At 45.6% G+C, this 144,179-nt stretch overlaps 5 protein-coding genes and 1 long non-coding RNA gene across 6 annotated transcripts in view; all 6 read left to right on the top strand.

Moving 5' to 3' along the window:
- Positions 1-10,791, top strand: part of LOC122920322 (catalase-like) — a 22,790-nt gene extending 11,999 nt beyond the window's left edge. The window contains exons 6-13 of the mRNA XM_044269742.1: positions 2,923-3,048; positions 3,854-4,045; positions 4,811-4,963; positions 6,206-6,344; positions 7,293-7,420; positions 7,692-7,799; positions 8,080-8,160; positions 10,683-10,791. Coding sequence (XP_044125677.1) covers positions 2,923-3,048; positions 3,854-4,045; positions 4,811-4,963; positions 6,206-6,344; positions 7,293-7,420; positions 7,692-7,799; positions 8,080-8,160; positions 10,683-10,697 — 942 coding nt within the window. The 3' untranslated portion in view covers positions 10,698-10,791. The remainder of the gene's footprint in view (positions 1-2,922; positions 3,049-3,853; positions 4,046-4,810; positions 4,964-6,205; positions 6,345-7,292; positions 7,421-7,691; positions 7,800-8,079; positions 8,161-10,682) is intronic.
- A 37,231-nt stretch (positions 10,792-48,022) lies between these two features.
- On the top strand, positions 48,023-50,290 carry LOC122920784 (catalase easC-like). Its single transcript, XM_044270512.1, has 4 exons — positions 48,023-48,128; positions 49,670-49,800; positions 50,077-50,181; positions 50,270-50,290. Exons 1-4 carry the CDS (start codon positions 48,074-48,076, stop codon positions 50,288-50,290), a joined length of 312 nt encoding a protein of 103 aa, XP_044126447.1. The 5' UTR covers positions 48,023-48,073.
- Positions 50,291-51,966: 1,676 nt separating this feature from the next.
- Positions 51,967-59,668, top strand: LOC122920783 (catalase-like; the record flags this gene model as incomplete). Its single annotated transcript, XM_044270511.1, has 5 exons — positions 51,967-52,076; positions 55,925-56,116; positions 56,315-56,467; positions 57,585-57,714; positions 59,643-59,668. Coding segments are annotated over exons 2-5 (480 nt in total), but the record flags the coding sequence as incomplete, so codon positions are not given.
- Positions 59,669-59,680: 12 nt separating this feature from the next.
- On the top strand, positions 59,681-67,330 carry LOC122920833. The gene is made up of 4 exons (XR_006386942.1): positions 59,681-59,770; positions 60,825-60,929; positions 61,880-61,966; positions 67,142-67,330. It is a non-coding gene; the product is annotated as an uncharacterized LOC122920833 (long non-coding RNA).
- Positions 67,331-70,122: 2,792 nt separating this feature from the next.
- Positions 70,123-92,271, top strand: LOC122920446 (catalase-like). Its single transcript, XM_044269943.1, has 13 exons — positions 70,123-70,272; positions 75,486-75,657; positions 76,249-76,359; positions 76,454-76,584; positions 77,206-77,310; positions 78,099-78,224; positions 79,594-79,785; positions 80,061-80,213; positions 81,467-81,605; positions 81,870-82,000; positions 83,078-83,185; positions 83,776-83,862; positions 91,585-92,271. The coding sequence occupies exons 1-13, from the start codon at positions 70,207-70,209 to the stop codon at positions 91,648-91,650; spliced, it is 1,587 nt and encodes a 528-aa protein (XP_044125878.1). The 5' UTR covers positions 70,123-70,206; the 3' UTR covers positions 91,651-92,271.
- Positions 92,272-103,792: 11,521 nt separating this feature from the next.
- Positions 103,793-140,391, top strand: LOC122921127 (catalase-like). The gene is made up of 13 exons (XM_044271126.1): positions 103,793-103,937; positions 108,976-109,147; positions 112,244-112,354; positions 112,754-112,884; positions 117,606-117,710; positions 120,308-120,433; positions 121,508-121,699; positions 130,039-130,191; positions 132,108-132,249; positions 137,414-137,544; positions 137,867-137,974; positions 139,004-139,090; positions 139,515-140,391. The coding sequence occupies exons 1-13, from the start codon at positions 103,911-103,913 to the stop codon at positions 139,548-139,550; spliced, it is 1,521 nt and encodes a 506-aa protein (XP_044127061.1). The 5' UTR covers positions 103,793-103,910; the 3' UTR covers positions 139,551-140,391.
- The last annotated feature ends 3,788 nt before the right edge of the window (positions 140,392-144,179 follow it).

Below are 144,179 nucleotides of genomic sequence, written 5' to 3'. Positions count from 1 at the left end.
TGCTATAAGGTCATTATTACTGGTTTTATTTGTGCTTTATGCCTGTGGATGATATGACATTAGGCATTAGGGGCCATAGTGGTTGCTATTATACGGACACTATTCCGGTTTTATTTTGGGCGTTATCACTGGAATTACAGGACACTATAGCAGGTTAGCTTTGTGTACTATAGCTGTGGATATTATCAATGGTGTCATGGAGCATTATTACTGATAACATGGGGCAATAGGACTAGTATTATGTGTGCACTACGGCTTGCATTAAGTATTATATGGGCACTATGGCTATTACTAAGACAGTCGTATGGTTACCATTACAGGTGCATCTCAATAAATTAGAATATCATCGAAAAAGTAATTTATTTTAGTAATTCAATTCAAAAAGTGGAACTCATAGTGCACACATAATACCGGCCACGGTGCACACATAATACCAGCCATAGTGCCCATATAGTACTAACTACAGTGCCGTAATAAAGTCAGTGCCCACATAGTATCAGTGCACAAATACAGGCGCATCTCTGAATATTATTGAAAAGTTAATTTATCTCAGTAAACCCAAAAGTCAGTATGTCAGAAAATTAGAATTCTGTAAAAAAAAGTTCAATATTGTAGACACTAATCAGCTAATCAATACAAAACATCTAGAAAGGTTTCCTGAGCCTTTAAATGGTCCCTCAGTCCTAGTTCAGCAGAATACACAATCATGGGGAAGACTGCTGATGTGAAAGTTGTCCAGAAGACAGTCATTGATACCCTCCACAAAGAGGGGAAGCCACAAAAGGTCATTGATGAATAAGCTGGCTGTTCAGAGAGTGCTGTTTCCAAGCATATTAATGGAAACTTGAGAACTTGAGTGGAAGGAGAAAGTGTGGTTAAAAAAAAATGGTGCACAAGCAACAGAGATAACCACAGCTTTGAAAGGATTGTCAAGAAAAGGCCATACAAGAATTTGGGGGAGATTCACAAGGAGTGGACTGCAGCTGGAGTCAGTGCTTCAAGAGCCACCACACACAGACGTATCCAGGACATGGGCTACAACTTTCGCATTCCTTGTGTCAAGCCACTGATGACCCACAGACAACGTCAGGTGCGTCTTAGGCCTCATGCAGTGATTTGGCTTCAGTGGTCCGTGTCCGATTTTGCTTCAGTTGTGTTTCCTTGTGTCTTCTTTTTTTTTGTCTGACAGGGGAAAAAAAAAGGAAGGTTAATGAAAAGTGTAATTTTATTCCACAAGGTCTTGTAGAAAAAAACGGACACGGACACGGATGACATACCAGTTGTGCATCCGTTTTCTTTTGACGGACCCATTGACTTGAATGGGTCTGTCCTCCATTTTCCACTGACTAGAATAGGACAGGTTATAATATTTTTTGGACGGACTGGAATCACGGATCACGGACGCGGAGAAAAAACTGAGGACTATCAGTTTTTTTTTCACAGCTCCATAGAAATGAATGGGACCTCCGCTAAACTGTGAAAAATGAAGGAACGGACGCGGATGCACACAACAGTCGTGTGCATGAGGCCTTACCTGGACTAAGGAGAAGAAGGACTGGACTGTTGCTCAGTGGTCCAGTCCTGTTTTGAGATTAAAGTAAATTTTGCATTTTATTTGGAAATATTTGGAAATCAGGGTCCCAGAGTCTGGAGGAAGAGTAGAGAGGCACACAATGCAAGTTGCCTGAGGTCCTGTGTGATGGTTCAGGGAGCCTTGTCATCTGCTGGTGATGGTCCACTGTATTGTATCAAGTCCAAGGTCAGCGCAAGTTCCAGGAAGTAGTATAAACCGCAAAGTGAGGCAGTATGGGAGGGAATATAAAGGGAGACAATTAGTCTAAATAGGTGACACCTGGGAGAAGGAAAGGAGATGACAAAATGAAACCAAAACAAAAAACGTCATGCAAGAGGTAGAGAAGAACGTCTGCCAGACCTTCTCACAGAACTGGCGGTGACATGGACCGGCCTTAATAAATGTGCCCCATAGTGGACAGACTTTTCATTAGGCCAATATTTCTGTATTAAAAATTATTTTTTAATTGGCCTTATATAATATTCAAATTTTCTGAAATGTTGACATTTGGGTTTTCCTTAGCTGTAAGTCATAATAATCAACATTTAAAAGAAAGAAACGCTTGAAATAGATCACTCTGTGTGTAATGAATCTATAGGATTTATGAGTTTCACTTTTTGAATTGAATTACTGAAATAAATTAACTTTTCAATTATATTTTAATTTATTGAGATGTGCCTGTATTTGTGCACTGATACTATGTGGGCACTGACATTATTACGGCACTGTAGTTAGTATTACATGGGCACTATGGCTTATTATGTGTGCGCTATGGTTGTTATTATGTGTGCTCCGTGGCTGGTATTATGTGAGCACCGTGGCTGGTATTATGTGGGCACAGTGGCTATGATTATGTGTGCTCCGTGGCTGGTATTATGTGGGCACGTGGCTGGTATTATGTGTACTCCATGGCTGGTATTATGTGGGCACCGTGACTGGTACTATGTGGGCACATGGTTGGTATTAAATGGGCACCATGGCTGGTATTATGTGGGCACTGTGGTTGACTGACATTATATGTGTACTGTGGCTGACACTATGTGACACTATATGATCTCTGGTTCTATTTGTGCACTGTTACTCTTATGGGGGCATATCTCCTGCTTTATGTAATATTTATACACACATTCTGGTACCTGCCATCTCCATACATCCAGTAGCTATAAAGCTCATTTGGTGCAATGAGTTTGCTTTATAAATTATTCCTAGTATAATATTTTCATACTACGCTCTGCTTATATAAAATAGCCGCATGTAATAATTCATGACTATATTTTGTATATATATATATACTGTATACCTCTGTTACTAGAAAATGGTTAATCATTCCTCATCCTGTCCACATGTAGGTCACCCAGTTATATACCGACAGAGGGATTCCCGATGGATACCGACACATGGATGGATTTTCAAACCATGCATATAAACTAGTGAATGCCAAAGGGGAGGCCGTGTATGCCAAATTCCACTGCAAAGTATGTATCCGAGGCTCATATCATCGTGTCTGCCACACCACAAAGCTACTCTGCATCGGGCTGGTATATTTTGTGCAAAAACACCCTAACTTGAAAATTCGCCTCGGGATACTCTGTAGTGCTCAGATACCTTTGCCACTGATTATCAGAGCCAGCGGCGGACTGGCCAGAGACCCTACAGTGAAATTTCCTGGTGGGCTGATGCCCAGAGGGTCACCTAGGCCATCTTCTTGGCCAAGAACCAGGTACATAGATATCTGATACTCTCAGTATTAATTCATTTCAGCAGTATTTTGTGCTGCACTGTGGTATCTGGGGCCACTTTTAGTTTTTTTTTTTTTTTCCAGGGCCACTTTAGGTTCCCAGTCCTCCCCTGATCAGAGCAACAGTTCTGTAATATGTATCCTGTGCAAAATATTTGACTACAAGGCACTGGAATTTCACTTCCATTCTTTGCCCTGGTCTGTGTTCCTTGGAGGACCTGACCTGTTTGTGCAATAGATTTCAATGGGCACAGCGTAATGCCTCATTTTTCCTGTGGTGGCACTGCAGGGAAACTGAGCACTCTCTGCCAGGTCCCCCCGGAGCTGATCACTGGAGGTTCCAACAGGAGAGCACCTTCTGATCACACTGCTAAAAAAAACAACTGTACCGTGTAGTGTTCAGATGCCTTCACCACTGATTATCAGAATTTTTTTCTGGAATGCATAAGCAGCAGTTCTGTACTATATTCCATCGTGTTTTTCTTTGATTTTGACTTTTACATTTTGTTTTGCAAAAATATTTTACCCTGTTCCGTTAACAGACTAACCAGGGGATAAAAAACCTGTCCAAAGAGGCTGCCAGGACTTTGGCTGGAAAAATTCCCGATTATGCAATTAAAGATCTTGAGGACGCAATAACTAGGGGGGACTTCCCATCGTGGAGATTGTGCATCCAGGTCATGACCTTAGACCAAGCCGAGAAGATGCCATTTAATCCTTTTGATATCACAAAGGTAAGAAGACGACTATTAAATGGCTTATAGCGATAAAACAATTTCCAGGTCATTCGGTATTTTTTGCACACATTGATACATTTTGTGAATGGACTCACTGGTTTTGAAAGAGCATTTCCATAAGGGCTCATGCACACAAACGTATTTTCTTTCCGTGTCCGTTCCGTATATTTATGCAGAACCATTCATTTCAATGGGTCCGCAAAAAAAAACTGAAGTTACTCCGTGAGCATTCCGTTTCCATATTTCCGTGTGTCCGTTCCGCAACAAAATAGAACATGTCCTATTATTGTTCGCATTACGGACAAGGATAGGACTGTTTTATTAGAGGCCGGCTGTTCCGTTCTGCAAAATACGAAATGAACACGGACGTCATCCATATTTTTTGCGGACCGCAAAATACATACGTTCGTGTGGATGAGCCCTAAGAAATAGTTGACCATAGACCATGAATTGTATTATTGAGTGTTGATTTTTTCTCAGCCTGGATACTTCGGTAGGAAAGCCTTATTACTCTATTTACTAACCTGCCAAATGTACCTTAGGAAGAATAAGGTGACTGCAGGATCAGACTACACTGAGTTTGTTTGCAGTCTGTTACCATGGAGACAGAGATCTACAGAGAAGTTATAAAGTAGCTTTAATTTTTCATTATAGATGCACTGGAACAATAAAGAAACAATTGGTTTGCGCCAGTGAACTTTTCTTCAGTTGAGGATGATGTCTAATGTCTGTGTTTGACTTTTTACACTTAACCCTTTACAGGTTTGGTTCCACAAAGAGTTCCCTTTAATACCAGTGGGTACTTTTACATTGAACAGAAATCCAGTCAATTACTTTGCTGAAGTGGAGCAGAGCGTCTTCTCACCCCATAACTTAGTGCCGGGAATAGAGCCCAGTCCTGACAAGATGCTGCATGTAAGAAATTGCTTCTTATGTACATATTACAGTGTTATATGGTAGGCGGCAAACCCACTAGCGCTTGATGGTCCTGGTGGAGTGAGGCCCTATTCCAGGTTTATACATGTAGTCCCATGGTTACTGGTCACATCATTGAAGTTTTTACACATATGGTTGCCCAATCAGATGCTAAATGATGGGGGGGAGAGAGCTGTGTTATTAGTTCGGCCTGTGTATACGTGGACAGCTATGGGGACTTTATTTTATTTTATTGCACTGATCAATAGATTTGTATTAAAATTTGGCACTGCTTTTAAATTCTGCATCCTGCAGGTATTCGCATACATTGCAGGCTGCCCAGTCCCATTCATTGTGAAATTCATCAGTTTATTGCTCATCAGATGACCGTTCTGCAAGTTTGCGGAACTGGTGCGAACCCATTCATTTCAATGGGCGGCAAAAGAGGCAGACAGCACACCGTGTGCTATCCGCATCCATAGTCCTGTTCCGCCGCCCCGCAAAAAAGATAGAGCATGTCCTATTCTTGCCAGCAATTGTGGACAAGAATAGGCATTTCTATCATAGTGCCGGCCATGTGCGGTCTGCAATTTGCTGAACGCACATGGGCCGGCATCCGTGTTTTGTGCACTGCCAAACACTCTGGTCGTCTGAATGAGCCCTTAAAGGGGTTATCCAACACCTATAATGCCCCCGAAAATGCCTGGGCACCTCATACAGGTTATACTTACCCCGCTCCTTGGCACAGGCGTCGCTCCTGATGCCCACCGCTGTATCACCCGCAATGCTAGGGAGGCTCATCCCCATCGCGGCCTGCTATCGGCCCCGTCGCAGGATGTTTGGATCTGCGTGGCGGGGAGATGCAGCGGTGGCCATGCGGGCATCAGGAGTGACATGGGTGCCCGAGAGCGGGGTATGTATAACTTGTATGAGGTTCCCAGGCATTTTGGGGGGCATTATAGGTGTCGGTCAACCCCTTTAAGGGCTCATTCAGACAACCAGTGTTTTGCAGTGCGCAAAACACAGATGCCGGCCCATATGCGTTCTGCAAATTGCAGACCGTACATGGCCGGCACTATGATAGAAATAAATGCCTATTCTTTTGGGGGCTTAATAGGGGTTGGATAACCCCTTTAAGCGCTCATTCCGACGACTGTCATTAAAGGGGTTATAACAGTAATTGCTATTGATAGCTGCAGGCCTTAGTATTTTCGCTTGCTGATAATGTTTTATCCATTTTAGTGCCGCATGTTTTCCTATCCAGACGCCCAGCGCTACCGGTTAGGAGTCAATTATGCACAGATTCCGGTAAACTCCCCCATAAACTGCCAAGTAGCAAACCACCAGAGAGATGGGTTCATGGCGATGGGTAACAATCAAGGTACGTTATTATTTACAGTTGTTGTATAGTAATCGTTCTGCCAGATTATATAGTATAAATCGGAGTACCCGTGCTTTCCCATCACTGGTCGGACCACCACCAATCATGTATAGTCTGCATTTTTTTAAAGATCCACTTTAAATGTCGCGCGTGCTGTATGTAAATGCCACTGTTGGAGTCATAGAGGTGGATTCATACTGGTTCCAGACTGGTCATACTGGCTTGATTGACAGCCCTGTCGCAGAGATCCTTCATCTTCCAAATCTGGTGCTGGCGCCAGCTACTTTTAGTTCCTGGGGAAGTGCCAGTGCGCCCAGCGTGGACAGCATGTGCAAGATTTTTGAACGACTTAGGCCTCTTTACCACAGGCGTGTGCACCCCGTGGTCGTGCTGCGGCCCGCAAAATGCACAAACACAGTCCGTGGGGCAGCCGCATCGGATCGCGGACCCATTCACTTGAATGGGTCCGCAATCCGGCCATTACGCCGGGACATGTTCTATCTTTTTGCGGAACGGAAGTACGGGACGAAACCCCACGGAGGCACTCCGTAGTGCTTCCGTAGGGTTCCGTGGTTCCGTTCCACACCATTCCGCATCTCCGGATTTGCGGACCCATTGAAGTGAATGGGTTCACATCCGTGATCCGGCGCCCGTGTCATGCGGATCCGCAAATGCGGTACGCAGTACGGCAATGGGGCGCACACGCCCGTGGGAAAGAGGCCTTAAGGTGATAAATCCCTGTGCCAGGGACGTGAATCAAGCCAGTATGGGTGTTATGAGGGAAAGACCGCCGTGACTGTTCCACCTCCATGCCTCCAAGAACCTGCTCCTATAAAGGCCTCTTGTTCTAGGGTCTGGCTTATCCAGGAGTTGGCCCATAGGATGTTATATCATATTATATGTCATTCGTTCTGCTGGAACCTAAATCACATTTCATTTTCCTCTAAGGAAATGCTCCAAACTATTATCCAAACAGTTTTGGGGGTCCCCAGCACAGTCCTAAGTTCCTAGAGAGCTCCTTCTTCGTGTCTGGAGATGTCATCAGGCATGACGATTCACAAGATAACGTGTCTCAGGTAGGTATTACCCATAATGTTGTCTATCTGGTCGGCGATTGAGCGGCTCTGCTCTTCTGCTCAGTTTTTCTTCTAAATCTGGTCACAGAATGTTGTAGGCCCCATAGTATTTGGGGAAATAGGCCTAAGAGGACAGGGCCTGTTTAATGATGGGGTGACCTGGGGTTGTGTGGAGAGAGGGGTTGTCTCCGTTATGTGGTGAGCATTGGCTTCTAGTTTGACTCCTTGAAGTCCAACTTCTACAAGTCTCTTGTTCTGGTGTCTTTGCCAGGTGAGGAAATTCTATCTCGAGGTTTTATCAGAAGACGAGCGGCAGGAGCTTTGTGAGAACATTGCAGAAAGTTTATCTGGAGCCCAACTGTTCATTCAGAAGAGAGCGGTAAGCTATAATTCTTGCACAGCACCCAATGCCAATCTAGGCAGGCAGAGCTGCAGTGTAAAGCATAGGGGAGGGACGGGTAAAAGCAGCCTGAGCCTCTGATGAGACTGGAGGTGGGTTTCAGACCACTCTCCGATTATCTGAAGACAAAGCAGCGAAGCTGATCACAATTGTGCTGAAAATAAATAGGCGGCAGCTAATAGGCGGCAGCTTACCGACATGGAGAGTCCAGCCGGCCGGCGTGCTGGTGGAGAAGCTAACGTGAGGTCTGTACTTCCAGGTCAAGAACTTTACAGATGTGCATCCTGATTATGGGCAACGGGTGATGGCTGAGCTGGACAAACTGGCAGCAGCAAAGAAGGTAAAACAGACAATGATGAGCGCGCCTAGAGACATAGGGGTGATTACTAACGGAAATACGTCTATATCAGGTCTACTTCTGGTGCAAATTTCAGTGCAAAGGTTCTTTGCGACGCAATCTGCAACTTTTCCCCACTCAAGCCAGGTCTAAAAAAGTAGGCAGAGACGGGTCGGCAGGCCTATCTCATTCATCATATTCTACGCCTGTTTTAGGTGTACAAAATGGTGTAAATCTATGGCAGCGAGGGAGCTGTCATAGAATTAGAAGCGATGGTGGATGCGCCTCTACATAACTCCACCGCCAGCGCAGGGCCTTATTAACACCAGCGTCTAAAACGCCGGCCTTAATAAATGACTCCCATAGCATGTACACCCTGGTGTACACCCGGGCCACAGGTCAGGGGCCTAGGAAGTAGAGAACTCGACATTTACCGTGATCAGGTCTCATGGGGGATCATAGGAGATCATCAGGAGACGTATGACCAAATGGGGCATCCTTTACTGGAGGACGAGAGGAGAATAAGGGTATAGAGAAGGGGAAAGCAAGTTACTTGGGTGCAGGACAGTCACCTGGGGGCATACAGAGGGGGCAGGGAAGTTACCTGGGGGCATACAGAGGGGGCAGGGAAGTTACCTGGGGGCATACAGAGGGGGCAGGGAAGTTACCTGGGGGCATACAGAGGGGGCAGGACAGTCACTTGGAGACATACAGAGGGGGCAGGACAGTCACCTGGGGGCATACAGAGGGGGCAGGAAAGTTACTTGGAGACATACAGAGGGGGCAGGGAAGTTACCTGGGGGCATACAGAGGGGGCAGGGAAGTTACCTGGGGGCATACAGAGGGGGCAGGGAAGTTACTTAGAGGCATACAGAGGGGGCAGGGAAGTTACCTGGGGGCATACAGAGGGGGCAGGGAAGTTACCTGGGGGCATACAGAGGGGGCAGGGAAGTTACCTGGGGGCATACATAGGGGGCAGGGAAGTTACTTGGGGGCATACAGAGGGGGCAGGGAAGTTACCTGGGGGCATACAGAAGGGGCAGGGAAGTTACTTGGAGACATACAGAGGGGGCAGGGAAGTTACCTGGGGGCATACAGAGGGGGCAGGGAAGTTACCTGGGGGCATACAGAGGGGGCAGGAAAGTTACCTAGGGGCATACAGAGGGGGCAGGGAAGTTACTGAGGGGCATACAGGGGGGGTCAGGAAAGTTACTGAGGGGCATACAGGAAAGTTACTGAGGGGCATACAGAGGGGGCTGGAAAGTTACCTAGGGGCATACAGAGGGGGCAGGAAAGGTACTTAGAGGCATACAGAGGGGTCAGGAAAGTTACCTAGGGGCATACAGAGGGGGCAGGAAAGTTACTGAGGGGCATACAGAGGGGGCAGGGAAGTTACCTGGGGGCATACAGAGGGGTCAGGGAAGTTACTTAGAGGCATACAGAGGGGTCAGTAAAGTTCCCTAGGGGCATACAGTGGGGGCAGGAAAGTTACTGAGGGGCATACAGGGGGGTCAGGAAAGTTACTGAGGGGCATACAGAGGGGGCAGGAAAGTTACTGAGGGGCATACAGAGGGGTCAGGAAAGTTACTGAGGGGCATACAGAGGGGGCAGGAAAGTTACTTGGGGGCATACAGAGGGGTCAGGAAAGTTACTGAGGGGCATACAGAGGGGGCAGGAAAGTTACTGAGGGGCATACAGAGGGGGCAGGAAAGTTACTGAGAGGCATACAGAGGGGGCAGGAAAGTTACCTAGGGGCATACAGAGGGGTCAGGGAAGTTACTTAGAGGCATACAGAGGGGTCAGGAAAGTTCCCTAGGGGCATACAGAGGGGTCAGTAAAGTTCCCTAGGGGCATACAGAGGGGGCAGGAAAGTTACTGAGGGGCATACAGGGGGGTCAGGAAAGTTACTGAGGGGCATACAGAGGGGGCAGGAAAGTTACTGAGGGGCATACAGAGGGGTCAGGAAAGTTACTGAGGGGCATACAGAGGGGGCAGGAAAGTTACTTGGGGGCATACAGAGGGGTCAGGAAAGTTACTGAGGGGCATACAGAGGGGGCAGGAAAGTTACTTAGGGGCATACAGAGGGGGCAGGAAAGTTACTTGGGGGCATACAGAGGGGGCAGGAAAGTTACTGAGGGGCATACAGAGGGGGCAGGAAAGTTACTGAGGGGCATACAGAGTGGGCAGGAAAGTTACCTAGGGGCATACAGAGGGGTCAGGGAAGTTACTTAGAGGCATACAGAGGGGGCAGGAAAGGTACTTAGAGACATACAGAGGGGGCAGGAAAGTTACTGACATTAGCACAGGGACCTTCTTGCCTTAGAGGTCGATGGATCCCCAGCCGCCTCCATCTTCCCACCCCTCGGGTGTTACTCGGGTGTAAGAACATTTTTAGGCTTTACTTTTCATGTCTTCATTCAGTAAATGTAATCACCTTGCACACAGGCCAGTACTGTAGTACACTTATTGTTACTTATTGTTACTTACTTATGGCAGGGCGTATAACTTTTCTCTTTTGTTTTCAGGCACAAGAAAAGTAAACCTCAGAGCCCTGTGTTACAGGACGTTAGCGCACACTGAGCCATATCATCTCTCCATGTTATCCTCCCATAGGGTTAGACCCACAGATACTTTCACCAAAAAAAGCTTTTAAGAAATATTTTTTCCTCTTTTCTCCCTCAAACTCAAAAATTGCTGATGATGACGCCTCCTGTATTTCCTGAAGTTGTAAGATTTGGATCAAAAGTGAATTTTATGGCAGGTGAAGACAGGTCCTGCTGCTGCTGGGATGCCCAGTTTGGACCAGTGCCGACCATCCATGGAATTTGAGTCCCACAGACTGTTATAAAACGATCAGCCACTAGGTGGCAACATAACAGAGCTGTTTTTATAAAGGAGTTGTCCCCAAAATAATTATTCTATGATTGATTCCATTCAAATGATCAAATGATCTGGAGTGAGACATATTTCAGTGAACTTCCTTCAGGTTAGGGCTCGTTCAGACAACCGTATGAATGGGTCAGCACCCGTTCTGCATTTTAATGGGGCTGCAAAAGATGTGCACAGCACACGGTCAGTCAGTTCCGCGGCCCCGCAAAAAAGATAAAGCATGTCCTATTCTTGTCCGCAATTGTAGGACGAAAATAGGCATTTTCTATGACAGTGGCGGCCCTGTGCGGTCCGCAAATTGCGTAATGCACACGGCCCAGAAACCTGAATCTGAGATAATGGGCGTATATCGCTAGGATTAGCCGAGTGGTTCACTTGACTATTTTCAGAAGTCCCATTGAAATGAATAGGAAGCACACTGCCCAAGCGCGGCCACACTGATCCATTCACTTCTATGACAAGAATAGTCCTTTCTATCATAGTGCCAGCCATGTGCGGTCCACAAAATGCGGAACTTCCCTGCCCCCAGCTGGTATCTGTGTTTTGCGGATCCACAATTTGCGGACCGCAAAACACTACAGCCGTCTTAATGAGCCCTTAGGCTGAGTTCATATCACCGTTTAGCTTTCCGTTCTTCTGATCCGTCAGAAATAGAGAAAAAAACAAAAACAGGATGCTGTAAAAAAACGGATCCTCTTGCATCAGTTGTCATTCGTTTGATCCATTTCTGTCTGAGATCCGTTTTTTTAGATGGGAAAAAAAGTTCTGCATGCAGGACAATTTTTCCCTGTTTAAAAAAACAGATCTCAGACGGAAACGGATCAAACGGATGACAACTGATGCAACAGGTTCCGTTTTTTTTACAGCATCCTGTTTTCATTTTTGTTTTTCTCTACTTCTGACGGATCAGAAGAACGGAAAGCTAAACGGTGATATGAACTCAGCCTAAGGGCTCCTGCACACGAATGTATTTTCTTTCCGTGTCCGTTACGGAACAGTATGCGGAACCATTCATTTCAATGGATCCGCGAAAAAAAGGAAGTTACTCCGTGTGCATACCGTTTCCGTGTGTCCATTCCGCATAATGGACAAGGATAGGACTGTTCTAGTAGGGGCCAGCTGTTCCGTTCTGCAAAATATGGAATGTACACCGACGTCATCCATATGGTCGTGTGCATGAGCCCTTAATGGCGAATTGCCAAGATTCTATCGTTAATGTTCTCCAATAAAGAAAAGTAGAGGTCGTTTTCATTAGTTTAGTCCCCCCCCCCCCCCCTCCAGGAAATAGAATTTGGATATTTAAAGATTTTTTAAATATTTTGCAGACCTGTGTCCCTGGTGTACTAATAAAATGCTATAATTACAAACGACACGGGTTACTCTAATTGTTTAGAGGGTCATAGTACCCCCTTCATAGAAATGGAGGCGTTCACAGTCCTAGATCCTGCAGCAGTCATGTGGACATCCATGACATGTCTTCCCCTTGCTTATGCAACGCCCGTACGGCAGCAAGGGGTCCCTTAAAGGGAAAGTGATTCTCGTGACGCCACTTGTAATGCAGCGCCCGGTTGTCGGCGTCTGGGGGATCCCTTGCCCCTTAAAAGGTTTTTACGATACATCTCCCTCTGATAGAGCAAGTAGTCGTGACGCCAGTTGCAGTTAAGGGTACTTTCACACTAGCGGTAGGTCGGATCCGACAGGCTGTTCATATGCAGTACTTTTAACCCGGCGGCCTCTTGCCGTGCTGCGTCGGAGCTCCGCCCCGTCCTCATTATAGTCAATGGGGACGGAGCGGCGGCACGGAGAAATAGCGTCAGGACGGATCCGACAGGGTGAACAGCCTGTCGGATCCGTCCTGCCGCTAGTGTGAAAGTAGCCTTAGCAACAAGGACATGGAGTCCCCTTGAAGTATAATGGTGTTGATACCCAGGGTAGGAATGCCAGAGTGGTGTAGATGGACCTACAATGTCCCTGTAGATGTTATAAGCAGCACGTGTCACGGTGCTCCTACCTGGATATCTTTGGATCCCAGACGTGGTCGGACGAAGCAGTGCAAAAGTTAACTTGGATGATGAAGGAAGTAGAAAAAATGTAGTCCAGATGTATTAAAGTTGAACACAGCTTTACTTGAATAAACAGTAATCCAAACAGTTTCCAGACTTTATCTTGGTCATCAGCAGGTATTGGCTTAAGTTTTGGCAGGCAAACACTTCTGCAACATTCTCAGCTCTGCTACATCTTCACTCTCTCAGCTCTGCTATGTCGGCTGGCTTAAGTAGGAACTTTTCCCTCTTCTGCTGGAGCTTAGCTGTCTGTCTCTCACTGCAATCCTAGGAAACCTTCTTCGTGGCTTCAAGCTCACTTAGCTTGGCTTTTAGGCAATGCAAGCCCAGGAGGGGGACATGCAACCACTAGAACTCACAGGCAGGGCCTGCCCAGACAGGACAAGGCCTGTTTCTGTCACGGATTGGTGGTAGTTTGCCGTGACACTTTTGCTGCGCATGCTGGTTGCCTGTGGCAACGTGTTGTTGTAGGGCATGCGTGTGTGCTTTCCCTTTCAGTCTGTTACCCTTCCTTTCTGGTGTGCACGGGGTTGAGGTGTGAGCAAGGTGGACCAGCGTGTGGTCTCATATACTCAATTTCATATATAAGACTCTTCCAGAAAAGTGTCAGTAATGAAGGTGTGTAGAAAGTATCCTTCAAATGTGATTGGTCACTGGGTTCCAGGTCCGGGCTCTAGGACCTTTCATTAAGATAAAAAATCTAAACTAAGTATACAGACATGGAGAGCGGCGCCCAGGAGTAAGTGCAGGGAGATCCCTGGGCGCCGCTCTCCATGTCAGCATACTTAGTTTCGATTTATTATCGTAATGAAAGGTCCTCTTTAACCACTTCAGCCCCGCTAGGTGAAACCCCCTTAATGACCAGACCACTTTTTACAATTCTGCACTACACTACTTTCCCAGTTTATTGCTCGGTCATGCAACTTACCACCCAAATGAATTTTACCTCCTTTTCCTCTCACTAATAGAGCTTTCATTTGGTGGTATTTCATTGCTGCTGACATTTTAACTTTTTTTGGTATTAATCGAAATTTACCGAAATTTTTGCAAAAAAATGACATTTTTCACTTTCAGTTGTAAAATTTTTCAAATAAAACTACATTTCTATATAAATTTCTCTCAAAATGTATTGTTCTACATGTCTTTGATAAAAAAAATGCAATAAGTGTATATTTATTGGTTTGCGCAAAAGTTATAGCGTTTACAAACTATGGTACAAAAATATGAATTTCCGCATTTTGAAGCAGCTCTGACTTTCTGAGCACCTGTCATGTTTCCTGAGGTTCTACAATGCCCAGACAGTAGAAACACCCCACAAATGACCCCATTTCGGAAAGTAGACACCCTAAGGTATTCGCTGATGGGCATAGTGAGTTCAAAAAAGTTTTTATTTTTTGTCACAAGTTAGCGGAATATGATTTATTTATTTTTTCTTACAAAGTCTCATATTCCACTAACTTGTGACAAGAAATAAAAACTTCCATGAACTCACTATGCCCATCACGAAATACCTTGGGGTGTCTTCTTTCCAAAATGGGGTCACTTGTGGGGTATTTATACTGTCCTGGCATTTTAGGGGCCCTAAAGTGTGAGAAGAAGTTTGGAATCCAAATGCGTAAAAAATGCCCTGTGAAATCCTAAAGGTGCTCTTTAGAATTTGGGCCCCTTTGCCCACCTAGGCTGCAAAAAAGTATCACACATGTGGTATTGCCGTACTCAGAAGAAGTAGGGCAATGTGTTTTGGGGTGTATTTTTACATATACCTATGCTGGGTGAGAGAAATATCTCTCTAAAAGTCAACTTTTCCCATTTTTTTATACAAAGTTGTCATTTTAGAGCGATATTTCACCCAGCATGGATATATGTAAAATGACACCCCAAAACACATTGCCCTACTTCTCCTGAGTACGGCGATACCACATGTGTGACACTTTTTTGCAGCCTGGGTGCGCAAAGGGGCCCAAATTCCTTTTAGGAGGGCATTTTTAGACATTTGGATTCCAGACTTCTTCTCACGCTTTAGGGCCCCTAAAATGTGCCAGGGCAGTATAAATACCCCACATGTGACCCCATTTTGGAAAAAAGACACCCTAAGGTATTCCGTAAGGGGCATGGCGAGTTCAAAGAAGTTTTTTTTTTGGCACAAGTTAGCGGAAATGGATTTTTTTTTAGTTTTTTCTCACAAAGTCTCCCTTTCCGCTAACTTGTGACAAAAAGTTCAATCTTTCATGGACTCAATATGCCCCTCAGCGAATACCTTGGGGTGTCTACTTTCCGAAATGGGGTCGGTCATTTGTGAGGTGTTTGTTCTGCCCTGGCATTTTAGGGGCCCTAAAGCGTGAGAAGAAGTCTGGAATATAAATGTCTAAAAAATTTTACGCATTTGGATTCCGTGAGGGGTATGGTGAGTTCATGTGAGATTTTATTTTTTGTCACAAGTTAGTGGAATATGAGACTTTGTAAGGGAAAAAAAACTTGATTTCTCCCTTAAGCCGGTGTGGATGACGTCACATTGTTTAATCTCTACCTGGTCAAGTTTAGGCTTCAGTTCCATATATTTGGCAATATTAAGTTTTCTAATGAATCGATGTATATCTAAAAACGTTTCAAATTTGTTAATCTGTTTAGATGGAGCATATTTTAACCCTTTTGACACAGCCGCAATTTCATTTTTATTCAACGTATGGGAGCTCAAATTATATATTCCATTTACTACCCCTTTGCTTTCTTGATTTTGGAGCTGCCTGTCTCCTTTACCCCTGCATCCTCTGTTCGATTTCTTTTATTTTTTTTTTGGGGGGGGGGGGGGGTTCTTATTTCTTGTGCAGGGCTCCTTACATTTTCTTTCACCTGTTTCACTTCCCTTTGATGTTCTGATGGGGAAAACGGTTTTGTTGCATATCTTCTCTATTTAATGTCCTATTTCTTTCATCTCTTGTATTGTTTTCTGCCTGCTGTTGGTGATAGTTATTCACACAATATCTTGAATTTTCATATGTGTATCCTTGCTGGCTTCTCGGCTGATTATTTGGATATGTTCTATAATTTCTTTGTGGATACATATTTTTTTTAATTATAATTCTGTTGATTACCATTCCCACACATAGTTCTCTGTCTATATGGTCCCACTTCATTTGAATGATAATTATGTTCATTATTCATATATCTTTGTGTCTGAGTATGGTTATACTATATCTTTTTGTCCCCAGTAAATTCCTCTTTATGAGATACAATCACATTTCCTTCTACATCTCCTTCTCGAACTGTCAACTCTCCTGATCCCTTTGATTTCCATTTCTATACATTTCCTCTTTTGTAATCATCTGTTACTTTAATATATCATTTATGTTTTTTGTTTTTTATTTCTGCCTCTATTCTTATTACATTTTTCTAACAGACTTGAGACAGCTCCCTATAATCATCTAATCTCTCCACAGTCACTGTTTCTATCTCGTGGATGTTATACAAGAGAACTGGGCATAGTGAAGTACCGACTATAAAAGGGTGGGTAGAAAATTCAGTATAGAGTAGCCCCTGACCAAGCGAGAGCGAAACCTGGGTTGGGCAGGTGAGGGATCAGCAGTACGCCGTATGATTTTATATGCATTGATTTGTTTTTAACGATGTGAGTGTAATAAAAAGCGTGGTTACTGAAGGGTTTGCGTACTTCACTATGTCTAGTTCTCTTGTATAACATCCAGGAGATAGAAACACTGACTGTGGAGAGAGCCCTGACCTGGAACCCAGTGATCAATCACATTTGAAGGATATTTCCTACATAACTTCATTACTGACACTTTTATGGAAGAATCTTGAGCTGCGATCATTGAGATCATTGTTATGTCTGCCTTGTATGAGAGGGAGTTTGCTCCTTTCTTGGATGCTATCTGAGGGCCATCCTAGTTTGACATCTATGTCATCTGCGATGTCATCCCCTTGTCTTCCCTTTGTTTATTTTCCTTTACCTATCCTCACTTGTTGTTTTGAGTATGGTGTATGTCTTGGTGTTGTTTGACCAACATGAATGCTAGGCGTTTCCCTGTGTGTTGTACCTCTGGAAGGGGGTCTCAGGGTTCCCCGGAGGGGGAACCACAAGTCAAGTCAGTGAGCTGTTGCTGGAGTGCTGGTTCCTATGTGTGTCAGTACGTACTGAGTCTGGGATGGCGTTCGGATTGCAGTCCGTTTGCATCGGTTCCAGTTCTCATCTCCAGTTGTTGTGGCAGGTAAGTGCTGTTGTTCCAGTGTGTGTTGTTTGCGCTGGATTCTTACCTGCCAATCTGGTTTATGCTACTGTCTTCTCTTTTCTTGTTGCTTGGCCTGCTGGAGACTCCGGTTCATCCGTGTCATGGATGAACCAGTCATCTCTTGTTCCTGACTCCTACTTCAGGAATCATTAGGGTCAGTAGGTCCCAGGTTCCAGAGTATGAGCCCCCCTACCATCGAGGCTGGTTCATACAGTTAAGAGGTCAGGGATAGGATGAGGGTGGCGTTAGGAGGTGTCCTGCTTCCCCTATCCCGGTTTCCAGACCTAGTCTTATTCCCGTACACTCGCCATTGTACAGTGGGGAGTTTCCCCCATTCCCCATCGTGACAGTTTCCTTTTCCTCCCAGGGGGTAAGCTAGACTGACCTAACTCCTCCATCTAAGTACAGAGGGCTAGAATGGAAACAGGTTACACTCTAGGCAAACTAGCTCTGCCAATGTTGTCGCCATCTGCTGGTGAACCAGGCACATTACATGAATACAACAGTTACATAGAATACACATACACATACACATTATGTAGGACATGGCTGTAAATATATATGAGATGACACATGATGCACCAATAAAGATAGGGGGGGGGGCCAGGAAAAGGTGGTAATGCCGCTCTAGGGCTTACACTTACTGTTGGGCTGACATGTCCATGTGCACCGAGGCTAGCTGATTCTATGCATAACTTCATAATATCTCTCTATGGTGGCATCTTCCTTTGCTCAGTTATAGTAAGAAGAGCAGCTCTGGGGAGGGGGGGGTGTCCAGCAGCCAAGACGCAAGTGAGTGGAGCTCCGCGGCTGTGACCACAGACTTGGATAAATCCTGGCAGATCCGCGACCATTTGAGCCAGAAAGATACCCTAACTTGGCCCTGCACAATACAGCAACCTGCGCCGCACGAACGAACCGGGCGGAGTGCGCAGAGGAGAACCTGCAGCGAGCTCTGAAGCCCAGATCTTGGTGAGGCACTATACCCAGGGTGGACGAAGGGGACTCTGCCGCAGACACTACCTACTAAAGTTTCCCACCTGTCGGCCATCTTGCAGATACCTCCACAGCGCCGGGGAAGGGGGCAGAAGCCTAGACAGAACCAGACTCCTGCAGGAGCACATGCAGCAATATCCCCGATCACTTAGCAGCTCAGATACAGCCTCTTGTACAAACAGGATCAAACTGCGCGATTTTACATTTAAAACATTGTAAAGCATACAAAGGTGCCAGGCATCTCTGGAAAATATAAGTCTGGAAACAGCTACCAATAACACTATATATATATACACAGTACGCTACACCATTTTGAACCCTGAATTTTGCTCCAATTATCACAGAACTGTCTACTATTTTGATATAACAATGGGGCCACAAAAAACACAGAGCGCCGCTGAAAAATTGTACGAATTTGCCAGACAACCAGAAGATGGGACGCGGTCACCATTACCGCAACAGAATATGCACACTAGAGCAAGTACAGCATCCGAAATACCGACCCAAGTAACTTCCCAGGAGACGATCAGGAAGAACCTACTCTTAAACAAGTAACCACTCAGGTCTTGGAAGCGCAAGACTTCCCTCACAGGAAAACTGGACGAAGTCAAGATGGATCTGGGACTACTGCACCAAGACCTGCATAACCTGCGAGAGCGGGTCCACCACACTGAAGAACGCATATCTCGTATAGAGGATTCCACCACTACTGATTCAAGAGAGGACTGGTCTGCTTTCATTGAGATATATGTTAATTGTAGTTTCTCCGAAATTCTTTCATTTGCCTTATCCTCGCTAATGATACAGGGCCTTGTTATATACATGCAACTAAGTAAAATGGACACATTAGTCCTATGGCCGCAGCCCGCATTCTCTACCAACTGACATCATAGGCGGGGGCACCCCGGAATTACTGGCCTACAGTCTGAAATAAGAAGTTATTACAGATCTAACACTCAGACAACATAACGTTAGGGGACACAGGTGTTGTAATCGTTACTTACAGTTACTCATGTAGCAATGTTGCGTGCGAATTCATGCACTGCATTTGCCTTCACTTCGGATCACATATACCTGCCTCTGAGTCCATGGCTGAGCTAAAAATACTATCATGGAATGTTAGGGGTTTGGGGACACCACAAAAGAGATCTACGGTGCTTGCTTTTATCTAATCCACAGATTTTGTGTCTTCAAGAAACGCATCTTATCACCAACACCTCTCGTGTATTAAAGAAACCTTGGGTTCAGGGGGCCGCGCACTCATATCACACCTCTTCTTCACGAGGAGTATCCCTGTTAGTGCACACACAATTGCGCTGGGAGGTAAAAGACTTGGTCATTGATTCAGAAGGCAGATACGTCTTTGTCCATTCTCTAATTGACAATGTACAATATACATTAATAGGGATCTATAACCCACCCCCAGGCTCTATGCAGGTTCTACACTTGGCTACATTCACAGCCCCTTATCCACAAGCTAGAGTAATCTGCATGGGAGATTTAAACATGACGTTAGACCCCTCGCTTGACCACTTTCTGGGTAATGTGGACCCAATAAACACAGGGACTCCCTCACGACTTAATAGGTTTCTGATTGAATTTAGATGGTTGGACCCCTGGAGAGCTAAATACCCCACAGACAAGGTGTACTCCTGCCATAGCGGTGGACATGACTCCCAATCCCGAATAGACTATATGTGAGGTAACGAGTTAGTGATGTTAAATTTAAGTGCGATAACCTACCTCCCCAGGGGGATATCGGACCACTCACCGATACTGGGCACTCTGATGCGGGGCACACATTCAGTAATGTACAGGATGAATATACATCCATTCTGGCTGAACCTCTTGGGATCAGCAGATGGAATCTCTTACCAGCTACGAGAAATACACGCAAATGAACCAAACCTAGCACTGGTGTGGGACACCTGGAAGGCATTTCTTCGAGGGTCCTTACACTCCAGCATATCCTTTATAAATAAATACACCAAACGTTCAGAGGTGGCGCTGGAATCCCGGTGTACTACACTGGAACAGCAATATATTAATCACCCGCGTGGCTCCAAGCGGGAAGACAATATTTAGCGACACTTAAAGGGAACCTGTCATGTGGATATTTGATTATAATCTAACTAATTATATACAATCATTTACTACTAAAAAGTACCTTAGATGTATTCACTTACTGGTGTGACAGATGGTTACCTCATAATATACACACAAAGATGCTGCATGCTAATGAGCTGATTTGAGTCCAGTGTGATGTCATTGAGTCCAGCGTATATTTAATTCAGAGCCACTCCCCTGCCCACCTGCTGCTGATTCATATGGAAAATAACTGTCATTCAGCAGCAGGTGGGCGGGGAGAGTCAGGAGCTCTTGAATATTCAGGACTCATCATTATCAGCTGGAGCTTTTCAATACAAGATGTTGGCAGATTGACTGGGTCAATTAAAGAAAGTGTCCCAGCATTTTGCTAAGCAAATCAGTCACTTATTTATGTTGCCCTTAGTTAGTTGGTGACAGGTTCCCTTTAAGGACACGGCTGATAGGAAATTATTTTTCATGTAACAGACAGCATTCGAACTGGGAAATCAATCAGCTAAACTACTGGCTCAATTAGTCCGTCATAACTCGCCCTCCTTAACGATCTTAGCAGTTAGAGACCCCGCAGGACGACCGCACCTTTACACACTTCTACCAAGAGCTATACAGATCTAGCATAACAGCCACTGAAGCGGAGATAGCTACATATTTAGCGGGCATAGCCCTACCTACCCTTACTCCAACACAGCATACCCAATTAGATCAACCAATTAGCTTAGAAGAAATTACACAAGCAATATCAGATCTTAATAATAGGAAATCTCCTGGCCAAGACCGGCTCCCCAAAGAGGTGTATGCTAAATATATGGAGGTTCTAGCTCCTCAATTGTTATCCACCCTCCAATTCTCCTTGGAAAGAGGTAACCTGCGCAAAACTTTTATGGAAGCCACCATTATATTGTTACTCAAACCTGATAAGGATCCCTTAGACTGTGGCTCATACAGACCCATAGCACTACTAAATGTAGTCTACAAAATATGGACAAGAATTCTGGCCACTCGTCTAAATGGGGTAATCCTATCATTGGTACATCCAGACCAGACAGGATTCATGCCAGGGAAATCCAACACCGAGATTATCAGGCGGGTTCAGGTAGTTACTCAGGTGGGGTTCTCCTTAAATGAGGACCGGGCCCTGGCTTCACTAGATGCTGCCAATAGAATGGGCCTATCTGATTAACTGCCTGAAAAGGTTTGGGTTTGGCCCACAATTTCTCAAATGGATCACTATACTATACAGCAGCCCGGTCAGTAGGCTATAGATAAATGGAGAGCTATCCGCAAGCTTTCCTCTTCATAGTGGTACGAGGCAGGGCTGCCCCCGTCACCACTCTTATCTGCACTGGCAGTTGAGTCTCTGGCAATTAGGGTGAGGAGCAGCAGCAAAATAACTGGGGAGACAGAGGAGTCCGTATAGGACTATATGCAGATGACATGATTCTATATTTATGCAGTGGCCTTAATAATGAATAACACCAAATATGGAATATTGGTGGAACTGGAAGTAAACACATAATGAATTTGGGGAGTTTCCGGGCCTACGAATCAATTGGGAGAAATCAGTCTACATGCCTCTAGGCAAGACAAGTTGGACAGGTCCCTCACATGTGGAAAGACTAAAGGTGGTTGATACCTTTAAGTATCTAGGGGTAAATATTACTAAAAGATTTTCTCAGGCCCTGTCTCTCAATATTTACCCCTTAAAGGACCATATACGGAACAAGCTCCAAAACTGGAAAACATTACCCATCTCGGTGGCAGGACGTATTAATCTCAGTAAAATGATTATACTTCACAAGGTGTTATACGCCCTCCAACACTCAGCGGTGCCTATACCTAAATCGATATTTAGGGAAATAGGCTCCTTGACTAGAGTTTTTATATGGGGGAGATCACGGGCTGAACTAAGTTTAGATACATGAAAACGGCCATAAACAGAAGGTGGTATGGCTTTACCAGATTACTATATATATTATTTAGCAGGTCAGCTGAGGCTTATTAGAACCTGGATTACTGCGGAGGACCTACCCACTTCAGAGTACTTCTTAATGCACTTCCTGGATTGTTATTCATTATGGTCAGTCCTGGAAATTCCGGAAACCGCTGCTGCCGCTGCATAGGCTGGCACAAACTATCTGGAGAGAAGCGAAAACACTGACCCAGCTAACGGGGGTTGTCTCAGATATACCTTTATGGGCCAATCAATCGCTGCCATAGGTACAAGTAGTCATGGCAGGCGGCAGAGGTTAAAACTCTTGAAGATATATACGATCAGGGAGTACTGATGACATTTGAAGCACTGTCTCAGAAGTACAATATTCCTCGAACTCACTTTTTTTCATACCTACAACTTAGATTGGCCATAATCCCATCATTGTACGTTTAGGTGCCGAAGCTTTGTCTAATAATGCAGCCTTCCAGCACCACATACCATTAATGTTCATGGTGGGCTGCTTTCCATCACAGCACCTGTATAACAGCACCAACCATAGTACCCTCATAACAGTACCTGACACAGTACCCCATTAACAGTGTGCTAGCCACAGCACCTGTGTAACTGCCAACCATAGTAGCCTCATAACAGTACCTGACACAGTACCCCATAAAAGTGTGCTCGCCACAGCACCTATTTACCTATTTTGGCATCTTGTTCCCATAAAACTCAGCTCTGACTGGTACTGTGTGTGTCTGTTCAGCTCCTCTCTCTGGTGAATAATGATTCCAGCTAGGGGATTTCCCACACAGGCTGTGTGTGAGGCTGGCTGTAATTGGTCAAACCTCCTGCTCAGTGTGAGGCTGGCTGTGATTGGTCAAGACTCCTGGGCAGTAACAACAGTTTAAATCTATGCTTTCTGTTGTTTCTGCTGTGTCATTAAGCTTACCTTACATTAATATAATGAATCTTAAAGGCATATTATCTTTTCTGCTTCTGTGAACACAATTTATAACTGTTACATGACATCCAAAAACACAAAGTCACAGTAAATAACTCTGCTTTTGTCTTTAACATAATATGTCTTTAGAAGTTTTTTCCCCACTTTTCCCACTACCTACAGTCCAGTGTGATCTGAGGCCAGAAACACCCACATGAAAGACAGAATTAAGACATATGAGAAAGTATCTTTGATCAGAGGGGCAAAAAGCTCCATATTACAGAGCAGGTCACCAGCAGAACATGGATGGACTATCTAAGCTCAGCGTCAGCAATCTTCGGGACTCCACCTGTTGCGAAACTACAACTTCCAGATGCTCCATTCACTTCAACAGGAGTTCCAAGAACAACCGAGCAAGTGTGCACGCTGGGAGATGTAGCTGCATGATAGTTGGAGTGCTGGTGGTTGCTGATTCCTTATCCAAGAAGATAAACACAAAAACCTTCCCAAAAGATCCTTGTCCAAGTTTCTTGTGGAAGATGAAGCTATCCAAGGACAGCGGCTTTAAGATGTTGTGTAGAGGGGTGGTTGACTGGACTGCACCTCCTCCAGCAGCTGATGTTGGCTTAGAGGGTGAATCTTGGTTCTCTTGCCTACCTATCTTGATTATTTTATAAGACAGATCAAACCTCTCACCTCTGGAGGCACCATCTTTATGTTGTATCTCCCTTGACCCGTCTACTTTCCTCCTGATGTTTTTATTTCCTCATTGGTTTTCTGGGGTTTCTTTGTGGCCAAGATTTGAGATTTGGCCAAACCCTCTTCTTCAATGTTACGTCTCCTCATTCTACTTGGACCCTCATTTCTCAAAGGATTCAAGGCTATCACATGACGCCCAGCAGATGGTTCATTGGGCTGGTGTCTCCTTCGATGTTATGAGGGACGATGTCCTCTCTGATGTTATGAGGGACCATGTCTTCTCTGATGTCATGAGGGACCATTTACTCTCTAATGTTATGAGTAACCATATCCTCTCTGATGTCGTAAGGGATTATGTTTTCTCTGATAACATGAGGGACCATGTCCTCTCTGATGTCACGAGGGACTCTTTGGAGACTACTGTTTTCGTTAAAAGTTCAGCTATTGATGACATGTCCTAAGGATAGGTCATCAATATAGAAATAAGCAGACAACCCCTTTAAGCCCATGGCCAATGCCATCACAAAGCAAGTGCTGTGATCTCATCATCTCCCATCATAATGGTGTACAGGGAAAGCCGATAGTTGAACCCTACAACCACCTGACATCATAAAGGAGCCCTGTGACATCATCAACCGCCTTCAAAATGAGCTTTAGATGGCCCTTAAAATATGGCTGTGAAAGGCATATACTTTATTATCAGGAGGTTGCACAAAATAAATATGATTCATACTTAATCTATGATATTGGTATAATTTACATATACATTGTTATATAAACTAAAACTAGTACAATTACCATAACAATTATTATTATTTTTTTTTATATACATGTATATTATTACTATTACATTGTATGGCCATAACATTTTTACAAACTCTCCATATTTTTCTAACTTGTGTAAATGTGGTCAAGTGTGCCCTGTGGATGAATACAGTGGACGCTGCGCTAGGGGAGTGGATGGGGTGCTGTACCATATGGGGCACCAGTAAATACAAAGATTTTCCCCCAATTTGTGCTGCTTATTTTTACCCATGGTCGTGCACTAGTAGAAACCCACTAGTGATTAGGATAGAACATGGGGGTGGAAATACATAGGGGGGTTATATTTTGGGGGCTGGGGCATAAACCAGCTCTGCAGAAGACAGTGAATTGCCTAAGACTTGAAGATGCTTGAGGTTGCAGACTCGGATGCAGATATCCTGTAACGTAGGATAATTTATGCCTTATAATTAAACATAAAAATGCCACATGATGAGCGTTTACAAGCCGTGGTTGGCTTTATTTATGTATTACTTGCATCAGGGCCTTAAGGGTGACTACACCTGTTCTGATAGTGCTATGGCTGGCATACTGCTTATAGGGGTATTGTGACAGGTAATGTTATGGGGGTACTATGATTATCACAGTTATACAGGTGCTGCGGCTAGCACACTTTTATGGGGTACTGTGTCAGGTACTGTTATGGGGGGTACTATGGTTTGCAGTTATACAGGTGCTGTGGCTAGCACACTTTTATGGGGTACTGTGTCAGGTACTGTTATGAGGCTACTATGGTTGGTGCTGCTATACAGGTGCTGTGGCTAGCACACTTTTATGGGGTACTGTGTCAGGTACTGTTATGAGGGCACTATGGTTGGTGCTGTTATACAGGTGCTGTGGCAAGCACACTTTTATGGGGTACTGCGTCAGGTGCTGTTATGGGGGTACTATGGTTTGCAGTTATACAGGTGCTGTGGCTAGCACACTTTAATGGGGCACTGTGTCAGGTACTGTTATGAGGGTACTATGGTTGGTGCTGTCATACAGGTGCTGCGGCTAGCACACTTTTATGGGGTACTGTGTCAGGTACTGTTATGAGGGTACTATGGTTGGTGCTGCTATACATGTGCTGTGGCTAGCACACTTTTATGGGGTACTGTGTCAGGTACTGTTATGAGGGTACTATGGTTGGTGCTGTCATACAGGTGCTGCGGCTAGCACACTTTTATGGGGTACTGTGTCAGGTACTGTTATGAGGGTACTATGGTTGGTGCTGCTATACATGTGCTGTGGCTAGCACACTTTTATGGGGTACTGTGTCAGGTACTGTTATGAGGGTACTATGGTTGGCAGTTATACAGGTGCTATGATGGAAAGCAGCCCACCATGAACATTAATGGTATGTGGTGCTGGAAGGCTGCATTATTAGACAAAGCTTCGTACAATGATGGGATGGGGTGCCACTGGAAAGGGGTGTGGTGCAGAAGTAATGAGGGTATGACCTAAAAAAAGGGGCATATCCAAGTATGAACAATTGTTTTCACTGATGTTGTCCCACAAATGCACCCTAGTAAGTTGCCAATGACATTAGGTGAGGACATTCACTGCAAGTAGTATGTTTCAGCATGCACATCTGTGTCCATGAAATCCACCAGAACAAACTCACATCGGTTGTCCTAAATTATACACTAATAGTGCACGTAGGACCCCGCTTCTCTCAGTGGGTGCATGTACTGAACAAATCAGAAATCAGTTACAAACTAAGATCTTATATAATAGGAGGAATAGGGGTGAGGTGGAAATAGTTGGTTTATACAATAGTTCATCTATCTTTGATACTAACTGTATACCGAGAGGGGTACCAGGGTGCATAACGTGTGGAGGATACTGTTGAACGAAGGGATAAGGTCCTGGTAATAAAAGGGACCAGAGTCAATTTATAAAATGTGATAGGCTTGCCTGAAAACACCTTTTTTTATGTGTGGATATTGGAAAATCAATTTTAGGACCTGCTATATGGGGTGCAAAAACACTAACATGGACTTCTGTGCATGTTATCGATCCCCCCATCAGTGACCAGCTCTCTGGTTGTCACATATGAGGGTCTTCTTTTTTCCCCAGAAATGAACTGAGAAGATAATCAATCTGCCCATCTAATCACCCCTCTGCACCCAAATTAGGACATTCTATAGCACACTATGTCAAAGAGATCTAAGGTGGTTAACATCTCAAACACTGCAGTCAATAGCAACTAACGCTGCCACCCGGCTTGTAAACACCCAGCAGGAGGCCAGCGCTGGTATTTTTACCATCTACATTATGTGCTAGTAATGTTCAGCAGCCAAGGAGGTATGAGATGCCTCCTCACTACTAATGGCTATATCTTAGGCTGTATAGCAGCTAAAGTTTTGAGCCAGGTCTTGTTTTAAAGCTGATAATGCTAAAACAAAGGCAGGTCTCACTCCCCACCTGATTTCTCAAGGTTATAGACATATATATTTATATCTTATAGCTATGGCGCTTGCACCACAATTCTGTTTTTAATCTTAGATTCTAAGCTTTAAAGGGGCTGTCCCACAAAAAGTAGTCTGCAGTTTTCAAACCAGCACCTGGATCTGAATATTTTTCTAATTGCATGTAATTAAAATGTGAGATCACCACTGAGTTATTCAATACAATGTATTATTTTTTTCTTATTTCTCTGTCCACCCCCCTGAGGTGGACACACATGTTCAGTTCAATACTTCAATTATGTCCTGTGCAGGTAGAGAGCTGAAGGAGAAAGTACATGCCCCCTTGGCTGCAGCTGAAGGGGCACACCTCCTGAACTGCTTGCTTGAAATAAATCTAGCAAAACAATTGGAGCAATGAATGGGGAGATCTCTAGATCCATGTGAGGTACAGGGCTGGTTCATGTATTATAAGATTTTAAACGGGTAATCCAACCCCTATAATGACCCTACCCCCCCCCCCCCCTCAGTGCTCGGGCACCTCATATAGATTATATTTACTCCCCGGCACCCGCATTGCTGCTGATCCCAGAATGGCCTACATCCGGCGATGGAGTTGATTGCAGCCAATAGCAGGCCGTGATAGGAACGAGCCTCCCTAGCGTCATTCGCCAGGACCTGTGATGACATCATCATCATTATTATTATTAATGTTGAGTGAATTAAGCTTCGGATCATCGATCCAAAGTCGATTCGGACAAACACTTCGATTTTACGGCTGTGTCCAGTACAGCATTAAAATGTATTGGCTCCATGGAGCTAACCTTTGTTTCAGTCGAAGTCGTGTGAGACATAGTGAATTAATTTGGTATTTATTTCCATATTTAAAACAAAGTCGGGTTTAGTATCAAGGTACCAGCCGGTACCAAACCCGACTTCGTATTCCTAATTTTAAATGTTTTTAAAGATGCAGAAATGAATACCGAATGAATTCACTAAAGTCTCACGCGACTGCGGCTGAAACAAAATTTGCCTCCATGGAGGCAATATATTTTAACGCTGCATAGAGAACTGCATAAAGAATAGTGTAGCTCCCAGGCTAGAAAGGTGCATGTCACGATAGGTAGGTAAGCGGGGAAATAACCAAGCACAGGAAAACAAACAGAACAAATGACTAGGCCCAAAAGCTAGGGAGAAAAGGGTCACCTCCTAGCGATCCCTAAAAGTTTTCCCTAAACTGCTGTGCTCATGTGCATACCCTAATGGTGGATATGCACATGCCCTCGTGCCTAAACCTATGAACCCTGGGCAGACCCTAAGCTGTAGGGAAAAGGGAAGAGGCAACCTGCTTCTTCAAACCCGGAGGAAGCAAGCGTCACCCTAGAGGCCTAGATAAAAGACACAATGGGAAATAACAGAGAGGACTTATCTAGAGCAGAGCTGGAGCAGACGATCCACCACACATCCAGAACTCACAGGAAAGAACTATAACCCGCACAGGCCACTTGGGGGAAGGAGGGATAAATAGCCTCACTAACAATCAAACCCAGTACACCTGAGGGAAGGTGGATCCAGCTCAAACCCAAACCAAAACAAACAGAGAAGTCAGACATGTGCAGCCAGTGTGACAGACCTCCGCACATTCACACGGCAAGGCATGACAGTGCATCTGCCAGAACCTGTGATGAAATCATCACAGGCCCTTCAACCCCCAACAGCGTCGATAAGAATTGGGTTTTCCCGTTCAGTAACTCCACCGGCACCTCTATCCCTACCTACTTTCACGGTCCGTCCTAACCGACAGTGTACAACTGGGCGGCAGTCCTTAGCTTACATACCATGCTGAGAAGGCGTGCGCGGCCGGGTCCTCCCCGCTCCGCCGTCACCATGGAGACAAGGACGCCGGCCTCGCTCCACACAAGTGGGATGCCGACCGCGCTGCAAGGAGAGCATGCGTCGCCGGCTCCCCTTTACAGTACCCCCCCTTCCACGAGGGGCCACCGGACCCATAATCACTGGAGTAGGTTTATCCGGGTGATCAATATGGAAACTTCTCACCAACCTAGTAGCATGCTTTTTATTTGCTGGTACCCAAGATCTCTCCTCAGAGTCAAAACCCTTCCAGTGAACCAAATGCTGAAATGAATTGCGAACCAAGATCCAACATTCTAGAGATCTCAAATTCCAGCTGACTGGCAACCTCCACATGGCAACGGAGATCCCTGCGTAGGAAATACAGGCGACACATACTTTTTGAGTAAAGCTTTGTGGAAAACATTATGAATAAGAAAGGAGTCAGGTAACCATAACTTAAAAGACACAGGGTTAATGATTTCAATAATTTCATAAGGACCAATAAACCGCGGTGCAAATTTACTCGAAGGCACTTTCAGAAACAAATTCTTGGTAGATAACCACACTTTATCTCCCAACCCAAACTCTACTCCTCGAGAGCGTCTTTTGTCCGCATTACCCTTTTGAACCTCCTGGGCTTTTTTCAGGTTCGACTGAACCTGGGCCCAGACTGTGCACAATTCTTTGCCCACTAGATCAGCTTCAGGAATCTGAGAGGAGAATGACAAAAATGAACTAAATCGCGGATGAAAACCAGAATTACAAAAGAACGAAGTCATACCAGTAGAGGATACATATGAGTGGACATCTCTAGACAGGGTTGGCCACCAGTAAAATCTGGAGACTAGCTCCTTGGTGGCATTAATACCCGGATGTCCACTAAAAACAGAATTATGGCACTCACCCAACAGTCGGAGACGCAAATGACCAGGGACAAACAATTTATCTGTAGGGGATTGTACCGGAGCCAAATGTTGTCCCGTAGTAATTTCTGTCGTCAAATTGGAGGAGATCGAGGCCACAATGACACCTGCTGGGAAAATCGGTTCTGGTGGAGTATCAGGAGACTGAAAGGCACAAAAACTTCGGGATAGGGCATCTGCTTTGACATTTTTACTTCCTGGCTTGAAAGTAATACAAAGGTTAAAGTGTGTGAAGAATAATGTCCACCTAGCCTGTCTGGGATTCAAATGTTTAGCAGACTCTAAAAACATCAAATTCTTATGATCAGTAAGTACAGTAACCTGATATTCAGCCTCCTCCAAAAAAATGACGCCATTCCTCAAAGGCCCATTTAATAGCAAGTAATTCACGATTACCAATATTGTAATTCCTCTCGGTAGAGGAGAATTTACGAGAGAAGAAGGCCCAAGGCCTCAGTTTAGTGAGAGTTGATGACCCCTGGGAGAGTACAGCTCCAACTCCATCCTTGGAGGCATCAACCTCAACCACAAAAGGCCTTTATCGTTCTGGTTGGACTAACACTAGAGCGTTAATAAAACACCTCTTGAGTGTTTCAAAAGCCTCTATGGCCTCTGGCGACCAGTTTACAAGATCCGCCCCTTTCTTGGTTAGGTCGGTGAGAGGCTTAGCAATAATAGAAAAATGTTTGACAAATTTTCGATAATAATTAGAAAACCCCAGAATCCGTTGTAATGCTTTAACAGAGGATGGCCTCACCCATTCCAGAATAGCCTGTACTTTCCCCGGATCCATCTTAAAGGATTAGGGTGTGAGAATATATCCCAAAAATAAAATTTCCTGTACACCAAAGATACATTTTTTACTCCAAGCGAATAGATGGTTCTCTCAAAGGACCTCCAGTACCTATCTAGTGTGGCAAATGTGAGAGTCCCAGTCAGGTGAATAAATCAAAATATCATCCAAATAAACAATCATGAATGTTCCAATAAATTGTCTAAAAATATTGTTGTCAAAATTTTGGAAAACCGCCGGAGCATTACTTAGACCAGTGGTCAGCAACCTGCGGCTCTAGAGCCACATGCGGCTCTTTAGCCCCCTGATATTGGCTCTTCCAGGTGCGGGCTCACATGTACAGTGCGATAGCATTTTCGTTGCCCGTAGCAAAAATAGGTAGGAGGGTGAAGACCAGGAAGCGGTGAAGGCTCTGTACTCACCGCTTTCTGGTCCTCGGTTGTAGGCTGTGCAGGGCTGCGCACAGTGTGAGGCGCTCTGTGACGTCACTCTGTGCACGCCAGTTCACAGCACAGCCGACAGCAGGAGGAACACAGAGCGCGGGTGGTGAGGAGCAGCGGCATCCAGGAGCCGGTGAGGTAAGTGCTTTTTTATTTTATGAAACTTGGGGCTGATCTGAGGCAATGAGGTGATGAGAATCATAATGGGGGATATGAGAGGCATCATGGATGATGAGAGGCATCATGGATGATAATGGTGATGATGAGAGGCATCGTGGTTGATAATGGGGATGATGAGAGGCATGGGGCTCTTATCTAAAGTGTGTTTGAGGGGGTCATTTACTTTGGGGTCTGAGCTGACATCTGATCTCAGGGAGGTCTTATTAACATTGAGGTTCTGCTTAAGTGCTTGAGGCATAAGGTCACTGACTTTTTGAATGTTCGTATTGCGCTTCAAACAATACCTTCATGGGAATAGGGGTTCTAAGTTAGGCTACTTTCACACTAGCGTTCGGGTTTCCGTTCGTGAGCTCCGTTTGAAGGAGCTCACGAGCGGACCCGAACGCAGCCGTCCAGCCCTGATGCAGTCTGAATGGAGGCGGATCCGCTCAGACTGCATCAGTCTGGCGGCGTTCAGCCTCCGCTCCGCTCGCCTCCGCACGGACAGGCGGACAGCTGAACGCTGCTTGCAGCGTTCGGGTGTCCGCCTGGCCGTTCGGAGGCGTGCGGATCCGTGCGGATCCGTCCAGACTTTCAATGTAAGTCAATGGGGACGGATCCGTTTGAAGATGCCACAATGTGGCTCAATCTTCAAGCGGATCCGTCCCCCATTGACTTTACATTGAAAGTCTGAACGGATCCGCGCAGGCTACTTTCGCACTTGCGCACTTGCGAATTTTTTTAAAGTTATTAATGCAGACGGATCCGTACTGAACGGAGCCTCCGTCTGCATTAATATGATCGGATCCGTTCAGAACGGATCCGCCCGAACGCTAGTGTGAAAGTAGCCTTAGTCTCCAACCTTATTAAGAAGCAAAGAAATAAATCCTTTATTCAAGCCATCAAATCAGCCTCAGGCCCCCGACTTATTAATACTCCAGCGATAGCTCAGGAGTTTTGCTCCTTTTATTCAAATCTGTATAACCTCCCAATACCCCTCACCAGCCAGCAAATCGAGACACGCACGTCGGAGTTCCTTAGCATTTTTAACATCCCAAGAATTTCTGAGGTCGATATACATCAGCTGCTTCAACCGTTTACAACGGAAGAGGTAGAAAAGGTTCTAATGTCTATCCCTTCAGGCAGGAGTCCCGGACCTGACGGTTTTCCAAGCTCATATTACAAAAAGTATAAAGATATTTTAGTCCAACATTTTGTCACGGCATGCAATCTCCTCCTTACAGGTGGCTCTCTGACCCCACAAGCCTAGGAAGCGCACATAACGATTATCCATAAAGAAGGGAAGGATAAGGAAGCATGTGGAAGTTACAGGCCGATTTCACTGCTGAACACCGATTTGAAGTGGTGGGCTAAACTGCTTAACAGCAGGATGTCAGGGTTGCTCCCTGGGCTTGTGGGTGAAGAACAGGTAGGTTTCGTTGCAGGTAGAGAGGGTAGGCATAATATCAGTAGAGTCATACATGCGATCACCCACGCCATCAAATCTAAGTCCCCTCTTGTACTCCTGGGCACAGATGCGGAGAAGGCGTTCGATAGGGTTAGCTGGGCCTATATGGAGAAAGTACTACAAGCCTTTGGCTTCCCTGAAGGCCTCATCAGAGCTATCTATACTCTATACTCTGCACCATCTGCGAGAGTACTAGTCAACGGCACCCTATCGAACGCCTTCCAAATTAGAAACGGTACTCGTCAAGGATGCCCATTATCCCCCACCTTGTTTGTACTCACCCTAGAGACGCTTCTTCTTAAGTTCCGCCAATCCCCCACGATCAAAGGAGTAAAACTAGGCAGAGTTACTGCTCCTGATGATTTACTGCTCCTGTTGTCAAATCCTGAAGAGGCTTTGCTGGAGGTTATGCAGATTTTCGAAACTTTTGGGGTTATCTCAAATTTTAAGATAAATTTCGATAAGTCGGAGGCCCTTGGCGTTTCCCTCCCAGCTGTCCTGCGTACTAAGGTCAAAGCCCTCACACCATTCAAGTGGCCTACTCAAGCAATAAATTATTTGGGGGTGACGATCCCGATGGACCCCAAGTTGTTGTTTAGTCTTAATTTCCCCCCGCTACTCTCCAAAGTCACCTCTATTCTCTCTAAGAGCAGCTCTCCTTTCCTAACCTGGCTAGGCAGGAAAAATGTCCTCACCACCTACATCCTGCCGATGATAATGTACACCTTGAGAGCCCTACCCATATCGGTACCTGTTAGTTTCATTAATAAACTACAATCCATCATGAGCAGTTATTTGTGGGATAAGAAGCGCACTAGAATTGTCAAGGAACCATGAACCAGACGTACAACAAGAGATAAGTGGAAGTAAGAAGGCTTTATTGAAAATCAAGCTGTGAGCAAAAGTCCAAACGGATGGCTAAACCGAAGCAGGGTCTTGCGTGGACAGAGGTCAGGAACCAGGGGGGTGGTCAGACGAAGCCTGGATCAGGAACCAGCAGGGTAGTCAGACAAAGCCAGGATCAGGAACCAGCAGGGTAGTCAGACGAAGCCAGGATCAGGAACCAACGGGGTAGTCAGACGAGGCCAGGATCAGGAACCAGAAGCAGCAGCAGTCTTAGAAGCATGTGAACACAGGAGGACCAAGCAAGGAACTGAAGCCACAGACCTCCTATATATATGAGCTAGGCATCCAGCTCCTCCCAGTGGGAAGGAGAAGCCGCAGGGTGGGAGGCTACAAAAAAACCAGAAACCAAGATGGCCGCCAGCACATGTCAAACGAAGGAGAACAGTGGAAGGTAAGACCATGACAAGAATGTCCTTTCGCCTTCTTTCCCGAAGAAAGAAACATGGGGGTATCTCCCTCCCTGACCTATCAACCTATATACAGGCTATTAGTTTGGAAAGGTGGCTTAAACTGGCCAGACAAGAGACATTCTGTATGCATGTAGATTTAGAATTGGCCCTGTTGGGTAAGGAATTGTTCCATAGGTTATGGACACCTGAGAGGACAGGAGAAGGGACCAAAGTAGATAGCGTACTCACCAGAGGAATGCTGCATATTTGCCATAAGTCTTTGGTCTTAACATCTGCTCAGGACAAGATTTCTCCCTTAGCTCCCATCTCAGTTATCCCCACACTACTGTTCCCACAAATTAAATCTCCATCAGACATTTGGCTATCAATGTCACATCACAGATTAGGTTATTTGAAAGGGTTACAGATCACTTCCGACTTCTATACTGCCCTCTCGGGTGTACCTGCCCCTGGTAAAGATTTTATTCAAAGAAATGTCTTTGAGAATGCTTGTAGGCAGTTTATGATTTCCAAATTTACCCCTCTCCCTGATCCATCATAGTTGGAGAATTATGTTCTGCTGCCAAATTTACCTCATAAATGCACCACCCTCATTTATAGGCAGATTCTAAGTGAGAGCTATTCTAGCGTACCGCCCTGGGTTGCTGAGTGGGGAAAAGAACTCCACCTTGAATTCAGTGACACTGACAGTAAATGGATTCAGAAATCTTCGCACGGCTTTTCCAAGTGCATAAAAATTCAAGAAAACTCTGTTAAGACAGCGTTGCGTTGGTACAGAACCCCCGAGTTCCTTTTTTTCAAATTTCAAAAGAGATTTCAAACATTGAGGTTCTGATTAGTGGTCTGACCTGAGGTGTAATTAAAAATATTTTTTTCCATATTGTCCTCCTCTAAAACCTATGTGCGTCTTATAGGGTAAAACGTTGTGGAGTGAAAGAAGATGTAGTGTCGAGGATTGAGAAAGGTATGTTCAGATGGTTAGGAATACCCTTATGAAGTAAATAACAATGTACCTTCCTATATATTTGAAGTATAAAAAACTTTGGCTCTCAAAAAAATAAAAAATCGCTGTTTTGTCGATATTTGGCTCATTTTACTAATAAGGTTGCCCACCACTGACTTAGACCAAACGGCATCACCAAATATTCAAAATGACCCTCAGGGGTATTAAAGGCCGTTTTCTACTCATCCCCCTCATTTATACGAAAAAGATTATAGGCCCCCCCTGACATCGAGTTTAGTGAACCAGAGAGCTCTAAGAATTTTGTTAAACAGGTCTAGAATCAAGGGCAAAGAGTGCTGATTCCTAATGGTAATCTTATTTAATTCTCTATAATCAATACATGGCCTCAAACCACCATCCTTTTTTGAACAAAGAAAAAAACCCGCCCCCATAGGAGACACCGAGGGTCTAATATGCCCTTTTTGTTAACTTTCCTTCAAGTAATCCCTCATAGACTTCTGTTCTGGACCGGACAAATTATAAATACGACCCCTAGGGTACTTGGATTCCGGAACAAGGTCGATGGCACAGTCATAAGATCTATGAGTGGGGAAGGAAATCAGCCTCGGACTTGGAAAAAACATCAGCAAAGTCACTGATGTATGTGGGAAGAGAGTTTGACTCCGCAGGGACTCCAGCCTGAATAACAGGTAGGCAGCAAGAATCACATTTCACCCCCCATTTCTCTAATTCGCCGGTGGACCAGTGGATGACTGAATTATGAACCTGAAACCAAGGTAGACCCAGAACTACCTCCACGGGTAAATTTTTTAGAACCAAAAAAGAAGTACATTCCATATGACAGACCCCCACAGTCAAGGTTACTTCCGGAGTACAATATCCTACTGTCCCACCCACCAAAGGTGTGGAATCAATGGCAATAATATGAATCAGGTTAAGGGACAACATGGGCACACCAAGAGAAAGAGCAAAGTTATGGTCAATAAAATTAGAGGCAGACCCAGAGTCAACAAATACCTTCCCAGAACCCTTACTAGAACCAAAAGAAATAACCACCGTTAACAACACCTTCTCTTTAACCACCTTGGGAAGTACCTTATCCTTCTGGGCGTCAGGACATGAAGATCTCCTGGAAGGAGGAACTTTAGGACATTGCCGTAACCAGTGATCCGGTTCTCCGCAATAAAAGCAGGCACCCTCCTAGTTATTCCGAGCTGCATGGGTTCTTCTGGATGATTCTCCACTTGGAGTCTTGAGGGTGAGGGGTCAGTTGTTCCCTTTGTCTTTCCCTAATTCGTCGGTCCAGTCTAACAGCTAGAGTCATAGTCTGTTCTAAAGTGTTAGAGAGGGGGTAACTGACCAACATATCTTTCAAGTCTTCTGAGAGCTCTAACCAGAACTGACCTCTAAGCGCTGGATCATTCCAACCAGAGGAAACGCAACATTTCCGGAACTTAGTGCAATATTCCTCCACGGGTCTGTCTCCCTGACTAAGAGACCTTAATTGACTTTCAGCTACGGCCGACTTATCCGGTTCATCGTAAAGCACACTTGAGGCCTGAAAAAACGCTTCAACATTAGCTAGACAAGGAGAACCCAAGGGAAGAGAGTAAGCCCATTCTTGTGGGTCTCCTTGCAACAAAGAGATAATAAGCCCCTCTTATATAGCTTTTATCACTTTTTGAAGATTGGGTGAATCTTTTTAGTGGGAGCACCCTTCCATTCACTGGACAATAGGTGAGCCATTTGCTACTGATTATTTTATAAAGAGATAATAATGCCTACTCTCTGTTGTTCGGAACCTGAAGAATGTGGACGCAAACGAAAATACAGCTTACAGCTCTCTTTAAAGGTCAAAAAATGCTTCCTGTCCCATGAAAAATGATCAGGCAGTTTGACATGGGGTTCAAGATTCTGAGCGGAGGAAGCCGCTACAGGTGGGGACTGCAATTCCTGCTGCTGTATCCTCTCTGCCAAATCCTGCACCATTTGGGCGAGACTATGTACCTGATCCATAAGGACTCACATAGGGTCCATGGTTTAGGTAGGCCTGTGATTCTGTCACGTTCGGTGGAGATAAGTGCAGCCCTGAACTCCACCCGCACCTCTATCCCTACCTACTTGCACGGTCCGTCCTAACCGACGGTGTACAACTGGGCGGCAGTCCTTAGCTTAAATACATGCAGGAGCCTAAAGAAGGAAGAAAACTACCGTAACTAGAATCAAGGAAGGAAAGGTCAAGCCAGGAGGAAAGCAGGGACACAGGAAAATACTAAATCCAAGTCAAAACAAGCCGAGGTCAAGAACCAAGAAGAAACAACAGTTCAAGGGGAATAACAACAACAAAGTCAGATACCAACCGAGGTCAGAAGCCAAGAGGTCACGTAAGTATCAGGGAAGTCACAGAGACGAAGTCCAAAACAAGCCGAGGTCCAAAAGCACAGTAGGCACGATATACAAACACTAGTGTGGTAAGACCAATCACAGGCAACCTGTGGCCAGCAGGCTGCCTGTCAAATAGCCCCAACTGATGAGTCACGTGACGTGGCCAGCGTCACGTACCTCAATGCAGCTGAGTGCCGATTCATTACTATCGGCGATTTGCTCCCCTGCTGCTCGTTGTCTAGGGGATGGAGGACGCCAGCCACTCTGAGGAGGCTGTGCGTGGCCACGTCCTCCCCAGCCCCGCCGTCACCATGGAGACGAGGACGCTGGACACATCCTCGCTCCACACAAGCGGGATGCCGACACGGGCTGCAAGGATAGAGCGCGTCGCCAGCTCCCCGTTACATAGGTATGAGCTCCCCGCTGAGACTAGAATGGAACGGTAAGAGGAGGTCCTCCCTTTTCTCTTTATTCTTCATTCCCTGTTTTTACTCATATCTCACTTATATATAATACTGCAGACAGTTCCAACTACTATTACCTGACCGCATATATCTGTACACACTGCATCTATTATACCTCATACCTCACATATCAGTACACTGCTGTATATACTATATATCTGTACACACTGCATCTATTATACCTCATACCTCACATATCAGTACACTGCTGTATATACTATATATCTGTACCCACTGCATCTATTATACCTCATACCTCACATATCAGTACACTGCTGTATATACTATATATCTGTACCCACTGCATCTATTATACCTCGTACCTCACATATCAGTACACTGCTGTATATACTATATATCTGTACACACTGCATCTATTATACCTCATACCTCACATATCAGTACACTGCTGTATATACTATATATCTGTACACACTGCATCTATTATACCTCATACCTCACATATCAGTACACTGCTGTATATACTATATACCTGTACCCACTGCATCTATTATACCTCATACCTCACATATCAGTACACTGCTGTATATACTATATATCTGTACCCACTGCATCTATTATACCTCATACCTCACATATCAGTACACTGCTGTATATACTATATATCTGTACCCACTGCATCTATTATACCTCATACCTCACATATCAGTACACTGCTGTATATACTATATATCTGTACACACTGCATCTATTATACCTCATACCTCACATATCGGTACACTGCTGTATATACTATATATCTGTACACACTGCATCTATTATACCTCGTACCTCACATATCGGTACACTGCTGTATATACTATATATCTGTACACACTGCATCTATTATACCTCATACCTCACATATCAGTACACTGCTGTATATACTACATATCTGTACACACTGCATCTATTATACCTCATACCTCACATATCAGTACACTGCTGTATATACTATATATCTGTACACACTGCATCTATTATACCTCGTACCTCACATATCAGTACACTGCTGTATATACTATATATCTGTACACACTGCATCTATTATACCTCATACCTCACATATCAGTACACTGCTGTATATACTACATATCTGTACACACTGCATCTATTATACCCCGTACCTCACATAGCAGTACACTGCTGTATATACTATATATCTGTACACACTGCATCTATTATACCTCATACCTCACATATCAGTACACTGCTGTATATACTATATATCTGTACACACTGCATCTATTATACCTCGTACCTCACATATCAGTACACTGCTGTATATACTATATATCTGTACACACTGCATCTATTATACCTCATACCTCACATATCAGTACACTGCTGTATATACTATATATCTGTACACACTGTATCTATTATACCTCATACCTCACATATCGGTACACACTGCATCTATTATACTTCATACCTCACATATTAGTACACCGCTGTATATACTATATATCTGTACACACTGCATCTATTATACTTCATACCTCACATATCAGTACACCGCTGTATATACTATATATCTGTACACACTGCATCTATTATACCCCATACCTCATGTATTAGTACACCGCTGTATATACTATATATCTGTACACACTGCATCTATTATACCCCATACCTCATGTATTAGTACACCGCTGTATATACTATATATCTGTACACACTGCATCTATTATACCCCATACCTCATGTATTAGTACTCTGCTGTATATACTATATATCTGTACACACTGCATCTATTATACCTCATACCTCACATATCAGTACACTGCTGTATATACTATATATTTGTACACACTGCATCTATTATACCTCGTACCTTACATATCAGTACACTGCTGTATATACTATATATCTGTACACACTGCATCTATTATACCTCATACCTCACATATCAGTACACTGCTGTATATACTATATATCTGTACACACTGCATCTATTATACCTCATACCTCACATATCAGTACACACTGCATCTATTATACCTCACATATCAGTACTCTGCTGTATATACTATATATCTGTACACACTGCATCTATTATACCTCATACCTCACATATCAGTACACTGCTGTATATACTATATATCTGTACACACTGCATCTATTATACCTCATACCTCACATATCAGTACACACTGCATCTATTATACCTCACATATCAGTACTCTGCTGTATATACTATATATCTGTACACACTGCATCTATTATAGCTCATACCTCACATATCAGTACACTGCTGTATATACTATATATCTGTACACACTGCATCTATTATACCTCATACCTCACATATCAGTACACACTGCATCTATTATACCTCACATATCAGTACACAGCTGTATATACTATACATCTGTACACACTGCATCTATTATACCTCATACCTCACATATCAGTACACTGCTGTATATACTATATATCTGTACATACAGCATCTATTATACCTCTTACTACCTAACCATTAGCATCATGTGACCTGTGACGTCAAACCCCCTTTTACCCACTCCATTCTACCCTCTACCAGAAGGCTCTCTCCCTTTAACTCCAGCCTCACTGCTCCTATCCTGCAAGTCTGAGGTGAGACATTTAAACGGGGACAATACTGCTGCAAGTGGAGGAGGGGTTGTGAGGGGACAAAAATGCGGGGTATTTTGTACTTCAGGGTGGTATTTATTTAGTGCTGTTTGGGAGATATTTTGTGCTGCAATGTTGTATTTATATGGAGAAACTGGGGAGGTAATTTTGCAACGCACGCTAGTACCAGATGCTGCTCAGAGGTACTTTGAGCTTCATTTTGGTATGTGTTGCTGTTGGGGAGGTAACGTATGTCCCTGACCACATGATTAGGCAGTTTTGTGTTTTATTTTGTCTTTAATTTCCTTTCTGGTATTGATGGGGCATGACCAAGTAAAAGCAAAATTCACCTCCGCAGTGTTCACCATTATTCTTATGCAGTATCATATGTGGCTGGTGGGAAGAATGAGGCACGGGGACCCAATTTAGATTCTTGCTATGTACGCCCCTGTCTCAAGGTCACCTTGTCAGGTGCTTTAATTCTGATGGCGAGTGCAGAGACAAAAGGGGACAGAAATATTGTAGACTGACAGAGCCATGTAGAGCGGTGACTGCCCCCGAGGTGTATGATCTGTGCATACTGCCGGCGGGCGAGTGGGGCAAGTCCGCTGTTTAGTTATGCATGCATGTGCCAGCGTGGTCACAGGATAAACACACAAAGCATGTCCTGAAGAAGCGTGCCCAAGGGATGGGGCAGGGGCACCTCCGCTGTATGGTCCTATAAATACAGGGAGACAATCTGCGCAACCACTCATTCCAGCACCATGACGACCAAGGTAATATTACACCGTCTGTATGATTTATGTATCTTATGCTTCGATTTAATTTAAATGACCCCTCCTGACGTGTCTGTGTTACTAGCCGATTGCATTCTCCACGAAATAACAATTCTGCACCATCTTTTCTTAGAATCAATGACTTGTGCCGTCCCTCTGTTCTTCCTCCTGGAAAGGTATGAACCTATTAGCCGCTGGGAATTACCGTTCTCTCCCCATCTATGGGACGGGTCCCTGTACATTCTCACACACACGTGTAAGGACGTACCCTGTCAATGTATTCATGCATTTCCAGGAGGAATAACAGAGGTACAGCAATAATGCAGCATTCTTTTTTGGTTTGTTTGGTTTTTATTGTAATGGGAACACCAGTGCATGTAACTATCCACAACGTTCTCTGGTAACAGGAAAAGCAGCAGGATTCTGAACTTAGCTTTAGATGTGAATAGAGGAGAAACATCATAACACTCGCAGATACAGAAAGCAAAGAATTTAGATAAATCCTAATTTTATGTACATTTTAAAAGGGTAATGTTGGAAATGATTGTTTTGGAACTTTTTGGCCAAGGAGGGGGGCTTCATGCTTAACTAATTGTTGTATTTAAAGGGGTTGTTGACCTGCGATGGAGCAGGGATCACGTAATTAAGATTACCACCGCGAGTTGATCCGTAGGAAAGGCCACGAAAGGTGAACAACCCCCATTTTAGTATTTTTTTTTTATATGTAAAGGTGTGTTCTCCTCTTGCACATTGGGGGGCATGCACAGTCGCCCTCCATTCATTTCTATGGGACTGCTGAAAATAGCCAAGCGCGCCCATAGTAAGTCTTATTGAAATGAATGGGAAGCACACTGCGCAAGCGCTGCCGCCCTCCATTGCCTTCTATGGGGCTTACGGAAATAGCAGAGCCAGCGCTCTGCTATTTCTGGCACTCCCATAGAAATGAATGGAACACGTAAGTTGTCCTGTCCGAAAAAGACTTGAGAAGCGGCGCAGTTGCCCATAGAAACCAATCAGACCCGATAAATGAGAGCGTCCAATAAATTGGTTGCGATAGGCAACTGCCCTAATTTTCCTTTGCGGCCATGTTGACTACATCTCCTCCATTGTTCTTTTCTGCAGCCAGCTCAGCTGACCACCAGTGATGAGGCCCCCTTTGGAGACGGATCAGAGTGTCTGACCGAGGGCCAATGTTGTCCCCTGTCGATGTTTGGTTCTCAAACTTGTGAAGAAACCTGTTATTCTGAAGAGGTAATGTAGAAAATGATTGTTTTGGAACTTTTTGGCCAAGGAGGGGGGGCTTCATGCTTAACTAATTGTATTTAAAGGGGTTGTTGACTTTTAGTGACCGGCGATGGAGCAGGGATCAGGTAATTATGATTACCACCGCCAGGTGATCCGTAGGAAAGGTCACGAAAGGTGAACAACCCCATTTCAGTATTTTTATATCTATATATTTTTTAGATATAAAGGGGGTATTCCCCTCTTGCACATTGGGGGGCATGCACAGTCGCCCTCCATTAATTTCTATGGGACTGCTGAAAATAGCCAAGCGCACCCATAGTAAGTCTCATTGAAATGAATGGGAAGCACACTGCGCAAGCGCTGCCGCCCTCCATTCACTTCTATGGGGCTCTACGGAAATAGCACAGCCAGCGCTCAGCTATTTTTGGCACTTCCATAGAATAGAATGGAATACGTAAGTTGTCCTGTCCAAAGAAGACTTGAGAAGCGGCGCAGTTGCCCACAGCAACCAATCAGACCTGATAAATGAGAGCTTCCATAAAATTTGTTGCGATAGGCAACTGCCCTAATTTTCCTTTGTGGCCATGTTGACTACATCTCCTCCATTGTTCTTTTCTGCAGCCCGCTCTGCTGACCACCAGTGCTGGGGCCCCCATTGCAGATGGATCAAGGTCTCTGACCGTGGGCAAATGTGGGCCCTTAGTGATGTCTGATCATCTGTTGATGGAAGAAATTGCCCATTTTAACCGAGAGAGGATTGCAGAGAGAGTTGTACATGCTAGGGGAACCGGTAAGTGACCCTACTAGACCACCGGAGACCCAAGAGCAGCGAGTTCCCCGATCCTTACCCCGCATATGAATGTCTAAAATTAAGCATGACGCTCTCCAACTTTTGTTGCATCCTGGGACTTGTAGTTTTCCAACGGCTTAAATAAGTTCCCCCCATCTCAACGTTTATGGCAAAATGCTAGGATAGGCCAGATAGGTCGGATGGGTACGGGTCCCACCTCTGGGACTTGTTCCTGTCTCCATGATGGCCCCTGAAGTGAAGGAGAGAGCACCGCTCATGCGTGGCATCCCTTCCTTTCACTGGTCCCGTGGGGGGTGGCTGCGCATGTGCTGCTGCTCTCCCTTCACTTTTGGGGGCCCTGTTCTGGCGCTGGTTCCAGAGGGGGGACCTACACCTATCTGACATTTCTGGCATATCCTAGCCATGTGGCTGGAGACTACCGATCTAACAGAGTCCAGCTTCCATTCCTTAAAGGCATTACTGGAGTCTACCCTGATTTTATGTATTTTTTTTAACCCCTTACGCAGGGGCGCACCATCAATGAGGCCAGGTGAGGCGATCACACCAGGTAGGGGCAAGAGGGGGGCAGCGGAAGGGCCATAGGCAATGAGTGCCGTTTCAGTTCTTGCCTCAGGCAGCAGAAAGGCTAGGTGCACCCTTGCCCTTACTCCAGCACTTTAGATTGCTGTTTGCAATCCCGATGTTGCTAATAGCCTTGGTCAACGAGGTTGGAGGAAAGGGCACTGATAGGAGACCATTTAAGGTGGGTCTCTGATAGTTTAACCCCTTAGATGCCACAGTTTGCCATTAGTATATTCCCATTAGGCTATGCCCAAAGTGTGGTCTCATAGCTTACCTGTCAGTGTAAGGGCTCATTGACACGACCGTATGAATGCGTCCGCACCCAGGTCCGGACCCATTCATTTCCATGGGGCCGCAAAAGATGTGGGCAGCACACCGTGTGCTGTCCGCATCTGTTGTTCCGTTCTGCGGCCCCGCAAAAAAGATAGAGCATGATGTCCTATTCTTGTCCACAATCGCGGCAATTTGTGGACTGCTGCAAAACACGGAGCGGTTGTGTGAATGCGCATTAGCAATGACAGGCAATAATGCTGTATGTCATAGTATTTATAGAAGTGCTCCCTTTAAAGCACATATTCATATTTGGTATCGCTAATAAAGTTGATATTTGAACAGTAAACAGTAAAACTGCTGGGTTGTTTTTGCATCCCCTAAAAAATGTACAAAAAAAAACAAAAACTAATCATTAAAGGGAACCTGTCACCGGGATTTTGGGTATAGAGCTGAGGACATAGGTTTCTAGATGGCCGCTAGCACAGCCGCAATACCCAGTCCCCATAGCTCTGTGTGCTTTTATTGTGTCAAAAAAGCAATTTGATACATATGCAAATTAACCTGAGATGAGTCCTGTTCCTGACTCATCTCATGGACAGGACTCATCTCAGGTTAATTTGCATATGTATCAAATCGCTTTTTTGACACAATAAAAGCACACAGAGCTATGGGGACTGGGTATTGCGGATGTGCTAGCGGCCATCTAGCAACCCATATTCTCAGCTCTGTACACAAAATCCTGGTGACAGGTTCCCTTTAAATTACATGTACCCCAAGATAGTACAACTAAAAACTCCAACCTGTCTTGCAAAAAAAAAAAAAAAAAACAAGCCCAAATACGTCGATGAAGTTAATGTGATTTTTACCAAAAGAGAAGCAAAGAAAAATCACAAAGAAAATCAATAGTGGTTTTTGTTGCATTCCACCCAAAAATAAAGAAAAAAATAAATTAGTAAAAGAATAATAAATAATAAGGAATCAAATTAATATATTAAATTAATAAATCAATATATTCTACCATTTGTACTTCCTTCTGTAAACTGCATTTTCATACAGTGGCCACCAGGGGGGCTCAATGCAAAGAGACTATTTCAGCTTCCAGTTAAAAGTTTTTTCCCCCCGAAATTTAAAGAGTAACTAAACCTTTGTATCAGATTCTAATATGTTGTCCCTAATGCCCTAATAAAACTTTTTCTAATATATACTTTATTAATGAATTTTGTTTTTTTATTATACTTTTTCCTCCCTAAAGCGCACCATCCACTGTGCGCTTAAAACTCAGTTCTCCGTACACCGCTGACGGCTCATCAGTGTACGGAGTACATTTTATCAATGGGGCCTCAGCAGCGCAGGGAGTACGGGCAGGGGCGCACATTGCTGCTCCTGCCCGTGCCCCCCCCCCCCCCCCGGAGGTTTACTAACACCTGGCATAGCACATGGGTACCCTGTACCTATGTACTATGCCAGGATTAGCGTAGTGGAGCGGGCTCCTGCTTCTGCCTGCTCCGCTAAGCTAAGAGCTGACATGCAGTTCTCTTAGTAAACCTCCGGGGGGCACGGGCAGGAACAGCAATGTGCGCTCCTTCCCGTACACCCCTGCTGCGGCCCTATTCATAAACTTCACAGTCCGTATGTGTTTTGCAGTCTGCAAATTGTGGATCCGCAAAACACGGATACCGGCAGTGTGAATGTAGCCGGCCCTATGATAGAAATGCCTATTCTTGTCCGCGATTGCGGACAAGGATAGGACATGCTCTATCTTTTTTGCGGGGCCGCGGAACGGATTTACGGATGCGGACAGCTAATTGTGTGCTGTCCACATCGTTTGCGCCCCCTTTGAAATGAATGTGTCCGCACCCGTTCCACAAAATTGCGGAACGGATGAGGAGCCAAAAATACGGTTGTGTGAATGTAGCATTAGGGAGGAAAAAGTGTAGTAAAAATACTAAATTAATTAAAGGGAATCTGTCACCTGCTTTTACCATTTTAAGCTGGCACCGTCGCTATGTTGACTAAAGTACCTTATTCCCTGCAGTCTTCTTTTTACTTATTTTCGTTTTGTAGTTTTGATATAAAAGCGATTTTTATGTTATACTAATTAGGGTCCAAGGTGCCCCCTCCCCACGTCATAGTCTACCTTATAGAAATGCCCCGTCCTTCTTCCTGTCTGCGGCCAGAAAACTCGCGCAGGCGCAGTACCGCCTGCGCCTGCGCGATCAGCAACGTCTTGAGGGCAACAGCGCTCAGGTCACATCACTGGGCTCGGCGCATGCCCAGTAAGACTTTTGAGGCTGTTGCCCTCAGGAGGTTGATGATCGCGCAGGCGCAGGCCGCAGGCAACATAGCGATGGTGCCAGCTTAAAATGGTAAAAGCAGGTGACAGATTCCCTTTAATAAAGTATATTAGAAAAAGTTTTAGTAAAATTTGATACAAAGGTTTAGTTACTCTTTAAATACTATTTAGGCTATGTTCACATTAGTGTTTTTCTTTTCCGGCATTGAGTTCCGTCCTAGGGGCTCAATACCGGAAAAGAACTGATCAGTTTTATCCCCATGCATTCTGAATGCAGAGTAATCCGTTCAGTTTGCATCAGGATGTCTTCAGTTCAGTCATTTTGACTGATCAGGCAAAAGAGAAAACCGTAGCATGCTACGGTTTTATCTCCGGCGAAAAAAACTGAAGACTAGCCTGAATGCCGGTTCCGGCATTTTTTTCCACAGGAATGTATTAGTGCATTCAAAATACCGGAATGCCGGAACCGTCCTTCCGGTCTGCGCATGCGCAGACCTTTAAAAATGAGAAAAAAATAAATACCGGATCCGTTTTGCCTGATGACACCGGAAAAACGGATCCGGTATTGCAATGCATTTTTCTGACTGATCAGGCATTTTTCTGACTGATCAGGATCCTGATAATGCCTGATCAGTCAGAAAAAATGACATGCGTTTGCATACAGTTTGCCTGATCAGGCAGGCAGTTCAGGCAACGGAACTGCCTGCCGGAATCAAACAACGCAAGTGTGAAAGTACCCTTACCTACCCTCTAGATAGGTGATCAGTACCTGATCGGTGGTGGGCCGACACTCCGCAGCCATACATTGTATAGTGGCTGTGCCTGGTATTGCAGCTCAGTCCCATTCACTTCTATGAGCTGTTCTGTGACTAATGTGAACATGTCATCACTTAGCCTAGGGAAAGCAGCGAGGAGGCTGCGGCGCTACTACAAGCTGAACAGCAGGAGTCCCAGGTCTCGGACCCCCACTGATCAGATACTGTTGTATTTCATTCTTGAAAGACCTCTTTAATTGCAGCTGCATGAATTCCTATGCACTGAGCGCCCCCTAGTGGTGGCTGCAGGCAGACAGCTTTATAATAGAAGAGAAGCAGGAGAAATATCTTCCGCTTAATTTAAATGAAATGTAAATTTGCAGAAATCTGATGCGTTGCACTTGGCGTTGGCTGGGTGTGGCTGTCACAAGGAAAATGGGAAAGTGGGTTGGGGGCCCATGCTAAGCTTTGCTATAGGGCCCTGTGAGATCTGTGTATGCCCCTGCTCCAGCTAAACTGCATATCCTTATTCCCAGGGAGCACTCCGTCTGCCAGCTCTGGCACTCTCCACAAGGAGCGGAAGGGCCTCATTAGTATGAACAGAGCCTTATTGTGTAGCATTTCACCAGGAGGATTTTCTGTGTATAAAATTGAAAACATTCATCCATGTGACTAAATATCAATGCGCTTTTGGTCTTTATAGGAGCATTCGGAACACTTGAGATCACTCGTGATATCACTCATTTGACCAAAGCAGCAATGTTCAGTGAAGTTGGAAAGAAAATGCCAGTGTGTGTTCGATTCTCCACTACAAGTAAGTTACGTATTGGAACAGGAGCAGGATACTTGTGCCAATGGTATCAGCAGTAACTTCAGGGTCCACCAAATCCCGGTCTGCCTAAAGTGAGCATTCTAAATACGAAGCTCACTCGAGAGGCTCATGCACAGAAAACATTCTCCTAAAATATATATATTTTTTATTCTGTACTTCATAGATGGCCTTCTAGAAACAAATGTAATAGGCGCAAAGCATTTAAATGACCCGAGAGCATTCTAATGACACCTCCTCATTACATAGAGCACTCTAATGACATCTGCGCCATACAGAGAGCACTCTAATGACATCTGCGCCATACAGAGAGCATTCTAATGACTTCTGCGCCATACAGAGAGCACTCTAATGACATCTGCGCCATACAGAGAGCATTCTAATGACTTCTATCCAATACAGAGAGCACTCTAATGACACCTCCTCATTACATAGAGCACTCTAATGACATCTGCGCCATACAGAGAGCACTCTAATGACACCTCCTCATTACATAGAGCATTCTAATGACATCTGCGCCATACAGAGAGCACTCTAATGACATCTGCGCCATACAGAGAGCATTCTAATGACTTCTATCCAATACAGAGAGCACTCTAATGACACCTCCTCATTACATAGAGCACTCTAATGACATCTGCGCCATACAGAGAGCACTCTAATGACATCTGCGCCATACAGAGAGCACTCTAATGACATCTGCGCCATACAGAGAGCATTCTAATGACTTCTATCCAATACAGAGAGCACTCTAATGACACCTCCTCATTACATAGAGCACTCTAATGACATCTGCGCCATACAGAGAGCATTCTAATGACATCTGCGCCATACAGAGAGCATTCTAATGACATCTGCGCCATACAAAGAGCACTCTAATGACATCTGCGCCATACAGAGAGCATTCTAATGACATCTGCGCCATACAGAGAGCACTCTAATGACATATGTGCCATACAGAGAGCATTCTAATGACTTCTATCCAATACAGAGAGCACTCTAATGACATCTGCGCCATACAGAGAGCATTCTAATGACTTCTATCCCATACAGAGGGCACGCTAATGACATCTGCGCCATACAGAGAGCATTCTAATGACTTATATCCAATACAGAGAGCACTCTAATGACATCTGCGCCATACAGAGAGCATTCTAATGACTTCTATCCAATACAGAGGGCACTCTAATGACATCTGGGCCATACAGAGAGCATTCTAATTACATCTGCGCCATACAGAGAGCACTCTAATGACATCGGTGCAGTACATAGAGCACTCTAATGACATCTGTGTAATAAAGACAGGCTTTTTAACTGTAGTGCCATACAGAGAGCATTTTACATGCAAGTTGAAGCATTAAAGAAGCATTCTAGGTCCAGCCATATGTATTACTGTACATGAACCTGTTTTCTTAATGAACATTGAAACTGTTGGCCTAGGAACCCACTGAATGCTTTATGCAATGACAATATCGTTTTACTATCGTCCACACGTTGCATTTCATGTATGTGGTTTTCATTTGTAGCTCTGTCAAAAGGATCTGCGGATACTGTACAAGATTTTCGTGGACTGGCTGCAAAGTGTTATACAAAGGAAGGGAACGTCGATTTTGTTTGCATCAGCTCTCCAGTATTCTTCACCTGTGATCCTAGGAAGGTCAGTACACGCATATACTATTCACGAGGACTTCTTTCAGCCGAAGCCCTGAATTGGCTCATCACAGCAACTGGAAATGCCAGGGCAATAACCAGTTGAACATTTCACCGCCACAAACAAGAGAGTGCCATACAATCAGCCAATCACAGAGAGGACGGAGCGGCTGTCCTGTGGCAGGGCCTCCACTTACACATATACAGTAAATGTGGTTCAGTAATGTGAATACAAACCTATGGCTGTGTTACTAGATCCTTCCTCTTCTCCGTCTCTCCACAGTTCGCGTCTCTCAATCATGCCATGAAACCCGATCCGAAGACTGATCTTATAAATCACAACAGCTTTTGGGATTTTATGACCCTGACCCCAGAGTCTGCATTTGCGGTACATAATTTATATAACAAATATCAATATATCGAAAGAAAAATTGTCTAAGATTAGATAAATGGACCTGACTTTTTTTTCCCCTCAGAAACAGCACCACTCTTGTTGACGTGGCTGTTTCTGGTATTGCAGCTTTGACCCATTCACTTCGATTGGGTTGAGCTGCAAAGGATTTTCTGAGATTTTTAAGATAGGTCATCAGTATCTGATTGGCGGGGGCCCAACACTCGGGACCTCTGTCGATCAGCTTTTTGAGAAGGCAATAGCGCTCCTGTGAGCACCATGGTCTTCTCTTACCAAGGACACAGCAACGTACATTGCATAACCCTATTCGCGTCTATGGGACCCATGAATGTGTCGTCACTCAGCCTAAGAAAAGCAGAGCGAAGACTGCGGCACTACTGCGAGGGTGTCGGACCCTCCCTGATCAAATACTGATGACCTATCCAGAGGAAAACCCCTTTAGCACAACCCATAGACAAGTGTGGCGCTGGGGAAAAAATTAACAAAACCTTTTTATTTAAACCTGGACAACCCCCCATTTATAAAAATTGGATTCCCACCAGACAACCATTTTTAACAGCATCTGTCAGCAGAATTGTCCCTATGAAACCGTCTGACCTGTAAGGGTACTTTCACACTAGCGTTATTCTTTTCCTGTATTGAAATCCGGTAAAGGGTCTCATTAACGGAAAAAAAACGCATCAGTTTTGTCCTAATGCATTCTGAATGGAAAGCAATGGGTTCAGTATGCATCAGGATGTCTTACGTTCCATCCCTCGTACGGTATTTGATCAAACAAAATACTGCAGCTTGCTGCAGTATTTTTTCGAGGCCAAAATCTCGGAACACTACCGCAATTGCCGGATCTGGCATTTACTTTCATTGAGATGTATTTTTGCCAGATCCGGTACCAAGTGTTCGGGAAATTGCCGCGTTGCCGGATCCGGTTTTCCGGTCTGCGCCGGGATATAAGAGGAGCTATTTTCGATTTTAATTTTTGAAAAAAATTTAATGACGGATCCGGTACCGGTCTAATGTAGGGATGGCCAACCTGAGGCTCTCCAGATGTTGCAAAACTACAACTCCCAGCATGTCCGGACTGCCAACAGCTATCAGCCTACAGCAGGGCATGGTGGGAATTGTAGTTTTACAACAGCTGGAGAGCCACAGGTTGGCCATGCCTGGATGGATCCGGAAAAAAAAGATTTCCGTTTGCATACGGTTTGCATTGGGAAAGTACCCTTACATGTGCGCTTGGCAGCTGCGTTGCCGTTACACCTAGAGGCTATGCTCTCTCTACAACTGCATTTTGATTGACAGTTCCAGGTGTGATGACATTTTCACTGCTTGACTCTGCCAGTCAAAGTGCAGGGGGCATAGCAGTTGCAGAGAGAGCAGAGCCTCTAGGTGTAACGGTAACGCCCCCGTTGCTCCTAAAGGGTCATTTGCATATATTTAGACATAAGTTTTCTCAGCAATGCGGACACATAGGAACATGGGACCAACACAGACGCCTTCAGCTGCCAAGTGCACATGTAACAGGTCAGCCAGTGTCATAGGTACAAAACTGCTGACAGATGCCACCTAGGGGTAATGACTTTGGGAAGATGTCTTGCCAACCTTTGGGTTATGTGAACCCAAATGCTTCATTGCGGGGGGAAGAACACTAGGCTTTGGTAAACTAGAATCTTTGGGCCACCACATTGGCTTCTCAGTGTCACAGAGGCTACGTATGAGTGACTCTCTGCTCTTGCCTTCTCCTCTAGAATATGCATTTGTTCTCCGACGATGGGCTTCCGAAAGGATACAGAACCCTGGAAGCTTATGCTTGTCATGCTTTTAGACTTGTCAATGCTGCTGGAGATCATGTGTATTGCAAATTCCAGTTTACGGTGGGTATCTCATACACTCTTTCCTTATGTTGGCCTGGGGAAATTAAGTGAAAAAGTGCCGTACGTGTCAGAGTGAAAACTACAGGAAATTGTACATAGAGAGGTATAAAAGCAAAAAACAAACAATGCAAACACAAATAATAAAGCAAATACAATCGTGCCATACTCACTATAAAAAAAATGTAAAATGCTAATGCTGCGTTATAAATGTGAAATTTTTGGCAAATATATTTTGTACAAAATTATTTGTGCCCGTCTGCCGCCGTCAAGGAGATCTCCTTAAGACGTCTTAATGAGATCGCCTTGATGCTGGCAAACGGCCACAAATAATTTTGTCCAAACTGTATTTGCCAAGAATCTCACATTTATAACTCAGCATTTTACATTTTCTATAGTGAGTATGGCACGATTGTATTTGCTTTATTATTTGTGTTTGCAGAGTGCTGTTGCATTGTTTGTTTTTTTGCTTTTGTGCTTTCAGCCAGGGCGATGTGCACCTGCGTGCTGGGATGTGCTGGCTGACCCCCAATTTTATTTTCTTTACATAGAGAGGTATCCATCGTTCAGTTTTAAGTCCAAAATGATGTGCTGTTTAACCCTTTTAGCCTTGTTTTTTGCATTTTCCTTGTTTACTCCCTTCCTTCCCAGAGCCATAGCTTTTTTCATTTTTCCATTCACATAGTCGTATGAAGGTTTGTTTGTTTGTTTTTGTCACCATTTAATATTGCTACAATGTAGTAGGAAGCTGGACAAAAAAAATCCAAATGGAATAGCGCAATTCTGTCACAGTGCCATGGGTTTTGTTTTTACGGTGTTCCCTATGGGCTAAAACTGTCCTGCGGCCTTCACTCTCTGGGTCAGTAAGATTACAGCGATGCCATATTTGCATAGTTTTTCTTGCGTTTTCACCCCTTCCCGCGAGACGTGACTTAAGCCCCAGCACCTGCCCGGTCAGGGCAGTCACTGACAGCCGAGCCCCTGCTGTATGCGCTGGCATCGGTGAAAACACAGATTCATATCTCACATCTTTTGAAAAGAAGGCAGAGCGACACTATGTGCCTCGCGCGAAACACACCACGGCAAATATTTTCTGTACTAGGCCACGCCTATAACTCCGCCCAAAACGTAACTAAACACCTAAACCAACCCAGTCCCGTAAATGCCCCCACATAGTAATTATTCCTCCTTTATGCCACCACACAGTATTTATGCCCACATTGTGCCCCCTTCATAGGATATGCCCAGATATGTGCCTCCTTCACGGGTTAAGCCCAGATATGTGCCTCCTTCACAGGTTATGCCCAGATATGTGCCCCCTCACAGTAGTTATGGCCAGATATGTGCCTCCTTCACAGGTTATGCCCAGATATGTGCCTCCTCACAGTAGTTATGCCCAGATATGTGCCCCCTCACAGTTGCGATGCCAAGATATGTGCCCCCTTACAATAGTTATGCCCAGATATGTGCCCCTTACAATAGTTATGCCAAGATATGTGCCCTTTTCACAGTATTATGCCCAGATATGTGCCCTTTTCACAGTAGTTATGCCCAGATATGTGCCCCCTCACAGTAATATGCCCTGATATGTGCCCTGATATATGCCCCCCTCACAGTAATACTCCAAGTTATGCCCCCTCCCAGTGGCACTGCCCAGATATGTGCCCACTCCCAGTGGCAATACCCAGATATGTGCCCCCTCACAGTGGCAATGCCCAGATATGTGCCCTTTTCACAGTACTATGCCCAGATATGTGCCCCCTAACAGTAATATGCCCAGATATGTGCCTTGATATATGCCCACCTCACAGTAATATGCCCGGTTGTGCCCCCTCACAGTCATATGCCCGCTCATAGTAATATGCCCAGTTATATGCCCCCTCACAGTCATATGCCCAGTTATGCCCCCTCACAGTCATATGCCCAGTTATGTGCCCCCTCACAGTCATATGCCCGCTCATAGTAATATGCCCAGTTATGTGCCCCCTCACAGTCATATGCCCAGTTATGCCCCCTCACAGTCATATGCCCAGTTATGTGCCCCCTCACAGTCATATGCCCAGTTATGTGCCCCCTCACAGTAATATGCCCGGATGTGCCCCCTCACAGTAATATGCCCAGGATTGTGCCCCCTTAGAGTAATATGGTTATATGCCCAGATGTGCCCTCTCACAGTAATAGGGTAATATGCCCAGGATTGTGCCCCCTTCACAGGAAGTTAAAAATAAACCCTCTACATACTCGCCTAGGATCCTCGCCGAGGAGGAAGAGCACAACGGACTGCTGGCCCCGCCCCCTGCCCAGACCCTGACCTTTACAAAATGATGCCAACATAAAGTAGACATATGGGGAATGATGACTGATAACTATTTTATGAGACATTACTATCTGTCTTAAAAGTAGAAAAATTCTAATTTAGAAAATTGTGAATTTTTCAAAATTTTCTATAAATTTAGGATTCTTTTTATAAATAAAGGTGAAATATATATCAACTCAAATTTATCACTAACATGAAGTACAATGTGTCACGAGAAAACAGTCTCAGAATGGCGTGGATAAGTAAAAGCGTTTCAAAGTTATTACCACATAAAGTGACGCATGTTAGATTTGCAAAAAATGGCCTGGGCAGGAGGGTGAAAACTAGAAGGGGTTAATACTTAAAAAATATACTTTTTTCTTCTCATTACCATATTCTTAGCCACATAACTTTTTAATATTTACGTCTAGTGAGCTGTGGGTGGGCTTATTTATTGTGGGGCGATTTTTTAATAATTTTTTTTTGAGGGAGGTGAAGCAACGAAAAAACTGCAAATTGCACATTTTTTATTCCCCCCCCCCCCCCGCCCCCATTACAGCATTCACTGTACAGGAGAAATACATATACTGTACATCTTAAGAGTCCGGTCGATTTGGGACACGGCGATGCCTATGATCTTTTTTTTTTTTTTTTTCTTTTTTTTTATTATGGGAAAAGGGAGCCGATTTGTATTTTTTACATATTTAAAATATATATATTTTTTTTACCATTTTTAAGTCCACTTCCGATTGCTTCGCCTAACATTGCAATGAATTACTATTGCAGTGTATAGGAGATTCACTATCTTCCTATGCAGCCCCGCCACCTGCAGGCCTAGATAGGAACTACAGCTGAAATAGCCTGGGTTCCTTCAGAGAGTCCCAGGTTATTACAGAGAACAAACTGTTTCCTGCCATGTCCGCGCAGGGAAGTCGTCCAGACCCTAGGAGCGCAGCCTTCCCGGGGAAAACCACCTCAGGTGCATTGGTCAGAATTGGCCACAGCATCTGAGGGCTTAAAGGTCTGCCACTGGCTTTAGTGCCGATCGCTGACCTTAGATATCTCTTGTGTAAAACAGCAAAAACCTGGCAGCTATGGCCATCTCTAATGTGCCGACATGTACAGTATATGTCCCCAAAAAATGAGGCAGCATTCCTGATTCCATGGTGAAAAATATATGAAGTTCTCTTTATTCACCCATGCTACACTTCTTGTCAAGCTATGACATCTGTGTGCTGTCCTTTTTTCTTGTGGGCCTATAGAAATGAATGGGCCCATGTCAAATCCGCAAAAAATGCTGGTCAAGACAAGGATGAAAAACACAGTTGTGTCCATAGAAGTCAGGGAGAGCTAAATAAATCTGTATGCGGAGGGCTCCCCCTAGTGGCATTTGCAGGAAGCCACTATGACAATATCATGGTAGCATAGGGAGCAATTCAGTGGCAGCCCACAGCAGGCAGGTGCTTGCCTTTATAGAGGTTAGGCCAATGGATATTACTGTACATTTAGCTATGTGTACGATCAAAGACTTTTTTTCTTTTCTGAATTGCTATAGCCTAAGACCAGTGAATTATTCATGACCACAGAAGAAGGCACTCGATTAGCTGGAGTTGATCCATCGTATGCGACCAGGGATTTGTATTGTGCAATAAAGAATGGAAATTTCCCACAATGGAAACTGGAAATGCAAATTATGACCCAGGAACAAAGCGAGGCAATGCCCTGTTGCTTCTCTGACATCACTAGGGTAAGTGACTATCAGCCGTTGGAAGCAGTACCAAAGAAAATGCATAATGCATGGTCCCACCAAATTGTCCATGTCCTTTCCGGCACCTCCCATAGAGGGAATGAGCTGCCATGGTGCCATGGACATCCCCTTAAAATGACATTACTGTAGGTCATAAAGTATTTCTCGGTCTACATTTCTGTACTTTGTTCATTTCAGGAATGGGATCCTATCACTCACCCCTTGATGGAAGTAGGAATACTCACTTTAGATAGAAACCCTAATAACCATTTCTTAGATGTGGAACAGGCGGCCTTTTGCCCGGGTAACTTATGTCCAGGAATAGAGGGATTCCTGGATAAAACATTCCAGGTAAGTAAAAGGAAAAACGGAATTCTGCTTGTAACAACTTCACGTTAATTTGTGGAAGGCTCTCAGCGCATATCCAGAGCTGCTTTAAAAATTCTTCTGGTTGCCATTGGAAACGGTCAACATTTCAGCTCCACCTGTTGTCAGCCATGCGATCTAGCTGTAAAGGTTAGGCTCTCACATTTGCTGTTTCCATTCAGTTTCTTGATACATTTAAAAAAAAGTCATTGTATGATCATAAGGGAGAGCAAAATATTGGGAGGAAAAAAAGCGACTTTTATTTTAATTTTTTTTCTTAAAGGGAACCTGTCACCGGGATTTTGTGTATAGAGCTGAGGACATGGGTTGCTAGATGGCCGCTAGCACGTCCGCAATACCCAGTCCCCATAGCTCTGTGTGCTTTTTATTGTGTAAAACATATGCAAATTAACCTGAGATGAGTCCTGTCCCTGAGATGAGTCCTGTCCCTGAGATGAGTCCAGCGTGATGGAGCCCAGCACCGCCCCGCATCCTCAGAATCTTCTCCTTGCTCCCCGACGTCACAAAGCTAGTGCGCTGTAATCTTGTGATGCGCGAGCTAGCGCATGCGCAGTTCCTTCCCTGAGGCTGATGCCAGCACAGGGAAGGAACACTATGCCGACACTGCGCATGCGCTAGCTCGCGCATCGCGAGATTACGGCGCACTAGCTTTGTGACGTCGGGGAGCAAGGAGGAGATTCGGAGTATGCGGGGTGGTGCCGGGCTCCATCACAGTGGGCGTGGCTGGGCTCCGGAAATGTTAGTAGCCTCATTTACATATGTATAGTTTTTTTGACACAATAAAAGCACACAGAGCGTGTGTGTCAGGCCTACAGCGTGCACTGTGCCCACTACGGCCAGTGCCCATGTCCTCAGCGCTATACACAAAATCCCGGTGACAGGTTCCCTTTAAGATGCACTGTAAAAAAACATGTTCGGTTCCAAGGTTTCTCTTCAGAAACAAGAGAAATAATTACTCCTCCGTCTTATCTTCGGGCGCAGGAGACTGGGGGCCCACCGAGGAATCCCCCGCCTCCCTGGTGGGCCAGTCCGAGCCTGCTGGAGAGTCCCTGCAGCTAGCAGATTTTTTATATCCTTTCAGGCTCGTGCGTTTGCCTACGCTGATGCGCAGAGGTATCGTTTGGGAGCAAACTTTGCACAACTGGAAGTGAATCGTCCCAAGGTTTGTGTGAACAATTACCAGCAGGATGGACTCATGGCCTTCCACCAAGGTATGTTAGTCTTAACCATCTTGCCTGACTTTTCTACCTTCTAACACTGCCTTAAAGGGGTATTCCGAGTGTTTAATACTGATTACACATCCTCAGGATAGGTCATCGGTGTGTGATTGGTCGGGGTCCGACGCCCGGCACCCCTGCCAATCAGCTGTTTGAAGAGACTGAGGCGTTCCAGTGAGCTCCGCAGCCTCCTCGAAGTTCACCAAGCACAGCGCCATCCATTGTATAGTGGCTGTGGTTGGTACTGCATCCCAGGCCCATTCATTTCTAAGCCATGTGAGCGATAAATGTGATGTCACTGGCCTAGGTCGAGGATCCGGGAGCATTGTGGCCTCTTCAAACAGATGATCAGTAGCTTCTGATGCCGGCACAGTCGCTGCTGCATCTCCTGCATATTGGGTGACGCTAGGTCGCAGCTTGCTATTGGCTGCGTCCCCCCCACCCAAGAGATGCAGTGCTGGCCATGCCGGCATCAGAAGTGACACGGGTGCCGGGAAGCAAGGTAAGTACAATCTCTGTGAGGGACCCCAGCATATGGGGGGGAAGCATTATAGGTCTTGGATAACCCCTTTAATATACGTTTGTGGGGGAATGTTACACGTATAAAGGGCTTCATGGTATTTATGTAATTAAAGGGGTTGGTGATAAATGTCTGATTGCTGGGGGTAGGTTCTCCACTAATTACAATAACGGGGGTCTCCAAGTCACCTGTGTAACCAGTGCTCCATTCACTTCTATTGGACCACGTCCGACTCGCTCCGGCAGGCCCATGGAAGTGGTCACGCATAGCCACTACCACTCCACTCCATTTACACAGGCGAATCAGGGGGGCCCATTCTAGTGATTTGTAGGAGACCCCCAGCGATCATACCCAACCCCTTTTTATGCTAGAAAGTTCTGCAACTTGCTAATATACTGTGGGTTATTATTTCTCACCATTCTCAAGATCTCTTCTTGCTGTCATTGAATGTGAACACCCCCGAATCATGTTCTGGATGGACTTATGATATATAGGCAAGATGCATAGCCCAAAGGAATGTACTCCATACAGCTGAATATCTCTGCCATAAAATAAAAAAAACATATACAAAGTTTTTAAGATGCTATTGTATTGGAAAGCGTAGCTGGCAGCTAGACATCCGCCTAAGGCCTCATGCACGCGGCTGGCCTGTGCGCGTACTGTGATCAGGGTCCGCAGTATACGGGCCCCTGCCATTTGTGCACCGTATCACGGATGTAGACCCATTCACCTGGATGGGTCCGCAATCCGGAAAGTGCCGTTCGGAACGGAGGCACAGAACCCCACGGAAGCATTACGGAGTGCTTCCGTGGGGTTTCTCTCCGTGCCGTCGCACCGCAAAAAAAACAGAACTTGTTCTATTTCTTTGCGGTGCGGACGGATCACGGACCCATTCAAGTTGAATGGGTCTGGATCCGTCTGCGGCAGCTGCACGGATGTTGCCTGTGCGTTGGGGATCGCAAATTGTGGACGGAACCGACGGGCAATGCCTATGTACATGAGGCCTTAAGGACGCTTATTTTGGCATACATCTGGTTCCTAGAAGTCTATGGATACAATGTACCCACCAGATATAGTGTAATCCGAGCCATACATAGGTGCAGTGCTCGTTACAGTGTATCAGTGCCCTCTCCTTCAACGCTAGCTCTACACGGCGACATGTAAGTCGCGCGACAAATAGAGCACAAACAGCGACGCTGCAACATTTTTTTTTATGGAAGTCTATGGTGTCGCACTGCAACATGCGACATCTCCAATGGATATTTTTGAGACTGTTGCATCGCAGCGCTACACCATAGACTTCCATTAAAAAAATTGGTGCGACAAAATGTGATCAGAATCGTTTTCCATTGCTACACACAGTGGAGGGCATATTTACCTAACCTCTTTTACTTCCATGCAGTGGGCAAAACCAATTACTATCCCAACACAACCAGAGGTCCACAACCTAACCCAAAATTCAAGGAGACTGTGTTCAAAGTCTGCGGTGATGTGGACAGATACGACTGCTGTGAGGATCATTTCAGCCAGGTATTACATGCTAGCGCTGATCTTCAGTGCTGCTCTGATCGCCAGCTTAGGCTACTTTCACACCAGAGTAATGAATCAGTAAGAAACGGAAGCGTTCCCCCCCCCCCGCTATGACGGATCTCAATAGCGGAAAGGGAAAGCGCAGATGTGAAAGTAGCCTTAGCTGCGTTGTCTGCGGTTTTCCTGTTTGATGTATTTATTTTCTTCTGTTTTGACCATGTCCATGCAACTCTCTCTTATTTCCTGTGATGTCATGTCCATGGGCGGGGCAGCGACAGGGGAGTGTCTATGGAACTAGCGGGGTGGGAGGAGATATGAACTAGGGGCGGTGCTGGAGCTGTGGCAAAGAAAGGAGAAGTGCATCATGGGTTTGGTTGGATGCAGCCACAGGAAGTGCTACGTAGAGGACGGTTTACATGGTGAAAACGGGTCAGGAGGGTCCAAACTGAAAAAAAAATATGGGAAAGGGGTAAATGAGGTAAGAAACTGATTAAATTAGTTTGACAAGACCGATCCCTCATGAAGGCATGATGATTTTTTAGCACAAAATTTGTAAAAGGCAATCATATAAAAATTGTCCCCAAAGGTGTACATAGCCTTTAATAAAGCATTGAGCGAACTTGAGATTTGCAAGTCGGTCGTTCGGGTTATCTAAGAATCCAGTTATGGATTCCGTTACTACGGACCATAACGGAATTCTATGGCGGGACGCACCACGGAAGCCTATAAGAGGCATTCCGTCATAATAGAAGTCTATGGCCAGCATAGCTCTTATAGGCTTCCGTGGTGTGTGCCGTCATCGAAATCTGTTATGGTCCTTGGTAGCAGAATCCATAACGGGATTCTTAGATAACCCGAATGCCAGACTTGCAAATTGCAAGTTCGCTCAACACTAATTAAAACCTCAGACGGATGCGCTCTTCTCTCCCAGTGATTTGTAGCTCTGCTTGCTCGGATAGGCTCCTGTGTATAAGCACAAGCTCACCAGGTGGTCAGTGCATGGGGAACTTACGGCATCTTCCTCCTTCCACTCTCATTGCTGCTTTCTCCACAGTCTCAGGCCTTCTATAACGCAATGGAAGAAGATCACAAGGATAGAACTGCACAAAATTTTGCAGATAGTATTTCTAGGGCAAGCCCTGAAATACAGGAACGGACGGTGAGTACCAGACCCTTCATATTGTATAGAATGTATACGGGATCACATTGCTCGTCCATTACTTGTTCTGTCTAGTCCTTCATTGACTCTTTCATGTAACGTTGTCACGGACCCGCCCACTTTCTCTTGACTTAGAATCTGGGTATTGTCCTCCACCTGACATAATACGATCAGTTAGGCTTTGTTCACATTGGCGCTAGGTCAGGGCCATCTGATTTCTATTGTTTTTTTGATGAGCAGATCCTTCACGATCACCATGCTACTAATGGGCTTTTAAAGTAGCCTTAAAGGGATTGTCTTACAACCGTTGAACCGACCAATATCATGGTTAGAAGAATGAGCGCCCCAATGTCCCCATTCAAATGAAGCGGTGGTCGAGCATGCTCACTGCCGCTCCGTTCAAAATATTGCTCAGGTATATTCGATGTAGAGTTCTAATGCAGCCGTAGTGGGCGTGCTCCACCACTCCGTTTAAGGAAATTCTTTCTCGTGATCGGTGGGAGTCCCAGCAGTTGGAGTCCACCAATCAGGCACTGAAAGGGGTTGGCCCATCTCGCACTTTGGTGGCATATTGCCAGAGGTGGGACCTGCACTGATCTCTAGAATGGAACTCCCATAGAAGTGAAGGAGAGCGCACCACACATGCGCTGCCCCCTCTACATCCGGAGTTCCGGAAATTTTTTGGCACTCCCATAGAAGTGAATAGAGGGTAGCTGTGCTTGCGCGGGGATGTCTTCTCTGCTTTGGAGACCCCATTCTAGAGGACATTGGTGGAATATCCTAACATTATGCCAACAAAGTGCGACATGGGCCAACCCCTTTAAGTTTAAAGTTTATAAAATGGTTTTAATATTATTTTGTTACACCTAGGGGAAACCAGCCATATCTGATAATGTTGATAACTTGTGGGTGATACATGTAAAATGTTAATTTTATATTATTTTTTTTAGCTTGAATACTTGAATTCGATAGATCCCGACCTCATGAGCAGAGTGGCTGCACGGGTCACTCAGATTCCAGAGTGTGGAACTCCATAGGTAAAGTAGAAAAATAGTGTTTCATCAATGTCAGGGCACTTTCACACTAACGTTTTTGTTTTCCGGCATGGAGTTCTGTCGTCGGGGCTCAATACCGGAAAAGAACTGATCAGTTATATCCTAAGGCCTCTTTCGCAAGGGCGTCATGTTTTTTCCCGGGTAAGATGCGGGTGCGTTGCGGGAAAATGCACAATTTTTCCGCGCAAGTGCAAAACATTGTAATGCGTTTTGCACTCGCGTGAGAAAAATCGGCATGTTTGGGTTAGGTGCTGGGTAGATTGTATTATTTTCCCTTATAACATGGTTATAAGGAAAAATTATAGCATTCTTAATACAGAATGCATAGTAAAACAGCGCTGGAGGGGTTAAAAAAATAAAACTAAAAAATTAACTCACCTAATCCACTTGTGCACGCAGCCGGCATCTCTTCTGTCTTCTTTCTTCAGGACCTGGGTAAAGGACCTGTGGTGACGTCACTGCGCTCATCACATGGTCCATCACATGATCTTTTACCATGGTGATGGATCATGTGACGGCCCATGTGATGAGCGCAGTGACGTCACCACAGGTCCTTTACCCAGGTCCTGAAGAAAGAAGACAGAAGACAGGAGAGAAGCCGGGCTGCACTAACAAGTTGATTAAGGTGATTTAAAATATTATTATTATTTTTAACCCCTCCAGCATTTTTGTACTATGCATTCTGTATTAGGAATGCTATTATTTTCCCTTATAACCATGTTATAAGGGAAAATAATAATGATCGGGTCTCCATCCCGATCGTCTCCTAGCAACCATGCGTGAAAATCGCACTGCATCCGCACTTGCTTGCGGATGCTTGTGATCTTCACGCAGCCCCATTCATTTCTATGGGGCCGTGAAAAACGCACAATATAGAGCATGCTGCGATTTTCACGCAACGCAATGCGTGAAAATCACCGCTCATGTGCACAGCCCCATAGAAATGAATGGGTCGGGATTCAGTGCGGGTGCAATGCATTCAACTCACGCATTGCACCCGCGTGGAAATCTCGCCCGTGTGAAAGGGGCCTAATGCATTCTGAATGGAGAGAAATCCGTTAAGGATGCATCAGGATGTCTTCAGTTCAGTCACTGAACGTCGTTTTGGACGGAGAAAATACCGCAGCATGCTGCGGTATTATCTCCGTCAAAAATGCCGGATCAGTTGCTGTAATGCCGGATCCGGCATTAATTTACATAGGAATGTATTAGTGACGGATCCGGCATTAGAAATACCTGAATGACGGATCCGTCCTTCCGGTTTGCGCATGCATAGACCTTTAATACTGTAAAAAATAAAAATACAAGATGGATCCGTCTATCCGCATTACAAGCGGAGAGACGGATCCGTTCACGCAAGGCATTTGTGAGACGGATCCGGATCCGTCTACAAATGCTTTCAGTTTGCATCCAGATCGCCGGATCCAGCGGGCAGTTCCGACGACGGGAACTGCTTGCCGGATCCCTCTGCCGCAAGTGTTAACATTAACCCTCCAGAATACCGTGCGAGTGAAAGTCCTTTACTCTGGCACAGGATAATCCAGACAATCTGCCAATCTGGCTCTTGTTTTGAACCCAAAACTGCAACACAATATGGAAAGAAACGTGAAAATGACCACGGAAGGCAGACTTTAAAGGGGTGGTCTAGGTTTATCCCATAAATCTAGTACATGACAACCTCTTTCTAACAAAGCTAGAACCAGCCCTGCACCTCACATGGATCCAGAGATCTCCCCGTTCATTGCTCTGCTAGATTTATTTCAAGATGGCAGATTAGAGGGCGCGTCCCTTCTCAGAGGTTGTGTCCTTTCTGCTGCAGCTGGTGGCAGTTCAAGGATGGAACTAAGCATGTGCTTCCATCTCAGTGAGCAGGACAGAGAAATTAGAAAAGGAGCAAACAGCAGGTGGCGCTATACTCACAGATTTCAGTAAATAACTCAGCGGCTATATACAATTTTTAATTACATGCAATTACAAAACTATTCAAATCCAGCTGCTGGTTTTGAAAACTGTAGAATATAATTTGTGGGACGACCCCTTTAAATTTGCCCCCCAGCCAGCGCTACCTGTGGAGATATCCATATTTACCTGCTCCCCACCGCTCCGTTCCAACATCGTGGCCCCTGAACTAGTTTCAATGGACTTCTGGGCCCAATCACCCAACTTCCGCAAGGATGTGGGTCAACAGGCTCCGCTGCAGCCAATGACTGACCTCAGCGGTGACACGTGGCCAAGTATTACATGCTGCTTGTAGTCAATGGCTGCAGTGGCACACGTGACACCGTCTGTGCGGAAGTTGACAGATGGAGTCCAATAAAGAGTCCAGACGGAACGAGGAGCAGGTAAGTATGGATTTCTCTACAGCAGGGAGGCCCAACCTGCGGCCGTCCAGCTTTTGTAAAACTACAATTCCCACCATGCCATGCTGTAGGCTGATAGCTGTAAGCGCTCCGGGCATGCTGAGAGTTGTAGTTTTACAACAGCTGGAAAGCCGCAGGTTGAGCATCCCTGCTCTACAGGTACCAACGGCTGAAGGGGGGGGCAGATTTAGGGAAATAAATAAAAATTCGACAACTCCCTTTAATGCCTAGAATTGTTATTCTTAGCGCAGGGCGACACAAGGATTCTGCCATTCTTTGATTGTCTCATGCTTCACCCCCTCACGTTGGAGTGTTCCTTTAAATTGTTCTTAGTACCCTTTGGGTCTGTCTCGATGAGGTTTCCTCAGCATAGGCCGTCAATATGTAAGCAGTGGGGGTCCGGCGAGACCCCCAGCGATGAGCTGTTTTGCAGTAGCTGCATTGCCGGAACTCTACAGCTCCGTCTACTGTGTGGTGGTCAGAGCTGGTTACTGCAGTGCAGCGCCCATTGAAGTGAATGGTAACCGGCTGCGTCCGCTGCACAGTGGACAGAGCTGTAGTGACTACAGGACGGCTGATCAGTAGGGGTGCGGGGTGTCAGACCCCCGCTAATCAGATATAAAAAGGCCAGTATTATAACAGTACCTGCAAACCCCTTTGGATTTTTCCAGTCTACAGTTCACCTCGTCAGTGTCCAAACTGCCAACCTACAAAACAGATAGAGGTTAATAAATAATTCAGACTGTGCTGCGCAATCCCACTGCTCAAACAAAGCGGATTAAGAAACACATTAACCAGCGGCGCAGAGCGCCAACTTGGCAGAATTAGGATTTTCACCCGACAAACATAGAGGACTCTGCTCCCTTCTGATCACGCAATCAAATTCCACATCAGATAAGGGGACAGTGATATCAACCTCATGGATATTTGCATTGCGTGAGATTACTACCGTGTATAAAGGGTGCAAAATGGTCATCCAGATACTGGCATTGGGGATGATACCTCAGAGGCTGGTATTGGGGATAAAGACCCAGATACTGGCATTGGGGATAAAGACCCAGATACTGGCATAGGGAGTGGTGGCCCAGAGGCTGGTATCGGGGGGTGGTGACCCAGAGGCTGGCATTGGGGGGTGGTGACCTAGAGGCTGGCATCAGGGGTGGTGACCTAGAGGCTGGCATCAGGGGTGGTGACCTAGAGGCTGGCATCAGGGGTGGTGACCTAGAAGCTGACATCGGGGGTGATGACCCAGAGGCTGGCATCAGGGGTGGTAACATAGAGGTTGGCATTGGGAGTGGTAACACAGAGGCTGGCTTCGGGGGTAGTGACCCGTTCTCATTCTGAGCTCAAGGGGCTTATGGTAGCAGGGAGGGGAGTTCTAGCGCTGGCGGTCTCCTGTCTGCAGAGATAGTTTGTCCCATTTCATACATGTACACCCAGTGCCCTCATTGGCACTAGCCCGCAAGATTAGAAGCTTGCTTGGCATCTGCACCCGATCACCCTGCCTAACAGCAAAGATCCATAGAAGCACCTAATGACGGGTGTGGTTAAAAACTGTACCTTGTAAGCCTCATTCACACGTCAGTGTTTTGATCAGTAATTTCCATCAGTGATTTTGAGCCAAAACCAGGTGTGTCACTAAACCCAGAACAGGTGCTCATGTCTGTGGAGGCTCCAATCCTGGACATCACTGAATGAGGCTTTAATGTGGGATAGGTCCACCAATGGACCACAGAGGAGCGTGACTTGTAATATGTGCCCCCCCCCTCCCCCCAAAGTGGGCACTGATGGGAGGCTTTGTGGGTGGATCAAGACAGGGCTTAAAATATACCACAAATTGGGAGTCAAACATGTTTTTCCACCCTTGACATCACTAAGAAAATCCCAGTGACATCATCAGTTGCCTTAAAGAGGACCCGCCCCCTCTCCTGACATGTCCGTTTTAGTAACGACTTGCATTCCCCATGTAATAACGATTCCACAGAATCTATTCTTATGGCTCTATGTTGTGCTGTTCCTCTATTATTTCTACTAGAAATCATGAGTGAATTGCTAGCAGTCTGCAGTGAAGGTCCAGCTGGGTGTTACCAGTCGGGGGGGGGGGGGTGCCCCTGCAGTCCGACACTGGCCTCACTGACTGGATAGGGGTTCTCCAGGCTTTTAACATTGAAGACCTATCCTCAGGTCTCCGGGTGCTGGGAGTCAGACCGCACCGTTCAGATACTGATCAATATTAAACATCCGGAAAACCCATCCGGAAAACCTTTAACCCTGCTTTCTCACAACTGAGCGTTTCCTAAACGCGCGTTTTTGACGCGCGTTTTTTGTAATAGTAAACGCACGTTTGACGCGCGTTTGTGTCATTGACTGCAGTGTCCTATGGCCACAAACGCGCGTCAAAACGCCCCAAAGAAGCTCAAGTACTTGTTTGAGTGTCGGGCGTTTTACAGCGCGATCGTACGCGCTGTAAAACGCCCAGGTGAGAACCATTCCCATAGGGAAGCATTGCTTTTCATGTGTTGAGCGTTTTACATCGCGTTTGAACGCGCTGTAAAACGCTCAGGTGTGAACTTAGGGTAAGAGTATGTCAAAGATCTCTCGAGTATCACATAATCAGGGCAGGTTTTCAGCCTATGGATATAGATAAATAAATAAAATGCTTCTATTCACTGACAACAAGCACACACCTTGAAGATGACAAGGAATTGAAATGCAAAACGTGTATAAGAAATTGCAGAATTATTCATTAGAGGACAATTAAGCCAAAAACTTTTTTAACCCTTTTTCATCCTTCCAGGAAGCTGCAAAGCAAAGAGATCCGGCACCAGGCGCGGCGGTGACTCTACCGGACATACATCTGCTTCGTGTGACGCAACTCTGCTGCCACAATCACTTCCCTGCACTTTCCTGCGATTCATGGGCTGTGGGTTTGCGGTGTCTTTTGAGCTTTTAATGCTTTTTGACCGAGAATAAACTTCTGCATTGCAATCAACTTGGTCTTCGATGTCTGTGCAAATCTGTTCACGAACCTCAACCCTTCCCGTAGAGCGGAGCTACAAAGAGCATGTCTCGCCGAGATGCATTAGACCAGTGCTGCGGGGAAACTACAACTCCCAGCATGTAGTTACAGTTGCTTGACACAAACAGGACCCAGAGTTCAATAGGAACTGTGTAATACCTCTTAGTTCCTGTGGGGGCTCTGCAGGGGATTCAAACACTTCCTGCAGATCCCCCCCCCCGGAGATCCCTCGGATCAGCGAATCGTATAAGGACCCTTCGAAGTAAAAAGCAATTGTCCAAAGTGGAAAACCCCTCTAAGGTAGATGAGATTTTAAAAAATTGCGTGCATGCGCTGTGGAGAGCGTGTGCACCAGAAACAGCAAATAACTTGACATACAGTGCAAATTTTAAAAGTATAAAAAAATAAAATAAAAAAATAAGGGATTACATTTGCACTGAAATGACGATGCTGTCCAGCAGGTGGCGCACTAGTCAATGGCATAATCCTATAGAAATAACTGTCTCCCGTTGTAAACATCTGCACTTGTGCAGCCGGCCACACGCCCTGGTTTTAGGCTGGAAGCCCATTTGGCCGACGCTTATTCCTTCCCCATATTGTACATGCTAGGTTCAGCCGAGCATGCCTGTGTTCTCGTTAGGAAGAAGGGAATTCATTGCTACCAGACTCTGACAGCAGCACAGCTGAACAAGAGGATTGGACAAATTGAAATCCAACAACCCGACCCCTATCTTCCCCCAACATCTGCCATTAGAGGACAGTCGGGAGACCCCCATGCACATAAGATGGTCGGCTGACAATGGACAATATACATCCCAGTGGGATTTATTTCCCATCGGTTGGACACCGATGGTGGTCGCTTCCATCTCTCCCCTGTGGGGCTCAAATCTTATCTACCCAAGAGCGGCGACGAACCCACCGGGACATGAAGGCGGAAGTCTACTAATACACACAGCAGAGCGTGCGCTGTAGAAGGGGTGACCCCAATCTGATAGAAACCTTGACTCACCCCACATTAAAGCAGACTTTTCTCCGCTCCCGACACACCTGTTTTAATAGCTTCATGCATTCCCCGATTCTGGAGCATCTGTTCTTATGACTCCATGTTGTGGCATTCCTCTGAGATTTCTACAAAAAAAATGATGGATGAATTGTCAGCAGCTTGCAGTAAGGGCACAGATGGGTGTTACCAGTCGGGAGTGTGTCCCTGCACAGACTCACTCTATCCAATCAGAGCTGCCATTTTCAGACAGGGACACGCCCCCAACTGGTTACCACCCCTCTGTACCCTTACTGCAGGCTGCTAGCAATTCATTCAGAACTTCTAGCAGGAATAATAAAGGAACGGCACAACATAGAGCTGTAAGAATAGAGGCTCCAGAATCGTTATTACATGGGGAATGCATGAAGCTAATAAAATAGGTGTGTCAGGAGCGGTGACAGGTCCTCTTTAATGTGGGGTGAGTCAATGTCTTTATCAGATTGGGGTCACCCCTACTACAGCGCACGCTGGGGAATGCATAAGGCTAATAAATAGGTGTGTCAGGAGCGGCGACAGGTCCTATTGGATAGGGAGTACAACAACTACAGCAACCACTACTACCCCCCTCCTCTCTGTCACTCACTGCCCTCCTCTCTATTCTTCTCCATCCCTCCTATCACTCTTCCCCTCCTCTCTATCACTATCCTGTCTATTACTTCCATCCTCCCTCTCCACCTCTTTGTCATACTCTCCCCTATCTTCTATCCAGTGGCGTAGCTAGAAATGACTGGGCCCCACAGCATATTTTTGAATGGGGCCCCTCTCCCCCAGTAATTTTTTCGCAACCCCTTCCTTTCATGCCGCCCCCATTCCTGTGGCTAGTGACGATGCTCTCTCAGACCAGGCCCGGCAGCCGTTTTCTACGATGTCTATACTGTCACTTGATATAATTTCATTCTGTAATACTGCTGAGGGGGCCCTGACAAAATCTTTTAGTCCTCCTCCTCCTGGATGGGCCCATTCGGGGTAAGGGCCCCAAACAGGCTCGGACTGGCCCACAGGGGTACAGGGGAATCCCCTGGTGGGCCCCTGAGCAAGGTGGGCCCCTAGTCTCTCACCCCCTGCACAAGTGGCACATAACACATTAGATTTAGTACACTATATACATATATTTCATGTACAGCACCTCAACCAGCTTATGTTCATATATAAATGTATCCGTACAGTGGGCCCCCAAAATAAATTTTACTGGTGGTCCCTAAGTACCTCAGTCCAACACTGGCCACTATAGTTACGCCCCTGCTTCTATCATCCCCTCTGCTCCTCTCTATCCCTCCAACCCTCCCCCTCTATCATCCTCTCTCCTCCCCTCCACTATCCCCACTTCTCCCCACTTCTCCTCTCTATCATCCCCTCTCCTCCCTTCTATCCCTCCTCTCTATCATTTCCTCTCCTCCCTTCTCCCCTCCACTATCCCCACTTCTCCTCTCTATCATCCCCTCTCCTCCCTTCTATCCCTCCTCTCTATCATTTCCTCTCCTCCCTTCCACTGTCCCCACTTCTCTCTATCATCCTCTCCCCTCCTCTCTATCCCTCCTCCCCCCACCCTCGGTCATCCTCTCCTCCCTTCTATCCCTCCTCTCTATCGTCACCTCTCCGCTCCTTCCATCTATTGACCTTTAGACGTTATTTTTTCTTTGCCTCCTGGCGTTCTCACCAGACAGCTCCCCTCCACCAATCAGCGCTTACTACTCCCAGCGCTCTCGTCCAATCAGCGCCCAACCCTCATGTCATGGGCGGGGCGTCCCTCAGTTCGTTATAAAATCCTGCAGCTGCGCAGCCCCAGCGCTTTGGGGGCATCATGGCGGACCAGAGGGACAAGAGCACTGACCAGATGAAGCTCTGGAAGGAGGGCCGGGGCAACCAGGTACCCAGCTTGTCACACCTCTGCCAGTGACCTGCAGTGGGGCTGGCTGTTATCCCTGGCATCCAGCTGTCTCCTGTGTCTGTGGAGCTGACAGATATACTGCCTGGGTATTTAAAGGTTATAGCAAAACTACAACTCCTAGCATGCTCTATCAGCTGCAGGCTGTCAGAGCATGCTGGGACCTGTGGTTCTGCAGCAGCTAGAAGACCACATAGTGGAGACCACTGAAAACCCTAATTGGGGGGGAGGATTGTTGCACCCCATAGAAGTCAGTGGTGTGTGAGTTGCACTTAAAGGGGACATTTGCACTGACTTTAGTGACTCCCTTGCCTCTTATCCTACATATAGGTTAATTGTTGTATATTGATGAGTTCATTTATCAAGACTAGTGTTTCTGATGGCAGCCTTGGTCTACATGGTGTGATGTGAGGTGGTGCCCATTTTTTCGATCATTTCTGAAGATATCTTGGCAGCGCCAGAATCTGAAATGTATGCCAGCTGGGTGCTGGTGTAGGTTTCAGGATTAATTTACACCAGAAAAGCTGATGTAAGTGACCTTTCATCTGCCGGCATGTGCTAAATGTCCCATAAAACTCCCTCCTTTGTGTTTTAATTCCTCACTGCTTTCAGGATCTCTGCTTACTGCCAGTGAATGTGAACCTTCTTTGCCTCCAGGCTCCTGTGGACCTTTACACTTCTCACAGTTGACAGTTTGTGACAGTCCTATCCAGTCCTCTGGTGTTACCTGTCCCCTCTTCTCATTTTTGTTGCACCATGCAGAATCTGTTGGGCTCGGTTTACACCTGTCTGTTTCCTGGTGCAATTTTTGGAATAGGTTTAAAAAAAAAAAAAAAAAAAAAAATTGTCAACTACTTCATCCACACCTGCATTTAAAAACACCGAGGGTGTAAACCTGGCCCATTTTGCACACAGGATTGTGGAAACAGTCAGCAGTGACGGATGCAAGTTTTCAGCCTCTAGACGTAAAGAAGAATGTTACCATGTTCAGACAGCAAGCAGAGATCTTATAAATGAGAGGAAGACTCATTTACAGGTTGTTTCATTAGGCAGTGACCTATCTTTCCATTACTTTAGCCTGAAACACCCTCTTTTGAACGGTTAATTGCGTCTTGTAAAGTGTTGGATATGCCATCACTTTATGAACGTGGCGGTCCGACCTCTAAGACCCTCTCCGGTCCACTGGGGTTGTCAATGTGCAGGGAAAACTTGGTCGGAGTCCCACAGATGTACTCACGGCGTACACTAGCGGTATACCAGCGCTTTCATGTGAGAGTTCCCCTTTAGGGTGGATTATTGTAAAGCCTGTAATATTTGGCAGGGTGGCGCATGGGATCTGCTGCCTGCGGATCTGCAGCTGAAAGTTTAGAAACTTTCACGGAAATTGCTGAAAGCCAGCGGCAAAGTATTTTGAGCAGCGCTGTTAAAAATGGTGTAGTTGGTGGGGATCAATGACCTTCTCCCCTCCTTTCCTGGTAGGAAATTGAGCCTGAAACGCGTTGACCGAAGCCCCCCCCCAGTAAACGCAGTATCTTGTATTATGGACATTGGAGCCCCCCTCTAATGTCCATAATACAAGATACTGCATTTACTGGGGGGGGGGGGGGGCTTCGGTGAGGAAGGGGAATATTGGGTAACGGTGACACTCTAAGGGTACAGCCAAGAAGCACCCCAACTCTGTACCCATGCAGCAGTCATTGTTCAGGGCTGTGTGGCCCTTAGCTACTTTGGGACCAGACTCCTTCAGGTTTATTTTTTTGTATATTTTTTTTTGGGGGGGTTCATGCACCCGACCGTAGCCTGTTTTGCGTATCTGCAAAATACGGATACCAGCCGTGTGCGCTTTTCAGATAGGAACTTTGTGCTGTCCATAGAACAGTCCTATCCTTGCCTGTAATGCGGACAAGTACAGGAAATGTTCTTTATCTTTTGCGTCCTCGTTGAATGGGTCGGCATCTGACCTGCAAAAAATGTGGACAAATACATGAGCCCTTAGGGCGAGTTCATACTATCGTTAGGCACCCCACCACATTTCCATGTCTGTCACATCCGTAAAAAAAAAAAAAGCGTATGGGTTTCATCCGTGTGTCCGTTTTTACCATCCGTGTGTCAACCGTAATTCACTGACATTGCTCAGCAGAAAAATTAATTTTCAAAGAATCTCCTATTGGTCATCAGTGGGAAAAAAAAAAAAGTTCAGTTATGCACTTCTGGCATCTGTTTGAGCCATTTCCGTGTCAGTTCTGTTTGGCGAAAAAAGTATTGCGTGCAAGGATTTGAGATGGAAATGGCTCAAACAGATGCCAAATGTGCATAACGGAGAACTTTTTTTTTTTTTTTTTCCTCCACATATTTTGATGATAACTTATTTATTTTTCACGTTAATGGCGGTGCATGAGGATTTTTTTTGTTTTGTTTTTGGAGTGGCGAGGTGATCAAAAAATGCAATTCTGGTGCTGGGAATCCGCCCCCAGTTCGGAGAATCTAGCGAGGGCAGAGGTCACTGACACCAGTCGGCAGCCGTCTCCCTATCATCGGTGCGCTGGACTTTGTCTGCTGTCGCAGCAGGTGTTATCGCCTCTGGTGCCTGACTCCTGGCACAGTGCGGTATAATAAACATTATGACCTTATTCTGTGTAATTATTTCTATTAATCCAGGAGTTCTTTGTTAGAAGTAACGTTTTAGCGGTCCAATAAACCGGAACGTCTGCTAATCCAGCGTTAACGACAGGGAAAGTGAATTTTGCTGCATCATGGTAAACCCTGCACTACCCAGCGGTATGGGGGAAGGGCGCTGGTAAATATTCTTCCAGACCTTGGGCTGATAACGGCGGTCCAGGTCTGGAGGACTCTGCCCCTGCAACGCCCCCCAATTGCCATGATGTTTTGACTTTTGTGCTTGTTCTCCATGACGTTTGCTCTAATTCCACTTCTAATGCAGATTGTCCTAGGTATGTTTGATTTATCTGAACGCAATCCAGCGCGCAGCACGCAGTTCAGGCGTCTCATAACCTAGTAGGGACCGTTTCCTAGTAAACTAAGTAAAGGCATTGATAATATTGGAATAAGGGTCTGATTCCCTTTCCTCCTCCCCTTGAAACAGCGCCACTGTTGTCCACAGGCTGTTCCTAGAATTACGGCTCCGCTGCATTTTAGTGTAAAATCATCCTTGGGCCTCTCTATCACAAATGTATTTGTTCCGTGCATTGGGGATCGCAGTCTGCGGTCCCCCAATGTACAGGCAACGTCCATGCGCGCCGCCGGGACGTATCCAAACTCCTTTAACTTGAATGGGTCCGGTCTGCAAAAAGATAGAACAAGTTCTATATTTTATTTTTTCTGAATGGATCCGTGGGGTTCCGTTCCGTGCTTCCGCACCGCTTCTCCAGATTTGCGGACTCGTTCAAGTGAATGGATCCGCATCCAAGATGCAGAATGCACACGGCCGGTGCCCCGTGTATTGCGGAACCGCCGTATGCGGCCCGCAGTATGCCCACAGGAGCACAACGACCGTGTGCAAGAGGCCTTAAGGGGGTTGTCTCATCCCAGACACTGACATATTGCTAGGATATGCCACCAATGTCAGATGAGTGCCGGACACCAAGCTTGTACTTGGACATGCCCCTACTGATCTATGCTCCTCTAATACAAGGGGACAGGTGAGGAGCCCATACGGGTTAGATGTAAATCTGTAGGACTGGTTGGCTGACGCGTATGGCGGCGTCCTGTCTCTCCTTCCCAGTAGCAAAGAACTAGAAAGACTTGTTGGAGTTTAATACGTCACAGCCTATGGTTTGAAGGCAGGCAAGCGGTGGCCAGAGGTGGCTTCGTGCTTTCTCCCTATCTGATACATGCATGCTCGGTCCAGCCAAGTGTGCAGTTGGTGAAGAAGTCTTAGGAATAAAGAAGAGATGGCAGGCGACCTCTACCCTGAATGTACAGACTGGGTGTAATCCTATAGCTGGGGCAGTTTACACAGAGCAGCGCGCGCCGCCGTGATCACATGAAGTGCGGCTCCCACCGGGGCCATCAGATGACTGGATCTAGTCTCATGATTGTCAGTCAGCCAGGCTTCAACGTGGAGCCCTAGGGGGTTGGGCTGCTTACATAAGGGAAGAATTAGCGCACACGCAGCGATGCCTGAGCCAGCTATTGAGAAATATAAATGGATGGGGCGACCATAAAATGATGACGCATAACTCGCTGCAATGTCCTACTTGGTGGCGTTGACCCACCAATAGATCCCAAGGCTTATGGTAACACAATGCAGCTGTAATACTTGTGAGACCCCCTTAGGGATTTCACGTGTCGGCGACTCCAAAGTATTGCACCCTAGAAGGGGGGTGTCCTCTGTGGTGTCGCCAAGTTCTTGGTGGGACTGAACGGCCAGTGTATGGGACATTCTGCAGGGGCCATGCTGAATCCTTTTCCCCTTCACACACGGTTAAGGCAGATCTTCCTCAGATCTGTAGATCCCTTAAAGGGGTATTCCCCTATCTCAGACAATGAAGGGGGGGGGGGGGCATATCTCTAGAATCTACCCCCATTGTCTGATAGATGCAGGTCCCAGAGGTGGAACGCAGCCGTCAGAGTGAAGGAGGGCACGCCGCTGCCCTAGCGATATGGCCCTATTGTCTGAATTGGGAATACATTTTGCAGGATATGCCATAAATGACATCTAGGTGGGGTTCCCCAGAGAACCGGGGTCTTCTGACCATGACCAATGCTCCACATCTAGGTGGGGACTGAATGGAGAGAGAGCATTCTGCATTGGCCTGTTCCTCTGCTATTCCCCATGGAAATGTATAAATAAGTTGACAAGTGGGTGTTACCGATTTCTTACTACAGTCAGCACTGACTGGTCTGTCGGCGGTGTATGTAGGCACACCTTCCCAGTTGCAACTTTTACTCGTGATTTCCAGGAGGAGTACCTGGGGAACAGCATACAGAGAGTGTGTGGTTGTTTTTTTTTTTTGTTTTGTTTTTTTTGGGTCATGGGGAATACAATTATTTAGTAGAAGACATGCTAGGTGTTGGGGCCAAGGACATCTTTCATGTAAAGGGATCATACTATACCAATTCCCAGATGTCAAACCATGTTTTTGTCCACGTGACTACTCCAGTACAAGCGCCTCTTCATGCGTGTGGTATGCAGATCCTCATGTCTTATCGGTCTCTGTTTTGTGTTTCTTCAGAAGCAGGACGTCCTGACGACAGGCGGTGGGAATCCCATATGCGATAAGCTGAACCTCCTGACAGTCGGACCCCGCGGGCCCCTGCTGGTTCAGGATGTGGTGTTTACAGATGAGATGGCGCACTTTGACCGGGAGAGAATTCCTGAAAGAGTGGTGCATGCCAAAGGAGCAGGTGAGGAGCCCTCCAGAGATCATCCCTCTGCCGCAGGGTTGGGCTTGGTCCTTAGCTAATCGGGGAGGGGGTCCGATACATCATGTTTAATTTGCCATCATCGGGCCCTGGCGATACAGAGCTCCCAATCTTCTGCTTTCCTCCATGCAGCCATAGATCCATCATGAAGGGGAGGTTTTTAGACAGACTTGCTATACATTGAACTCCATAGTAAATCTGTCTTCATTAAGCGCTTATGCTCCCCCTAGTGGTGACTGTGTGCAGCCAGTAGTATAATTTAAAGAGTAAGAACACTTTTTGCAAGTTTGAATTTTTTTTTTTTCCCTTTTTAGTGGACAATTTTAAAACCAAATTTAAATTACTTTGCAAATAGTCTTAATTCTGAAATTTTTTAAAGCGGTTCAGTCATCAGGATCAACCCTATTAAACCAGACATACTGTCTGGTAGGGGTCATCATGCTGATTAAGAAAGGTATAGTTTTAATGACCCCCCCCCCCCCCCCCTACCAGGCAGTATGTCTGGTTTATTAGGGTTGATCCTGGTTGACTGAGCCTCTAAGCGCAGACTTCATTTTGCTTTTATTTCTTTAGGGGCCTTTGGCTATTTTGAGGTGACTCATGACATCACCAAATATAGCAAGGCCAAAGTATTTGAACACATTGGGAAGAAGACCCCGATTGCCGTGCGCTGCTCCACCGTCGGTAAGATTATTTTATTTTTTTCATGGTTGTCAATGGAATCTGAGTTAAGAGATTTTGAAGATTTTTCAGTGATTTACCATCTCCCCTCCCGCAGCTGGAGAGTCTGGCTCGGCAGACACCGTGCGTGACCCCCGCGGGTTCGCCGTGAAGTTTTACACCGAGGATGGAAACTGGGATCTGACTGGAAATAACACCCCAATTTTTTTCATCCGTGATGCGATGTTGGTAAGTTTTCTATAGTGTTGCGAGCTCCCAGAACAAGACGTGCAACAAGTGTCTACTGGGTGGAGGCCCAACCGCTTGTGTTAAGCATGCACCGTGGCACTCCTAAAGATAGGCGCGAGCACCATACTCCGCTCTCTGTGGTAGTCCCATAGATAATAGCGGCATTGCTCATGCATTGTTTGACTGCTGCAGTGATGACTGCAACCAATCACTGACATGGCATAGGGCATTAAACTGCTGAGGCCAGTTATTGGCTGCTGCAGCAGTTGCATGTGGCTTAAGGACCCCCCACCCCATACAAAGTCATTGACGGTGACCGAAGATGTGATTCTGAGGTTTGCACCGTGTATAGTTATATAACCTCCGTCTTTTGACCATTAACCCCTCCTGCTCTGATCACGTTTTCCACGTAATGCACCAATTTCAACAGGCTTTCTTGACAACCTAATGTGTATTGGGGCAGCTCCAAGAGATAAGTGGCGCCAGAGTTATCCCCCTGCCCCTGTTGAAATGGCTGTAATAACATACATGTTTATATAGGACTGGGAGAGGTTTTGGTGAATAAAGTCTCGTTCAGGTGCACAGTTTTTATATGCTTATATATATATTTTTTTATTTCAGTTCCCATCATTCATCCACTCTCAGAAGAGAAACCCCCAGACTCACATGAAAGACCCTGACATGGTGTGGGATTTCTGGGCGCTTCGTCCTGAGTCTCTCCACCAGGTAAATGTTCTTGATTACCAGCCCCATTGTCGCTAAAAGGGTGTTCTTGCTCAACTCCCTATCTCCCCTGGCGCACCTTCATCAGTTGGGAGGGGGGGGGGGGGTTGGGTGGACTAATGGGCAGGGATGCCCGCTAGTCACTATGCGTGCTGCTGCTCCATTTGGCTCTGTAGGGCTGCCTGAGATGGCCAAGTGCTGTGCTCTCTGGCAGACCCATAGAGTTGAATGAAGCAGCTGCACTGATGCATTACTGCTGCTTAGATAAAATGGGGTTGAACGGGGCTCTGTTTTCTAGATTGAAAGAGGTTTGACCATTGGGGCCCCGCTAATCAGACACTTGTCTGTGAAAAGGGGATACATTTTCTTAGACAACCCCTTTAGGATATATTGTGGTGAGCTGAACTACAAAGGTATATTGTATCTAGAGCTGATCTGGGTGTGCTGGGACCTAGCAGCTCTGCTATGCCGGTGGGAGGCAGCACGTGAATGCTGGGTTCAGTAGACCTCTCACTACAGTTTATTATTGTGAGACGCTTCTAGGTTGGCGTCCATGCGTCAATGGTCATGGTGCTGCCCCAGGATTACTCGGTGCTGACTGTTATTAACATAGCAGTTGCTTCTCTAAGTGAGCAAATCCCCATTTAATTGTAATTACAGCTCATGACGTTTGGGATAAAATAGGTGGGGCAGGAGTTTGTTTCTTTAGTCTTTGATGTGCGTGATCTAATAGTAATGTAAATGACCGCTTTTAACACTCCTTTAAACACTTAATGCCTTTGCCCTCCCAGGTTTCCTTCCTGTTCTCCGACCGCGGTATTCCTGATGGTCACCGACACATGAACGGCTATGGATCGCACACCTTTAAACTGGTCAATGCCAAAGATGAGGCGGTGTATTGTAAATTCCATTATAAGGTTGGTCCTGGTACTCCCTGTATGTATTAGACTGCACCCCAGATACATAGAATCTATCATGTGGTGCGATGTTGGGGTGGGATGTCTTAAAGGGGTTGCCCGGGTTCAGAGCTGAACTTGAAAATAACCCCTTCACTCAGACAGCCCCTTTGAGATGAGCTTGGAAGCCTTTCATGCGTTCCCTTGCCCTGTGCTGTGCTTGGGCTTTTTGGTTTTCAAACCTTCACTGCTAGGCGGAGGCTTCTGCCTAGCAGTGTTCCCGGTGATGTCACCAGCACTAATGGACGGGCTTTAGTGCCAGTGACATCACCAGGTCTGCTGAAAAAAGCCCTTTCCCCTTTAAAGGTGTTTAAGCTGTCCCACCCCTCCCCAATCAGGTCATAACTGGGAATCTATCTCTAATCCTTATTGGTTTTCCAAACAGGTTTTAAATAGATCTGCTTTCCTATGCAGCATAAGGTTACCCGTCAGAAGGATAAACTCTATGAAACCATGCATACTGCCAAGTAGGGCTAATCCTGCTGGTTAAAATGACATCTGTCTTATGAAAATAGGTTTCAGCATCTTGATGACAGTTATTCTTTATGCTGGGGAGAGCATCGGGGCCTGGCCCTTCAGTGCTCCTGAACGCGCCCCCCCACACAAGGCTGCTAGTATTGCAGTCTCTAAGGTCAACCTCACCAGGCAGAATGCTTGGTTGAATAGGCTTGATCGTACGGATTTGGAACATGACAAGGGAGAGTAGCAAAGCCGAACATCCTTCTGCAGATGGCTGTTTCTTGGTATTTGCTTCTCGTCAGCACAGACCCTTGTCATTTTCCAAAGCTTGTTAAAAAGTTACACTGACTCCAAAGGGAGGCACCAGCGAAATGTTCTTTTTATTTTTGTGAGATACCATACCGCCAGTTATTTGTAAGTCATGTAGTACACCTTTCTGCCACTAGATGTCACCCCTAGAGACATGTATGGATGATCTGGAATGGTTGCGTAGAGTGCAGTCATCTTGTATGGCTGATGCACCCAATTTTTATTAATATTGGTCCTGTAACTAAAGTTAAAAAATGTAATCTTTTTTTTTTTTAAAGCAATTTAGTTTAGCCGGCATCCCAGATTGGAACTTTTGATTTGGAACCTTCAAAGTACTGAAGGGCAATCTGGAAAACCTATTGCTATGTATTCCTTTCACCTCAGTCTGGTCAGCCATGTAGCAGTTCTAAGATTGTTGCCTGTATTGTTCCTGGTACAGTAAAATCAATGACCTAGGTACATGTTACCGTATGCAAGACCCAACGCTGCTTATTTTCCCAGAATGCATTCGCTGAAGGTGACATACCATGCTGCAATAATTTGTTTCTTCTGTTATTTTAAGACCAATCAGGGCATCAGAAATCTGACTGTGGAGGAAGCCGGTCGCCTGGCTGCCGAAAATCCCGACTATGGCATCAATGACTTGTATGACGCCATTGCCAATGGAAACTACCCATCCTGGACCTTCTACATCCAGGTCATGACATTCGAGCAAGCTGAGAAATACCCATTCAATCCTTTTGACTTAACTAAGGTGAGTAGTAACCTCAGGTAGATGACCATGAACCATTTAGGCTACTTTCACACTGGCGGCGACGGCAGGGTCCAGCGGTCTGTTCCATCAGGGGAACAGCCTGCTAGCTCACCATGCCACCGGAAGTCTGCTCCGGCCCCATTCACTATAATGGGGGCGGGCTGGAGGTCCGGCCGCAGCGTGGCAAACTGGACGGACAAAAAACTACAGCCTGCTGGAAAGTAGCCTTGTATAGCCTTCATATTGTAACTCGTGTTTATTCCATGCTCTTTCAGATCTGGCCTCACAAGGACTACCCTCTCATCCCTGTGGGTAAGATGGTCCTGGACCGTAACCCAGTCAACTACTTTGCAGAGGTGGAGCAGATTGCCTTTGATCCAAGTAACATGCCTCCTGGGATAGAGCCAAGCCCAGATAAAATGTTGCAGGTGAGCTCTGGGATCATTTTTGCATGGACCTCCTTTTTAAAACTCTGCTTGTTTATGGAATGGACAAACCTAAAACGCACAAATAACGTGCGGTTATGCCAAGGACCACCGATCTCAAAATGGGTGGCACTTCCCAAAGGCGGGACAAACTTAAAGAGGACATTTCACCAGAGTAAACATCTAAACTATCTATACAGAATTGTAGAGCGGCGCCCAGGGACCCCCCTGCACTTACTGTTATCCCCGGGCGCTGCTCCGTTCTCGCGGTATAGCCTCCGGTATCTTCATGGTTAGGCTCCACCCAGATGAACCTGCCGGCATCTCATTCTCCCATGCTGTAGCGCTGGCCAATTGCAGCGCTCAGCTTTTTTTTTCTCTCAGGCTATGAGCTGAGCGCTGCAATTGGCCAGCGCTACAGCATGGGAGAATGAGATGCCGGCAGGTTCATCTGGGTGGAGCATAACTATGATGATACCGGAGGCTATAACCGGAGAACGGAGCGGCGCCCAGGTATAACAGTAAGTGCAGGGAGATCCCTGGGCGCCGCTCTCCATGTCTGTATAGTTTAGATGTTTTATTCTGGTGAAAGGTCCTCTAAGTTAAAGCAGTTTACCTGGACTGTGGAACAGATGGCAAATATCAGATTGTGGGGGTCAAACTTCTGGCCCCTCCTGCTTACTAATGGGGCCATGGCACTCCAGCAAACTGTGCCCCCTTTATGCTTTACCCAGGTACAGCTCTCTACCTTTTGTAGTGTCTGGTCTTGCAGCGTTCTGCTCTTAGTACCATGTAAATGGGACTGTGCTGCAATACCAGATACGGCCACTATGGGAAGTATGGAGCTGTACCTGGTAAACCATCTGAGAGGCCCACAGCTTTTTGTGCCCCTTTAAATCAGCTGATTATGGGCGTGCTGGGAGTTGGGGGGGGGGGGGGGGGGGGAGGGGATTTTCTTTTAAGATATTAAAAGAAAATCTTTTAATAGTAGTATATCTTGTGGATATGCTATAAATGTCTGAGATTTGTGTAAGCCGTTAAAGTAGGCGCCTACTAGACATTTCTAATTTAATGTGAGGACCTGCCATGTCCATGCATTACCCTGTGTAATTCTATATTTTACCTGTGGTGGTGCTGTAGGGAAACTGAACAGTTTCTCATCACAGTACCTTGCTGAACAGCCCCTTTAAGAAATTAAAGGTCTTCCTTTCACATAGAACTCCTTGAGTAAAGGTAACGCTCTTGGTATGTTGCAGGGTCGTCTCTTCGCATACCCAGACACACACAGACACCGCTTGGGTGCCAACTATCTCCAGTTACCTGTGAACTGCCCCTACAGGGCTCGTGTAGCCAACTACCAACGGGACGGACCCATGTGCTTCTCTGACAACCAGGGTAAGTGTTAACCCGTCACACTGCATGAAAATGGTGCTGGGAACCGGTGGCCGTCCTTGCCTGAAAATGCATTGACTGAATGTGCTGTAACCTGGATGGTGGCTACCTCTGACTGCAGTTGGACTCCCATGGATCGGATAATGCTGGATTGTTGTATGGGGAAAAACCCTTTAAGGTTTTTTGGGTCGGGTGCATGTAGCCTAAGTGGATAATGCTCAATGGCATTTGTCATTTTATTTATTTTTTATATCTTACCCCATACAGGTGGAGCTCCAAATTATTACCCCAACAGCTTCTCTGCTCCTGATGTTCAGCCTTCTGCCCGAGAAAGCAGATTCCGGGTGTCTGCTGATGTGTATCGCTACAACAGCAGTGATGATGACAATGTGTCACAGGTGAGGAGTTTGGGGAGGGGGTGCGCTATCTCAGTCTGCAGGGGCCATTGCCACAGGGACGAATGAGGTCTGTGGGTTGGCTGCTTGTCCTGTTTCAAAAAGTGATTAATAAACCCACTCCCCATATTTTATTTTTATTTTTTCTGATTAAGTCCCCTTCCGCTCCATTATTCCACAAAACCTATCCATATGCGATTCTTTTTTTTTTTTTGAACGGAAATACAGAAGGCACACAGTACCTTCCGTTGATTTTGCGGACCCATTGAAGTGAATGGTTCCGCATACGGTCAAGTCTGCAAAGGAAAGAAAATGTTTGTGTGCATGATCCCTTGGGGAACGCACACGGAATACATCCGTATTTTGCAGATCCATACTGTAGAAATTCTATGCCCAGCCCATATTGCTCATGTGTTTAATTTAATAAGTTACTGTTTTCCATCTGCAAAAAAACGGATCGCATATGGATGTTTTGTGGCCTAACGGCGCGGAAGAGGACTTAAATCGAAGGGAAAAAAAACCTCGGCTATGGAACAACGGATCTGTTAAAAACAAACAACGGTTGTGTGCATGAAACTTTAAAGGGGGTTTTCTGGAACTTATACTGTCGGTCAAATATTGATGACCTATTTAACCACATCCACCGATCCGGTATGGGAATGGGCCCTTCCTCAAGTCAATCGGTCTCGTAGTATTTCTATGGCTCGTTCCTATTCGAATGAATGAGAGCCGCAATACCAAACACAGCTACTATACTATATATGGCGCTGTGCTTCATGCACGAGGAAGGGGGTGCTGGGAGTCGGGTCCCCAGCAATCTGCTCAATATTTAACTCCTAGATAGCTGATGCCAAGGAAAAATATCTGGCTTGATTTGATTTAAATTCCCCCCCCCCCCCCCCCCTCTTGGGAAACCTATATAAACCACTGTGGTTTTGCTGCGTGGCACAATATTGCCCCACATCATTAAAACCTAGTGTACGCTTCCAGCGGAGATTAAGATGAGGTAACGCCTGTGCTCTGTCTGTTTTCTTTCTGACATGTCGCCTAACTTATATTTTATTTTTCTTTCCTCCGCAGGTTCGTGACTTTTACACCAAAGTGTTGAGTGAAGAAGAACGCAAGAGGTTGATTGAGAACATTGCTGGACACTTGAAGGACGCCCAGCTGTTCATCCAAAAGAGAGCTGTGAGTATATTCTGCCCCCCCCCCCCCCCCCAATTATATAGATGGACCTTTTCAGAACTGTATGTTGGACATCTACTCTTTAAGTTTAGGGCCCCTTTAAAGAATTGACTGGTTGCAGTGTTTTTGTAATAAAAAAAATAAAAATAATCCTATACACATGGACTAAAAATGGGACCAATATGGCTCTATTGGAACGTTCTCCGTATTGATGTCATCTGTGTAGACATGCCGCAGATTGTAGAACATGTCTTGTTCTTGCCCATTTTGCAGACAAGAATAGTCATTTCTACAATGGGCGCCAAGAAAACTAGATGCACATGGCCAGTACCCATATTTTGCAGATCCAGTTTCCGGACCGCAAAAAGGATACGGTACGGTCATGTGCAGGGCGCCTTACAGGGAGGAAGCTGCAGCAGAAAGGACACAGATGACACCCCCCCCCCCCCCCCCCCCCCCCCGAGCTTTCATAGGCAGAGAAGGCATGCCCCTTAAGCTAAAATAAGGAGAGGGCTGCAGCTGCATGGACGCGCATATTGTATATAAAATCTATTGTGCTAAAAAGTAAAATTCCATTTTCATTTCTCTACCAGGTGAAAAATTTCTGTGACGTGCACCCAGAGTACGGCTCCCGTATCCAGGCTCTGCTGGACAAGTACAATGCAGAAGGCTGCAGTAAGGTAATCCCTTTGCGGCAATGCTATGTAAATGCTGCCATAATTTGGCAGTCAGGCGCTGCTCTCTCCTGTATTCCTGTATAACAGAAGGTTTCCATATGACTCTTTATAAGCCTTGGTACATAATGCAGGTGAACGATCCCATTCTTTTTTTTTTTTTTGAACATAATTTTTATTGTTTTCAGAAGAAAAAGAACAGGTAAGTGTCACATACAGAGCCCAAAATGTATGTTTTGTCTGCAGCATTAAGAATCATTATAAATCTTCTAATATACTCTGTATGGTGTTATCATTTTTAACATAATAATTAACAGAGCAGGTTATATAAACATTACTATAAGTAACATTGGGAGAATAGAGGAAAGGAAATGGATATAAAGGAGTAAGGGGGGGGGAGGGGGGGGAGTGACAAGGAGTGTTAAGTACATCTGAGCTTTACCTATCTGTTAGGACTGTGTTAAATTTGGAGTGAAGCCAACAATCCCATGCAAGTTTAAACTTGGCTCGTTTATTGGATATGGAAGCATTGAACATCTCACATAGACAGTTGTTATTAACAGCATTTATAATTTCCGCTAGTGGAGGGGGGTTTGGATTCTTCCAAAAGTAGGCAATTTTCATTCTAGTGGCCACAATTACATGAGTAACAACTACTCTAATAGTATGAGGAAATAAGTCTAAATCCACGGAGAGTAAGGCCTGAGCTATAGATAGTGAGATTGGGATATTACATATTTGAGTAAGGATACGATTAATTGAGTTCCAGACCGGTTTGATGTCTCCGCATTCCCACCATATGTGTTCCATGTCGGCTTCAGCTGCAGAACATCTCCAGCAGACATGGGATGATAGAGGGTACATCTTGGATAATCTGTAGGGTGTATAGTACCATCTATAAAGCATTTTCCTGGAGTTTTCAAGATGGTTAATACATTTAGAAGAAGCCCGTATAATAGAGAATGCAGTTTCCCATTGTTCTGAGGAAATCTTCAAGCTTAATTTTGATTCCCATTTATTTAGTAAAGGGGTCAGTGGTGAGTCCGATCTCTCCGCCATAAGGTGATAGCTGAGAGATAGGGCCTTGAGGGTACTTAGAGGGTTTCGTAAGATTCCCACTATTTTACAAGTGTCAGAGGAAGTGGGGAGGGTTACCCCAGACAAAAAATGTCTGATTTGTAAATACTTATAAAAATCTCTATGGGGAACCTTAAATTTTCCTGCCAGGTCTGTAAAGGAGTTTAAAGTCTTATTGGTGTAGAGTTGACTTAGGTTCTTAATCCCTAGGTCGGTCCAATTAGAGATCCTTAAGTGTGGGATACATCTCTCCAATGTCCCCAAGGGGATGTCTGTAAATGAGACATTAATAAGTTTTAGTTTTGTCGTCAATAGGATCCAGAGTTCAAAAGCGGCCTGAATTGTGGGACATAAATTTGGGATGCGAATGTTTCCCAATAGGGAGTTGGAGAAGAAAAATAATTGGGGGTTTTTAACACCCATGATATAGTTTTCGATTGTGACCCAGTGCTTGTTAGTCTGGTTTAACCAAGTGTATCTCAGTTGTTCTAAAATACACGCCCTATAGTACTTGATTATAGAGGGGCATCCCAGTCCTCCTTTGGCAATGGGTAGATACATTACATCTGCCTGAATCCTTGGTTTTTTATCTTGCCATACAAATTTAAGAAGTAGTGTTTGGATTTCTTTTAAGTTTTTTATGGGAATAGAGATTGGGAGGTTGCGGAATAGGTATAGTATTTGTGGGATGATGAACATTTTTAGGGCCGCTATTCTTCCCATCCAAGAAATTTCACAATTTTTCATTTTGTTTAGGTCCAATTTGATTTTTTCTTTTAGGATGTTATAGTTTACTGTTAGGAGATCAGAGAGTGATGGGGTTAGTTTAATTCCGAGGTAAGTGATATGTTCAGAATTCCATTTAAAGGGGAATTTAGATTTCAGCGAATTAAGGTCCGAAGCCTCTAGCCCTAGATTGAGGACTTGAGATTTAGCTACGTTCAAGCTATAGTATGAAATATAGCTAAAGGATTTTAATATTTGCATGACAATAGGCAGGGATGTTGTTGGATTGGTTAGTGCCAGTATTATGTCGTCTGCAAATAAACCAATTTTGTGGTTTGTTTCTCCAATTTTTATACCTGTTATTTGTGTATGGGTCCTGATACTTTCTGCTAGGGGTTCAATAGCAAGTGCGAAAATGATGGGAGATAGGGGGCACCCCTGCCTTGTTCCGTTGTTAATCCAGAACTGATTAGACAGCATTCCATTTATAAGGACATTAGCGGATGGTTTGGAGTATAATGCACTTATTGCTTTGTTAATTTGCCCATGTATGCCAAACTTAGCTAGGACTGCTCTCAAATACCCCCAATGCACTCGGTCAAATGCCTTCTCCGCATCTAGAGACAGAAGCAGAGAAGGCATCCGATTTGCCCTGGAAAAATAGATGAGGTCAATTATACGTCTGGTGCCATCTAGGGTCTGTCTTGACTTGACAAAACCCACTTGATCATGGTGAATAAGATGGGGAATAAGTAACGATAATCTATTGGCTAGTAGTTTTGAGTAAAGTTTGAGGTCGGCGTTCAAAAGGGAGATCGGACGGAAATTTTCTGGGACATCGGGAGATTTCCCTGGTTTGGGTATAGCTACAATAGTAGCTTGGAGCATTTCTTGAGGTATATTTCCGGTGGACAATATATGGGTAAATGTGTTTAAAAGGAAAGGAGATAAAATATTTCCAAAGGTTTTAAAATATTCATTGGATAGTCCATCCGGGCCTGTGGATTTATTACTTTTGGATGATTTTATAACGTGCAGTATTTCATTGATATCTATTGGTTTGTTGATCTGTTCTAGTTGTACTGGGGAGAGTTTGGGCAATGAAATATCCGCTAGGAATTTATCGATTAAATCCGGAGTTGGTTGCGGAGTTAGTTTGTGGTCTTTAAGATTGTATAGATTACAGTAGTAGTTGGCAAAAGTGTTAGCTATTCCTTGAGGGTTAATTACCTTTTCCTTATTGGAATTATATACATATGGTAGTTTTTTCCTATTTAATTGGGATTTGACTTTGTAGGCTAGTACTTTACTTGCTCTGTTTCCTTGCGCATAAAATTTCGCTTTTGACCGTCTCAAATTGTGTTCAAATGTATTTTGGTAGAGTTGGTAAAGTTCGAATCTTAGGTCTCTGAGTTGGTTACTAATAGTTTGGGAAGGATTTGCTTTGTTTAAAGTTTCTAACCGTATTATCTCTGCGCATAACTGTTCTGTACGTATGCGTTTTTGCTTTTTTATATAAGATGAAATACGAATGAGATGACCTCTTATGAAGGCTTTATGGGCGCACCATATTGTGGTGGGCTGGACGTCTGAAGTAGAGTTATGTTTAAAATATTCCAGGAGTGCTTCTGTAATTTGTGATTGAGTAGAAGGTAGGGATATTTGGTAGTTATTGATACGCCAAGGAATAAAAGAGCGATGGTTGAAACGTTCTGAAATTTGACAAGATATTGGGGCATGGTCGGACCATGTTATGGATCCTATATTAGAGGATGTGACATTTTGAAGAGTCCATTTGTCCACTAGTATCAAATCAATTCTTGAATATTGTTTGTGAGGATGAGAGTAAAAAGTATAGTCACGTTCTGATGCGTGTAGGACTCTCCATGTATCATATAAATCCTCAGATAGCAAGTATTGTGCAAATTGTGAGGGAGATTGAGAGGTGACATGGTTAGATTTATCAATTATTGGTGAAGGAGGTAAATTAAAATCCCCGCATACAACCAGTGATCCTTGTTTAATGGCTAAGGCAGACGTTAAAACTTCTTTTATAAATGTGAGTTGGTTTGTGTTTGGTGCATATAGGGAGACTAGTGTATATAGAGCATTATTAATGTTACACACTAAAATAACATATCTCCCCTCACTGTCACTGATACTTTGAATTAGTTGAAAAGAGAGGGAGTCCTTTATAGCAATGACTACTCCTCTTTTCTTGTTCACAGCCGGTGAAACAAATAGGTTAGTGAATTTCTTATGTTTAAGCCTATATGTATCAGACTCATTCAGGTGGGTTTCTTGAACACAGATCACATCACTTTTGAGAGAAAGTACTTCTTTCCAAAGTAATGATCTTTTAATTGGACTATTTAGTCCGTTAACATTGAGTGAAGAGATTTTTATGACCATCTCCAGTAATGAAAAGTTGCAGGTTAGATAAAGCTGTAAATTGTAGAATATGCTGTAGAGCAAGAGCGCGCAGTCTTAATGAGACACCGCAGATGCTCCTCAGCATAAATCACATAGAGATACAGGAAGAACAATTTCACTTGTCACTTAAGTGGTAATAGTGGTGTGAGGGAGTAAGGGAAGTAAGAAATAGAGGGGAGGATGGATAGGAGGGGTTAGATAAAGTAAAACCAAATTAAGTCACTTTATCTAAAACAAGTAGAAACAACAAAGTCCGGTTCAAAGAGAACCAACTGGATACCAAAATTTATCCAGGTAATTTGGGGGTGGTGTTAGAAAAGCAGGTGAGTTATCTCCGTAGAGAACCTGCGGCACAAAATGTAAAACATTTATAGCAGTCTAGTGACCCTGCACAGTAGAAAGGATATGTCCTTCTGGAGGGTAGGAGTGCTCTTTTCTTGCAGGAAGAAGTTTCAGGTCCACTCTTTGATCAGGGTAGGGGGTCTTTTCTTCTGCGGTGAGATGGTGTCTTCGTCCACCGTAGCTAGGGACCATTTCTGGAGAAGCTTCATCGAGTCGCTTGGAGACGTGATTACGTGTGTTGTCCCATTCTTGAAGATTAGGAGTTTCACTGGGTATCCCCATTTGTAAGGGATGTTGTGGTCTCTGAGGATTTTAGTGGCGGTTGAGAATTCTCGGCGTCTGTTTAAGGTGACTGCAGAGAGGTCGGAGAATATTGATATATTTTTGAAACGATCCGGGAGATCTTGTTTTGAGTTCGCCGTCTTGAGGATTAATTCTTTGAAGTGATAAAAGTGCAGTCTGGCGATGATGTCTCTGGGAGCGGCGTTAGGGGCGCTTTTAGGTTTTGGGATCCTATGCGCCCTGTCAATTAGTAGATCTTTCTGTTCCGCTTCTGGCATTAGGGCCACAAAGAAATCTGTGAGGAAGTCCTTGATTTTGTCAGGTTCGACGGTTTCTGGGATTCCTCTAAATCTTAGGTTGTTGCGTCTTGAACGGTCCTCAAGGTCCGCTAGTTTAAGTTTTAGGGCAGAAATTTCATCATCTGCGTCGTTGTGGGCGTCCACTAGCTGGTTGTGGGCGTTGGTGAATTCTTCCATCTTTTGTTCAATATGGGAAGTTCTTTCTCCGATCTGGCTTATATCTTTTTGTAATGCTGAAAATGCAGAGGAAATGTCCTTCTGTATAGAATGCCTTAGGTCACCTAATAAGGACCTTAATGTGGCCTCAGTAACAGGAACAGAGTGACCATCAGTAGTAGTGAGGGAAGATGGTGATTTACATTCACTTGGGTGCTGATACATATTCTGACCAGTAGATGGAGCTGCTGAGCTTTGTAAAGTATGCCTATAACTAGCAGGCAGTGAATCAAGCTGCAGCTTACGAGGTGAGGAGTTAACAGGAGATGAGGAGGGTGAGTTGCTTCGTTGGCTAACATTACTTGCGCTTCGTGGGCTGACATTACTAGCGCTTCTAGTGCGCCTTGCTGGTGTCTCAGTGGAGTAACTTGCCTCCGGCGCTTCATGGTGCAGGGAGCGGGCGCCATCTTGGATTCCTCCTGCGGCCCTGAATGCCGTGATTTTGCTCGGCGGGCCTTCATTTTTCTTGCTGCGGCCCATATTGTCGGGTGCTGGGTGGGTTGGCAATACCCTCTGTTAAATTACAGTGTGTGGGGGTACACTGTACTGCGCTGTGAGCCGCTTCTTATGCCACAGGTCACGGAGCTAGCGCGGTAAGCGTCCGCTCAGCTCCACATCCGGACACGCCCCCCCGTGAACGATCCCATTCACACACTGGGCATTCTTATGATTGTATCTCCTTATTCTGCTGGTTTGATGCATGTAAATAATCCTAGTAATTATCTCTTCAATCTGATATTTAGATTGACTCACTTATAATTTCAGTCATAGTCCTTTTAGAGGAGTGAGACGTCAGCCTTCACTTTGTAGTTCTGTGGACAGCTGTAGTCTCCCCATAGTGATGTGCATCGTATTAAGAGAATTCAACCCAGCACCTCAACTCAGAGGCAAAAAAAACAGGAATGAACCCATTGGTATAATGCTGGTGTAGTAGTAAGCGCTTGAACAGTCTCGATTTATAACCCCAAAACATGGATCCCAATATTTGACACCTGCAGTATGCTCGAAGGTGCATGCACGTGTGACAATGCCTATATACAGGCGAAACTCTAAAAATTAGAATATCGTACAAAAGTCCATTTATTTCAGTAATGCAGCTTAAAATTAGAATTTTGTGAAAAGGTTCAATATTCTAGGCTCAGTGTCACACGCTAGTCGGCTAATTAATCCATATCCCCTGAGCAAAGGGGGCCTCAAAATTGTGACTTTGGGGTTTCATAAGCTGTAAGCCATAATCATCCAAATTATAACAAATAAAGGCTTGAAATATCGCGCTCTGCCTGTAATGAGTCTCATATGTTAGTGTCTCCTTTAAAGTTGCATTACTGAAATAAGTTAACTTTGCACAATATTCTAATTTTTGGAGTTTCACCTGTAAAAGGTGTGAGATAATCGGTTGGGTTCTTCAGTGTGTGAGCCTGTCCTTTAAGTTGTGCTAACCCAGTGATTATAGAATCATCAGCACGCCGTACAGTATTATAATGTGTGGGCTCCGATCAGCTGAAGTTAGTTATTCATGAAGTCACACGGGGCTTTGTTGAATAACTTCAATAGTTGATTGGAAACCACTTTAAAACTTAAAACCGAACTTAGCTTTGATTCCAAGGTACTAGTCAGAACCGAAGCAGAGTTAATTTTCAAGTTTTAAAGTGGTTTTCCACTATAAAAATCAATTATTTAACGAATCCACGCACGACTTTGTGAATAACTAACTTCGGCTTATCGGGGTCCATATGTTCTAATGCTGTACGGAGGTTTGTCTCTGTGCAGTATTGCTCTGAAGTTTTGAACAAAGTGACTTCGAATGAAGCATCCAAAGTTCACTTCGTGCAGCCCTAGTCATCAATATCGGATTGGTGAAGGTCCTACATCTGGCACCCATGCTTATCAGCTGTTTTAATGAGGCTGTGGCATTCCGTTGAGCGCCAGTCTCCTCACGACTTGCAAAGCACAGTACCATCCACATTGGATAGCAGCTGTTATTGCAGCCCAGATTCATTGAATTGAATGGGGCTGAGCTGCGCCTAGGCCGTGCGACCAATGAACGTGACCTCATACGGCCTGGGAAGAGGCAGTGATCACTAGAGTGCCATGGCCTTTTCAGACAGCTGATCGGTTGGCTGCCGAACCCCACCAATCAGATATTGATTACCTTCCCTGAGGATAGATGATCAATATGAAAATCTAAGCAAACTGTTTTCAGTGTGATGGGCAGAAGTGGAGGGAGTAGCAAGTGTGATGTCACCGTGGTCTTGTAGAAGTGTATCTGTCACAAGGCAGACATAACACCAACCTGGTGCAGCACACTACGTTATAGTATTTAAATTTTTGTTTTTGTTTTTTTATTATACAGAGAACCGTGAAGACTTACACCCAGCATTCCGCCCATGTGACTGCAAAGGACAAGTCCAACTTGTAGACTCCTTCCTCGGGAGGATCCGTCCAAAGCATCTTTACCTGCCTTTTAATTGTAGCATTTTGCTTAAAGACCATATCGAATGTACTGCAATTCTCAGGCTTTCAAATTATTATATCTTTTCTTTTCTTTTTTTTTTTAAACAGATTCACAAACCTGCAAAGGTTATGTGCACTTGATCACACAATATAAGCTAATTTTTGATAAGTCTTATTACAATACAATGAACAGTGCAGTGATCTTGAATCAGTTTGCAGACAGGCGGAGGGGTCAGGCTATAGACCCCGCCATTGGTGCTGCACAGTTTTATACAACTAACCTTTCAGCAAGTATTAATACAAGTTATTATAAGCTCCTGTAATCGTTTACACCGTGCCTTCAGATGACAGATCTCAGTAATTGACTGGAATGTGGCGTTGCAGTAAACTACCCACGGTGCACAAATCTCATGGGGTATGCACTTCGCCAGGGCTACGTCTGTCTAGTGGAGCACTTCAGTACGTGTCCATTATGGTGGTTGTTCATCTGTTGTGTTAGATGTTGGTTTTTCTGTAACTGGAAAGGCGCCGTCCTATGTTAATTATATCATTTTTTTGTTTTTACAATAAACCTATACGCAGTTAATACGTGGAATGTTTCTCATACGGCAGGAGTCCTGTTCAAATAAAGGGGGGGGGGGGGGGGGAACAGACAAAGTGGCTGGGTAACCACTGTGCTGCACGTACCCCTTCTACCAGAGAGCAATATCACACGTGGACCTGATTTATCAAAACTGCCTAACAGAAAACCTGGCCTTGTTGCCTGTAATAATGAACGGTGATTGGTTGCCATAGCTTTAAATGAGCTTTTCACAGTGGGTCCCCCGAAGCTGCCTCAATTACACAGAACACCTGACTAGAAGAAAGTTTGTACTAAAACGTTCCAAAGTTGTGTGGATCGGAAACGGATGTTACAGTATAGCAGAGATAATGCAGTGACACCTCGGGGATAATAAACTCTGATGTCATAGTGTAGGGATAATGGTGAAAACGACACTCCCTGTGTAATATCTTCATTAAAATAGGGTTGAGGCCACTGCAGAAGGTAACTTACCCACTGGTGTTGTGCAAGACTAGGTGAAAGCGAAGGTCTACCCCACACTGGACCAGGCTGCCGCTGCACTGGAGGTCAGAGTACTGGATACAGGAACATTCTACCAAAGAACTGCGCTGGAAGACTTCAGATGAGTAAAAATGTTTTCAATAAATTTTTATTCATCTGAAGTCTTCTGGTAGAGGGCTCTTGATTCCAGTGCAGGGACAATACACACAGTGATGTCACAGTGCAGGGACAATACACACAGTGATGTCACAGTGCAGGGACAATACACACAGTGATGTCACAGTGCAGGGACAATACACACAGTGATGTCACAGTGCAGGGACAATACACACAGTGATGTCACAGTGCAGGGACAATACACACAGTGATGTCACAGTGCAGGGACAATACACACAGTGATGTCACAGTGCAGGGACAATACACACAGTGATGTCACAGTGCAGGGACAATACACACAGTGATGTCACAGTGCAGGGACAATACACACAGTGATGTCACAGTGCAGGGACAATACACACAGTGATGTCACAGTGCAGGGACAATACGCACAGTGATGTCACAGTGCAGGGACAATACGCACAGTGATGTCACAGTGCAGGGACAATACGCACAGTGATGTCACAGTGCAGGGACAATACGCACAGTTTATAGGGGCGCTCCCTGGTGTAATACCTTAGTGTAAAAATTGGAGGGTAATGCAGTGGTAACAATTTACGTTGTTTAAATGTCGGAGGATTATGCAATATTGCTGCTTGAGTGTAACTTCTGGTTCTCACCACTGTTTTGTGACCAATTTTCAGCCTGATGAAGGTGATCGACAATCACCGAAACTGGTAGCTTTGACCTTATTTTATTTTTTAAATGTTTTTTTTTTTTTTTTTTTTTGTAGATTCCCTTAATGCAGTGCACTTTTATTTTCATTTTACTCCTTGAGCAAATTTGTCCTCCACATGGTTATTCTGGCGTCCTGAGAGGCCCGGCCGGCAGCGGAGCTCAGCAGCCAGGGATCCCGCACATATGGGAATGATTATGCTTTCATCTAGTGTTCTGCCTAGGATGCACAACGTTATCTAGTAAGGTGCGATTACCCCTATCCTTCAATTTATACACTAAGGTATTACAGCAGGGATCACCCCATATACTATTCTAGTACAGGGATAATACAGACGGTGATGTCACAGCGCAGGGATAATGGACACAGTAATCAATCCAAAGAAAAAGGCAAGTTCCAAAGTTTCTGTCTTCCAAACTGACATTTATTAACAAATAAAATCGCTATATTATATGGCGATTTTGTTGAATTTTTAAGCTGCAGTCTGGTGTGACACACTCATCATGCCTAAGCACTGCACTGTGCAGGTTTTTATGTAGAAAATTGGCAAGAAAAACTCACATAAATCTGCACTATTATCACTTTTTTTTTATTTTTTGTGTGGATATCTGTGCAGAAGGCGCAGAATTGTGCACACACAACTGGCGATGCAGGTTTTTAAATTCCTCGTTTTAAATTTTCACACAAAAGGAAAAAAAAGCTAAGTTTACACATGAGATTTGTGAAATCTCATTAACTTTGCTAGTACTGTATTAGGGCTCATGCACATGAACGTTGTTTGGGTCCAAATCCGAGCGGCATTTTTTTTTTTGTGCGGGTCAGATGTGGACCCTTTCACTTCAATGGGCCTGCAAAAGATGCAGACAGCACTCCGTGTCTTGTCCGCATCCATTGCTCCGGTCCATGGCCCCACAAAAAAAAATATAGAACATGTCCCATTCTTGTCTGTTTTGCTGACAAGAATAGGCCTTTCCATCATGAGCGGTATCTGTGTATTGCGGACTGCGAAATGTGGCGCATTCGGCCTTATGCTATGGTTTTTCCCGAATGAAAATCCACATCCTCTGCAGTTACCCTTAAGAGAAGTTACTGCACTGCGTCAGACCAATACTCGGTTGCAAAAAAAAAAAAAAAGTGTCCACATAAATTGCCGCATTCATCTCGACCAAAACTGTAAAATTATGGCTTTTTTGTTTTCGTGCATTCTAACTCCCAGATTAAATTTGTTTTCCCTTGTATTCTTATGACCCCAATCTAACATGAGAAAAATGAAAACTTCATGCACGTCACTTCTGCAGGCCAATCAATTGCCTGAGCGGTGACCTGTGCAGGAATGGCACGTGACTACTGAGGGTTTTTTACTGGGGTTACCATCGCTAACCATGCAGAAATGCAGGGACACAATAAAAAAAGCCGCTATGCATTTCATAATTCCCATAACCTTTAGCTAACATCTGGAATTGGTGGTTTGGTGCAAAAAAAAAAAAACATCAAAAGTCGGCTAGATGGCTGTGTGAAAAATCCCCTTAAAGTTTTTTTTTTTAAAGATTTTTATACTGTTGTCCTTTCCTCAGGATAGCTCATATGTATCTGATCTGTGGGGGTCCGACACCCAGGACCCCCGCCGATCAGCTATTTTGAGGAGGCACCAGCACTCCTGTTAGAGACCTGGCCTTCTCGCAGCTTTCCAAGCACAGTGCCATACATTCACTTCAATGGGGCAGAGTCATCAGTATTTAAAATCTCAGAAAAACCCTTAAAGGGGTTAAATGTTGACTTGTGGGTGTCATAGAAGTCAATTCCCCCAGGTCCAAATAGCAGCACAACTGGGGTATTACTGCCCCTGTGGACAATCAGGACAGGTGGAACTTTTATTGATTAAGTCAAAACAAAGTGGTAATTAACCAGGAGTGCCCCCTATAAAGCCCACCCCCCAATACACAGACTGTGCGTTTTATTTTTTTGTTTTTTTCCTGTACTGCAGATAGAAAGGACAGGTGGTGGTCTCTTGAGACCAATTTCTACCTTATACCTGCAGTCCAGGGGGTCTCGGCTCCAGTGATCTTCCAACTTCCGGTCACCGCCGAACCAAAAGCAGAGCGACACCAAGGGTTAAGGAGTCTGTTAATCCTTAGTTCCAGCTAACACGTAGCTAGGAGCTTTACACTTTTTTGTCAGCTGTAGGCACAATTTTTTTTCCTTCCTCTGTATTTGGAACTTGAAGCAGCAGTAAAAGTTGTCTCCTCCCCTCTAACCTATTAAGTGGCCCTTCCCTTCAGCTGTCTCTCAGCCACCTTTGTGCAGTCTAGTGAGTACTACAGACGGTTACTCACCGCTAGATTGTCCTGCCATCTCTGCTGCTGTAAGCATCCATCTATTATATTTTGCAGATGTCCTCTCCAGGCTCTGGCAAATGCCCTCTTCGGGACGCAAAACTTCTTCCAAACGCAGACACCTGTCATGTTGGGAATGTGACACTCGGCTGCCTGACGATTATCTCTATAATAAATGTCAGAGTTGTCGCCCCCCCTCCTGAGACTGAGACCCAGTCTCTTCATATAATATCCTGGGTAAAGGAATTTGTAGGGAAGTCCATAGCTGATGCATTGGCCCAGAGGAGACCTAGACAGAATTCTCCTAGGAAATTGTCGCCTCTTGGAGAAGACTTGATGATTATCGATGAAGTCCACTCGGATATCGAGGAAGAGGAGAACACTACCACCCAGATATTTCTGGTGGGAAAAGGTGCAGCGACTTTTAAGATCCATCAGGTCAAGGGACCAGGATGTTGATCAAGGGGAAGCTTCTGCATCCACCTCTAGGGGGCCTAGGGCCTTCAAGGTGGCAAAGTCACTCAGGAGTCTGATGACAACTGAATGGAAGCATCCTGAGAAGGGACCAGTGATATCTAAGAGATTCAAAACCTTATACCCCTTAATCCAGGACTAACTGGATGACTGGGGTCCGCCTCCTAAGGTGGATTTAGCCATAGCCAAGCTGTCGAGACGCATTGTGGTCCCCTCTGGGGATGGGTCTAATCTCCAGGATCCACTAGATAGAAGAGTGGAATGCACTTTAAGAAGAGGCTATTCTGCTGCCTCCACCTCAGTTGCGGTTGCAACTTATCGATCTTATGGTAAAAAGGTTCAACGCCAAGATAAACAGGCTTTGCTCCCTATACAGGGAGGACAATCCCTGGGCAGTGGATGCTCTGTCCATTCCGTGGAGGTTCAGGCTGGCCTACATATTCCCTCCAGTTTCCATGATACCAACTGTATTGATGAAACTCAAGCAGGACCAGACCTCAGTGATCGCCATAATACCCTTCTGGCCGAAGAGGTCTTGGTTCACCCAGCTCATGCAGATGAGGCAGGGACAATATTGGAAGCTTCCCCTGACAGAGCACCTAGTTCATCTAGCTGGGTCCTGCCTAGACTTGAAGAGTCTCAACTTGACAGCCAGGAGGTTGATCCCCCCCCCCTTCCCCCCCGACCCCTTCTAGAATCTAGAGGGTTTTCGGCAGGGATCCTGAGGACTTTATCTCACTCTAGAGCTGAGTCTACCAACAGAGCATATTCCAAAATCTGAAGGACTTTTTTTCAGTGTTGTGACCTAAATATGATGTCCTCTTGGGATTCCCCCGTTATGTCCGTACTCCAGTTTCTACAGGATGGATTAGACAAAGGTCTCAGACCATCGACCTTAAGGGTACATACCTCAGCTCTGTCTTCAAATTTGGGGAAACCATTTTCTCAGGACCCTCTAGTCAAAAGGTTCCTTAAGGTAGCCGAAAGACTACATCCCAGGATCCTGAGCTCTATACCTCCAGTGGGATCTGTCAGTTGTGCTCAGGGGGTTATGCTCTCCCCCCTTTGAGCCCCTTCAGAGCGTGGATTTAAAGTTCTTATCCTGGAAAACCTGTTTTTCTGCTGGTTATTACGTCAACAAAGAGAATCGGAGAATTGCAGGCCTTGGCTGCGGTGGAGCCATACACACTCTTCTTACCGGATAGAGTCCTCCTGCGTTTTCTCCTGACCTTTGTTCCTAAGGTTCCTTCCTTCCACAACGTAAAGGTTTTCTATCCAGCTCCAGTATCGAAGCAAGAACAGGTGCTTTAGACCCTAGATGTTGCCAGAAGCATGAAGGTATACTTGGAAAGAACTAAGAACTTTCGGATATCTGAGAATTTGTTTGTTCTCTTTGCCGGAGGGAACAGAGGTCTTAAATCTTCCAAACCGACATTAAGCCACTGGATCAAGGAGGCAATCAGAGTAGCTTTTGTCGCTCAGGGGTTGACTCCCCCGGCTTTTCTCCACGCTCACTCTACGAGAGCCATCGCTACCTCGGTGGCTGAGAGAAGCCTAGTACCGTTGGAGCACATTTGCGCTGCGGCCTCATGGAGTTCCCATGCTACATTTGTAGGCCATTATAGGCTTGATCTAAAAAGTTCAGAACATGCCACCTTTGGCAGGTCTGTCCTGAGTTCAGTTCAGCTGGAGGACCCTCCCTCTTAGGGTTTCTTCTTGCTAAATCTCCAGTTGTGCTGCTGTTTAGACGTAAGGGAATCGCTAATTTCTATTTATAGTTTTCCCTTAGGCCTCTTTCACACGGACGCCACGTTTTGGCTCAGGATGCGTCCCGGGTGCATTGTGGCAAACCCGCTCGAGTAGGTACGCAATTTCAGTCAGTTTTGACTTCGATTGCGTTCCGTTGTTCAGTTTTTATTGCGCGGGGGCAATGCGTTTTGCATACACATGATAAAAAACTGAATGTGGTACCAAGACCTGAACTTCTTCACAGAAGTTCGGGCTTGGGATCGGTGTTCTGTAGATTGTATTATTTTCCCTTATAACATGGTTATAAGGGAAAATGATAGCATTCTGAATACAGAATGCTTAAAGAGGTTATCCCATCTTTAGACAATGGGGGCATATCGCTAGGATATGCCCCCATTGTCTGATAGGTGCGGGTCCCAGCGGTGGGACCCGCACCTACAAGGAGAACGGAGCAGAGAAAGTGGAGGAGGGCGCACTGCGCATGCGCAGCCGCCCTCCGTTCATTTCTATGGAGCTTCCGAAAATAGCTGAGCGCTGGCTCGGCTATTTCCATCGGCCCCATAGAAATGAATGGGAGCGTTGGCCGTGCATGCGCGGTGCGCTCCCGTTCACTTCAATGGGAGAGGCGGGGAGCTGTGCCTGGTGGTGGACGGACCCTGGGAAACCCGGGGTCCTCCAGCCACAACTCTCCCCGGCTCCGTTCTCGTTGTAGGTGCGGGTCCCAGAGGTGGGACCCGCACCTATCAGACAATGGGGGCATATCCTAGCGATATGCCCCCATTGTCTAAGATGTTCAGCGCCAGTCCTCCTAGGGCTGGTGCTGTGGGACTGCAGGTGGCCTCATATGTTGGGGGTATCGTTTTATCCCTCCCTTTGTATCGTCCCTGCACCAGGGATTTTTGGGGTTAAGCTTTTCCCAGAATCCCTTGGCCGTGGCACTGAAGCTCCTCCCTGGGGGGGGGGGGGCTATATATTTGCTATTATTTTCCCTTATAACCATGTTATAAGGGAAAATAAAATAATAATGATCGGGCCCCCAGCCAAATCGTCTCCTAGCAACCGTGCGTAAAAATTGCACCGCATCCGCACTTGCTTGCGGATGCTTGCGATTTTCATGCAGCCCCATTCACTTCCTTGGGGCCTGCGTTGCGTGAAAAACGCACAAAGAGGAGCATGCTGCGATTTTCACGCAACGCACAAGTGATGCGTGAAAATCACTGCTCATGTGAACAGCCCCATAGAAATGAATGGGTCCGGATTCAGGGCTTACCTGTGCATCGCCGGACGGGTGAGCCAAGATGGCAGCCGGCATGTGTTCGCAGGTGAACACTGCGAACTGGCCAACACTGGATCTGTGGATATAATACATACATACACACGTGCGCGCGCGGCGTGTGTGTTTGTGCTGTAGGTAGGGTGCACACCCTAATGCAATAGGCTGCGCACGCCTATCCCCTTTGTGTGTACAATAAACAGAGAAAATGCCTCCACTTCTACAATAAATTCCCACCTGATCTGACCTGTTTCCTGCGTTCACCGTGACTCAGCAGTAATGGGATTTATTTCCTTGTAAATTGAGAGAAGTGGTTGTTGTGTAAGCCGGGCGGCCACCTTGATTTCACTAGCTCTGCTTCCTGTTTTGAAGATGAAGCTGCCGAAAGAAAGGGAAGAGACCAAGTTTCTGCGTTTCCATCATCGCACAATATCATTACAGCGTTCCTGAAACCCGGCATGACAAAGCAACTACAGATGTAGCAGTGCTGAACTTGTTATTCAAGCTATGTTCACAGCAGTTTGTCTGACTTTAGAAAATAGCATTTATCATGTAGAGAAAGTTAATACAAGGCACTTACTAATGTATTGTGATTCTCCATATTGCTTCCTTTATTCATTTTTCCATCACCTTATACACTGCTTGTTTCTATGGTTACGACCACCCTGTAATCCAGTAGTGGTGGTCGTGCACTATAGGAAAAAGTGCCGGCCTCTCTGGTGGCTGGGAGTGCTCATAGGCTGGTGCTTTTTCCTATAGTGTGCAAACACGACCACCACTGCTGGATTGCAGGGTGGTCGTAACCCCTGGATATGAGCAGTGTATAATGTGATGGAAAAATGAATCCAGCCAGCAAAGGAGGCAATATGGACAATCACAATACATTAGGAAGTGCCTTGTATTAACTTTCTCTACATGATAAATGCCATTTTCAGAAGTGAGAGGACCCCTTTAACATATCCACATGGCGTATGTGTTAAAAGGATGCCATTCAGGGCGATCTTTCACCCAAGGCTTAAAAAAAATATATGTATTTGTGTTGTTGTTTTGCTGCATTCTGCCAGATAAATGCAAATATGTTAAATGTGGAACAAAATCATGATGTAAATGCAGCCTAAGGGCTCATGCCATGACCGTGTGCCGGCCAGGACCGCAATGCACAGACACCGACCGTGGGGCAGCTGCACGCGGATTGCTGACCCATTCACTTGAATGGGGTCCGCAATCCGGAGTCACGGCCAGAAACACCATGGAAGCACTCCGTAGTGCTTCTGTGGGGCTCCAATCCGTGCTTCCGGATTTAAGTGAATGGGTCCGCATCCGTGATGCGGGGTGCACACGGCCAGTGCCCCGTGTATTGCGGACTCGCCGTATGCGGGCCGCAACACATCCACGGCGTGGAAACAGCCGCGTGCATGAGCCCTAAGACTGTATTTGCACTGTACATACTGTAGGGGTACGGTCTGGGAACGCTGTCTTTTCTTTTAATTGTACGTGAAAGCATAGTCTTCTGCAGGGCTGTAACTATAATTCATAGGGGCCCAAAGCAAAAGCGCGATGGGGGCCCCCGCCCCCCACCACCTAGTGCAGGGATCAGCATCCTCTGGCACTCCAGCTGTTTTGAAACTACAACTCCCATAATCCTCCATTCACTTCTATGGGGTATTCACTTCTATGTAATATTTGCATGCTGGGAGTTGTAGTTTCACAGCAGCTGGAATGCAGAAGGTTGCTGATCCCTGACCTAGTGTCATTAAAACAGCAACATAAGTAGCAAAAAATTAAATGTAAGAAAACCCACATGATAGCAAAAAAAAAAAAAAAAAAAAAGCCGCCATATTGTATTTCCCCACAGAAAACGACAAGAGTTCTTGCACCTGATTTGGCCCCCGAATCTCAGGGCCCCTAGCAAATGCTATGGCTGTAGTGACGCCCATGGTCTCCCGTGTGCTCCTATACAGTGGCGCACCTTATTAGATGTGTCAGACTTTTCCGTATGCCCCGGCGGGCAGAATACATGGCGTACAGCACTAATAAATCTATTGCCTTTTATGACTTTACAGACCGATTTTTTTTTTTCAAAACTGGCAAAAGTGAGGCAGAAAAAAAATTGCATTTCAAATGGAATATTTGACCGCACGGCATGTACCGCACGTCTGACTTTTGGTTTGATTTGAACAAACATTTTGACAAATTTTGCGCAGTAAATCTCCCCCTTTGTGTTTCTAGCAGCAGCAATGGCCTCCACTACCTATGTCCCTGGCATCGCCACCTCAGGCTGCCCCATCGTGATCCTGCAGTGATGTGGCGCTCAGCACATTTTATTACCCTCTCATTATTTCATAATTCCGTGTTTCCCAGGGTGAGGAATAATCTTTGTTTGTCGACTTGTTCTGTCCTGCCCCTTTCATAGCGCTGACGCCACAGGGCAATCCTGCACATTACCTGCTCACATATTTCATGGTGCTGTGCAGATTGTTGCTAGTCACATCGGTCCCTGTCCCCGGTGGAGCTTGCAATCTAATTTTCACACACTAATCAGTATGGGTTTTCTTGGAGGAAACCTGCGCAAACACAGGGAGGCCCTACAGACTCCATGCTGACGTTCTCCTTGTGTTGGATTTGAACGCAGGACCCTAGCGATGCAAGGCTACAATGCTGATCCCTGTCCTGTATATATTACATGGCTAGGACAAGGATCCGGCAATCTCCGGCTGTTGTGAAACTATAACTCCCTACATGCTCCATTTATTACTGTGAACAACTGTGCGAGTGTGCATGCTGGGAGTTGTAGTTTCAGGAAACCCTACTTGTAATGTGTCTGCCAATGTACAGATGTAGCAGAGCTGAGCCCGTCATGTAACTCTTGTTTGCATATTGCAGGTGTCCCTCTTTAATAAGACGCAATAGGTTTCCTTAGGCCCCTTTCACACGAGCAAGTTTTCCGCGCGGGTGAATGCATAGCACCCGCACTGACCCATTTATTTCAATGGGTCTGTGTACATGAGCGTTGTTTTTCACGCATCAGTTCTGCGTTGCGTGAAAATCGCAGCATGTTCTATATTCTGCGTTTTTCACGCAGCCCTGGCTCCATAGAAGTGAACGGGGCTGCGTGAAAAACGCATTGCATCCGCAAGCAAGTGCGGGTGTGATGCGTTTTTCACTGATGGTTGCTGAGAGATGTTGTTTGTAAACCTTCAGTTTTTTATCACGCGAGTGAAAAACGCATCAAAACACATTGCACCCGCGCGGAAAAAACTGAAGAAATGAACGCAATCGCAGATAAAACTGACTGAACTTGCTTGCAAAATAGTGCGAGTTTCACTGAACGCATCCGGAGCCAATCCATCACACGGGCGTCATGTTTTTGGCCCGGATAAGATGCGGGTGCGTCGCGGGAAAATGCATGATTTTTCAGCGCGAGTGCAAAACATTTTAATGAGTTTTGCACGCAGAAGTTCGGGTTTGGGTTAGGTGTTGTGTAGATTGTATTATTTTCCCTTATAACATGGTTATAAGGGAAAATAATAGCATTCTTAATACAGAATGCATAGTACAATAGCGCTGGAGGGGTTAAAAAAATAATAAAATAATTTAACTCTCACCTTAATCCACTTGTTCCTGCAGCCGACATCTCTTCTGTCTTCATCTGTGAGGAATAGGACCTTTGATGACGTCACTGCGCTCATCACATGGTCCATCACATGATCTTTTACCGTGGTGATGGATCATGTGATGGACCATGTGATGAGCGCAGTGACGTCACCACGGGTCCTTTTCCTGTGCACAGCAAAGATGAAGACACAAGGAGATGCCGGCTGCGCGATCAAGTGGATTAAGGTGAGTTAAATTATTTTTTTTATTTTTTTAACCCCTCCAGCGCTATTGTACTATGCATTCTGTATTCAGAATGCTATTATTTTCCCTTACAACCATGTTATAAGGGAAAATAATAAAGATCGGGTCCCCATCCCAATCGTCTCCTAGCAACCATGCGTGAAAATCATCCCGCATCCGATTTTCACGCAGCCCAAATCATTTCTACGGGGCCTGCGTTGCGTGAAAAACGCAGAATATAGAGCATGCTGCGATTTTCACGCAACGCACAAGTGATGCGTGGAAATCACCACTTATGTGCACAGCCCCATAGAAATGACTGGGTCCGGATTCAGTGCGGGTGCAATGCGTTCACCTCACACATTGCACCCGTGCGGAATTCTCGCCCGTGTGAAAGGGGCCTTACTGCATCAGGTCTTCAAGGCACTGTGCTTTCTCATCCTGACTAAGGTCTTGTGCAAGGAATTTTCTGTAAACCAGAGGAAGGTTGCGACATTTTTTGGCAGCCCCATTAAGATGTTGAGGAGGGAGTGGAGCTGACAGCAGGGAGGGCGGGGTAGAGGATCCAATAAAGAGACGCCAAAAGTCACTCAAAAGGACATATCTTCTCAATTTAGCAAGTGCCAAGTACCGAGAATCAGACGGCGACCCAACCACCGTTACCATGGACCATTTCAGGCAGCAGACCAAGGTACCAGTACCAGGGGGTATCTGTAGGGCATGGTAGTTACACAAGTGCCAGGCAAGCATTGCTTAGGTAGGAATGCCTTCTGATACTTGAGCCCTTGGAATGTCCGCACCTGCATCTTGAAGATGCCAAGTGTATTAGGAGGCCAGGGGGAAGGGGAGATGTGAACAGAGAGTATGCTGCAGGGTGTCGGGGCATGCTGAGAGTTGTAGTTTTGGAACAGCTAGAAAGCCACATGTTGGACATCACTTTGCTGCGCCAAGGGCGTCTCAGTCCACTAAGAATTAGGCCTGTACGCAATGCATTATACACGTACAGAGACTACAACACCCAGCGTGGCGACAGCAGGGCATGCTGGGAGTTCTAGTTCTACAATGCTATAGGTTACAGACCACTGACTGGCATATTAGAAGGGGTTAATATATGGTATAAAATAGTTTTGTACGGCAGGGGTTAATAGTTTATGGATCACAGAGGATGTGTTAATAAACCGGCGAAGAATGGAGCCTTTATTCTGCCACAGTAAACAGATCAGGTGAAGGGTAACGTAGGGGCGTGGAGTCAGGGCGCGGCGCGGCTGGCTTGAAACGTTCATTATTTCGGATAATATTGCGGATCGGGGGAGAGTCATCTCTTAGGAGGGCATAGTCTATAGCAGGGGTCAGCAACCTGCGGCGCTCCAGCTGTTGTGAAACTACAATTCCCAGCATGCTCCATTCATTTCTATGGGAGTTCTTAGAACAGGGATGCTCAACCTGCGGCCCTCCAGCTGTTGCAAAACTACAACTCCCAGCATGCCCGTAAAGCCTACAGCTATCAGCCTGCAGCCGAGCATGATGGGAGTTGTAGCGTAACAACAGCTGGAGGGCCGCAGGTTGAGCCTCCCTAGAACAGAGCAAGTATGCATGCTGGGAGTTGTAGTTTCACAACAGCTGGGGTGCCGCAGGTTGCCTATCCCTGGCATATAGATTGCAGTAATATTGGGACTTGTAGTTCTACTGTCTTTTTCAAGCCATGGGGTGAGAGTAATGTGAGTGGGGCAGATGCACATGGCAGTGTCGTTTATGGATTTACGGATTTCCCGTTTCCGCAACAAATTTGTGCCAATTCCAGGTGTCACTTGCGGATTTTATCAATTAAAATTGACCCTGGGCAACCGTGTGGTATAGTCGCAGATTTGCAGTGCAAAGGGGGATTTCTAAATCCACGAGGCAGGTCGCTCTCCCTGCCGTGTAGATGAAAATTTTGAAGATCTTATCTACGTGGCTGGGGCCGTGGATGTTCTGCACGAAAATCTGCATGGAAAATCCTCACGTAATATGGACCGTGCGCATATCTTTGCCAAGACTCGTGTTATCGGTGGTGCAGGGTGCAACATGGCAGAAGCCCTGTTCGTTACAGAGTAAAACAAGTCCATGTAATGTTTTTTTTTTTATAGCGTGATGGGCTGCTAGGAATGGGTTGCAGCATCTCTGTGGGACTGTTAAAGATACTTGAGTATCTATGGGACTGCTCGGCTACCCTTCGACAGTCCTATACCGGTGAAACTCGAAAAATTTGAATATCGTGCAAAATTCATTTATTTCAGTAATGCACTACCGTTTTGCGGGCCATTTTTTGCATTCCTAATACGGAACCATTCATTTCAATGGGTCTGCAAAAAAAAACTTATGCATTCCGTTTCCGTATCTCCGTTCCGTGCAAAGATAGAACATGTCCTATATTTGGCCGCAAATCACGTTCCGTGGCTCCATTAAAGTCAATGGGTCCGCAAAAAAAACGGAATGCATATGGAAATGCATCCGTATGTCTTCCGTCTCCGTTCTGTTTTTTTGCGGAACCATCTATTGAAAATGTTATGCCCAGCCCTATTTGTTTTATGTAATTACTGTATACTGTATATGCCATACGGAAAAAACGGAACCGAAAAGGAAACAAAAAAAAAGGAACAACGGATCTGTGAAAAACAATTCCTTTTAATTTGCATTATGAAATAAATGGACTTTTGTACGATATTCTAATTTTTCGAGTTTCATCTGTAGAGTTTGACTAGGGAGGCAGCGCACATTTTTGACCCCCCGTTCCCCGCGGTTTGGTTCCTTACCAATCTAACAGTCGTTCCCCATTTACTCGTAACCCGGCCATACACATACAATCAATGTCAGATGAACCTACTGATTTTGGCAGGCCAACCATCTTATGTGTATAGGGTGCCTCGCTGGGGGGAAGCCCAAAAAGCCCAAAAGTCCTTTTGTTTTCAGGGGCCCCATGCTGCAGCCAGTGGAGTCTTACTTACCTCTAGCCATTCAGGACACCTGCATGCTTGTGTATGAGGGTCCTAGGAGGGATAGCTGTTGGCAGAACAAGCTACAATATAAGGCCTCCTGCACACAACCGTTTTTTTCCCCCGTTTACTGGGCGTTTTTTGCGTTCCGTATACGGAACCATTCATTTCAATGGTTCTGCAAAAATGGTTTCCGTATTTCTGTTTTTCCGTTCCGTTTAAATATAGAACATGTCCTATTCTTGTCCGCAAATCACGTTCCGTGGCTCCATTCAAGTCAATGGGTCCGCAAAAAAACAGAACACATACGGAAATGCATCCGTATGTCTTCCGTTTCTGTTCCGTTTTTTGCGGAACCATCTATTGAAAATGTTATGCCCAGCCCAATTTTATCTATGCAATTACTGTATACTGTATATGCCATATGGAAAAACGGAACGGAAACAAAAAACGGAACAACGGATCCGCGAAAAATGGCCCGCAAAACACTGAAAAAGCCACACGGTCGTGTGCAGGAGGCCTAAATTGTATGGCTATTTGTGCGACTTGTGTAGTTGCACACGGCGCAAGCAAGTTTAAGCAATCCGAGTGCTGTGGAGCAACCGAAGATAATGACGAACTACCCTCGCTAGACGCTTCCTCTTTTTGAAGAAACCAGTGTGATGAAATGTGACGAAACTACAGCAACCAGCATGTCATGACACCCAAGACACACTAGGAGTTGTAGTTTTACCACAGCTAGAGAGCCACAAGTGTATTCAGTCAGTGAAATACGAGTACGCCAGGCATGCTCAACCTGCGGCCCTCCAGCTCTTGCAAAACTACAACTCTCAACATGCCTGAACAGCCTACAGCTATCAGCCTACAGCAGGGAATTGTGGGAGTTGTAGTTTTACAACAGCTGGAGGGCCGCAGGTTGAGCATGCCTGGAGTACGCCATGTGTGACAGCTGGACTGAGCGCTGCTCCTGTGACACAAACTCACAGCATTAGGCCTCCTACGTCATTAGGCCATTTACGTTCCGTTTTTTTTTTGCATTCCGTATACGGAACCAATCATTTCAATGGATCTGCAAAAAAAAAAAACGGAAGGTACTCCGTATGCTTTCTGTTTCCGTATTTCCGTTCCGTTCAAACATAGAACATGTCCTATTATTGCCCGCAAATAACGATCCGTGGCTCCATTCAAGTCAATGGGTCCGCAAAAAAAACGGAATGCATCCGGAATGCATCCGGAATGCATCCGTATGTCTTCCGTATCCGTTCCGTTTTTGCAGAACCATGTACTGAAAACTTTATGCCCAGCCCAATTTTTTCATGTACTTACTGTTTAAACATTATTGTATGCTTCCGTTTCTGTTTGCGATCCGCAACAAACGGATCAAAAACGGAAAAACGGAACAGAAGCGGAAACACTACTGAAACAAAAAACGGAACAACGGATCCATGAAAAACGGACCGCAAAATACTGAAAAAGCCATACAGTCGTGTGCAGGAGGCCTTGTAATGATTTATAATGCTGTGTGTTCCCGAGGCTGATGTCAGACAGAAACACACAGCATTATAAATCACTGTACTGCCATGAGTTCGTGTCATAGGAGCAGCGTTCAGTCCGGGAAATACTGCTATCACACCGAGCATAGCTAATGCACTGGACACGCTTGTGTGAGATTGCCCTTAGAGGACAACATGTACAACAAAGCTTTTCTATGCTGCAAACCTATGGACATCTGTCTCCGCTAAAGTCAATGGGGTATTGCAGCTCAGCTCCATTGAAGTAAATGGGACTGAACTGCAATACCGCAAACAACCAGTGGACACGTTTGGCGCTGTTTTCCAGCCATGTATTTCTAATACTGCATGGCTCCTTTAAGACCATTACTGCAAAGTCACTGTAGCTTATTTATCTAAGGAGGCAAACAGCAGAAGCTGGAAGACAAATGCATGGGACGGTGGATATAGAAATAACCACAACTATCTAGTCTGTAGTGAAGTACGGGTGTAGCAGAGCTGCGTTTGTCATGGGCTTAGGGGGGAGATTTATCAGTGCAAACCTGCTACTGTTCAAGTGTATTTGCTCTGAAAAAAAAGGGGGATGCCATGTATACCATATTCATACTGTGTGTGGGGTCACTTAACGTGGGGGGGGGGGGGGGGGGTCACTTAATGGGCATTATACTGTGCTCCAAATCCCCTGTATAACCAACGTTAATTGATGAAATTGTAGCTGCCTCTAGCCACCACTAGGGGGAGCCTGTGCGCTTACTGCATACATATTTATCATTGAGTTGGATGTGACGAGAATAACCCTGTATACAGTAAGCTCCCCCTAGTGGTGGCTGCAGGGAATTTGTAATTCAGTAAAGAAAAAGAAAAGCAGAGCTCTGACATCAATATAGAGGAAATAATCACCTGGGGAGGGATGTGAATACTGGGGAGGGGGCTACATTGGTAAAACTGGTGGAGGGTGACAGGGCCTATCAGAAGCTGAAGTCTACAGTTACCAGTTACATGGCATGTAGGAGGATCATTTGTGTAAATAAAGTTCTGCATCCTGATAATATACTTTGTATTCAGGCTTCTCACTATTTTCAAGACCTCTGCTTACTGTCAGCAAATGGGACACTCACCAAAATGTCACAGAACTGTGTAGAGCCAGTAAATCTTGTGGTGTCCAGATGTTCATGATCTTTCTGGTCCTCAATCATTAAAAAACTGATATTAGAATCTCATCCAACTTCAATGTGTTTGCCTTCAGGATCCTTGTGTCCTCACCACCGCTGCAGGCGTTCCAACAGGAGACAAGCTTAATATCTTAACTGTGGGCCCCCGGGGGCCACTGTTGGTCCAGGACACCGTATTTATCGATGAGATGGCCCATTTTGACAGGGAAAGGATCCCTGAAAGAGTAGTGCACGCTAAAGGAGCAGGTGAGTAAAACAGCCAGGTGGTCCACGTGCCCGGGGTCCTAGAGGGTTGCACATGTCTAGAGGTGGACATTTGTAAAATTGCGAACCCATCTGTGACGTCCAGCATCCTGTAGTTCCCCTTTTATGGCCTGCAGGCTCTTTGTAGATGTCACAAACCTCCTCAGTCACTGAAATATCCTTCTAGTGTAAAACATTAAATGAGGGAGAGGGAGGAGAGGAGGGAGATGCAGCTGCAGCTTCTCCTTCAGTCCATGCTGTGAGAGGGGGAAGACATGGGGGGGACTGGGCACAGCGCTACCAATGGACATGCACTTCGAAGCTTTGTCACGTACTCACCCGTCTGCGTTCCCTGGCCATAATGTGGTGGCGCCACTAGTGTTTCTGTGTTGCTACAGCAACCAGTCCCGCTGACAGTGGGGCTGGTCAACCTATCAGGGTGCAAGGACGCAGACCAATCAGGCTTCGTGCTGGCGTCACATGCTTCCTGTGGATGCGCTATTTAAACAGGAAGCTGCCTGTGATTTGTATTCCTGCCTCACTATTGTTTGTTTCTCGTTATCGCCTTTTGCCTGTTTCTCGGACTTCTGTCGCGACCTCCTTTATTTGACCTTATCGGACACTATTATTTTCACTCTGCTGTGCATTTGATATCCAGTGTCGGTTTTCACCTCTTTCCGTCTGTCTACTCTTTACCCATTTAGGTTTAGGCCCCTGCACTTAGTCAAGTCAGGGACTACCGCCAACTTGGGGGCCGTTATTTAGGGGGCAGAGGTGCGGGTAGAGTACAGCACGTCACTGTTCCCTACCCTTTAATGACAAGCTGTTTCTCAATATTAAACTTTAAAGGGGTTGTCTCCAGGGGTGTAGCTATAGGGGGTGCAGAGGTAGCAGTCGCTACCGGGCCCAGGATCCTGAGGGGCCCAGAGTCCCTTGTGACACATAAGACACTGGCATTATAGAAAGTGCATGCTGGTTAAGTTACACCTCTGGCTGGAGGGAAGGGGTTAGGGTTAGGCCCCATGCACACGGCCGTTGTTCACAGCCGTGTGCGGGCCGTGGAACCGCGGCCTGGATCCCTCCTGAGAGCAGGAGCGCACGGCGTCACTGGTTGCTATGACGCCGTGCGCTCCCTGCTGCCGGCACAGTACAGTAATACACTGGTACGATCTATACCAGTGTATTACTGTACTGTGCCGGCAGCAGGGGGCGCACGGCGTCATAGCAACCAGTGACGCCGTGCGCTCCTGCTCTCAGGAGGGATCCAGGCCGCGGTTCCACGGCCCGCACACGGCTGTGAACAACGGCCGTGTGCATGGGGCCTTAGGTCAAGAATTTGGCATGAGGGGGTGCCCTTTCAATGTTTGCCTCTGGCAGCAGGAAGGCTATGTGCTCCCCTGCCCCTTTCCAACAAGCACTGAGGGACGGGGGCCCAAGCTGAACTCTTGCACCAGGGCCGTGAGCCTTTAGCTACACCCCTGGTTCTCTCACTTCAGCAGATGGCATTTATTATGTAGAGAAAGTTACTACAAGGCGCTTACTAATGTATTGTGATTGTCTATATTGCTTCCTTTGCTGGCTGGATTCATTTTCCCATCCCATTATACACTGCTCATATCCAGGGGTTACGACCACCCTGTAATCCAGCAGCGGTGATCGTGCTCACACATTATAAGAAAAGGCATTGGCCTCTCTGTTGGCTGGTGATTTTTTCCTATAGTGTGCAAGCACGACCACCACTGCTGGATTGAACGGTGGTCGTAACCCCTGGATATGAGCAGTGTATAATGGGATGGGAAAATGAATCCAGCCAGCAAAGGAGACAAGACGGAGAATCACAATACATTAGTAAGCGCCTTGTAGTAACTTATTCTACATGATAAATGCCATCTGCTGAAGTGAGAGAACCCCTTTAAAGTTAGTTAGTGCCACCGAGGTCCCAGCTGGTGTTTGGACCACTAGAACTATTCAGCTGACAGCTATATTGCTGGCCTGACGATTAATGTAAAACAGTAAAAATCATATAGAACCTGCCAATCTCTTTTTCACAAAGCTAGAACCAGCCCTGAACCTCACATGGACCCAGAGATCTCCACATTCATTGCTCTAAATGGCAGCTCCGGATGCGGTGTCCTTTCTCAGGGGGCAAGTCCTTTCTGCTGCAGTTCTCTCCCTATCACAGCTGGGGGGGTCCTTTCCGCTGCAGCTCTCTCCGTGTAACTTTCACAGCTCCTAACAGAAGATGCAGCTGGTGGAAGCTGAAGGATGGAACTGAGCATGTGCGACCACTTCAGCAAGATGGACAGAGAGCTGAGGAAGAGATAGTGCTATTCAGATTATTGAATGACTCAGTAGCTATACTACATTTTTAATTACATACAAGATATGAACATGAGATTCCTCAGTGTTTGATACCCTTTAATGGCTAACCTAAAAGACGATGAGAAAACGGCAAGCTTTCAGGACGACTCCGGCCTCTTCCTCGGGCACGTTATAACACGGAACCTGAAGACTGACATGTTTCTTTTCTGTTTTCGGTCAGACACTAAATAACTATGTGAGTCTTCAGATACCGTGTTCTAACACGCCCGAGGGAGAGGCCGGAGTCATCCAGAAAACTTCCAATAAAAGGTATCAGCCGGGGACGTAGCTATAGGGCAGGGATCAGCCACCTCCGGCTGCTGTGCAACTACAACTCCCAGCATGCAAACGTGCTCAGCTGTTCTCACAACTCCCATAGAAGTGAATGGAGCATTCTGGGAGTTGTCGTTTCAGAACATCTAGCGTGCCGGAGGTTGCTGATCCCTGCTATAGGGGAAGTGGCTGCTTTGGGGGCCCGAGCTCAGAAGGGGCCCACCTAGGAGGAGGACTAAAAGAGTTTATTGTCAGTTCTTCCGCGGTGTTTCCGGCCGTGCCTCCGCATCGCAAAAAAGTAGCGCATGCACTACTTTTTTTGCGGTGCGGAACCGTCGGATGCGGATCGCAGACCCCATCAATTTGCGGTCCGCGGCACGGGCACAGAGCCCTTACATTCATGCGCACGTAGCCTTAAGCTGAGCTTGTCAAATATCACTACTTGGCGTCTTCTTTTCACTGCAGGAGCATTTGGATATTTTGAAGTCACCCATGACATCACCCAGTACACGAAAGCCAAAGTGTTTGAGCGCGTTGGGAAGAAAACAGATATCGCTATCAGGTTTTCTACTGTAGGTAAGAAGATCTTAATGTTAAAGGGCCTCTGTCAGCAGTTTTGTCCCTATGACACTGGCTGACCTGTTCCATGTGCGCTTGGCAGCGGAAGGCGTCTGTGTTGGTCCCATGTTCCTATGTGTCCGCATTGCTGAGAAAAATGAAGTTTTAATATATGCAAATGAGCCTCTAGGAGCAACGGGGGCGTTACCATTACACCTAGAGGCTCTGCTCTCTCTGCAACCGGTCTACATAACAAAGGTAATGCTATCAATCAGGAGGACCAACCCTAACAGATACCGTACCTGGTTGCGTAGAGTTGATCCTGCTGACAGGAGCTCTTTAAATGAATAAAGTTACCCTGTGTGTTTTTTTTTATTTGTTCATAACACAATGTCCTGTTCTCTTTGCATGCAAAAGCCGGAGAAGCAGGATCCGCCGACACCGTCCGCGACCCACGGGGATTTGCAGTGAAGTTCTACACGGACGAAGGAATTTGGGACCTGGTCGGTAACAACATCCCGATATTCTTTATTCGGGATCCCATTATGGTAAATTGACTTCAAGCTCTTGACTCCCATTGAAAAAGTCTTAAAGTCATATGAACTTTTTTTTTCCCCTCGAGTCCAATATCAATTACTATAAATTTTTTGAAACATATAAAAAGATGGCAACAAATATGAAAGAGAGGGGGGGGGGGGGCACTTCTTCCTAGACATTTCCTAGACATTAAGCTGCAATACCAGGCACAGCCTGTAGCAAGAGTGGCGCCTTCCTTCAAATCTCATAATACCGGTGTTTTGCCAGATTCCTATACCAGGCAGAATGCTATACCCGGAAGTGACGCGGACACACCGGAATCAGCTGGAGGAGGGTGTGTGTGGATCTGCGCAAGGGCAGATCCACTGTATTCGTAAAAAATAATTGCACCGCTGCGGGAGAAGCACCTACTTTATTTGCATGCACGAAACCGTACACCGCGTGTGCGCACTCAGGGGTAGGTAAAGTGCGGACACATCGACACATATACAGCAGTTCAGCCTCGCCACATAGCAGAGCTGAGTGCAGGATATTGGGGACACCACATAGCAGAGCTGAGTGCAGGATATTGGGGACACCACATAGCAGAGCTGAGTGCAGGATATTGGGGACACCACATAGCAGAGCTGAGTGCAGGATATTGGGGACACCACATAGCAGAGGTGATTGCAGGATATTGGGGTGGTGGGGTCACCACATAGCAGAGCTGAGTGCGCACGCGCAGTGTCTGGTTTCACGCATGCAAATGAAGTAGGTGCTTCTCCCGCGGCGGTGCAATTATTTTTATGAATCCAGATCCAGACACAGCTGATTCCGCTGCGGCCGCGTCACTTCCGGGTATAGCATTCTGCCAAGGTATAGGAATCTGGCAGAACACCGGATTCATTAGGTTATGCCTATTGCAGGGCCTGAGCGGGAGGTACCTGAAGAGGGTCAGGCCTCACTCCGGCACTAGACATAACCATGGTCGGACTGGCCCACCAGAGTACCAGAGGATCCTCCAGTGGCCCAAGCTCTGACAATAATGATCCTATATACACAGAGGGTGGGCCCCCAGAATCATTTCCACTGGTGGGCCTAGCGGGTCACACAACAGCGTCCATCTATTCCATTGTAAAGGCATACATACCAAGCTGGTAAACTCAAGTGTTTGGGTAGGAACGCCGAAACCTGCCCGGGTCTGCCAGTTCTGGGAGAGGCTTACATAAGTTCCTACTATTTATGGCTTGGGGACAGTCCCCACAAATTCGGGACTCTTGTGAAGGATGTAACACTGTAATGTAATACAAAGTTGTAGACTCAGTGGTGTACAAGAGAGGGGACCCCATAGCAAAGTGACCCCCTCCATTTCGGTATTTGTTTCACCCTGCAAGCCCTTGTCATCGTGACTCTTGCACATCACGTATACAAATATCTACAAAGTACCAAATGTTATAAAAATATAAACGCTTCAATTAATAAAAGACGGCAGATCTCAGACAATAAAAGGAGGAACCCGCACTGTGCAGACGGTGATACATACTGTAAAACTGCACTGTATCTAGCCCAGCCGAATCCAGGCCACACAAACTATTATTATTGCTATATAATAATCCGCCTAGGCGCAGTAAATAACCCCACACCCCTGATGTGTTTAGCTGGGGATTCTTTCAAGGGATAGAAGCCGCAGCGAAACCCGTGTCGGGGCTTGTTCACCTGGCTACTGTATTATCTGCTGTTTAGGCTACTGTCACATCCGTGTTTTTGCTGTACGGTTTTCAGATTCGGCAGAAGATTATCCAACCAGCTGCATCCGCTCAGAACGGATCCGGTTATATTCTATCAAAAATGAACATGCCGGAATACGGAATATGTCAGCGCTGTATAAATGAGTACATCTGCCTTGTGCTGTCCGGTTTTGAGATCCGGCAGAGGATCTAAAAATCGTCGGAAAATGCTTCAGTTTTGTCCTCATTCATTGTCAATAGGGACAAAGCTGAACAAACCGGAATGGAGTTCACCAGAATGCGTTGCGTTCCTATGCCGGACACAGCGTTTTTGTGTGCGGAATGGGTAACTGAACATCTGGCACTAACGCCACTATAAGTCAATGGACGGCGGGTTCGTTTTTTTTTCGTGTCCAAAAAAACCCCCGGATCTGGCACCATTGACTTACAATGGTTTTAGTGCCGGACCTGGCATGTTCAGTTTCCCACGTCGCACACAAAAACATGGAGTCTCAACCAGAACTCCCTACCTCCTTCTGGTAGCAAACAGGACGGGCCCACTTCTGACCAGGAAAGGAGGGGAGAATGGAATGGTAAGTTCCATTCTCTCTAAGTGTAGCTCTGCCATAGTTGCTGCCACCTGCTGGTGAACCAGGCACATTACATGAACAATTATATAACATTATTATAAATGCACAGTGTCTAGAGGCATGGAAATAAATGCATAAGATAACAGTATATTATCATTCACAGATAGAAGCAGGGCGTAGGACTGGTAATGCCACTCGGGGTGTTACACATACAGTACCATTTATTATATGGTCTTATTACTGAATTGTCTATTTATTCATGCAGTAATAATAGTTTGTTTAGCCTGAATTAGGCTTGGCTAAATAATTGCCATATTTTTTTAATGTATTTCATTGTATGTATAGAATAGGTCCCTCCTTTCTTTCTACGAGATGTCCTGCTTTTTATTGTCTAATTATTTGAGACTAATTGAAGCTTTGATATTTTTCTAACATTTGGTACTTTGTAAATATTTGTATAGGTGATGTGTTTTTGTTATGCTATTCAGTATGTACATTCTTTAAGTGTTGGTGGCCTATATATATATATATATATATATATATATATATATATATATTTATATATATATACAGTACAGACCAAAAGTTTGGACACACCTTCTCATTCAAAGAGTTTTCTTTATTTTCATGACTATGAAAATTGTAGATTCACACTGAAGGCATCAAAACTATGAATTAACACATGTGGAATTATATACATAACAAAAAAGTGTGAAACAACTGAAAATATGTCATATTCTAGGTTCTTCAAAGTAGCCACCTTTTGCTTTGATTACTGCTTTGCACACTCTTGGCATTCTCTTGATGAGCTTCAAGAGGTAGTCACCTGAAATGGTCTTCCAACAGTCTTGAAGGAGTTCCCAGAGATGCTTAGCACTTGTTGGCCCTTTTGCCTTCACTCTGCGGTCCAGCTCACCCCAAACCATCTCAATTGGGTTCAAGTCCGGTGACTGTAGAGGCCAGGTCATCTGGCGCAGCACCACATCACTCTCCTTCATGGTCAAATAGCCCTTACACAGCCTGGAGGTGTGTTTGGGGTCATTGTCCTGTTGAAAAATAAATGATGGTCCAACTAAACGCAAACCGGATGGAATAGCATGCCGCTGCAAGATGCTGTGGTAGCCATGCTGGTTCAGTATGCCTTCAATTTGGAATAAATCCCCAACAATGTCACCAGCAAAGCACCCCCACACCATCACACCTCCTCCTCCATGCTTCACGGTGGGAACCAGGCATGTAGAGTCCATCCGTTCACCTTTACTGCATCGCACAAAGACACGGTGGTTGGAACCAAAGATCTCAAATTTGGACTCGTCAGACCAAAGCACAGATTTCCACTGGTCTAATGTCCATTCCTTGTGTTCTTTAGCCCAAACAAGTCTCTTCTGCTTCTTGCCTGTCCTTAGCAGTGGCTTCCTAGCAGATATTCCACCATGAAGGCCTGATTCACACAGTCTCCTCTTAACAGTTGTTCTAGAGATGTGTCTGCTGCTAGAACTCTGTGTGGCATTGACCTGGTCTCTAATCTGAGCTGCTGTTAACCTGCGATTTCTGAGGCTGGTGACTCGGATGAACTTATCCTCCGCAGCAGAGGTGACTCTTGGTCTTCCTTTCCTGGGGCGGTCCGCATGTGAGCCCGTTTCTTTGTAGCGCTTAATGGTTTTTGTGACTGCACTTGGGGACACTTTCAAAGTTTTCCCAATTTTTCGGACTGACTGACCTTCATTTCTTAAAGTAATGATGGCCACTCGTTTTTCTTTACTTAGCTGCTTTTTTCTTGCCATAATACAAATTCTAACAGTCTATTCAGTAGGACCATCAGCTGTGTATCCACCTGACTTCTCCACAACGCAACTGATGGTCCCAACCCCATTTATAAGGCAAGAAATCCCACTTATTAAACCTGACAGGGCACACCTGTGAAGTGAAAACCATTTCAGGTGACTACCTCTTGAAGCTCATCAAGAGAATGCCAAGAGTGTGCAAAGCAGTAATCAAAGCAAAAGATGGCTACTTTGAAGAACCTAGAATATGACATATTTTCAGTTGTTTCACACTTTTTTGTTATGTATATAATTCCACATGTGTTAATTCATAGTTTTGATGCCTTCAGTGTGAATCTACAATTTTCATAGTCATGAAAATAAAGAAAACTCTTTGAATGAGAAGGTGTGTCCAAACTTTTGGTCTGTACTGTATATACTCTGTATATAAAGGTCTAGGCCTCCTCTCTTTAAGGGCCCCAAGCATCTGCACGGCCTGCCTCTGTGGTACGTGTGCCCTTCTGTAGATTGCAAAGGTTGGCACCTGTAGCACTGCATCTAAAAAAGGAAGCCAATCTCATACTGGAACCATTGCCCAGCGGAGAGTCCTGGCATGACCAATGTCATCAGGTATCCTGGTATAACCTGTACTTATAATCTGTTCTGTCTGCAGTTTCCGTCCTTCATCCACAGCCAGAAAAGGAACCCGCAGACACATCTGAAGGACCCTGATATGGTGTGGGACTTCTGGAGCCTGAGACCGGAGTCACTGCATCAGGTGCGGTATCATATCCGGCAAGTGATTGGAATATTGGAAAAGTAATACCAACCATTTACTGAAATAATAGAGGGAGGGGGCACATGAGCAGAGTTTGGATGTTTGATTAAAGGGGTTATCTAGGATTTAAAGGGGTTATCCTATGACTATTATCATATAGTGCATGACAATCTATTTCTAACAAAGCTAGAACCAGCCCTGCACCTCACATGGATCCAAAGATCTCCCCATTCATTGCTCCAATTGCTCTTCTAGATTTATTTCAAGCTAGCAGCTCAGTGGGAGTGTCCTTTCTGCAGCAGCTCTCAACCTATCACAGCTCAGGGGGTGTGTCTTTTCTGCTGCAGCTCTCTCCCTATCACAGATCGGGGGGGGGGGGGTGTCTTTTTTTAGCTGAAGCTGTCTTCCATTCACAGCTCAGGGGGCTTGTCCTTTCTGCTGCAGCTCTCAACCTATCACAGCTCAGGGGTTGTGTGTTTTCTGCTGCAGCTCTCAACCTATCACAGCTCAGGGGTTGTGTCTTTTTTGCTCCAGCTCTCTCCCTATCACAGCTCAGGGGTTGTGTCTATTCTGCTGCAGCTCTCTCCCTATCACAGCTTAGGGGGTGTGTCTATTCTGCTGCAGCTCTCTCCCTATCACAGCTTAGGGGGTGTGTCTATTCTGCTGCAGCTCTCTACCTATCATAGCTCAGGGGGTGTGTCTATTCTGCTGCAGCTCTCTCCCTATCACAGCTTAGGGGGTGTGTCTATTCTGCTGCAGCTCTCTCCCTATCACAGCTCAGGGGTTGTGTCTTTTCTGCTGCAGCTCTCAACCTATCACAGCTCAGGGGTTGTGTCTTTTCTGCTGCAGCTCTTTCCCTATCACAGCTCAGGGGGTGTGTATATTTTGCTCCAGCTCTCTCCCTATCACAGCTCAGGGGTTGTGTCTATTCTGCTGCAGCTCTCTCCCTATCACAGCTTAGGGGGTGTGTCTATTCTGCTGCAGTTCTCTCCCTATCATAGCTCAGGGGGGGTGTCTATTCTGCTGCAGCTCTCTCCCTATCACAGCTTAGGGGGTGTGTCTATTCTGCTGCAGCTCTCTCCCTATCACAGCTTGGGGGGGGGGGGGGGTGTCTATTCTGCTGCAGCTCTCAACCTATTGCAGCTCAGGGGGTGTGTCTTTTCTGCTGCAGCTCTCTCCCTATCACAGCTCAGGGTGTGTGTCTTTTCTGCTGCAGCTCTCTCCCTATCACAGCTCAGGGGTTGTGTCTATTCTGCTGCAGCTCTCTCCCTATCACAGCTCGGGGGGGGGGGGGGGGTCTATTCTGCTGCAGCTCTCTCCCTATCTCAGCTCAGGGGGTGTGTCTTTTCTGCTGCAGCTCTCTCCCTATCACAGCTCGGGGGGCTTGTCCTTTCTGCCACAAATGTCTCTCTTTAAAATCTTACCTGTATAAAAACCTGGATTCAGGCCTGGTCATTAAGGGGTTAACAATAGTTAAATAAATTAGAGATACCTAAAGAAAAAAATGGAGTACTAGATCAGTGATATTAGGGAAGTTTTCAAATAAGTGCTCGTGCACATGACCGTTTGTATTTTGCGGTTTGCAAAACACGGATCCACAAAAAAAGGATGACATCCGTGTGATGTCCGTGTTACATACGTTTTTTTGCTGATCCATTGTAACAATGCCTATCCTTGTCTGCAAAAGCGACAAGAATAGGACATGTTCTATTTTTTTGCACAACGGACTTGCGGACCTATGGATACGGAATGCACACAGAGTCATTTCCGGTTTTTTTGCGGCTCCATTGAAATGAATGGACACGGACAAAAAATACGTTTGTGTGCGCGAGCCCTAACCTGTTAGGCCGTTGTAAATGTTGGAGGGAGGAGGGAAGTTCCTCATTCAGACCCCGCACCTCTCACCCTGGAGGACTTCGCATGTCCCGCATCATAGGCAGAGCTCATGTTCAATGCTTCATTTGCCCTGCGGTAGCTCTGAAGGAGAATTGCGCCCTTGTCGCTGGATTTTCCACAAATAAAAAATGATTGCAGAGAGTCAGAGCAAGAGGCCGTCCTGTCATCAGACGATACTGTCCGGTACTACGAGTATCCATCAGTCTTATAATAGTGTATTTCTCCAGCTAATATTACACCGCCAGGACCGGCACTTGCCACCACATGTATTAGGCTGGCAGAGTGCCACTTGTCACACCCAGATTCAACATATCATTTACTCCAGAGGCTCGATACCCTGTTATTGGGTCACCACCCCGTATATCTCTCCAATACATCAGTTATTTTGGTATTCAATTTTGAAAAGGTCCCAAACGCAGATGAGTGGTATACAGCTCCTATGCAGCTCTATCTGTCTCCATGGTAACAGACTACAAACAGACCCTGTGTAGTCTGATCCTGCAGTCACGTGTTATTCCTCTTCCCCCTGACTCTTCTTCTTAGTCACCTACAGGCAGTAGAAGGAGGGAAAGAAGCAATTTACACATGACTGCAGGATCAGGCTACACAAGATTTGTTTGTAGTCTGTAACCATGGAGACACATAGGTCATAGACAAAACTGATATTTGCAACCTAATCTTCTTTCCTTCTCGTTATTAAGGTGACGTTTTTGTTTAGTGATCGTGGCATTCCCGATGGATACAGGTTTATGAACGGCTATGGATCTCACACCTTCAAACTGGTGGATCCCAAAGGAAATGCCGTGTATTGTAAATTCCATCTTAAGGTAAGTTTCCTGTGTGAGGGATTTAAAGGGCATCTGTCAGCAGTTTTGTACCTATGACACTGGCTGACCTGTTACATGTGCTCTTGGCAGCTGAAGGCATCTGTGTTGGTCCCATGTTCATATGTGCCTGCATTGCTGAGAAAAATTATGTTTTAATATATGCAAATGAGCCTCTAGGAGCAACGGGGGCGTTACCATTACACCTAGAGGCTCTGCTCTCTCTGCAACTGCCACGTCCTCTGCACTTTGATTGACAGGGACAGGCGTGATCATGTTTACACTACCTGGCTCTGTCAATCAAAGTGCAGAGGGCGCAGCAGTTGCAGAGAGAGCAGAGCCTTTAGGTGTAATGGCACCGCCCCCATTGCTCCTAGATGCTAATTTGCATATATATAGGAACATGGCACCAACACAGATGCCCTTTAAAACAGATTTGCAATAGATCAGTTATTCATTTATATAAAGTGTGGGCCTCTTTCCTGGGGCACTTCAACCCCATGACAAACAGGTGTCCAAAACTCCTGGCACTGACTTGGAATACCATACTTCTGCCCTGGTACAAGACTGGCACCTCTATAGCAGTATTATTTAGGCAATGTACACAACTATTATTACTTTCTGTATGGAGCTGTTACTTGGTCACTGTATGGCGGCATTTAGTGATGAGCGAAGTTTTGGAAAATTTGATTTGGCTGCTTTGCCGAATTTTACCCAAAAATTTGCTTTGTGACAAATTACGATTTTGAGATTTTCAATCAAGATGGCGCCACTCAGAGAAAATCGATTTGTTACCATGAAGCATGAGGAAATCTGGCTTTGCAGCGAATCTAATTTTCCCTGAAATTCGGATCGAAGTCTACGTCGATTCGCTCAACACTAGTGGTATTATTTGTGCCCTGTATGGTGACCTACAGTGTACTCCGGCTTTGTGTGGCACTCTACAGTATCATACGGTTGTAGTGCATGGCATCAGTGGCACTGTATAGCACTGATATGTGGGCAACCGTATGGCACTATTACTGGGGCACCATATTTGAAGTTTATAATTAAGATGCAGTATTTTATTTCCTGCAGTCTGATCAAGGTATCAAGAATCTGACAGTAGAAGAAGCAGACAAGCTGGCGGCCAAAGACCCCGATTACGCAATTCGGGACCTATTCCAAGCTATTGCTAAAAAGGACTTCCCATCATGGACCTTAAAAATCCAGGTCATGACATTAGAGCAAGCCGAGATCTGTCCCTTCAATCCCTTCGACCTCACCAAGGTAAGGGACGCCAGCGGCTAAAAAATTCTGCCTAAATGACAGATCTGCCTAGTAAAGCAGGAACATGGGGGCAGGAGATCTCATACTGCAGCAGATTGGAATGAAGGAGCCAGAAAACGTTGGGTGACAACTTCTGTAACGGCGGTCATAGCAGTTATGTTGGTTGTCACTCAGCTCCCCGAAAAGTAAGGAAGAAACAGCTGATCAGAAAGCTTTGTATTTTTGACCTATAGATACCATATAATGGTTTAGAGCCAGGGATGCTCAACCTGCGACTCTCCAGCATGCCTGAACAGCCTACAGCTATCAGCCTACAGCAGGGCATTGTGGGAGTTGTAGTTTTACAACAACTCCCACAATGCTCTGCTGTAGGCTGATAGCTGTAGGCAGACTGGGCATGCTGGGAGTTGCAGTTTTGCAACAGCTGGAGGGCCACAGGTTGAGCATGCCTGGTTTAGACCAAGACATGAACCTCTGACATGGTGACAAAAACTAGACATGCCCTTTAAGGATCGAATGCATTGTTTCCGAATATGATCACTGTTATTTGAGGCATATTTCGATCAAACTGAATTATAATAATGGTCGATAGTAATACTGCCATCTACGGTGGTAAGGTTAGAGGCTTGTATACAGTGCGAAGAGCTACGGCTTTATAATAAGTGTAATGGATCTCCTGGCACCCCGACTGGGTACCTCCGTTGATGGATGCACTAGGACATACCCAGTCGGGGTGCCAGGAGATCCGTTACAATAAGATTGTGTAATGCCCACCTGTGTAAACACAGACTGGTCAGACTGGGAACTGGATATCAGCCGTAAGATCAATTCCAAATCCTCCAGATTAGTATGAAGATTCTTAAAGGGGTATTCCCATCTTGGACTATCATGCACAACAAGGCTGGGTCAGAAAAAAAAACAACCTAAGATGTCACCATTTTTCTTTTTAATGATTGCATTTTACTCCTTCTTGGCTAAAAACATTTTTTTTTAAATTGGTCTTTATTCAAAATCAGCCTTTTATTAAAGTTTAGCCGTTTCTGAGATACAAGGGTTAAAAATCAGTCTGTTTGCAAGCTGTCACAGTCTGTTTCCATTGAATCCCCTCATCTGACGGCTCATGTGTAGCTCTGACTTCTATACAGTGCCACCACGTAGTCCAACAGTCTAAAATATGTAAACGGAACCTGAGATCTCATATTTGATACTGCCCACAGATCAGGGTGCGGTGCTCCAGAAGCCACCCTCTTAATTCTTTTGAGTAACTTGCAGAAAATGCATTTTGATTCTTGTTCTTGTCATATGTAAATTACCGTAAGTCAAGGAGGCTGGAAGTCAGGCTTTCGCCACCCACCGCCCTCCCCATGTTACCTCTTATTTTGACAAGATCCCGCGCAGGCGCATGTGCAGTGAAGCACTGGAGCCAGGGGCTGTACAGCATCCCTTTACTGTGCGCTGTGCATCAGGTGACAACATTCATGATATCCCAAAGCTGGAGAGTCCAGATGTGAATGTGTCCTCCCAGTGTGTCAGTCTTATCGTCATCGGTAATTAGATTCCGTCCTAGTTAGATCTTTCTGATATCGCTGCGTTGTGTCTTGTAGGATTTCTGATTATGAAACCACCAGTCGTTCCTGGTGCCAGCTCCTGGTGCCAGGAACCTGCATGGTATCCAGCCCAATGAAGGATTTAGATCTTAATCCCTGCGGATTCTCATCTTTCAAATTTCGCCATCAGGTTCCTTTTTCACTTGTGCTTCACCCCTCTGATGGGAACCAGAACTATAGCCCATTGGGTGGTCCCCATAAGAACGTCTCTGGGAGTCAGCACTAAAAAGCCCCGCCCCCCCCTGACGTATTAAACTCGGGCACTTCCTGTGCTATAGACCTCCCCTCGAATGAGGACTTCAAGGGGGTACGGAGGAGATCAGGTTACAGACCAGCCATTTTCCCTGCCTCACTGGGCACTTCGGGAGGCCCGGCTCTGTTGTGTGTCACTAGCGAGATCTGCCCCGTGGTTGTCCTCAACATAACCTTGCTTCAATACAGATCACATCCCTCCATTGCCCTTCAGGGCTGGATGATGCCATGGGCAATGACGGCAACCGCCTTGGGCTCGCCACCATTTAAAGTCTGGAAATTCAGTGTTACACCTGGCACAATGCCTTCTAGGGCTAGCTCAGCTGAATGCAACGCTGCCTTTCAATTACCCATCCGTTGCTTCATTCTGGGTACTTTTAATCCATATGCAAATGAGCAGTTAAGTGCACTGAGGGCGGGCCCAAGCCACTCTGTGCACCCCTACTTCTCCTCTTCCCTCTGCCAGCCCCTCCCTCTCCTTCTTGATTGACAGTGCTTAACAGGAAGCTTACTATGGCAGACCTAGGAGCCTTCAGAAGGTCCCAAGCTGCCATAGAAGCCAATCGGCATCCCGTGATTCCGATTGGAGGACAGAGAGAAGCCCCCCCTGCCTCTGGCTAACCTCCCAGATAGAACCAACAGATACCTCCGCTATAGTCAAGAATTAGTCACAGGGGCCTAGACTCATACAATACAACTCCTACAACAGAACTAACTAATAGCCCCTAATAAATATGGAAATAATCTCATATGAAATATAGCAAAAATCTTTATTGGTATTTAAAATACATGACATAGGTGAAAACAAGGGAAGAAGAAGGCCACGAGGACCCCTGATAGTAGGGACCACACAGGAGCAGCTACAGGTCACAGGCCCAAGGTATATACAATGAATGGGGCCAGCAAACAATTACTGTATCTGCGGCCTGGATAAATACAACAATTGAACATGATAGGACAAATGTTAAACACGTAAGTATCTTGTAATCTGCGTTGTATGAGGACCATTTATAAAACGGTAACCAGTGCCCGATATCAAAAGTGCATAATAGCCGATCCGTACAATGAGGCGTACACGCACAAGCTGCATCACATTAAAATGTCACAGGCAAATAAAACAGCATGAATAATTTACCCATAATACACAAGTGACCCGAGGCTCAACGCGCGTTTCGCAAACCCACTGGCTTCGTCAGGAGGCTTAAACAGGTAGGTTACGATAAGGGTATATATGATACAAATGCACCTGGAGTCAATCATTGACGCATGTCCGGCATGATTAGGAGGGCCGCGTCATCATAGCGCGCCACTCGTCACCCCGCGTCATGGATGACGCGGGGGCGCAAGACACCGCCCACATCGGTCGCTAGCGTAACGAGCTAACGCGGAGTACTACATGACGCGCCCGCCCAGCGCATGCACGGAATGCGTACACCCCAGAGTCGAGCAGAGGCACTGCAGTGAAAAGAAAGTGTACAGATCCCCCATCAATTGGAAGTATCACAGAAGGTATATCCAATACCATACTAATAATAATGTGATGTAGCCGGTATATATATATATACCCTCTACAGAATAGAATTATATACTGTCCATACATAGATATCATGCTTCATCCAAGTGTAAAAAATACATGATAATAATTCATTTAACCTCAAATAATACTGTGTATTGTCTATACATTTATAAAAATAAGGGCCAAATCCAATACATAATAAGTCAACATCATTGATGCAAAGTGTAATAAAAATACATATAAACTCTGTGTAGCCGTGTATTCAGTGCAACATATAAAAAAAAAATGTACTAAAAAATAAAAAGAGAGAAAGATCTTTCAAAACCAATACAGTTCATAAAAAATAAAGTGTCAAGTGCATTATATGAGAAAGATCTTTTCCACATCAGGCCTCATATTCAAGGGGGTGTACCGCATCTCGCTGGAGAGTGACATGACATTAAAGGGAACCTGTCATGTGGATATTTGATTATAATCTAACTCATTATATACAATCATTAACTACTAAAAAGTGCCTTAGATGTATTCACTTACTGGTGTGACAGATGGTTACCTCATAATATACACACAAAGATGCCACATGCCGCATGCTAATGAGCTGATTTGAGTCCAGCGTGATGTCAGTGAGTCCAGCGTGATGTCAGTGAGTCCAGCGTTTTTATAATTCAGAGCTATAGCCACTCCCCTGCCCTCCTGCTGCTGATTCATATGGAAAATAACTGTCAATCTGCAGCCGGTAGGCGGGAAGAGTCAGGAGCTCATGAATATTCAGGACTCATCATTATCAGCTGGAGCTTTTCAATACAAGATGTTGGCAGATTGACTGGGTCAATTAGAGAAAGTGACCCAGCATTTTGCTAAGAAAATCAGTCACTTATTTATGTTTCCCTTAGTTAGGACACCATAAAACTGGTGACAGGTTCCCTTTAAAGAAGAAAACATAAGGTTAAAATACAAATAACAAATACCCACACTCCATCTTCTACCCAAATCGAGAAAAACACAAATAACAATAAAAGAGCGCAGTTATAGAAAGGACCTGAAACTAACTGCTTCATTTAATCCCTGGGGGATCTCAGTATTGAGCAGAACTATCCATTTTGTTTCCCTTTGTAGCAATCATTTTTTAAAGGGTTTCTACCACCAGAAATACCGTTATGTAGCTGACGGATATAGCGATGCGCCCATGTCCGCACTACATAACAGTATGTTTCTAACATTTCTCCCTGCAGCCGTTTTTGTAAAATAAGCACTTTTATAATATGCTAATGAGCCTCTAGGTGCTATGTGGGCGTAAAATCAGCACCTAGAGGCTCCGTCTACCCACCCTTTATCCCGCCCAGGTCCCCTATTCTGCCCGCCCCACTCCTCTTGATGGATGGCACGGTCTGCCGCATCGCTGCCGAAATCCCGCGCCTGCGCCGTTCACTTCTGTATTCGGCGCAGGCGCAGTGAGTGAAGGCCGCTCTCCTGATGCCGGCTTGCTCACTGTGACATAGTCGGCGCAGGCGCAGTGAGGAATCTGGCACCAGGAGCGCATCATTCACTCACTGCGCCTGCGCCGAAGACAGAAGTGAACGGCGCAGGCGCGGGATTTCGGCGGCGATGCGGCGGACCGTGCCATCCATCAAGAGGAGCGGGGCGGGCAGAACGGAGGACCTGGGCGGGATAGAGGGTGAGTGGACGGAGCCTCTAGGTGCTGATTCTACACCCACATAGCACCTAGAGGCTCATTAGCATATTGTAAAAGTGTGTATTTTAGCAAAACTGCTGCAGGGAGAAATGTTAGAAACATACTGTTGTGTAGTGCTGACATTAGCGCATCGCTATATCCGTCGGTATTTCTGGTGGTAGAAACCCTTTGATATCACCACCTCGGCAACCCAGAGTCACCCTGTCAATGCCCCTGACTCTCAGGCCCCTCGGGTCACCATTATGTTTTTCCTTGAAATGCAGAGCTATAGGTTGCAGCTTCACCAAATCCTCCATCCTCATTGTACCTGCCAATCAAATTTTGCTGGCATGTTCCAAAATTCTCACCCGAAGCTCTCCAGTAGTCATGGCCGCATATAGCAGATTGCAAGGACATGCTATCAGGTGGACGACCGCTGTTGATGTGATGTACAATCTGATATTCTTTAATCCCATTAGAATCTTTAAAAGTGGATATTCTCATCATCTACCCACAAGCCTGACAGCTACCACATGAGAAAGAACACCATCTGCTACCGAAAAAATTGTGCGTTACAGGTGGGACATAGTGGCTTCTTGTAAGCAGGTCCCCCAAATTCTTGTCCCTCTTCCACGTGATAAGAGGGTACTCGGAAAGTGACCCCCTAAGATCACAGTCTGACAGTAGAATGGGCCAGAATTGGGTCATGAAGTCCCGAATCTTCCCCTAGTCTGTGTTTTACTCACCAAAAAGGATGGTTTTTGCTCTTGAATAAGCTTTTCTTATATCCCGTTGATTGTAGCCCCTATTGTAAAATCTGTTAGAGAGATCTCCAGATTGGGTATCAAAGCGTTCGTCACTGGAGCAGATCTGGCGTAATCTTAATAATTGGCCCATGGTTATAATCTGTGGCTAGTGAGAGGAATTAGCATGTAGCAAGGCATTTATTGCTGTAGGTTTCCTGAAGAGGTCTGTGGAGACTCCGCCATCCATCTCCCTACGTAACAGGATATCCAGGAACTCAATGTGTTCCCGGCTATATTTTTATGTCAGTTTAATATTTAAAGGGAACCTGTCACCGGTTTTATGGTATCCTAACTAAGGGCAACATAAATAAGTGACTGATTCTCTTAGCAAAATGCTGGGTCACTTTCTTTAATTGACCCAATCAATCTGCCAACATCTTGTATTGAAAAGCTCCAGCTGATAATGATAAGTCCTGAATATTCATGAGCTCCTGACTCTCCACCTGCTGCTGATTGACAGTTATTTTCCATATGAATCAGCAGCAGGTGGGCAGGGGAGTGGCTATAGCTCTGAATTATAAAAACGCCGGACTCAATGACATCACGCTGGACTCACTGACCTCACGCTGGACTCAAATCAGCTCATTAGCATGTGGCATCTTTGTGTGTATATTATGAGGTAACCATCTGTCACACCAGTAAGTGAATACATCTAAGGCACTTTTTAGTAGTTAATGATTGTATATAATTAGTTAGATTATAATCAAATATCCACATGACAGGTTCCCTTTAAGTTGTTGAAGGAAGCCATTGAGTTCCACCAGATGAACAGGATGTCGTCGATATACCTAGACCACGAGATCACCATGGCCAGGTATATTCTGGACCGTCTCTCTTCCCCACAGCCTCAGGAACAGGTTGGCATGTAAGGGCGCACGTGCCCCGGAGCTGTAGGAAGAGGCGGTCTTTAAAGGTGAAATAATTATGCTTAAGTACAATGTCCAGAATATTGATGACAAACTGTATCAGATCCGGATCAAAATCCGTCATTTGTAAAAAAAAAAATCCTGGCTGCTCGGATCCCGTGGTCATGGCATATCGACGTATACAAGGCCTCTACGTCACAAGTGACGAAAAAAACATATCATCCTCTAAAGAGACCCCATTGAATTTCCTTAGGACATCAGATGTGTCTTTTACATAAGATGGCAGGGTCTTCACACAACTTCTCAGGTAGAAATCCACAAATCTACTAGCCCGCTCACAAAGACCCCACATTCCGGACACAATCGGACGTCCTGGAGGGCTGGTCTTGTCCTTGTGAACCTTGGGTAATAGATAAAATGTAGGTGTTATTGGATGGTCAACAACCAGGCCATCTTTCAGTTTTGGTGTGAGTATGTTATTAGCCGCCCCAGACTGTAAGATATGATCCAGTTCGCTTTTGAATTTGACGGTCGGGTTGCTATCCAGCCGTCTATAGCTCCATTCCTTCTGGGATAGCCGTCTGAAGGCTTCCCTCTCATACATCTGTGCCGGCCACAACACAACATTTCCCCCTTTCTCCGCCAGTTTTATCACGACATCCTTAAGGTCACGTAGTTCTTTAATGGCGTGACGCTAGGCAATAACGGCAATCGCCTTGGGGTCTCCACCATTTAAAGTCTGGAAATTCAGGCACAATGCCTTCTAGGGCTAGCTCAGCTGAATGTAACGATGCCTTTCAATTACCCATCCGTTGCTTCATTCTGGGTACTTTTAATCCATATGCAAATGAGCAGTTAAGTGCACTGAGGGCGGGCCCAAGCCACTCTGTGCACCCCTACTTCTCCTCTTCCCTCTGCCAGCCCCTCCCTCTCCTCCTTGATTGACAGTGCTCAACAGGAAGCTTACTATGGCAGACCTAGGAGCCTTCAGAAGGTCCCAAGCTGCCATAGCAGCCGATCGGCATCCCGTGATTCTGCCACGAAGGTGCCGATTGGAGGACAGAGAGAAGCCCCCCCCCCCCACCTCCTGCCTCTGGCTAACCTCCCAGATGCCATGTGCCTCTAAGGGGTTAAATGACTCAGATCCCAGTAATTTCAGTAGGGTTTAAGCTGTAATGTATAGAAGACCCAACCTTTGAAACAAAGGGGTTTGAGTGGCTGTCGAGGATTGCTTTCCTCAAGAACAGGGCACATATGGTGTTACAGCTCAGAGAGGTATGGTGCTATCTCTTACTCATATATAACATGGTAGTTGATAAATTTGGGATATGTAAGCCCTGCCCAGGAGCATCTACTTTTGGGGAGGTTTACATATGCCCTAACCATTTTTGCCCCAGGACGGCCGAATTTGCCCGGGGTCTCCCTGCAAATTCTGAACTGTTGGCAGCTATGCTAATTAAGGAAGAAACAGCCGTCTTGGGCATTGATCGTGTTCCTTATGGAAAAATAGAAAATTGTGAGATGATCAGATAGGTACAAAGGGGGCATGGCTAGAATGATAGGGAAATGTAGGATTCGCCATATTGAACTTGTTTTTTTGTTTTGTTTTTTGTTACCAAGGTCTGGTCTCATAAGGATTACCCCCTGATCCCCGTGGGTAAGCTGGTACTCAACAGGAATCCTGAGAATTACTTTGCCCAAGTGGAACAGATTGCATTTGACCCCAGCAACATGCCGCCGGGGATTGAGGCGAGCCCGGATAAAATGCTGCAGGTGGGAACATTCACTAAACTAAACTGTGATCAGCTCACTGTAGTACCTGGGCCCCAGTGCAAAATCTGGAACAGGGGCCCCACCACGTGCCATTTAAAATGCTGGTGACTTCTCATGTGGCCTGAAGGGTTTTGGACCCCCTTAGCCACCAGGGATCGGTGCAACTGCTGCCTCTGCACCCCTGTAGTTTCACACTAGCGGCAAGGGACTCCAGCAGGCTGTTCCGGCGGGTGAACAGCCTGTCGGATCCGTGCTTCCGCTAGTGCACGCGAGCCTCCGGACTACTGCTCCGGCCCCATTGACTATAATGGGGGTGGGCCGGAGTTCTGGCGGCAGCACGGCAAACCTGCAGAGAGGCGGCCGGAATACAAGCACGACCTGTCACCCGCCAGCCTGCCGGAGTTCCTTGCCGCTAGTAACTACTGTGCCTCGGTGGGAACAGCTGACCGTATGCCTTGCCACAATCTGCTCCAGAGCACACAGGCTTTTATTATTTTATACTTTATTATATTATGCACTGGGAAGATCTGGTAAACCCCAACGCTTTCCATCCAATTGTCAGGAGATGTGACTATTAGAGATGAGCAAAGTTCTTAATTTTACAGAAAAATAAGCTTTGTAATGAATTACTTTGCATTTCTTTGCAACTAGTGGGTGCAATGATGGGGAACGGTGATTGTGCTGCCCCCCCCCCCCATCATTAAACCCCTCAGATGCCGCGTTCATCACTGATCGCGGCATCTGAGATTACTATTAAAGGAGTTGTCCGGGCTTTTACTATTGATGACCTATTCTCATGATATCAGATCCGGCACCCCCGCCGATCAGCTGTATGAGGAGACGGCGTCCACTCTGCGCACATGCCGCCTCTCGTCTCTCTTCCTGCTCACTGCGGCTGTCTATCGCAAAGACCTAGACAGTAGCAGCGGACAGGAAGAGAGAAGGGAGACGGCTCGCGCATGCTGCGGACGCCGTCTCCTCATACAGCTGATCGGCGGGGGTGCCGGGTGTCAGACTCCAGCCGATCTGATATTAATGACCTATCCTGAGTCCTCAATAGTAAAAGCCCGCAGAACCCCTTTAAGGCCTTTAAGGGGTTAATCAGTTAAAAAAAACTTTTAAAAAATCACCTTATCCATTTGAGCGTGAAGAGGTCGCCGCGGCCATCTTGCTTGAAGAGCCAACACGAAATCTCACACAATGCGTGATCACGTCATCACGCTGGCTGCCATGGCGACGTCCTGCGTCACTGCACATGAGATTTCGCGCTGGATCTTCAAGGAAGATGGCTGCGGCGGCCTCTTCATGCTCAAATGGATAAGGCGAGTATTATGGTTTTTTTAAGGCGATTTCAGGTAAAAATGATTCCTTACCACGAAGCATGAGGAAATTTGGCGTATCGAATTTTCCCTGAAATTCAGATCGAAGTCTACTTCGGATACTTCGATTCGTTCAACACTAGTGACTATGACAGACAATGGTGCAGCCACTGGATCCAGTATCAGGGCAGCTGATAATAGGAGGTGGTGGTATGTCGCCATCTAGTGGCAAAACATCAAATTTCATACTAGTTTTTAGTAAATATAATTAGCATACAAATTTTCTGAGGCCCAGGCTAAACAGTGTTGTAAGATGTGCCCCTATTTTTGGAGAATGTTCAGCCACCTCTCCACTGTTTGAAGCCCAATATACTGTGTGTACAATGCTACCGTACCTAGCTGACTTTTAGAATATGTCACTATTATGGGCTGGTAACATTGGGGCGGGCTTTTGGAGACCTAGTGTAATGCAATACCATACGTGTCGCCCCATTGTATCTGGATCCAGCCCTGGCGGCAAGTGTGCATCTATGGCAGCCGTTGGCATTCTGCAGCACTAATACCTGGTCTGTAACAATGTCTTGTATCCTCTCACAGGGACGTCTCTTCTCCTACCCAGATACACACAGACATCGCCTTGGAGCTAATTATTTGCATCTACCTGTCAACTGCCCCAGGAAGTTTGCACATGTCTCCAACTATCAGCAGGATGGTCCTATGTGCCTCTTCAGTGCTCCATGTAAGGGGGCTTCTGCCGGGGCTATGGGGGGGGGGGGGGAGGGATTCTCCGACAAATATGGTGCACGGTTTTATGTCCAGTTGTGTAGCCATGCGGCGGGTGCAGAGGGCATAATGGTACCTTCACCTTAGGGCATATGCCATATGTCACATACATGACATGCCTTGGGATACTATACGTGTATTACACTAGGCCTTAGAGCAGGCATCCTTAAACTGCGGCCCTCCAGCTGTTGCAAAACTACAACTCCCAGCATGCCTGAACAGCCTACAGCTATCAGCCTACAGCAGGGCATTGTGAGAGTTGTAGTTTTGCAACAGCTGGAGGGCCGCAGTTTGAGGATGCCTGCCTTAGAGGCTTTTTATTTTAATTTTTTACGCACTACTATATTCTGCAGCGCTTTACAACATTAGCATCAAGCTGACCTGGGATCCCAATGCTACAAGGCCAGTGCTAACCACTGAGCCACCATGCTGCCCCATAGTCTTTGCTTTGAGGCTACTCTGCCCTTACTATCAGATGTTAGTGGCTCCTCATGCCAGAATCAGATGTGTGCCTGCTGACAAGGGGTTGTCCAAATAGATAAGTAATGGGAATATTTCCCCATAAACTATTCTAACTGCAGTACTAAGTTTGGCCACAAGCAGTGCTGTTAACCTTTTTATAACCAAATCATACATAGGTTTCTCCAATAATTCTCTGCTCGCCACCTAGTGGTAGAAAGGTGTATGGCATGGATCTGTGTCCAGTTGTGTAGCTAGCCGATGCAGAGGGAATAGTTATACCCTCATCTTAAGGATGTAATGGCTAACCTCCGGCACTCCTGCTGTAGTAAAACTACGACTCCCAAGATGAACACTTTCTTGGCTGTTCTCAGAACGCCATAGAAATGAATGGAGTATCCTGGGAGTCGTAGTTTCACCACTGCTGGCGTGCCGGAGGTTAGCCATCCCTTGAGGCCATATGCTACATACGCCTTGGAGCCACGTACATGTATTACACTAGACTTTAGAAGCTTTAGACTATGCTTTGAGGGTACTGCTCCCCTAGCAATCAGATGTTAGGGACATGTCATTGTCAGGGACGTGCCTGCTGACAAGGTTTTGTCCTAATAGATAAGTAATGATAATGTTTCCCGAAAAACCATTCTATCTGCAGTACTGTGCTTGGCCACAAGGTGTGCTGTGAAACATTTCCATCACCAAATCTTTCGGAAGCTCATCATAATACTCTGCATGCCACCTGGTGGTAGAAAGGTGTATAGCAGTAATTTCTATTTTCTTCTGTTGTAACCATACATTAGTACCCCATTTCCTTATTAAAAGGTAGGCCCGTTACTTGATAACTCGCCTACCTTTTCTATGGCTGTGAAAAGTAACACTCAGTAAATTAGGGCAGGGCTGTTGTCATACATTCTTTCAGTGAAGCTTACGCTGAGACATCCATAGATACAGACCTATAGGGGGGGTAGGATTTGTGATATAGGGCTTAGGGTTTATTTATTCACACAACCGTATTCATCCGATCCGCATTTTTGGCTATTGCATGCAGACCCATTCATTTCTATGGGGCCACAAAAAATAGGCAGACAGTACACAAATGTCATCTATGTGCCGTCCACATCCGTGAGGCCGAGCCTCAAATTATAGAACATGTCCTATTTTTGTCTGTTTGCAGCTCTCTTTTTTTTTTTTCTCCCAATGGGGCTGCAAAAATGTGTGGGATGCCCACAGACCGCATCTGTATTTTGTGGATCCGCGGCAAAACGGATACGGTCGTGTGAATGGACCCTTGGTCGTGCGCAGACTTAACTTCCTCCAGGGCAGTGGTCGGCAAAGTGCAGCTCGCGAGCCACAAGCGGCTCTTTAGAACCTTCAATGCGGCTCTTAGGTGCGGGTGGGCGGCCGCGCAGTCATATCGCGCCGCTCAAGCTGCTTGTAAAATGTCCGTCATGCGCCTCCTGCCCCGTGTGTCTGCTCCTTCCACTTTATGAATGAAGCAGGCAGGCGGGGCAGGAGGCGCATGACGGAGGGTGAGATGTCACGCTGCGCACAGCAGCAGAAGGGCGGGCAGCGGCGCTCTAGTTCGGCTGCCCACTGCCGGCCATGTGAGGAGTGGTGAGGAGGCCGCCGCTCAGGAGACTTGGAGCGAAATGCAGCAGAAAGGTAGGAGCTGCCCCCGGTGTGTGCACAGCGCCGGGCACTGCACCGGCCCCCCTGCAAGTGTCCTGCCTCCTCCCTTCCCCCCACTAATACATTACTTTACTTACTAGAAGGCACTTATGGGGGATATCTGTGGATGACGCACTTATGGGGAATATCTGTGGATGACGCACTTATGGGGGATATCTGTGGATGACGCACTTATGGGGAATATCTGTGGATGACGCACTTATGGGCGATATCTGTGGATGACGCACTTATGGGGGATATCTGTGGATGACGCACTTATGGGGGATATCTGTGGATGACGCACTTATGGGGGATATCTGTGGATGACGCACTTATGGGCGATATCTGTGGATGACGCACTTATGGGGGATATCTATGGATGACGCACTTATGGGGGATATCTGTGGATGACGCACTTATGGGGGATATCTGTGGATGACGCACTTATGGGGGATATCTGTGGATGACGCACTTATGGGGGATATCTGTGGAGGGCACTTATGGGGGATATCTGTGGAGGGCACTTATGGGGGATATCTGTGGAGGGCACTTATGGGGGATATCTGTGGAGGGCACTTATGGGGGATATCTGTGGAGGGCACTTATGGGGGATATCTGTGGAGGGCACTTATGGGGGATATCTGTGGAGGGCACTTATATAGCATCTTATGCTATATATGTGTCATCCACAGATATCCCCCATAAGTGCCCTTCACAGATATCCCCCATAAGTGCGTCATCCACATCTGCAGACAAGTTTAATAAAAGTAAAAAATGATAACGATAAAATGAAATAATAATCAAGATCCAAATAAAAGAAAGTACATATAAAAGTATGTAAAAACACACTCTGGGCTCATGCCCACGAATGTAAGGGCGCCGTGCATGGGACACAGACCATGGGGCAGCTGCATGAGGATCGAGGACCCATTCACTTGAATGGGGTTCGCGATCCGCATCCGACTGCCCGCACCGCAAAAAAGTAGAGCATGCTGAAGTGAATGGGTCCATGATGCGGGCTGCACACGGCCGTGTGCAGCCCGCATCATGGACCCATTCACTTCAATGGGTCCAGGATCCGGGATATGAGTGCTACAGTGTGCTTCCGTGGTGCTTCTGGCTGTGCCTCCGCACCGCAAAAAGGTAGTGCATGCGCTACCTTTTTGCGGTGCGGAGGCACAGCCAGAAGCACCACGGAAGCACACTGTAGCACTCCTATCCCGGATCCTGGACCCATTGAAGTGAATGGGTCCTTGATGCGGGCTGCACACGGCCAGTGCCCGTGTATTGCGGACCCGCCGTATGCGGCCTGCAATATGGCAATGGCGGGCACACGGTCGTGTGCATGAGCCCTAATAGTCCTCACTGGTACTGTTGACGCAATATTTTAGGTTTTAAAAATGTGGCTCTCGAAAGAAATTTCAATCGTGGTTTTGGCGATATTTGGCTCAGTTGACAAAAAAGTTTGCCCACCGCTGCTCCAGGGTATAGATTCAGTTTGCTGTCCTAGCCTTGTATCTAAACACCCTAAACAACACAGGGGGGCTCGTTGGCATCTAGCCCCCCTGGCAGTGTATGCTCCTTCATGGCCCCTTCACAACCTTAGCTTTTGTCTCCATGACCTTCCTCCTCGTGTTATGTAAGAGTCAGCAGATTTCGCCTGTTCTTTCATTCATGATTGTCACATGCTGCCCCCTCCCCGCTGCTGCTGCTGTCATCTGCCCTCCACACATCAGGATCAGCCTTTGGCAGTTTCCGGCTCCGTATGATTATAACAGAAGATTCTTAAAGGGATTTTCCAGTTTTATGTAATAAAGTTTAAAGGGGTTATCCAATTCTAAAAATGCACCCCCCTTTCTTCTAGAGCAGCCATGCTCAACCTGCGGCCCTCCAGCTGCTGCAAAACTACAACTCCCAGCATGCCTAAACAGCCTACAGCAGGGCATGGTGGGAGTTGTAGTTTTGCAACAGCTGGAGGGCCGCAGGTTGAGCATCCCTGCTCCAGAGCATACTTACCCCGCTCCCCGGCATCCGCGTCACACCGGATCCCTGCACGGCCGCCGCTGCATCTCGCAACATAACATCCAGTGATGAGGGTGCAGCCAATAGCAGGCCGCGACGGTGACCAGCCTCCCTAGCATCGCGGGTGATGTCATCCATGATGCAAGGAGGCTGGTCACTGTCGCGGCCTGCTATTCGCTGCACCCCCTCCCCGTCGCCAGAGGTTTTGATCAGAGCGACGGGGAGACGCAGTGGCGGCCGTGCTGGGATCTGGATTGACGCGGGTGTCGGGGAGCGGGGTAAGTATGATCTATTGGGGGGGGGGCATTTTTAGAATTGGATAACCCCTTTAATTGCTATGTAATTAAAGGGGTTGACCCATCTGAAACATTGATGGGCATTGACATTGCTAGATTATGCCATCAATGTCAGACAGGGGAGGGTACCACCTCTACTATCTAGAGAACGGGCATACCGTGCCCAGCGTTCTCTCCATTGGGGCTGTGAAGGTAGCTGAGCGAGCGCTCTGCCCAAGCATGGCTTCCTCTTTATTCAACGCTATGGGACTGACGTTAATAGCCGAGTGAGCGCTCGCCATCTTTCGGAACTACCATAGCGGTGGACGAAGGTTGGCCGCACACGCGCAGCTGTTCTCTGTTCACTTCAGGGGTTCCGTTCTGGAGATAGAAGCTGCTCCCAGAGGTGGGACCCGCACCTATCCGAGATCGATGGCATAGGCTGGTGATATGGCATCAATGTATCAGATGGGAATACCCCCTTTAACAATTCTACAACTTTCCAATGTACTTTCTGGTTCGATTCCTCACCATTTGCAAGACCAATGCTAGCTGTCAGCGAATGGGAACATTCTTGCTTACATACCAACCAATCAGATCATTGCTTCTGTATCCTGCATCATACAATGAATATTGCTAGACTTTATACGATCTGTGCAATCAAATGCTGTAAATCCCTGAAATCTTTTTCTGTAGGTTCTGTCCCAAATTATTACCCAAACAGCTTCAGTTCTCCTCGAGATGATCGCAAGTGCAATGAAAGTGCCTTCCCCACCTCTGGAGACATCACCCGCCATGATAGCTGTGATGACGACAATGTGTCTCAGGTGAGGGAGAAGGGGGTCATTGAGTGGTACTATCATGTGGGTGGTAAAATAATAAGTCATTGTCATTAATGTATAGAACGGATGGATTCTAGGTCTATCTGAATGTGAAATGAGCTGCAGTGTAAAGCATGGGGACGAGAGAAAGCCGCAACTTGACATCTATTCATGCAGGGTTCAGATCTTTTGAACTCAGGTCTGCTACCCACTGCTGTGAATGACTCCCATAGTCCCAGAAGGCTTTGCCACCTACAAACTTTTATGTAAATATGGGTGAGGCGAACATCTCGCCATCATTAGTGACATCATCAACGTTCGTTCTCAGGCAAGAATTTTCTACAATAAAACGCTGAGTGAAGACGAGCGCCAGAGAGTGTGCGAAAACATCGCCCTAAGCCTGAAGGATGCACAGATCTTCATCCAAGAAAGAGCAGTAAGTGTCCATGACAGAACTCGATGAGACCCTGACATGTCTGTTTTAGTACATTCCTGTATTCTGGTGCACAGTTCTCATATCCAGTAACTCTGTGTCGTGCTGTTCCTCTGTAATTCCTCCTGTATATTTATGAATAAATTGGTAACACCCAGTCCACCACTAGAGGGAGCTCACGGCATACTGTGTAGACATTGAACTCAATAAAAAATAATATGCAGTAAGCTCGTCAGCTCCACCTAGTGGTGGCTACAGACTGCAAGAAATGTCTTATTAAAGGGATTGTCTGATATAAATAGATACTGGGTGGAGGGGGGGGGGGGGGGGGCAGCAGTAAATGTCCTAAAAAAAAAAAGTCACACACCCCCTTCCTGGCTGTTCTATGTTCACCAATTACTGGCCTCAGTAGTTACATCCCGAAAAAACTGCTGAGAACAGTGATTGGATGCATGGTGACTTGGTGTACACATGATGTCAGTCACGTTAGGGTTGGAGCAATCAGCCGAGGAGAAAAGGGGTGAGTATGTTTTTTTTATAAAAAAAATTGTTATATTATTTTTATTTATTTTATTATATTATTTTTTTTATTTATTTATACTTTTTAATTTATTGCTATTTTATTTATTTATGTATTTATTATTTTTAAGTTATATTATTTTTATTTAGATTATTATTTATTATTAAAAAAAAATGTTACTTCATTTTTTATTGTATTTTATGTATTTATTATTTTTTATTATATTAGGAAAATTTTAGTTTTATTATTTTTATTATTATTTTATTTTAAAACATTATTTTTACTTTTTTTTATTGTATTTTATGTATTTATTGCACAACCCTTTTAAACTCTATGCAGGGGATTTGGTGCTCTGTATCAGAAAAAAAATGAGCTGTGACTGAGCCGCCTGGCAGCAGTCATGCTCCATCTCAGTGTGCCTTTGAATTTATTAGGATTTCCTTTCGCTCATCTCTCTCAGTGCCGACCCTGCACCATGAATTAAATGTTATTATTATTATTTTTTCTTTAAGGTGAAAAATTTCCGAGATGTGGACCCAGACTATGGTGCCCGTATCCAAACTCTGCTGGACAAGCACAACAAGGCTGGTGGAAAGAAGGTAGCCGCTCATAATACACAATATTAGCCCCCAATGTGCACTGAGACGATGGCTGTAATCCTGTCCTGAGCCCCCCAAAATCTCCACTGTTAATAGCAGAAAGCGAAAGAGAGCATCCCTGTCTGGAGGACCCAGCGTCTCATTGCATTACATAAACAGCCCATTGATTTCAATGAGCAGGGTGTAATGCTCCATTTGCCCTGTAGGTGCGCTGTAGGGAAATTGAACATGTGCTCGTATGTTTCTCGCCTACTGCCAGTTGCTCAGATCTCCAGCAGAAGGACACTCTATGATTAACCTTTAGCCAGGAGACCTTCCTAGCAAAAAAATAAACGGATTGTCCAGGGTAGAGAGCTCCTTTAATAAAGCAAAAAAAAAAAATTAATTAGTCCTGCACTAAAGTGTTTTTCTATCCCTTCTTTAGGAACCGCTGCATAGTTACAATCGATGTTCCTCCTGAATGGACCATGGGGACTGTGAAGGTGATCTCAGATAGAAGATAACAGTTTCCCGACAAATTTAACCCTTGCCGTACCTATGGAAATATTGGAACCACAGATCATCTCACCAGACGTCCCGGGCTGCTGACGCGGCCTCAGCTTGTTTTACTGGATTTACTTGGAAGAAAAAGTTTTATATATATATATTTTTTTTAAAAATAGGATGGAATCTTTTTTATGCTTCTTTTTATATGTGTAAGGTAGACATATGACTGGTCTTTTGTCTGAGCTCCAATATCACCAGTAAAAGGGTATTCCAGTTAATCTCTGACCCAACTGTTAGATCGTGGGGGTCCGACCGCTGGGACCCCCCACCAATCACGAGAACAAGAATCCTATGCCCCCATGTGAGTGTGCGCTTAGCTATCCAGATCCAGTCCCATGACCTCTGACTCAAGCTGCAGTGTGCATGCTCGACCTACCGCTCCATCTACATGGTGGACATAAGACCCCCGTTCTCATGATCGGTGAGGGTCAAACTGGGAATAACTCATCTTAACCAGAATACCCCTTTAAAGAGGAGCTGCACCCTGTCTGCCTTGCATTCTCCATGTAATAACAATTCTGGAGCATTTATTACCCAACCTCTATTATTCCATCTATAAAGTTCTGAATAAATTACTAGCAGTTTCCAATGAAGGTCGACCTGGGTGCTACCAGTTAGGGGGAGGGGTGTCATTATCCAATCAGTGCTGCCAGTGTCCGGCTGTGCAGGGACACCCCCTTCCCCCCCAACTGAAAACACCCAGCTGGACCTTTATAGCAAATTGCTAGCAATAAATTCATAAACTTCTAGCAGGAATAATAAAGGAATGCACAGCACAGTCATAAGTATAGATGCTCCAGAATAGTTATTACATGGAGAATGCAGGTAGTTACTAAAACAGACATGTCAGGAGAGGGGACAGATCCTCCTTAAAGGGGTTCTCTCACTTGAGCAAGTAGCATTTATCATGTAGAGAAAGTTAGTACAAGACACTTACTAATGTATTGTGATTGTCCATATTGCTTCCTTTGCTGGCTGGATTCATTTTTCCATCACGTTATACACTGCTCATATCCAGGGCTTACGACCACCCTGCGATCCAGCAGCATGGCCGTGCTTGCACACTATAGGAAAAAGCATCAGTCTATGCGCACTTGGTCCAGGCCACCAGAGAGGCCAAGGCGTTTTTCTATACTGTCCAGCCTCACAACTGGTATAACATTAATGATGCAGCAGAGCTAAACTTGTCACCTCACTGTACCCTCTGTGCCAGCTCTAAGGACCAAAGGCTTCACTGTGGATATAAACAGCTACTACAGAACTCATCGGGGACTGTAAAAATCGATGTGCATTGAGCTCCCCCTGGTGGAAGCTAGAGGCAAACGCTAGGACAATGTGACAGGAGGCACTGGAAGCACTGGAAGCAATCCAGCACCGAATCCCCTCTAACACTGACTCCGTTGCAGTCAAATGTTGACAGTGGTTGTCCAGATTTCACACCCCTTTAAAGTCTCAAACCCAGATTTAGTTCCCTTAAAGGGGTTTCCCACCCTTAAATAAAGCTGAACCATTGCAATATGGAAAATAAATCTGCCACTTTCTATCTTTGTTTCAGCTCCTCACTGATTTTAAGATCTCTGCTTTTTGCCAGTGAATGGGAACAGGGCCGTCTTTAACGTGGGGCAAAAGGGGCAGCTGCCCCGGGCCCAGTTGCTCCTGGGGGGCCCAAGGCAGCTGCCTCTTGAGCCCCGCTGGCCAGTGAAGTAGCGTGGGGGGGGGGGTGGCCCCTGGTGGCGCGGCCCAGGACAGCGATACAGATAGATGTGCTGCGGCGGGGCAGGGGAGGGAGAGGTGTCTCCATTCCCTATTCCGCCTGCAGCCTATCAGAGACCGATGCAGGCAGCGTACAGGCCGGAAGAGGCCTGCATCGCATCGCTGCCAGCCTGATGGAGGTAAGTATGAGTGTTTATTTTTTTATATGGTACTACTTACTGGCACATGATTGGGAGGCATCTATGGGGGCACTTGTTACTGGCACATTATTGGGGGGCATCTATGGGGGCACATCTTACTGGCACATTATTGAGGGACACTGTGGGGGCATCTATGGGGGCACTTCTCACTGGCACATTATTGGGGGCATCTACTGAGGCCACAAAGAAGGGGTATTTCATACTGGGGCACATTATGGTGGGTACTATAGGAAAGGGGAGAGAGGAGTACTATGGGCTCATCTATGGGGGGCACAAAGAAGGGATATTTTATACTTGCAAATTATGGGGGACACTGAAGGCATCTACTGGAGCACTATATATAGGGCATTTTATACTGGTACATTATGGGAGGCACTAGGAAGAAGGGGGGAGAGGAGCAAATTAAAAAAGCTATGGCTCTCAGACTATGGAGACACTAGAACACAATTTTTTTGGTTTCAAAAATACTATTATTGTGTAAACCTTAAATAAATAAGAAAAAGTATACATATTAGGTATTTCCACGTCCGTAACGATCAGCTCTATAAAAATGTCACATGACCTAACCCCTCAGGTGAACGCTGTAAAAAGAAATAAATAAAAACTGTCATAAAATAACCAATTTTTTTGGTCACCTTGCCCCATAAAGTGAAATTATAAACAGTGATGGCCAGTTCGCATTGTTCGCCCGCGAACATATGCAGGCTGCCATCCTTTTTCACAAGTCTGGCGAGACATAGGTAAGCCCTTACCTGTGCCTGTGCGCGAGCCGGTCTGAAAACAAGTGCGGTCAGCGGGAGCAGGCAGTTCCGAGAACAGCCACCGGGGGCTTCATCAGGCTGTTCTCGGTACTGCCTGCTCCCGCTGATTGCACTTGTTTTTAGACCGGCTCGCGCACAGACACAGGTAAGGACTTGTAAAAAAAGATGGCAGCCCGCATATGTTCGCGGGCAAACAATGCAAACTGGCCATCACTGATAATGAATGATGAAAAAAATTATATGTACCCAAAAATGGAACCAATAAAAACATCAACTCTTCCTGCAAAAAACGAGCCCCTGCACCAGACGATCGGCAGAAAAATAAAAACATAATTAGTTTTTTCAAAAATGCTTTATTATGTAAAACTGAAACAAACAAACAAAGAAAGTAGACATATTTGATATCATTGCGTCCGTAATTACTTAGTCTATAAAAATAGCACAAGATCTACCCTGTCAGATGAATGTTGTAAAAAATAAAAGCAGTGCCAAAACTGCAATTTTTTTGTTACTTTGCCTCACAAAAAATGAAAATTAGAACAATTAAAAATTATATGTACCCCAAAATAGTACCAATAAAACTGGCACCTTATCCCCTAGTTTCTAAAATGGGGTCACTTTTTGGGAGTTTCTACTGTAAGGCCTCTTTCACACGGGCGTTGGGGGTGACGTGTGGGAAAAGATGCGGGTGCGTTGCAGGAAAATGCAAAATTTTTCCCCGCGAGTGCAAAGCGTTTTAATGCATTTTGCACGAGCGTGAGAAAAGTCGACATGTTTGGTACCCAGACCCGAACCCAGACTTCTTCACAGAAGTTCGGGTTTGAGATCGGTGTTGTGTAAGATTTATTATTTTCCCTTATAACATGGTTAAAATCAGTTTTGAGTAACTTGAGGGGTGCAGTTTCTACAATGGGGTCATTTATGGGGGGTTTCCACAATGTAAGCCCCACAAAGTGACTTCAGAACTGAACTGGTCCTTAAAAAGTGGGTTTTGGAAATTTTCTTAAAAATTTTACGAATTTCTTCTACAATTCTAAGCCTTCTAATGTCCTAAAAAAAAAAAAATGACAATTCCAAAATGATGCCAACATAAAGTAGACATATGGGGAATGGTAAGTAATAAATATTTTATGAGGTAACACTTTCTGTTTTAAAAGCAGAGAAATGTAAATTTAGAAAATTGTGAATTTTTCAAAATTTTGGGTAAATTTTGGATTACTTTATAAATAAAGGTGAAATATATAGACTCAAATTTACCACTGTCATGAAGTACAATGTGTCACGAGAAAACGGTCTCAGAATGGCTTGGATAAATAAAAGCGTTCCAAAGTTATTACCACATAACGTGACCCATGTCAGATTTGCAAAATTAGGCTCTGTCAGGAAGGGGGAAATGGCCTGGATGTGAAGTGGTTAATTTTTAGAATAATGATACAGCCATTTTATTTGATACTTTTGTGCTGATTCTTTTTTCCCCTCTATATTAAGGGACACTATAGTCACCAGAACCACAACAGCTAAACGTAGTAGTTCTGGTGTCTATAGCGCGTCTCTGCAAGCTTTTTAATGGAAACACTGCCTTTTCAGAAAAAAAAGTCAGTATTTACATTACACCTCTAGTGGCCACGAATCATTATTAGGCCTCTTTCACAAGACCGTATGGCTTTTTTAGTGTTTTGCGGTCTGTTTTTCACGGATCTGTTGTTCCGTTTTTTGTTTCCGTTTCTGTTCCGTTTTTCCGTATGGCATATACAGTATACAGCAATTACATAGAAAAAATTGGGCTGGGCATAACATTTTCAATAGATGGTTCCGCAAAAACGGAACGGATACGGAAGACATACGGATGCATTTCCGTATGTGTTCCGT

This window comes from Bufo gargarizans, chromosome 10, assembly GCF_014858855.1.
Source record: "Bufo gargarizans isolate SCDJY-AF-19 chromosome 10, ASM1485885v1, whole genome shotgun sequence".
NCBI classification, from domain to species: Eukaryota; Metazoa; Chordata; class Amphibia; order Anura; family Bufonidae; genus Bufo; species Bufo gargarizans.
Note: the sequence above shows the minus strand (reverse complement) of the source record. Positions and strands in the feature narration are given on the sequence as shown.

Bases quoted from the DNA above. Each gene is read 5' to 3' on its own strand.
- LOC122920784 (XM_044270512.1), top strand. From the start codon at position 48,074: ATGTTCAGTGAAGTTGGAAAGAAAATGCCAGTGTGTGTTCGATTCTCC. The intron at 49,801-50,076 runs GTCAGTACACGC...GTCTCTCCACAG, and splicing joins TCACCTGTGATCCTAGGAAG to TTCGCGTCTCTCAATCATGC. The intron at 50,182-50,269 runs GTACATAATTTA...TTTTCCCCTCAG, and splicing joins CCCCAGAGTCTGCATTTGCG to AAACAGCACCACTCTTGTTG.
- LOC122920446 (XM_044269943.1), top strand. From the start codon at position 70,207: ATGGCGGACCAGAGGGACAAGAGCACTGACCAGATGAAGCTCTGGAAG. The intron at 70,273-75,485 runs GTACCCAGCTTG...GTGTTTCTTCAG, and splicing joins AGGAGGGCCGGGGCAACCAG to AAGCAGGACGTCCTGACGAC. The intron at 78,225-79,593 runs GTTGGTCCTGGT...TGTTATTTTAAG, and splicing joins ATTGTAAATTCCATTATAAG to ACCAATCAGGGCATCAGAAA.
- LOC122921127 (XM_044271126.1), top strand. From the start codon at position 103,911: ATGGACCATTTCAGGCAGCAGACCAAG. The intron at 112,885-117,605 runs GTAAATTGACTT...TTCTGTCTGCAG, and splicing joins TTATTCGGGATCCCATTATG to TTTCCGTCCTTCATCCACAG. The intron at 117,711-120,307 runs GTGCGGTATCAT...CTCGTTATTAAG, and splicing joins GACCGGAGTCACTGCATCAG to GTGACGTTTTTGTTTAGTGA.